General features: G+C 34.2%; 2 protein-coding genes across 4 annotated transcripts in view; both read right to left on the bottom strand.

Moving 5' to 3' along the window:
- Positions 1 to 958: 958 nt before the first annotated feature.
- LOC136030335 (ubiquitin carboxyl-terminal hydrolase 16/45-like) lies at positions 959 to 61,833 on the bottom strand. Of its 3 annotated transcripts, none has more exons than XM_065709253.1 (12): positions 61,679 to 61,833; positions 39,015 to 39,196; positions 36,296 to 36,414; positions 25,640 to 25,839; positions 23,553 to 23,857; positions 17,189 to 17,434; positions 13,807 to 14,116; positions 11,800 to 12,027; positions 8,337 to 8,828; positions 5,587 to 5,771; positions 3,358 to 3,465; positions 959 to 1,809 (listed from the first exon to the last, which is right to left on the bottom strand). In XM_065709253.1, the coding sequence occupies exons 1-12, from the start codon at positions 61,758 to 61,760 to the stop codon at positions 1,504 to 1,506; spliced, it is 2,763 nt and encodes a 920-aa protein (XP_065565325.1). In that variant the 5' UTR covers positions 61,761 to 61,833; the 3' UTR covers positions 959 to 1,503. The 3 variants fall into 3 exon arrangements, with proteins under 3 accessions (XP_065565325.1, XP_065565333.1, XP_065565338.1); XM_065709261.1 differs by lacking the exon at positions 61,679 to 61,833 and adding an exon at positions 42,397 to 42,519; XM_065709266.1 differs by lacking the exon at positions 39,015 to 39,196 and having other exon boundaries at positions 61,679 to 61,775.
- Positions 61,834 to 93,204: 31,371 nt separating this feature from the next.
- The window catches only part of LOC136030304 (uncharacterized), a gene marked incomplete in the record, with an annotated part of 169,050 nt that continues 148,845 nt past the window's right edge, over positions 93,205 to 113,409 (bottom strand). Inside the window, 5 exon segments of the mRNA XM_065709195.1 lie at positions 93,205 to 93,602; positions 96,345 to 96,481; positions 106,214 to 106,453; positions 109,663 to 109,841; positions 113,351 to 113,409. The exon segment at positions 113,351 to 113,409 is cut by the window's right edge and continues 92 nt beyond it. Of these exon segments, the coding sequence (XP_065565267.1) occupies positions 93,452 to 93,602; positions 96,345 to 96,481; positions 106,214 to 106,453; positions 109,663 to 109,841; positions 113,351 to 113,409 (766 nt within the window).

Here is a 113,409-nt window from a genome sequence, read left to right as displayed (position 1 = left end):
TTAATTGTTTCAACGGATTAACGTGGCAACACTGACAAAATATGACACTGTCCTAACAAGATTATACTTTTAAAAAATCAAAATCAAAATCTTAGAAAATCAAGGTTTTCGGATATGAATAGACCAAAGATGAGTCCAGTCAACAACAAATGTTCTCATTTGATGCTCCGGGTGCTTCAATCCTTATTGTTTAAGACAGTCCTTACAAACATGAAACACTAAGAGTCGACCAAGTGCGTTGTCACTTAAATCATAAAGCGACATTTTAAATAAGCTCTTTAATTTTGGACCCTGTCTTTAAATACTGTTGTTCGTAATTCCCCATCGTGAAATAATGGTGTGTATATATAAAGTGGTAAAATGAGCTATATAAAATTTTGGGTTCAGATTTTATTGCTGAGCCGATCCACTTGCTCATAAGGCTTACAACTAAGTTGAAAAGGGAGCTAATTTAAAATTTTTGAAAACTGTAGATTTTCATCTAATATATTCGGCTATCTTCCTTAACACCTAGTATTTTTATTAATTTTATTGGACATTTACTTTGTTGTTTAATCCATCAGCAAATTTCTTTTGTTCATACGGCTAACGACCAGGTTCGTCGACTGAAGTGTCACTTTCATCCTTTTGATAAACCCCCCACCCCCTTCCCCCTAGATTAGCAAATTTTTTTTTTGTGTTTTCATTGAAAAATAGCTTTTTTGGCATTTCCATTGAAAATTGAAAAGAACAACGAAACCCCCCCCCCCAGACATTGAAAATTTTATTTTACCCTCCCACCACATTTGTATGAATTGACGCCTCTAATAATAGCAAAGTTGATTTTAAAAATAAACATCCAGAATTCTATAAGAAAAAAGTCATGTGTTTCTGAAATCTTTTGTTTTTTCTATTAGTTGTACTTAAACAACAGATTATCATGACCGATAATTCTTTGGCTTTAAAGGAATAAGCAATATTACTTTGAAGATTTATTAAAGCAAATATAAACTTAAACAGTGATACTAAAAACAAGAAGAACAATAGGGAAATTCTCAAGATAGCTGGAAACAAGTTAGAATTTTCATCGAGCTATATATAACAATGCAAAACAACCACGTGTCAGAATCCAGTGAAATGAAATAAAAATAATTTTGTGAAATAAATTTTTAAAATAATTTCCAACGAATTTCCTGATACATCACACCTAATATCTATTCTTGATGTAACCTATTCCATATTCCCATGTACTTATATTCTATATTGTTAATGTAGTTGCCGCATCCTTCCTCCCAAATAAATTCCCGAAACTCATTAAATGAATGAGTTGGATCGAAAATTCCATAATTAAAAAGATTTTTACAAAACTTAATGTTTATCTTAAGGACTCAAGCTCCTTGTTGACTTCGAGACTCAAAGAATATTTTTCCTAATATTCGAAACTTGTTAATATTTTGCATAATATTCAATAAATACACACTAATTTCAAAAATTAGGCGTTAACACTAAGCGCACTAGCCTTATCTAATATATTCTCTCATAAAAAAGTAAATATGCTTGTGACTTGAGAACTCTATCGATATCAACTGAATTCACTTGAGTATCACTGACATAGTACCACTTTGAACTTGGAATTTTGATTCCCAGATTGTCTAAATCACTTTCTGAAAACTCACTAGAACTCCGTCCAAAATCACTAGGTAATTCTTTCAATAGGTCAGGAGTTTGAGGTCTTTCGTCTGTCATAGATTCGATTAAAGTATCAATATCTGATGTACTACAAGACATCGTTCTTAGGAATTGTTTTGGGTCGCCATCCATTGGTCGAACCTAGTGTAGAACAAAAATAATTAATTTCAAAATAAATTTTCTAGCTCTTAGACACTCATGCCAATTGAAATTATTTTACGTAGTAAAAACTTTAATTCAAAAAATAATTCTAAACTTCGAAAATAAAGTTTTACAAGTTGCTAGGCACTTACAACGACTTTGTTAAAACATTCAGCAGGAAAATAACTATTCTGATGGTTCAACTAACCTTTTGAATACATTTAATATTACCCTTACAACATTACATTATAACCCTTTTAATGCAATTGAATGTTTAATTTTGTAATATAATTTTATATTATCTAATATTTTCTAATATTATATAATATTATGTAATATTATTATTTAGTTGAATATTTTGGTTTTTGATTCAACATTACATTCCTTCAAAGAAAATTGATATATATCCTTTGGGTCCTTTATTAAAACGTAGGGTAAATAATTGACTCGGTCAATCTTTGTTTGTAAGATTTATGATTTAGTTGCAGTAAATTAATACTAAATTATTCAATACTGATAAATGAGATAACTTCAAAGGATATAGGTGCAGATCCTTCTTTAAAGCTTATACAACAAAAAGTAAATCTAAAGCATAAAGTCTGTACTTGCAACTATGAAGCCAATAAAGGGTAATATTTCTGGGACTGATGAAGAAACTTCCTTCAAAGGTACTTTTTTGCCCAGATATAATCCATTTTATTGCTATCTTTTCAAGTTTATGTTCCGTGTAGAAGTTTTTAATATGGTGTCTTTCTGCAATCCTGCAGATTTTATATTTCAACGCACTACGACAATTTTACTTTTATACGATGGCTGAAATTCAGCCGTCTCCACTTATATTTTCTTTACTGAAAAGTACAGTAAAAACCGATGAAAAATCGTTGAAAAAAAAGAAGAATGTCCTACTTGTTAAGCCAGTTTAAAACAACATAAAAAAATATTTTTATTATTCTGTCGCGGAGACTGGAGAGATCTAATGAACTACATGATAATCGATGCAAGTTACTGCTCGCTTTGAACCCCACGATACAAGTATTTTGTCATTTCGGCCCGAGTTACTGCTGGCATTGTAAAAAAAACCGCATGTTTTACAGGGAACATACATATCAAAATACACATCGTCAAACGTTTGTATGAAACCACACACAAAGAAAAAAAGCGACACAACAACATTTAAGCTGGGTTCAGACGGATCTAATTTGTTTTGACATCCGGATTCCAAGTTGCGTAATGAAAATAGCCTCATATGGATCCAAGATATTTCACAATAAGAATTTAAAAACTTATTTTTCCCGACTGTAAAGTTGTGTTTAAAATAAACTAGACATTCCCATTTGAAAGATGTGGCATAGAATGCTTAATAGCAATAATACGCACGGTTGTTATCCTTCTTAAATGGGTTTTCAAAAGTCATTTTTCAACAAACTTTCTAAACATTTTAAAGAATTTCGCTTTCAACCTCACCGATCTGGCAGGACAAAATTCGGCAACTTCTGTAAGAACTTAGGAAACAAAAGAAACGAATGAAATCAAATAAAGAAAACCTACCTTAACACAGGCTGTATAATGACCACTATCGAGCCTTCCGCTATGTTCTACCACGCCATATAATGAATATAATATATGGTTTTGATTTGAAGACACTGTCGAAATTCCCTTGAAATAAAATATACTTTAGAAAACCGCTTTTTAAGTGCATGTCAAACCCATCAAACATTTTATTTTTCAGGAAAGGTACCCGAATATTGAATTAATGTAACACCTAAATATCCTAGGTGTATATGCACCAATTTAGGTTCATTTTCGATTGGGGGATTATCTGATCGTGTTAAGGATATCTTTCCTACCATAATAATCACTGTTCCTCAATCACTTCTTAGTCCCCTTCAAACACCTAGCAAAAGGTTGAGTAACGTGAAAAAATGAATAACATCGCTTAATCTTGAGATATTTTCCCAAAGTGCAAGGGGGGGGGATGATAAAAACTCAAACAACACATAGTCAAGTTCTATCAGGATCCCAATCTTTCATGGAGATACTATACTTAAAGGTCCCTTCACAAGTGCTTGGTTGCGTGTGTGGACGTGTTATTTTTTGCTATTGACACAAAACGGGCAGTTGTCCTCTCGAAATATTCCCTTTGTGTATTTGTCAGTATCCTCGCTTGGCCTTAAAAAACCCCATTTTTTAATCATTTGCTTTGTTTATATTATGGAAAGCCAATGTCGTTTAAGAAGTTATCTTTTTAATAAAAGAGCAGAAATTGAAACAATTTAAGGATAATTATTGAAAATCACTTCTAAGTAATTGAGAAAGCAAAATGAATTGATTACCTAGTAAATAACGACCAAGGCTTTTGGACCATATGAAAAGCAAGAACTTATGTTGAATGGGGAAACGAGTGAAAATAAAACCTAAGCAAATATTTCAGCTATACAACTATGAATTTTTAGCGCTTAGTTTAGGTTTGGCATTTCAGTTTAGTATTTTAGCCCTTTATTTTAGTGCCCTATATTTCGTAGCTACTGGGTAATTTGTATCAGTAATGCAGTAATTTAAAGAACGTTATGTAACATATTTTAGTAAGGTTGATTTTCATTGCTGAAGATGCATATGATTTTTCTGTACTAGTTTTTCACCTCACAATGAGAGAGTCGGTGGGTTATTTTTTTTTGTCTTTAGTTTTATCTATTCTTTGAATTCTTAGTAGATCTAGTGATAGAAGCGCTTTTTTTTGGTGTCTTTATTTTAGACGTTTTTACAAAAATTTTTTTTTCAAAAATTCTTAACCTACTTTTCTTTATTTTAGGAAAATTTAAGTAAAAATATGTGCTTCTCTCACGTAAAGGCAAAGAGCAACCATTCAAAGTAAAAAAAAAGAGAACTTTTAGATTATTATACTTCAATTTGTATAATACTATGTTATGCCTGTGTTATTACTTACTAGGGTATCTGAATATATATGTTACTATAAATGCCTCAAATCTGGTTAATGTCGACATTCACTAGTGAATATTCAAAATTTCTTTTTCTCTGCTTGGATTCAATTAGCCTTCCGAGTCTGCTTATTTAGTCTTATGCAAGCTATAACGGTAAAAGTTAAAGTTAGGTTAGATTATGTTAATTTGGGTCAAACTTGGCTATAAACATCACAAATAGGTTAAAAGCCTAAGCTAAGCTTACCAAACCTTACGTAACCTATCTTGTCACCATCAAACCTTACACAAAACTAAAAAAGTTGACTGGCAACGCTGACTAATCCAAGGAGAAAAAAAAGAAGATATTTCAGACATTCACCAGTGAATGTCGACATTCACTCATTTGGACATTTACGGCAACATATACATTGAAACAAAGAAACAAAATGTTTTACTGTAAAAGCTTTTACATAGCTTCTTTTATATCAGTTTGGTGCTACAGATTTTGAAGTTCGCACCATGAAAATAAATTTTGTGGTATCACAAAAATTTGAAAAAAAACAACATAAATTTAATGTATCACAATTAAATTCTTCAGTTCAGAAGATAAAGAACCAAATGATAGATGGGTTATAAATAAATTGATTAATTGATTGGTCAATTATCTTATACTTAGTAAGGGTGGAAACCTAAGTTTGCGTCGTTGTTTCGGCTTCCCAAATAGCCAATTAGGTTAATATTAAGAAACAATGCCAAACACTGAGACACAGAAAATGCCCGATTTCAGAGTACTCCACCGGATTTCTATTTAACCTGAGCTTCGTCTTTTCCTTCACTCAATTCTAAAACACTGTCTTACCGATGAAGCAGCACTACAAAACGGAGCTAAATCCAAGATTAGAGGAAACCCAACGTGCCTATTGACTTTCTTCAAAGTTGTGCCGCAATGGGTAAACCTCTTCAAATGAATAGTTAAAATAGCAGGAGGGATAAATATTAACAACTGCTTTCTTGCTGGACTATGAACAGATGATTCGTTTCCATCTGAAATAAGAAAAATACATACAATGGTTTTAGCAATGGAAAACTGAATTAAGACACGAATGATCTTAAGAATAGCAGAAACATCCATCCGAGCTATTGATGTTGCATAGGGTTTTAACAATTGCCAACCTCTCATGTGGCTCCGTTTTCAATTTCCAGGTACTTCTTTTTTTACTTTTAATTCGTGTTATAGATTTTTCTTGTTTACTATATACTGTCTGTATATGCCTAGCGAGTTTAATTACTTAGCCACCACTATCTATCCAATGGGTTTTTCAGTCTTTCTCAAATCTGGAAGCAGAGTTCCTTTCCCTTGGCCCGGATACGGTTTGATTTGACTTCCCTTAATATGTTGACTGCCAAGAAAATGACACCCTACACCCTCCATTCCTTGACATGGATACAGTCTTTTCTTATATTTATACGAATCTAAAGATAAAAAAAAAGAACGCAGCATCTCTAAAGTTCTCTTTCGAATCTGATACAGCGGTAGTACATTAAATAAGATCTTTTGACAAAGAAAATTGACAGGACTATGGCAAAGGAAGATAAATTCATCTTCCAAATTTTGTTAAGAGCTGTGATTTTGCTGTAGTTGATGAGTTTATGTAGTGTTAATAAGGATTTCAACTATATAAAAACTAAATTAAAAATATAAAAAAAAACAAGCTGTGCTCTCTGCTGGCTAGAGTTGTAATTTTGTTGAAGGTATTTGTATTTTTATTGTATCAACAAATATTTGATCTATTTAGTAGAAGAAAACAAATTCCATTCAATGCACATATGATCTTTAACCAATGGACCTTCCATCCTCTTCCTTAATAGTCGGACCTGTATGCATCTATGGTTATGATTTCATAAAAATTAAAGACCTTGTAATTACCCAAAGAAAATTTCCAAGGTAAAAGAGGAATCTATAAGCAGTCAAAATATAGAAAAGATCAGTACCAAACGAAATTTATTTGTTCTTTTATCATCCTTACAAAATCGAGCTATGGAACTAAACAATCTTCAAGTCGATGAAACCTTTAAACATAAAATAGAGAAGTTTTTTCAGCATACTAGGGTTGCTTCTCCAATAAATAATATTACTTATCCTCTGTGTTTCAGGTGCATATATACTGTCGTAGGTTTCATTGCAACCCTGCAAAAAGCGTGACCAGTGAAGATAACCAGCATCATGTTGTTTTAGATTGACTTTCGTATAGTATGCCTTTAAAAATAAGCGCACGTGGTCAATGTTTTTATGCCTAGCCAAATCAAAACCATTTCAGCCAATTCTTGACCGGTCAGCCTTTATTTACTATCCAGATGCGGGAAGGTCAATCGGATAAATGACCCACTCTACTGGAATCCACTCAGAAGCATATAAGCCACTGAGAATCCAATCAGAAGCATATAAGTCACTGAGAATCCAATCAGAAGCTATAAAAACTTAACAAGTAACGCTACGAGTATCCACAATGACATTGCATATGATGCCCTGGAATTAGACATGAAAATAAAATCAACCTCTTAAAACGACGGTAATTCTAATTTGATTCTTCAAATCCCAATCCTACCTCTCCTAAATTACTGTGTCCTCCAGGAAATTACTTGGTGTTACTGTTTGTTCTAAATTAAACTGGGCTATCCATATCTATAATATTATCCTCAGACTTAATGTATCTATGTCCTTCCTTAAACTCCTGGATAAGTTTTACGCCCCCTACCATTCTTCAAGGATTTATACCCCTTAATCTACCCGCATCTTGAATAAGCTTGCCCAGTTTGGCACTCTCGCATTTTGCAGGAAGAATTAGATAAAATTAAGTCTATCCAAACAACAGCCCTGCGAGAAGGTAAAGCTCCTTACTCTTTTCTTCTAAAAGCAAAATTTACGCTAGAAACACTTGGGTACCGGAGAGTTAAAATGTGCATCCATTTTTAAGTAAATGCAATACAAAACCTTCGCACGGAAAATATTTTCCCAAAAAGACACTCCCCATGAAGAGCTCCCCCCCCCGGCCGTTTCTCAGCATGTCCCGATCTTGTCCTCCGTTTGCTGTTTGACTTCAAGATTAATTTTTTCGGCAAGACATGGCCCGCTACATACATGCTTACTGCTTGTTAGTTGTGCTACTTGTTATTTACTGCTTTTTAGTTTTTTTTTCTGTTAGTTTTCTTTCTTCCTTTCTATGGTTTTAATTGTCTTTTTAAAGTTCGTTTTGTTTTCATTTTTCTGACCTGACATGGCCCATATGTACATGCTTATTAATGTTTTATTAATTTGTTATTTTTTGACAATATTGATAAAATGACGGGGCATTCTTCTGTCAGTTTTATGTGTATGATTGTTTTAAACTGTTTTTGATGTTACTCTGTTTTTTTTTCTTCTTTACTCCGAAATACAGTTATTTTTTTTTTGGAATATATCTTACCCTAAGTGTTAGAAAGGGCTTTCTTAGGGCAAATATTTCTCATGGAAGGATTTTTCACTGATTTCGCAAGGATTTACAAAGAAGAAGTCTATGAAATAGGTCAAGCAAAATCAACAAAAATGTCATAAAACAAAAATCTACTCACGTCCTTTTTTCTTCTGCCTTTTTGTGCAACCTTCACAGACAATACTATTTGTTCCAAAAAGGAGCTCAGGTGCGGTGAACTGGTTTAATCCAGAAAGTATACTACACTCCCCGTTTTTCGGCTGATATCGAGGGGCTATTGCCGACAAACTTCGGGCATACCATTCCGCTTTTTTCCTTGAAAAAGACATATCTTCACCAGTTTTATGATCAGAATTCACACCAGGATTGAACGACCTTTCTGAAGTAAATAGCTCCTCATTCGAGACATGAAGTCTTTTCTCTGCCTTTGGCAAAGTGTTTGGCAGACCGCTCATTCGTTTCTTTTCTCGCGTGGGTGCATTGGCGAGATCTAAACCTTCTATATCTTTCTTTAAGTTTTCTATTTCTTCTTCCTGTATTTCGTAAGTATCTCCATCGTTTTGAGTAGAGGCTGTACGAGAAGTGAGGCTCTCGGTTTCAGCATTATCCTCAACGTCAGCATCGCTTTCATCTGCAAGAATAGCCATTAGAGCAAGAGATACGAGACCATTTTTTGGAGCATTTTATTCACACCAAAGGTTGTAATTAATAAGCTAGCAAAATTCAATTAAAAACATTATGAGCCATTTAGCTGTCCTCTCAAGGGACAGCTTTTTTTAAGGACTTTGACACGTTTTTTTTTTTTTTTTTAGCCTTTTAAGGGTGTATACGCACAAACAGTAAGCTTTTTTTCCACTTAGGAAATATTTTAGACGCATGAAATATAGACTTTCAAAGAAGAATTTTAGTTTGCACAAGCCATCAAGGATATGAGTTGAGAGTGGATGTGTCTAAACGTTTATGGTAAGTATTTCCGCAAGATGAGTATTGAAATACTCGGTTTATCCACGCAAACTCTCTGACATAAATAAGTTAACGTATAACGACCAAAAGTGAGCTTCAAAGTAAAAATAATTACTAGATCATAAGATGGCGTGTAATCTCTCGATTTGAATAAATATTTGTTTTTAGGTTAAAAATGCTACGGCTGTCATCCCTTTATGTCCAAAATTGGTTTAGAAGTCAAATAAATATAGCAAAAGAAGGGATATTGAAATTTTATGTAGTAAAAATGACGATTAGTGGCGTCAATTTACGAACATGTAGAGGAAGATAAAAGATTTTTTTTTACATGTAGGGGGGTAGGGTGCATAATATTGTTTTGTTTATTTTAGAATACAAAAAAATAATATTCGCAATGAAATACTCCACCCAAAAAGCCACTTTTTCAGAATTTATGGTGGTTACCACCCCTCCCCAGATTAACGCCAATGTCAAAACTAAAAAAAAGTATTTTCAAGGAAATATACAAAGTTTTTATATTCTATTTTTTAAAATAGGATATTATATAAATTCATAGAATTTAAACTTGTATATTTCTCACGGCGATGTCGAAGTAGTTATAGATGGCATTATACGACAATATCGGCAAGACAATTCTGAAAGCCATCTTTCGGATTGCATTCATTGTTCCCTCTTAATCTTCTCATAAAACTGTAAAAATCAGAGACTTATGAATTCATATTTGAAATGATGTAAAGTAGTTAACCATGGAAACCGATAATGGAGAAATAATGAAGAACAATTTTTTCTTACCTGAAGTCAAGACAAAAAAAGAAACACACACACAAAAAGGGGTGATTTCTAAGAAGTAGAAAGATTAATCTTTATCAAACAAAAGCTTTTATCGATAAATCGATGGGCATCAGTTGTTTTTTTTTTTTTTTTTCAATTCACTTGCTAGTTTCTTGGCAATGGTTTTCCACACTAGACGCCCGTTTTTATTGTCAAAAACTAGTACTTTGACTCAACCCAAATTGCACGTATTACGGTCGCGGGGATGCATCCAAAAAACTCTAGCAATGGAAATTAGTATTTTCAGCCTCATCTGCTTTTTCGCTATCAATTATTACATTCAAATTATCAAGCATAAAATTGGGTGATAAGAATTAACAATGGATGAAACAGGGAAAATCCTAATTATAATAGTAACTTAGTGATGTTGTTGTGTTTTTTTGTCATACAACAAAACAGAACATTCCTTCTTTTGTTTAAACTAGGCTTTGATACTTTACCGTACATTCTTCGTTCATCGCAGACTGAAGATATCTAATCTAACTTTTTTAAAGTTCTGGAAAACACTTAAACTTACTTCCCTGCGAAGGTCTATTACATCAAAGCAAGGATGATAGACTCAGTTCTATCGTCATAAATGGAAGATAGACATATAGATTCTCCAACCATCAATCCTAAGTCTACCCATCCTACCAACCTGCCAACCAACTTCAAAACACCATCTTGTTCTGTAAGTCTAAAAAAAAAAGTATTTATCCTAGTCCTAAAATAGATTTTTCAAGGAACTTAAAAATTCCTTGTATGTATATATGGAGCTGTCCATGTCCTAAGGAGCTGTCCAAGGAGAATTCTTGCGAGTCCAGTGGGAACCTAAATACACTTGATTCTAACATCGATTCTTTCCCCTGGAAAAATATCCCTATTTCCTTCCAAAATTTAAAGTAAAGCTTACAGGTACAGAGTCTTATGAAACATGTGACAGTTGACCTACTTGGTCTTTCTTCTTTATATCTTAGCTTGAACCACAAATTTAAAGCTCAATAGTAAATACGAATTAGAGGTGGGAATTTACATAAAAAAGAAATTACAAAACGCATCAAAAACATGTTTATATGCATTTTTGTTACATTTTTACGAGTCAGACAAAATTTCGGTGGAGGGTGTCAGATTTCGTTAGTCTCCCTATGGATACGGCCTTGCTAAGTAAGGATGAAAAGAGCTAATACACGGGTTAAGACAAGACAAAATCTGCTCTCTACAATTTTCTACAAGCAAACCAATTAGTCAAACTTAACCTGCCCTTGGCTATTCAACGGGCACTGTCTTATTTTCTTTCCGCAGAGTAATTCAACTAAGGTTATTCGATTTGATGGTGTCATAAAGGCAACTGTCTTTAATCAATGATCATTCATGGATAATTTCAACTAAAGATCATAAATGTCTAAAATTTGATGATAAAAATTTATTAAGATAATTTTTTTTTTATCTTTTACCTACCACATATTCCACAATAAGAGTTTGATTTCCACAAAAATTGGTATTTATGTGTTTACTGACATGTTGAGTACGAATCGAAGGCTAGTATTATAACTTAGTGGACCAAAATCAAAATATGTTACTGCTTTACAGATAAAATTATGGTGGAACCGTATTCTGAAAATGTGAAAACTGAAAAAAAAGAAAGAAAAAAAATTAAGCAATGTCCAAGACGTCGGTCTTCGCTGAAGTCCTCGCTGTCACTTTCAATAGAAGAACCTAACTAAAAATCATGAAAAACGAAATTTTTTTATTTTAGATGGCCAGCCTATCTATACAGGACTTGAAAAAAAAAATGCAAGGATAAAGGAAAAACAAATCAGAAAATTTACCAGGAGATTCGCCTGGAGACTTAGTAGTGACAACACTATCATCTTCTTCGTCAGATTCCATTTTTTCTTTAGCTTTTATGTCTTCTTTTTCCTCCTTTCCCTTGTCGTTTTTTTCTTTTTCCTCATCCACTGATTGAGGCTCTTTCCTATTTTTCAACTTCTTTTTTTGGGTCTTGGCTGCTTTCTTTCCTTTTTTAAGCTGATGTTTCGAAGGTCCGTTATTGATTTCTAGAATAATAATAGACTGAAGTAAGTGAAATTGAATTAGATATTTGTTTTAGCAATTAATTCATACATTTTAGTTATGAGTTTTTTTTTGATGATTGATTTATTCAAATATCTGAAGTTAATTCTCATAACACACAAGAAATGTAGAAATGTTTTCAATCTTATCTTTGCTCTGTTCTAATCTTTTTGCGGTCTTATCATTATTTTTTTTAACTTGATAACACAAAGTCATTTGTATAATACTGTATATAACATACAAGAAACGTCAGCAGACGACATGCTTCATAAGATTAGTAATGGTTTTAACCTTGTATGGTAATTCCAAGAATGCAACCTTTAACTCTATTAGGTTAACCGTTTTATATGGTAAAATGATAACTGTCAAGATTAGATAAAGATCCTTCAGATGGCTGGCATGACTCCATTTATAAAAAAAAACATTTTATTATTTTGATTGTGTGCCACCAACAAACTTCGAAAATAGGCACTACGTGCGAATGCTTGGAGCTTAGTTTCCATAACTGATTTCTTGACTAGAAATTTTACCATGAATTGCTGGAACGTAGTTTAAAAATTTTCCAGATATTTAAAGTCAGACATATACATAATTCACAGGAATATTACTGAAGGCAGGACATCATATTTTAGGGTATCAAGTACATCAAAATAAAAGCATTTTACCCCTCGGAACCATCTCAAGTCATGCTTGAAAACTGCGGTTTCCTAAGATTTTTCTCATTGTTGTTTCAAAATAACAAAGTGTTTAGGACAGTACTACATTTTTTTCAGTGTTCCCTGGTAGAGCAATAGAAATAAATTAGCAAATCTAACTAGCTCAATTTGACAACACTTTCCGTCAGCAAAAATTCAGAAATTAACAGCCTGTTGATTTCCAAGGACAACTACACCTTCAAAACAAAGTTAAAACTTCTCAACTCTCGCCATGTGGATCGCACGGTGGACTTTCAATCCTACGTCCTTCAGGATGGGAGTTCAAGTCCTGGTCTCGCTAACCTTTGGCTTGGGACAGGGCTCAGCAGAGCCACACTGCAAGCTACGGTGAATATGGGAATTTTGTGGTTAAGCAAACCCCCACGCAACATCTGCAATTGAGATGGGGCGGTAAACGCCTCGTCCTACTGCAATTAGGACAATTAAAAAAGTAAGTACAACTGCTTAACCTGTTTGGTGTCACGTTTTTAGATCATTTTTGTTGATTGACATCCACTATTGCTAAAAACCGTATGACTGCTTCATTAAAAAACAATTAACAAAGTAAGTACAACTGCTTAACTTCTTTGGTGTCACGTTTTCAGATTATTTTCGTTGATTGGCATCCACTATTGCTAAAAAACTGTATAACTGCTTCATTAAAAATTAAGCTCCTGACTCTTAATTCTTATGACGTATAGGGTCGTGTAAGTTTAATGTCACCACTTCAAAAAATCGAATGCCATTTTTTATTGTCCTTAGTGCTTTAACTATTTAACATGTATATTTAAATGGTCAGTTTTTACTTTTTACTTTAGGCCACACGGTACACAGGAATAGGATCAGAAACCTTTTCAAAGAAAGTTTTGAGAGCTACACATGAGTGATGCAGTTGAATCTGCAGAAAAAGAAAATCAAAATGGCAACAGTGTTTTAATGATATTTTCCAACTAAACCTTCATTCTCTAAGCCTGACTAAACCTAGTCTTTTGACGTTTGTCGCTCTATTTAAACATTTTTGAATTATACATTTTGGATCAGCCTAACTACTAAAACATTTTAACTTACTAAAACATCCTAGGGCAGTACTATCCTCATCATCATCGTCCAATGGCTTTTTTTTCCATGCTGGTCGAGAAGGCTTCTCTTCAGATATAGAAAGACTGAGATCCAAAAAGTTTTCGAGTCTCTGAGACTTATCTTTGCATGTCTCACAAACGAGCGTACTGATGAGCTGGCCAGAAAATATCTGATCAACAAGGGTATGTGAGACTTGACGATCATAAAATTTGAGCTTGCCTAGAAATTCGGGGTTAACCTGATCTTTTTTTGTCCTTTCAGAAAGACCATATTTCCGTAGAATTGACGCCCTGTTTCTCTGCAAAGAAAGAACACACAATTAATAACACTTGTTTCTCTTGAATTTTCTAGTCAAACATTCTAATTGAATAGGAATTATCCAGTTTTTTATACCAAGATTAGCAGGAAATAAGTTACTTGATGGCTTCCCAGTCGCCCTATGAGTTCAATAGCTGCCAGCTGTGAGGTTGCCGCCCGGCTTTCGAGCCAGTCTCAGTAACAGGGACAGTCTTTTAACAGTATTGATATTATATTTAATAATTTTAAAAATCTTAAACTAAACAATCAAAGTCTAGCTCTAGACTGGAAGATAGATGGAGAAGTACTTTTGGATCAAAATTGATACATACTTAAAATACAATCATCCTGCTATTTTCCTAGTGAGCTATATTTGTTTTTAAGATATTTTTCATTGTTGGTTGGAGGTCATAAATCAGATTAGGATAACTTCACAAGACAAGGAGGAATTTCTTATAGATAATAAATGAAATATTTAGTACTTATAAATTTAGTGAAATAAATAGGAATGTTTTATAGAGAAAAATTGAACTATTCAATACTAGTAAACTTAGTTAAAGATATTGTTGCTTACAAGTCACAAATAAGATTAGGATTGATTCCAATAGAGAGGTAGCACTGTTATAAACAAAAAAATTAAACTGATTAATAGTAATAGGCTTAGTGAAATATATGAATATTTAGGAGGGGAGATATTTTAGTCCCTCTCATATTCTCCTATCAAGCACTAGTGAAAAAACTAGCGGAAAAGAAAAGATAAGCCTTTTAAACACATTAAATAAGTGATTAAGAGCACGACAAAGTCAGATTGCCAATTATCTCCATGAAGAATTCAACACAAAAAAAATTAATTAAAATCAGGGACTTTAAACATCTTACTGAATCAACAATCACAAATTCGAACTAAATATAAACAATATTTGGCAATAAAATTTAAAAATGATAAGAAAGGTTATTTCAGCTAAAGAAAGAATAAAACGAATTTACTCACATAAGTTGCGGATAGCATAAGTACTTTAAAAATAAATAAATACTAAAGCTGTAAAACTGTACTACTCAACACGAGAAGGAAACATAAAAAAATGAATGCAACAGAATAAGTCAAAAGAAAACGAGAGAAGGCAGAACTTTCAGAAAAATAATTGCAGAAGCCCGATAAATTTTTTCCTTTAAGCCATGTGTTTATGGCAAGCAGCAGAGCAGTTTAGGATACCCCGGTACATTATAATCACACGTGTCGACAAAATCAAATTATACGCGATTAAGGCCAAGTATGAATTCCGTTCGTTATTTCTCAGGTAGAGCCAAATAATTTACGATTGGAAGTTCAGATTTAAGGCAGCTTTTTTCAAATAAGAAAAGCTGGAAACTTTGATAGCAGTTTTGTCATTTGCGTGTCATCAACAATTTCTAGACAGTTCAATTTTCCGCTTCTGCAGTACACGTGTGATGTCAAAATCAAGGGGAAACACATATTACACAGATCATTCACAAATCTTGGGTTTCCACTGTCAAACGTTAATATGGTGTAGCTTGGGCTACACCACATTATTTTTTTATCTAAAAGATTCAGAAAACTAACTGCTCTTGAGTAGAGGTAATGTCTGGTATACAATTGTTGCAGTCCGCTTCTCTAAAAATTATCGAGATTCTTGATAAGTTTCCAATATTCCGTGATTTGGTCAATAAGTTGTCCAGTGACATAAAACTACTGAATTGTCTCCTGCTTGTCGTTTGTCTATTGTGTATTATTCAAAGTTGTCTACTGACCATAGGCAGCGCAATAGCGCTGCCTAAGTAAAGAGCAACGTGGGCACAATGTATTATTTATTTATTTTTGTTTAGACCAGGGCACTTCGTATGAAAGAAGTTATCGTAGAAACTTCGAAAAGGGCTCATTCGGTTGGAAATTGAAAGAGCTAGTGCCCTTTTTCATAGTCGAAAGTGATTGGAGGGCAACTAAACTCCCTCCCAAGCCCAACATTTCCTCAAACACATCCTATAAAAATTTTGAGATAGCCATTTTGTTCAACGTAGTTGAAAGATACGGAAATTATATCTTTGAGGGTGACACCCCCCTAGAGCCCTCAGGCCAAGGGTTTTAAGTTAAGCCCTGAGGACATACAAGGTTTATATAGGAATGGTGGCCGTATAAAATCAGAAGTTTTAGTGCCCTTTTTGAGATTCAGAATGATTTGAGGGTGGATAACCCCCCCCCCCACATACGCACACACCTTGCATTTCCTTGAAATGTATCTGATAGAAATTTTGAGATGACCATTTGTTGTTGTAGAAATTTGAAAAAGGACTCATTCGATTGGAGGGCAACTAACCCCCACGCAAATTGTGCTCTTGTCTTGAAATGGCATGGGGATTATCACCCTTACTCATGTTAATTTTTGCTTGTTCTGAGTTTGACTAGGCTGTTTATAGTAATTTCTGTTCGTTTTGAGCTTCATTTATTTATTAATAGTGATTTGGGGTAGTTTTACGCTTGGAAGATTATTTTAACTTTATTTTTGCTCATTCTTGGCTTAATGGAGCTCTTTACTTTTCTTTGAAAAACTTGTTTTGCGGAAAAAGTTTTTTTGAATTAACATGATATAAAAGACAGAATAGAGCTAGTAGATGAAGAACATCCATTTTCATTCCAGTTCGAGATGAAAAGATCCGTACCAGAACAGAAGAATGATGGTTTAGACTAGATGAGAACAGCGAGAGCCACTAAGCGACTAAAATTCCGCTACTCCTTTTTTTTCTTCGACCGAGTGACCACCTTAATGCCTTAAATTCCACTAAACACCGCTATACAGCTTAAGACATAGCTACTTTTCAATTTATATAAGAGCCCTACTGGATCTATTTCTATAATTCAGATCTTCAACGTTCCTCATATATCTTTTTTAGTATCCATGCCATGGATTTTAATTATAGAAGTGGAAGGAGATCAACTATAAAATCTATTCTTTCTAGCCCTTGCATGATCGAAAGGGCACATGTTTTAATCTAGTCCTATACATTTTCAGACAGGTCAAAAATCAAACTCAGGGTGATTACTTCTGGGTAAACTTACCTCTAGTTCATCTGTTTTGAGTCCATCTAAGAAATGGCGCAGCAGCTCTTGCGAATCATGTTGGTCAGAATCTCGAAACATTGGAGACTTTTTTCTGATTTGACTTAGAAGAGGTCCTGGATTGACTATATTAGACCCTGTTCCTCTATGAATACCACCTCTCCCTTGCCTGTGCATGTCTTTCAAAAAAGAACAAAACGATAACGTTAAAGGCTTCTTTTCTTGGAGAGTAATCTGGATTTCTTCCTAAAGAGAAATCAAGCTCTTATAAGAGTTTAAGATTATTGTCAATTGATAGCAGTTTAAGCAAGTTTTTTATTAGCTTATCAAGGTAAGTATTTCAAGTATATACATTGGGATGAGCTCGACAATAGTGAATTCTTTCCTACTAGTCAAAAATCAAACTATTTTCTGATTTAATTAGCTTAATGAAGCGTCAACCAAACTATGAAATAGAGAAAACTTCTGTACCACAGTACAAAAAACAGCTTCTGCTGGAAAAGTAGAGGGATCACTAAATACCGAACTGGAACAAGAGACGGAATGGATATTTTGAACAAAATGGTTCACTTCCTGATGGCATACATCAATAGGAGAATGTATCGCTCTTAACAACAAATCGCTTGGTCTATGTCCTCAAATGAATATTATCGAAATGGCCAATGAATCTTGTGAAATGTAATATAAAAGAACAAAAAAACACCAAAGATTAATAAAAAAAATCTTTTAGATCTTGCATGATTGCTTTTGGAGTTTCTTCCACTTCAAGTGTCAATCACGTCCATTACTTTCATTAGAAAAACATTTTGTTTGAAAAATATTTTGTCCGCTTTTTTATTTTCACAATAAATCAGACAAAAGGATCTTTGTCAAACTTGAAAAGAAACGCCAGTGTCAATACACTCCACTACATATAGGTTTTGCATCTTTATTAGCCCGTTTCTGGTGAACACATTGTTCATCAGCAATCTGTTGACCAACAATAGAAGGAACATTTTTGCTCTTTTAATTTCCACGGTTTATACAGCTATAACTGTCTGATCAAATTCTGAAATACAGCTATAATACAGCTATAACTGTCTGATCAAATTCTGAAAGTTCTAGTTTTATATAAGAAAATTTTGTCAGTACACTTTGCAGGGGAAGAGGTGAATAATTCAAAAGAAAGCAGTTTCTGCGTCTTATTTTAAGTAAGAGATCACTCTAATGATAAATGTAACAGACTTTATGGCAGAGCAACAGTTTTTCTCTTCTGAAATTGTAAAAAAAAATTCCCTCCATGATATACTTTCTTGGAATTTCGAACTAATTTGACCAACAAGTTTGACAGCCAGATTTCGATCCTGGGTCATTTTCATGCACAAAGTTGGTCAACGAAACCTTTATTGGTCACTAGAATACGATTGTTGATCAACACGATCACTAGAAAACCCATATTGCTCAAGTTTTCCCCGAAATATGCACAAATTAGCCATATAAATGAGAATCCCAGGGAGTATATTATCATAGTTATGTTTGAGAAGATACAGACAGAAAATTTAAAAATTAATGTAATATCCGGCTTTAATTAAATTTTAATATTTATGCAAAATAGGGTCCACTTACTTGAGAAGATACGGTGGTTTAGAGGATCACCCTATCTCGTCCATTATAAACATCTTTATTTTGTGTCACCAACTAAACAGAACTGACTGACGAGTAATATCATAACTTATAGAGCTTGGAAACGTGATCCAAGTAAATGACAGAAAACTAAAACTCGACACCTACTTTCCCAGATTTTTTTCTTAATCCCTTAAGTCTCGCATTTTGTGCCGGAGATAGTGAAAATTGCATCGTCCGAAAGTGTTTTCTCTTTCGATTAAATGGAGAAGAATTTCCTTTTTTAAATTCAGGATAGGACGGTACGTAAAAATATTTTATTTTGCCTGATTAGAAAACACTAAAAATCAGCATTAATACTTGCATAAAAGGTGCCACTTATATTATGATTATGTTCCAGAATGTTAAGCCAGTTGAATAAAACTTTCTGAACCTACGCATTAACGAAGGAATTTATTTTGAATAAGTGACATTCGTATTACTTTTATCATGAAAATTATTATTATCCTGGTTTACCATGGGTTTTCCAAAAGGAGATGAGACAAGATATTTGATTTCAAAAAATGACTATCACAAGCCCCGAAGGACCGAATTCTCATTTCGGAGTCATAAAACTATAAAAATAGAAAAAAGTCATAAAAATAGCACAACAAAAAAACTGGCTAAACAATGTCAAAAACAACAAAATCAGAGAGGCAAAGCCATTCATTAGTCAAAAATCAAAAACTAATAAAAAAAATAGCGGCCAAATTTCAGAAAGTTAAAACGGTAAAAACTAAAACAAAACTAAAAAAGAGTGAGAGAAAATTAGCGTTGAAAAGGTTTAAAAGACAACATATAAACAAAGAGGACAGAGCAAAAGAATCAAACGAAAATAAAACTTGGGTATCACCAGTACCAAAAAAAAGAAGGAAAACTAGCGGTTTATTTTATCAGTAATGAAGTGGACAAAGGTTTTTTCATACCTGGAGGTTAAGCAACGGATGGGGGACAAGATAGGAACGGGTTTAGAAACAGTACATGGCAGGCGATGTCTGGATGGGAAGTCTCTTTTGGGGAATGATGATTCTGACATTCATGATTATTGACACATCAAGTAGGTCTTTTTCTCTACTAAATATTTCTGAACCTTTTCCATTTTAACCCCCCCCCTTCACAATTTCGTGAGTTACTAGTACACATACATTAATATTGAAATGTATGATATTTACGAAATTCGAAATTAAACACAGTTGATCCAGTTCATCAAAGTCCAGTACCCTTTGAAGTAGGAAAAGGTAATATACTCCTGAAAAATAAGGCGCTGGCTGACGACAATGCCTGAAGTGCGCATAAGAGGAAGAATCAAAATAAAAATCGTAAAACGATTTATTGGTAATGCCAGAATTTCCAGTTATTGGCAATTTGGTCCTGTCTGACCAAAATTGTTATTTGTGGCAAAAAAAGGCATTTTATTGCGGTATGATCTGTTTCTCGACTTACAAAAGGCACTAGAACTTTCAATTTAAGTTCGAATGAGCCCCATACTGATTATCAATGACTGATTATCTGATTCTAGATTATCTGGTTATGGCTGATTACCTATACTGATTATGACCGTACTGATTATTTTGTTCAGTCCGATTGTCCGTGGAAAAAAATTTCCTCGATTTCAACTTAGGTAACTGCAAACATTCAATTAAGAGTTTTAGATATTAATTAATCAAATGGTTTTCTCAGGATTTAGACTTTCGGCGATTCGATCCTATTTCATCCAAAATTGATGTTGTGCAGCACGAAACAGCAGAAAATGACATTTTACTGTGTAATACTTTCATTCGCTGCCCGATCTCTTTCTTTACCTAATGAAGACACTACCCTACATATTTTAATTCCCACCGAAACAAGCCCTCTCCCAACACTATTACATAGTTTCTAAAATATGATATGCATACCATCAGGTGTGCGAATTAGAGTTTGTTGGGGGTATGTGTTGCACCAGAGTTTGATGGATATGCATCTGTACTATACAAGTAGCAGACTATTGGACAGGAAACCACACCTCAGACTAGTTTGACTTTGTGAAACTTTTCCTTGAAGATCTTTATTTGTTTAGTTCATTGTTTATTCGATTCTACACTTTTAAATTCTAAGTTGAACTTTGGTACTCATTTACTTCCAGATTTGAATGCTTAATTTGCCAACGTTAGTATTTTCCAAGATTTTTTTTTCTTTTTTTTTTGCAAGACGAAGTTCTTTTTACTCACAGAAATACATCTGTAAAAATTTCCGCAGCCCGGAAGTGTTGATAAAATTTTTCTTGAAAAACGTGAAAATGTTTTCTGACATTCGAAACTCAACTCCTTTGTGAACGAGAGCAACAAAATAAAAATAAAATATTTTACTTTGCCGTTAATTTTGTATACAAAAAAGTATTATCACACATACTCTGTTTTTCTTTCTGTTTTTTTTTTTTACTTTTTCTTTATACAGATTTTATTTATTAATGTGTTGCGCAAACTATGAAAATATTTACGTTTTACAGCCAATAATTTTCGAATAAATATTTTAGCATAATCTGAGTTTATTATGTATTAAGTTTAGCCATTTTATAGCTAGACATACCTGATTTTTAATCAGATGTAAAACAAAAAATTAATATTGTATCATTTAGAATTAAATTTTAAAAATTATAGCTTGATAATTAGTTTGAAAATTTAAAAAGCACTTTTAACTTTTGAGCCATTTAAATAGTCGAAGTGAGCAGAGTAAGCTTTAGTGAGTTCAAAAGGGACTAAGTAAAATACCGCTTGGATTAAAGTCTAAGAATTCGAGATATTATTACTGAATAAGAGAATCTAGTCTTAGAGATAATAAGAGAGCCTAGATACCAGAGTATCCAGAGACTGGGGGGTTCTAAAATTCTAACGGGCATTTTATGTTTAAGATTAGCATCAAACCGACTTTTCTTCAAAACGTAGAATTTTCAGTCTTCCTACAAGATTTTTTTTTACAAGAATTCTGTGTTGAAGAGGTTCGACAACGTTGCATCTGTATCAATCAAACTCCAACAAAAATATTTCAAAAATATTATGAGTTTTTACGTTACTTTAAAACACATCTTATAATAAGGAATAAGGAATTTTAAACAATTGTAGTGGAACTTATTTTGAGCCAAAAATATGCTTAAGCAAAAACATTAGTAGGTAATGACAAACATAGAATGAAACAAGGCTTGTTTAAATAATAAGATGGATTGTTAATTTTCTCAAAAATTTTTATCCAGCCATCAGCTTCTGTTTTATCCTCAGGAAAGTATTTCCGCTTGGATACAATACACTAGTGTAAGTACTTTCTCCAGATTTGTTAAACATTTCTGGTATGTGCCTTTAGTATTATCTTGAATTTTCAAGCGATGGCCTTGGTTTCTCTGTTTGCTTCCACTAGGATGACTAAGCATTTATTTCAATATCATAGCCATATTACGTTTTCCCTATTACGACTCTTTAGAGCAGATCTGGATCATCAACGTCACTCAACACGTCCTGAATGGTTCTCACGCGACAGTACATTTAGCCAAAATTGGAGCCAAATCTTTATAGTCCAAAATATCAATAATAATTGTATGAGTATAGCATCAGCAACTTCTCAAATGGTGATTCGACAATTCTTCCTAACAATTTGATCCAAAGTCTCAACGTTTTCATTGTTTTTTTCTGATGACCTGGGACATCAAGGGCAGTGATGTAATCTGAAGAGGGGGTCGTTTGCCCCCCACTCCCAGATTTTGAAAATACCTTTCTTTACTTTTCTTTGATTTTCCCCATCCCATCACTCCTAAATTTGTGTGAATTAACACCATAGATTCAGGGCTCATAACTGATATCTTCTCAATCTTCTTTAAGGATCTTTTAGCATTTAGGAACCCTTTTTTAGCTCAAAATATATATGGCTAATGCCAGCGATAATACTTCAAATATACTGAAGCCCTTAATTTTATTTCAAAAACGAGTTAGTATATATCTTTTTATCAATTTTTTTAAAGCAAAAATACACCAAGCATGCAAAAACAGGTCTAACTTTTGTAAATATCAAAAACAGACTAAAATTCCAAAAGGCTGATCACATCAACCCCATGCTGAAAGCCGCTTTACCAACATGAAATAAGAAAGAAATGACAAACAATGTTACGCAGTCCACAAAATTGGAAAATTTATATTTTTTTTTTTTTACTTCAACGTGCCTTGTACATAAGGAAATTAGTTAAGAACTTAAACATTAAAACAGAACGTAATTAATTGACAAACATAAAATACAGAACTAAAAAACATAAAATGAACGAAAACAATTCGAAGCGAAGAAAGTTATCCGATTTCTGAAAGCCTCTAAATATAAAAAAGGTGAAAAATATTCATTCTTACTTACGTATTTGAAACGAAAAATTCTAAAACGTAAGATTATTGACAAAGAGAAAAAAAAAGAAATTATTGCTCTATATTTTCGTGTTAAAAAGTGTGCTTGAATTCCATTGATTTATTTTTGCAAGCCAATGATATTATTCCTCGGATTAATTAATGCTGAGCAACAAATTTCGACAGAGAAGGAAATACAATTCCCGGAGAGACAAATAGCTTAAAACTTTAAAATCTGATTGATTCTTCAGTGAGAAATCTTAAGCCAGTAAAAAAAGAAGTGTTTGTGCCTTGTTTACATTCTTTACAAGTTAAATGTATGTTTCTCTGCGTCAATGATAGAAACCTTAATAAAAGATTAAAGAACTTACGTATAAAACAATATTTTCAGTTTTTCCAGGCTCTGCTCCGGTTGGAAGTGAGCCACCCTTAATGGTCAATACTGTCCCCTCTGGATTGTATATATCAACCAAATTCGACAAAAGATGAGTTTGGCTCATTATTTGTATTACAGAATTGAAGAAGCAAGTGTTGCCTAAGTTACTTAACCCCTTTACTTTAGGCAGCGAAGAAAGAGCATGCTCTGCATTCTTCAAGTTCTTCAAATCTTTGGGGGTTAATTCTGTCTTGGGCTCTTTCTGCAAAATGTTGGTCCCCTCTTTCTCGTGCAAAGACACTAAAAAAAGTATTCAGGAAATTAAATTCATTACGAGTAATAAACAACTTTATTTGTTTTGGAAATAGATGGCTTTGAAATGAATGGGTATAAAAGGCGCAAAACCTTGACTGATAACGTTTTAGGAAGACAGTGTTTTAACTGATAAGAATAGGGAAAAAGAGAGATCGAAAAAGATGGCATAAAAGCTGGTGATTTTTAAAACAACAATCGTTTTCATTTTTTTTTTTCAGAATTCCTGAACTAAAGCAAAAAAACCTGTTCCCACATGTGCCAGACTTAATCTGAAAAATTTGTTTTCCGTTTGACCTTTCTGAGTAAGATGCAAAGAAATCAAATCAAAAGTTCAGACAAAATATACGTTCCAACTGAGATAAAATAAATCGAATAACTTGACATATGTGGAATCTAAGAAACAACTTTGAACGTTTGTCTATTTGAACGTTAGTATGTTTATTGATAGGGAAATTTTAACCTTTTATTTTCGTTCTTCAAGTTTATTCCTCAAAAATATGTGTTGCGTTTCAGCCAAGAACTCTCAGCTCAACATCGTTATTGACCTCAGACAAAACGCTCTATTTGAAAACTGAAAGATACATTTCTGAGAAAAATAAAAAAGACTCCCTAGAAGTTTTCGTTGGGTTCGTGATCAAATTGCTGACATTCTTTTCATTCTTTCCCATAATTCTGAACTCAACATGAAACAAAAACACTATTAATGTAATTTCAGCTATTTAAAAAAAAAAAGCGTCAATATAAAGAGATTGTAGAAAATGGAAATTTCAAAAAGGATATTTCATCAGAATAGATTTCCCGAAGATTTTATTAGATTCAAACAAAAAGGTGACATTGACAAATATGGACATGAAACGTAGGAAATTTAGAGCAAAGCAGAAAAGGGAACCCGAAACAGGGCAGCCGAGGAAAGACAAGAGTGAGAGGGCCAAGCTTCGGCCCTTGCAACTGGCCACTATGCTGTAAGATAACTTGATTTGGCAAATCTTCATCATTGCTTTTTTTGGCAAAATAAATGAAAAAGCTTACACACTCGCCTTTTTTGAAAGTAGTTTAAATACACTAGCATATTTACACATTTTTAGTTTAGACAAATACCACTTTTTTAAGGCGTAAGAATTCCAGATTTATTTTCTTTCCATATTTTTTGTTAAATTTTTACAGGTTCGTTTCTCCTTCTTACCCTTCCTCCTCTTCTTTTCTGTACCACCAAAGAACCTTTTTACTTCTCACTTACCTCCTAAACGTGCTTTTTCCTATACTCTTGTCAAAGTCTTTACTTTGGAATAAAATATGTAACAAAATGTTTCTTTAACCTAATCTACACAAATAAAATATATATAATAAGTACATGTAATTGACCTTTTTTCTTATCTTATACAATTACCAGTTTTGAGAATAGTACTTTTTATAGCCTAATCTACATTATTATATTTTCAGATTCAGCCTAAATCGGAAAAAATTAGACAGACCCTTGAATTTACACGGATAGATATACTAGCTGGCTGATTGCCTAGCCCCCCTTCGCTCACTCGGGCCTTTAGCCCTCACGGTTCAACAATAGACATCACCGAGATTCATTTCTTACCAAATGCCCTCTGTCTTCCTTAATTCCCTTGCCCTCTATGCAAGAATTTATGCAAATATTCATCCGAAAAATTAATGAGTACCTGTTTAGAAGGAGACCGGAGGAGAAAAGATGGAGGAGTTCCCTTCCTCTCTATATGAGAATGGATATGAATATTCATCAACGAAATTAATGACTACCTGTGTCGAGAGAGAGGCTGTGAGTCTTCCTTATGTTGCTTTTTACTGATGATCCCTTCTCTTTTGGCGATTTTTCTGCTAATTTCCTTAAAAAAGTAATAGCTTCTTGCAGTTTTGGCGATTGAAGGACATCGTTATCACAAGCATAACACCAAGCAATCCATGTGGTCGTATCAACAGCAACAGAATGACACCCTGTTCTAAAAAAAATATGACAATTATTACAAAATATAATTATTTTGCAATTTGGATAAATTAAAGCATAATATAATCCAATACAAATGAATTGAAGAAATTACAGAACTAACTAAAAATGTTCAGTGCAGCTGAACAACTCTGAGATTCAAATTACTATCACAACTTACAAAGTCTCCTAGGTTTTGTCCAGAAGGTATCCTTCCTAGGGACGTATCCAGGATTTTTTTTTTTTTGGGGGTGGGGTGGGGGTAAACGAGATTCCATAGACTAGGCTAACGGTCGAAGGTGCAGACCGTCAGTCTGCCTCTTACGAACAAAGACACGGCCACTAGGCATAAAACTATTTCCTGTCAGCACAAATGTCTATAGCCTTTTCAGGGCAGACATGAATGTCTCTAGGGACGACAAGCTGGGCTAAATCACTTAGCCTTTCTTGACCCAATGAATTTTTAGGCAGGTTTTCAGCCTCCTAAATGTAGTGAATCTTCTTTCCGGAGCAACAGCACTGACAGGATCGTTGCAAGGACAGGCAAAAGAAGAAGATATTTTTTTTAAAGGTGGAGTCGCATTCGTGAAGAGAAGATAGACCCCTAGAAGGCCTTTCTGTGTCTAAAATTTTCCCCGTTTGATCACCATATGAATCAAGCAAAGACACCAGTTTCATAATTTTAGGATCAACAGATAGAATCTTCGAAGGCTGGACGAGTATACTGAGATGAGACAACAGATTTTGGAGAAGCCCAATGCGCTGTTTCAGCTCCGAGATAAAGTGATCTCTAAAAGGAATAAACAGAAAGGTTCTACAGTAAGCGAGTAGTTCGGGAACGTCAAGATGAGAGTTCCTTCCCTCTCTTGTTATTGGTCAAGTCTTCTCAAGCCCTAAAGTAGTTGTGAAGGCAGTGGCAGCATTTTGTCGCATTAGATCATTGTTTTGGAAACGACAGTGTTTATGTGTCTAAAAGCGGCAGACAAGTCATATTCAGGTGACTGGAAAGTCTTGAAGAGTTCCTTTACGACACAAAGACACATATCAACCTGTGACTGCGTCACGACATCCGGCATGTGTGACGCTTTTGCAGATGTTTCTGCGTTACTGTTTCTCTCGAGAGGACGCAAAATCAGCCCGTAGGGGTCAAGAAGACGCATTACTGAATCGTGGCGTTCGACCAATCTTGTGCTGAGTCCACTCAGGTTCTGTTTTCGCGAATCCGCGAATATTTCGTTGATTTTTACTTTTAAATTTCGGGTTCTGAATGATAAAGCATTGTAGAAATTGCAAACTTGAGATAGGGTTCCGAACAAAATGTTTAAAAGGTAGAATAGAGCAGACAGACAAAATGACAAGGTCAAGACTGTGGATACCACAGTGTACGTGAAGTGCCTACAGGTACTATTTGGTTATGCCGCCTGAACATCTCTCAGATCGCCGCTCATCCCTACCACGTCATAATAGCCCTGGCCTACCATTTTGTTTAGGTTAAGCCCAAGGCTGTAAAGAAAATGCGGAATTGACGAAGCAAGGCCTTGTCCCAGTCAGATCCATAGCTGGGACATGACCAAGAAAATCCTCGTGAGGATTTCCAGAAGAGATGTAGTGGAACAGATAGCTGTTCTACATTGGAAATGTCTGCCGTTTCGTCAGCAAAGACTGAAAAGCAAGAATGAGCGTTTAATTTTTTTAAGATGGATTGTCGAAGAATTTCTCCACAAGCAGCAATCAGACCACTCGGAATAATTTAAGAAACATATGTGGCATTTGTTGCTGAAAAAAGGTGACTTTTCAAAATTTCATCACCATTCTTTGCCATTAATAATAAAAAAGTCCAGAAATTCCCATCATTCGAGACGGTTCTGGCTCCGTGACTGAAATGAGACCGGGATCGTTTGTACCTCGAAGCCCAGGCTGTTGCCATCCACAAAATATTATTATTTCAAAAATCTACCTCTATTTTGACGGTTTTCCTGAATATGCGCTACCCTTGTTGTGTCTTTCTGGAAGATGCTGTCATCCTCCATTTTCTCCGCAACAGAAACGAAGTTGCGTATCAGAAACGAAGAAAAGTTGCGTTTCAGAAACGCTGGTGGTTGGCGAAAAAAGAAGACAAAATCGACAAAAATCACCGTAATCAGAAGGAGAATAGAACAACCAGCTGACCCAAACTGAACTTCAACTTTCTTTTCCAAAATATAGGAAAATTGTGTCATATGTCTAGAGCCCAAAGGATCTTTAGAAGACGAAGTTTGGACACTGCGTCGAGTGACGACAATTTGTGTAAAAACCGTCCAATGTCGTTTGGAGATGAAGAAGACCTTGGAATAGTGCGCTGTGAAGTGACTGTATCGAGTGAACTGGAACCTGAGTCAAGTTCAGAAGAATCGGAAACCATATCAACGGTATTTAAAATTCCAGGGACGGATGAACCGTACGCAGATGACCCGCAAACTTTACTAGCAAAAATATCTTACCTTATTCGCCTGGGTGCAAAAAACGACAATATGTCACATTTCCTTTTCATTTTTCTAATCAACCGTCACTTAACAAAGTCAGGAACTCAACTGATTGAATAGATAAACAACCTGCACCCATGATGGCCTGTTTTACAATTACAAGCTGCGTAACGCATGACCCATTGCAATATATAAGCGATTATCAAAGTTTCCGTATCAAACAGTTCGTGGTAACGAACTGTAGTAAGGAGCGACCCGGCTCAATAGTAACCAAAACTCTAAAAAATGGAATTTTGATACCAATAGCTACATCAAAAGAATCGCATTTTAATGCTGGTTTTAAATATATAAGTTTCATCAAGTTTAGTCTTACCCATCAAAAGTTACGAGCCTGAGAAAATTTGCGTTATTTTAGAAAATAGGGGGAAACGCCCCCTAAAAGTCATAGAATCTTAACGAAAATCACACCATCTGATTCAGCGTATCAGAGAACCCTACTGTAGAAGTTTCGAGCTCCTATCTACAAAAATGTGGAATTTTGCATTTTTTGCCAGAAGGCAGATCACGGATGCGTGTTTATTTGTTTTTTTGTTTTTTTGTTTTTTTTTTCTTTTCCCCAGGGGTGATCGTATCGACCCAGTTGTCCTAGAATGTTGCAAGAGGGCTCATTCTAACGGAAATGAAAAGTTCTAGTGCCCTTTTTAAGTGACCAAAAAAATTGGAGGGCACCTAGGCCCCCTCCCACGCTAATTATTTTCCCAAAGTCAACGGATCAAAATTCTGAGATAGCCATTTTATTCAGCGGAGTCAAAAAACCTTATAACTATGTCTTTGGGGACGACTTACTCCCCCACAGTCCCCGTGGGAGGGGCAACAAGTTACAAACTTTGACCTGTGCTTACATATAGTAATGGTTATTGGGAAGTATACAGGCGTTTTCAGGAGGATTTTTTTGGTTTGGGGGAGGGGTTGAGAAGAGGGGGATATGCTGGGGGAACTTTCCTTCGAGAATTTGTAATGGGAGAAGAAAATTTCCATGAAGGGAGAGCAGGATTTACTAGCATTATTAAAAAAAAAAACAATTAAAAAATAAAAGTGAAAAAGCTTTTTCAGCTGGAAGTAAGGAACAGCAATAAAACTTAAAACAAACAGAAATTATTACCCATATGAGGGGCTCACCTCCTTCTAATACCTCGCTCTTTACGCTAAAGTATTTTCGGTAATTTCAACTACTTATTCTACGGCTTTTGTGATTCAGGGGGTCATTCTTAATGAATTGGGATAAAATTTAAGCTTTCGTGTAAAGAGCGAGGTACTGACGATGGGGCGAATCCCCTCATATATGTAATAAAAACATGAGAATACAAAAGTTCTTTACGTAAGCTAATTTATAAGTTACGTAAATCTTTTACCAATAAAAAGATTCGTAAAAAATTAAAAGTTCTAGTTGCCTTTTTAATTAACCAAAAAATCGGGGGGCAACTAGGCTTCGTCCCCCGCTCTTTTTTTCTCAAAATCATTCGATCAAAATTATGAGAAAGCCATTGAGCCAAAAAAAAAATATGCAAATTTCGTTTTGATCATTCCTCTGCGGAGAGCCAAAATCAAAACATGCATTGATTCAAAAACGTTCAGAAATTAAATAAAAAAAACAAGTTTTTTCAACTGAAAGTAAGGAGTGACATCAAAACTTAAAACGCACAGAAATTACTTCGTATATGAAAGAGGCTGCTTCCTCATCAACGCTTCGCTCTTTACGCTAAAGTTTTTTACTGTTTTAGAAAGAAGAATTGAGAGAAAGAGTCAAACTTTAGCGTAAAGAGCGGGGCGTTGATGAGGAAGCAGCCTCTTTCATATACGAAGTAATTTCTGTGCGTTTTAAGTTTTGATGTCACTCCTTACTTTCAGTTGAAAAAACTTGTTTTTTTTATTTAATCTATGCAAAAATTTGTTTCCTGTTTAACAATAAAAAATTGCACAATACATGACCTATTTACTGCAATAGATTAATAATTATTCAGGTTTAAGTTGCAAAAATTTGTTTACATGTATTTTTTGCGAGTCAGAAATTTTTTTTCACACCCCTGGATACGGCACTGATCCTTCCCAAAGATAATTTTGAAGAAAATACGTTAAAACTCATGAAATCCTGGGGGGGGGGGGGTACACCGCCTTCCCAGAAGCTCTTCTCATTCTTCCTAAAAGCAAAGATTCAGTTTAGCAGCATATTTATTATATTAGAATGAACTTGTACTATCCCCAAATACACCACCATACTTGAACACCTCAAGATAGGCTCCTCTTCTCGCATCAATGAGAGACGATGGACGACTCCTCTTGGATACACTAAGCGCCAGAGGAAGATATAAGGTCTAATATTCTGAAAATCTGCTTTTGAATCGATTTAAAAGCCAAAAGAAGTCCACGATATGAATACTGATAACCAAGAATTGTACTTTTATTTTCTATTCTATGTTGTATCAGCTATTTCAAAAAGTTAAAACGGCTCTTCTGCAAAGTGGCCAGCAACAGACAATCAAAAATTTGAAAATAGCAATTCTTTTCAGAGGGAGCTAATTATTAGAGATAGAGCGAACAGTATAGAGATAGTGGAAACAACATAAAATCAAAATAAGTGAAAAATTTAGTGAGTTGCATGAAAATCTTTAAAACATTGACATTGGGAAGGGAGCTGCAGGATATTGGAAGGTTCTATAACGCCAAAATTAACAAAAATAATCTCCTTTAATTTATCAACTGAAAACAAAGAGCGGCATTAAAACTTGAAACGAACACAAATCATTTTATAGTTGATGAAGGCTGACATCCCCACCCCACACTCTTTAAGCTAAAGTGTTCCTTATTCTTTGATGAAACCATTTTAGGATGCAGTATATTTAGCCATTTGGTACCTGCAAATGTTTTATTTATTGACAATCCTTCGAAAGTTTCCAAACAGGGAACGTTATCATTTGAAGGAAATTCAAATGAGTGAGGCCCAGCCGTCTCAAAGCAGCTTGACGTATAAAAATTTTTCCTGTTCATTTAAAAGCATTTCAGAACATTCATGTGTTTCATAATCACGTAAATGTTTCCATGTAACAAAGGAAACACAATCAACAACAGTATGGTATCCTACACCGTAGAGGAGAAACATTACTTCTTGCAGTTCCATAACAAAGGCTTATTATTAAATGGGGAAGTTGAATAGGTGGGAAAAAAATATGAAAATATGGACAGCGTTTGGTATTGCCCCAACTCGACTCACCGATTTCCATTTAGCAAATACAAAATAATATTTGACACGGCACTCTTTCACAGTTAATCACCTTATTTCAAAAGAACAGAACGTCGTGCATTTTTATTTCTTAGTAAAGAGGAATCGGTGAAGATTTTTATCCGTGAATGAGGCCCGAAAGCAGAGGCTGATGACCCACAACCAGGGGGGTAGGGGTTTGGACCCCCCCCCCCAAAAAAAAAAATTGTCCAACATGTAAAAACGAGAAAAAAATATAATCAATGTGTTTTAAAAGTTTTTTTAACCCTCCCCCCACTCCAAAACAAAAATCCTGGATACGATCCTGGTTAAATTATATTACATTTTGGGCAATAAACAAAGACATGTGCGTTAGTACTTTACTTTGCGTAAAAGTGATTTGGCCTATAGCTAGTAGGTTCAGATAAGTAACCCTCCCCCCACTCCAAAACAAAAATCCTGGATACGATCCTGGTTAAATTATATTACATTTTGGGCAATAAACAAAGACATGTGCGTTAGTACTTTACTTTGCGTAAAAGTGATTTGGCCTATCAAACAGTTCGTGGTAACGAACTGTAGTAAGGAGCGACCCGGCTCAATAGAAACCAAAACTCTAAAAAATGGAATTTTGATACAAATAGCTACATCAAAAGAATCGCATTTTAATGCTGATTTTAAATATATAAGTTTCATCAAGTTTAGTCTTACGCATCAAAAGTTACGAGCCTGAGAAAATTTGCGTTATTTTAGAAAACAGGGGGAAACACCCCATAAAAGTTATAGAATCTTAACGAAAATTACACCATCAGATTCAGCGTATCAGAGAACCCTACAGTAGAAGTTTCAAGCTCCTATCTACAAAAATGTGGAATTTTGTATTTTTTGCCAGAAGGCAGATCACGGATGCGTGTTTATTTGTTTGTTTGTTTTTTTTTTCCCAGGGGTGATCGTATCGACCCAATTGCCCTAGAATGTTGCGAGAGGGCTCATTCTAACGGAAATGAAAAGTTCTAGTGCCCTTTTTAAGTGGGCAAAAAAATTGGAGGGCACCTAGGCCCCCTCCCACGCTAATTATTTTCCCAAAGTCAAGGGATCAAAATTCTGAGATAGCCATTTTATTCAGCGTAGTCAAAACACCTTATAACTATGTCTTTGGAGACGACTTACTCCTCCACAGTCCCCGTGGGAGGGGCTACAAGTTACAAACTTTGACCAGTGCTTACATATAATAATGGTTATTGGGAAGTGTACAGGCGTTTTCAGGAGAATTTTTTGGTTTGGGGGAGGGGTTGAGAAGAAGAGGATATGCTGGGGGAACTTTCCACCGAGGAATTTGTCATGGGGGAAGAAAATTTCCATGAAGGGAGCACAGGATTTACTAGCATTATTTAAAAAAAAACAATGAAAAAATAAATATGAAAAAGTTTTTTCTGCTGGAAGTAAGGAGCAGCATTAAAACTTAAAACGAACAGAAATTATTACCCATATGATGGGCTCACCTCCTCCTAATGCCTCGCTCTTTACGCTAAAGTATTTTTAATAATGTCAACTATTTATTCTACGGCTTTTGTGATTCAGGGGTCATTCTTAATGAATTGGGACAAAATTTAAGATTTGGTGTAAAGAGAGAGGTACTGACGAGGGGGCGAACCCTCTCATATGTGTAATAAAAACATGAGAATAAAAAACTCTTTACGTAAGCTAATTTATAAGTTACGTATATCTTTTACTAATAAAAAGATTTGTAAAAAATTAGAAGTTCTAGTTGCCTTTTTAATTAACCAAAAAATTGGAGGGCAACTAGGCTTCCTCCCCGCTCTTTTTTTCTCAAAATCATTCGATCAAAATTATGAAAGCTATTTAGCCAAAAAAAAAAAAAATAAAAAAAAATGCAAATTCCTCTGCGGAGAGCCAAAATCAAAACATGTATTGATTCAAAAACGTTCAGAAATTAAATAAAAAAAAACAAGTTTTTTCAACTGAAAGTAAGGAGCGACATTAAAACTTAAAACGAACAGAAATTACTTCGTATATGAAAGGGGCTGCCTCCTCATCAACGCCCTGCTCTTTACGCTAAAGTTTTTTACTGTTTTAAAAAGAAGAGTTGAGAGAAAGAGTCAAACTTTAGCGTAAAGAGCGGGGCGTTGATGAGGAGGCAGCCCCTTTCATATACGAAGTAATTTCTGTTCGTTTTAAGTTTTAATGTCGCTCCTTACTTTCAGTCGAAAAAACTTGTTTTTTTTATTTAATAGCTAGTAGGTTCAGAGTAAGTATTAATGCGTTCGAGCATTCCAAGATTACCGAATGTGGAACCAAATTGCCAATAGAAAAAACTATTAATTTTAGACTTTTACTAAGCAGTATACACAAAAAACTTGTATACATAATAGAAGCATACAAATCATGTTCGAAAATACGGATTTATGGTTTTATATACACAGATAAGCTAATCAAATTACCACCACGTGTCAGGATAAATTACCCTCAGTGTTTAGTTTCATTTAAAAAGTTAAATTACCGGACGTTATTTGTGTGCATGCAATAATGGTTTACTTTTCTGGATACAAAAAGTACACAAAATACCCAAGTTTGTATTCCATAACACCTATTTCGTAGACTGTTACGCCTAAAAACCTAACATTTTCAAAATTCTAAAATAATACGTCAAAAACTGTTTATTCAACTGCATTCAAAAGGAGAATCAGAAGGACAATGTCAGTTTATGTTGATCTTCCTCATCTTGTTATCCTGCTACGAATCCTCCATTTGAGAGCATTCAACATACATTTTTTGGCCAATGGCTCAGATGTGTGATGCTCTTCATTTTCTAGCAGCCCGCATGATATGACTACCTTGTAAGGACAGAAACTACAGTAGCCAGTTAATTATGATTCTATTATATTTTATTACTTGAAGTTATACTTCGGTTTTCCTATACATTAGGCACTTAGATGAAAAATAGTTTATACTAACTCAGGAAAGGTCATCCCCGTGGCTTGGGCGGAGTTCTTAGTGACTTTGATAAGGATCTGGTGGGGATATATATATATATATATATATTACTATCTTTGTAAGTGAGTAATAATTGTGCATGTATGTATGTTCTCGAAAATGGCTCCATATTTTTCCTGGAAAATTGGTATCTTGGAATATTTTCGCATTAAAAAACGATCTGGATAAATCAGAAGTCTTATAAAACTTGTTAAGAGCCTTAATTTGGTTTTTGCAAATGACGTCATGTACTATGTTAGTACATCATTTAAGCATTTCTTATGACAATATAAGCATTTTTTTATATGATGATTCAATTTGGGATTTTGACATGGATAAGGTCATATATGCCTTCCATACCATTGTAAAAAAAAATGTTCGGCGATATGTATTTCATAATGACGAAAGACAAGTCGAGGTAAAACGAGCTAAACAAATTGAAAATGATGGAGGGTGGTTATTTGGTTTTGGGTTTTGACATGGGTAAGGTCATCAATACCTACCATACCTTTCAAAATCAAAAACCTAGACTATATAAATCGTTGGAAGAAAAAGAAGTTTCCGTCCCACCACCTGAACAATTAAAAGAAACAAAGGTTCGGCGACATGTCTTTAATAATGAAAAAGACAAGCTGAGGCAAAAGAAGTTTTTGTCCCACCACCTGAACAATTAAAAGAAACAAAGGTTCCGCGATATGTCTTTCATAATGACAAAAGACAAAACGAGGCAAAAGTTAAAGATCCAATAAAAAAAACGTAATTTTACAAAGGCACTACTTCTAATTTAAGGTTCATTTGGACGTCATAAAATCAAGAAAAGGCTCAAATTGACAGCGTTTAGAAGACAAGCGACCGCGAGAATCCATATACTGAAGCCTGCCACGTGCCGAGGAGCCGGCGGCGAATTATGTACTTGCAGCACCAAGCCACATGAGGCCGACACAGCTGCGCACACTCCTCCTTCATTCCAAATAATTCAAAGGATCCATCTTTACCCTCTCTCAAGAAGCTTTAATTTCCCTTAAATACTTTCTCACAACCTCTTCCAACTCCATTTGTTGACGATCTGCTTTCAGTTTGGTCCTAGATGACTGACTGATCAGGAGGATTTTTGGACATCTGTCATCTTTCATCCGCTAAGCATTTCCTAGCTATCTCAACGCTTCTGTCATTATAGCCATAAAAAGTGGGATAGAAGCACAGCATGTTTTTTAATAAGCCCTGTTATCCCTATCCAACCATCGATATGAATGAATGAATGAACTTTATTACCCGTAAAGTATAAAAAAAACAAAGTACGGAGTATTATAAATAAATATAAATAAATAAACAAAAACAAATACGATAAACAGCGAAGAAAAACAAAATTCAAACTAACAAAAGACAATATGGACTAATCAACCAGTATCTATATGGAAAAAAGGCTGCAGAGGGTCATAAACGTGAATAAAGTTGACAGTCTTTTTACATAAATCATCACTGGAAGACCGAATCCGAGAAGGCACATCTACTAAACCAAATCGAGCAATTATTTTTTTGTTTCGGTGCCATCTAGGAAGCCGGAGGAGGAATTTGCAATATCTGAAATAAGCCGTACGTAGAGAATGTCGATCTTTCTTACGAAACAGATGAGCCATGCCTGATAAAAACAAAAGCACAGGGGCGCAATAAGCGTTGTAAATCATACACAAACCGTTACGGTTGTAACGGCTTTTGTTTGGGGATATTTTTCCGTAAGAGACGACAAAATAAATTCTCACCTTGGCTGTTTATAATGCTGATAGGCATGCTGCTCATGTGATTTTCCGCATCCTTGATATCCACAGTTCATACAAATCCACACTGATTTCTCAGTGATTTTTTTCACAGTAGCAATATCCTGCAAGAAATGTTGGCAATCTTAGCAAATAACTACCACAATAAAATAGTTGAAAATACACACTTAAGAGGTAAAACCGAAATTTTGTTAAATGCAAATAAGGCCTACCCTCCCGTGCTGAAAACCATGTTGTGACCAAGATGACCCCAGGATTGCACAAAGCCTCCATTCATACTGGAGGTCCCAGGGACTGCTTGCAGTTCGGTTCTAAGCCGGCTTAGGCACTTCGGTGTAGACTTGAGAAGATATGTTGATTCCCTTCCTGCACTGGAAAACGGAATCATTCTTTTCCTGAGGCCAAAATAATTTCAATTATTTAAAAAACGTGAAAATTAGAACTTGAAATGTTACAAAGTTAAAAAATGACTATCGTATCGACATTTTGACTGACAAATTCAGACGATTCGACCTGGACTTATTAGGAGTTTCAGAAACTCATATCCCAGGGGGTACGAAGCATGAAATTAGTCGATATATAATTTGTTTACTCAGGCAGGAAGGATAGGGTATATAGACAGGGAGTAGGGCTCATGACGAATGAGGAAGCTGCTAAGTCTTGTTTAAGGCTGGGGAGGTATTAATAGTAGAATACTAATTGCTCATTTTATTAATAAAAAGTTCATGATATCAGTAATAGCAGCATATGAACCGATTTTCTTAATTTGTAAAATTGCGACAATAATGCATTAGAAACCATTTTCTTATATATTCATTGAGCCCAGTCATTGAGCCCAGGGAATGGAAGCTCTCGTCTCATCCATAAAAGGAAACACCGTATTCTTTCACATTATATTTTAAACAGTAATGTCAAACCGAGATATCAAACCACAGTATTCAAAAAATAGCGTTACTAAACTAACAAATAATTAAAGATGATGATGATACTAAAAAATTCGAATGATCCTAAAATAAAATTTTAAGTGAGCAAATATAACATAGAATCTACACTTCATATTTTCCAGAATTGATTTCGAGAGAGGAAAATAAAAAACTAAAATAGAAACAATATATGGAACATTTAAGAGTATACAAGGAAAACCTAAAAATATCAGCATTTCTAGAATACATCAAGAGTAGTTGGAGAAGCTACAATGACGGTTCATCCACAAGTCTGTTTTTAATGAGAAATATTGTCTTTATTACGCAGGTTTATGAAGAAGCTTAATAAGCTCATAATTTTTTATCACCACAACAAAGGTTTGAGGGAAGAGGTTAAACAAAGTATAAACTATGCTTGAAAAAATTCAACAGTCAACAAATCGATTGAGAAACGCGCATTCAAAAAGCCTGAATCAATGCTGTCTGAACTTTGACAGTAAATGTTCTTTATCACTTATAAATCTCCGCTATCTTTGGCAATTTTTGTTTTTGAGGTTTACTCAGATTATTCTTTAGCAACGAGAAAAAATGTGCTTCATTCCACTACAGCAAAGTCTAAAAATTCATTTTGTATTATACATCGGAGCTTTTTTACAGTTTGGAAAAACCAGTTCTTTGAAGTATAATAGATAAGTTTCTATAAAACTATATTAACTAGTTAAACTATGATGTGCACATGCTGCTTCGTAGTATGAAATGCTGCTTCACGATTTTTGCTGCTTCACGATTTTCGCTATCCTAGCTACTATCAAGAGGCAAATAAAGTGACTCCAGATTTCACGCTGTTCAATAATAAAAAAAAGATATCTTCATGTAGAAAATTCATGCGAATCCATCTCTATTATGGATCAACGATAAGCATTCGTTCTTTCAGCCAAGAAATTGTGTTGCAAACAAATAAGTTTTTTGTTAATGCAGTAAAGAATTTTTTTTTGATAGGTAGATTTAGATTTTTTAGAACTTTTAGAGAGAGAGAATTCAGAGAATTTACCCGAAGTACCAGCAAAAACTGCCCTTACAACATAGTTTGACCGTTTTCGCTTGAAAAAAAAAACAACATACTAGTAGGACTTTAAAATTTACAAAACTGTTCTGCATAAAGAGTTGGCATAGTTTGAACGGTTCGCATTTGCATAAACATTCTATATAACTCAGAAATATGTTTTCCTATTTTGAGCATTACATGGCTTAACTAATCTTTATAGAGAGAACATTCCTCTCTAATTCCAGACATACCATGAACGATAAAATGGCATTTGCGAAATAAAAACAAGGGAAGTTGACGAAGAATTTAAATTCCTCAATCTTTCACACTCAAAGCATAAAATTGTTCAGCAAAGCCAATATTAAGCATTTTGAAGGATATTGAATGAACTTAAATCTAGCGAGTATTTCAACGAATTTAGTCTTAAAAATTGATGCAATCCCATATTCTGTTTGTATGCTTAAATAAGTTCGCAAAACACGATCATTTAGGAAGACTAAATACAATTGTGTATTTAGTTCAGTAGTATATATACTTGCGTCATGTAAATACACAAACGTTTGTGTTGGTAAAGTGCGTGAAGTCACTGAGCTGGTGTGTTGATGAAATTGAATAGTGGCTTGGTTTTAAAAACGCTTTGTGCTTCTTGGTATAAGAAATTTTTTTTCAGAAAAGATTGCAAAGGCGAAATACAACCACATGGTTATGTAAAATGCAACCAAAACTAGCAACAGACCTTATCGGCTTCATCGCCATCTTTTTGATCAATATTCTCTTTTTGCACATCAACCTCCTCATTGGGTGGGACTGAATCTACACTTTTGCATCCGGAGCAAACTCCAAAAACAGTTCCTTGCTTTAAATATTTCCGAAGAGTGACGCGATCCACACCGGTTCTTAAATGCTGACATTCTTGAGCTAAAATTGAAGGACAGGGAACAGTTATTGAATTCTAATGAATATTAAATAAAAAAAAAAAGTTTTTTTTTTACTGAAAGTAAGGAGCGACATTAAAACAAACAGAAATTACTCCGTGTATGAATGGGGCTGTTCCCTTCTCAACGCCCCGCTCTTTACGCTAAAGTTTGACTCTTTCTCTCAATTTTTACTTTATTGAACAGTAAAAAACTTTAGCGCAAAGAGCGGGGCGTTGAGAAGGGAACAGCCCCTTTCATACACGGAGTAATTTCTGTTCGTTTTAAGTTTTAATGTCGCTCCTTACTTTCAGTTAAAAAAACTAGTTTTTTTTATTTAATTTCTGAACGTTTCTGAATTAATGCATGTTTGATTTTGGCTCTCCGTACATAAATTATTAAAATGAAATTTGCATATTAATTCTTTTTTTTTACTAAATGGCTTTCTCTTAGTTTTGATCAGACGATTTTGAGAAATAAGGGGTGGGGAAGGAGGCCTAGTTGCCCTCCAATTTTTCGATTACTTAAAAAGGCAACTAGAACTTTTTTTAGAACGTTTTTTTTGTTAGTAAAAAATATACGTAACTTAAGAATTAACTTACGTAACAAACTTTTATATTCTTATATTTTTGTTATGTATATGAGGGGGTTTGTCCTCTCGTTAATACCTCGCTCTTTACACTAAATCTTAAGTTTTGTTCCAATTCTTTAAGATTGACCCCTGAATCAGAAAGGCCGTAGAATAATTAGTTGAAATTACTAAAAATACTTTAGCATAAAGAGCGAGGTATTTAGGAGGAGAAGAACTCCTCATACGCGTAATAATCTCTGTTCGTTTTAAGTTTTAATGCTACTCCTTACATTCAATTGAAAAAACTTTTTCATGCTTATTTTATCATTTTTTTTTATAGTAATGCTAGAAAATCCTGCGCCCTTTTCATTGAATCTCTCTTCCCCCACGATATATTCCTCCAAGGAAAGATCCTCCCACATAGCCCCCTCCCCTCAACCTCACCCCCTAAACCAAAAAAATCCCCCTGAAAACGTCTGTACACTTCCCAATAAACATTACTGTATATAAACACTGGTCAAAGTTTATGACTTGCAGCCCCTCCCCCCAGGGACTGTGGGGGAGTAAGTCATCCCTAAAGACATAGATATTATGGTTTTCGACTATGCGGAACAAAATGGCTATCTAAAAATTTTGATAGCCAAAATGGCTATCTCAAAATTTGACTTTGGGAAAAAATGAGCATAGGAGGGGGCCTAGGTGCCCTCCATTTTTTATCACTTAAAAGGGGCACTAGAACTTTTCATTTCCATTAGAATGAGTCCTCTAGCAACATTCTAGGACCACTTGGTCGATACAGTGACCCCTGGGGAAAAGAAAAAAAACACAAACAAATAAACACGCACCCGTGATCTGTCTTCTGGCGAAAAATACGAAATTCCACATTTTTATAGATAGGAGCTAGAAATTTTTGCATTAGGATTCTCTGATACGCTGAATGCGATGGTGTGATTTTCGTTAACATTCTATGACCTTTAGGGGGGTGTTTCCCCTATTTCCCAAAATAAGGCAAATTTTCTCAGGCTCGTAACTTTTGATGACAAAGACTAAATTTGATGAAACTTATATATTTAAAATCAGCATAAAAATCCGATTCCGGGATGAGCCGCGTCGATCCTCACTACAGTTCATTACCACGAACTGTTCGATAATTGTAACATTGACAGCTTCTTTTCTGATTACACGAGTATCTTTTCTGATTTATCTTTGGAATTAACAGAATAAATGAGCCTTTTTACTCTTTTAGTCTACATTTACAGAAAAACATAAATAGTCTCCCAAAGCTGCAGCGGGTTATTTGTGGATGTAGGAGGTGATAGGGGAGTTTTAACCATAGCAACCATTTGGTCACTTTCCACCGTTTTAAAGTTTCAACTTTAGGATGGAAAGATTGGTTCTTAGAAAGAATCATTTCTTCTTTCTTTGGTTAAGAAAGACTGATTCTTAATAAACCAACCTCTTTACAACTATTGAAGCGCATAAAACTTGAAGCATTAGTTAGAAGCAAGTAACATTATTACTTGAAGCGCATAAAAATGGTTTTGAGGTTCATTTTTGTGCACTCGATGTTTCAAAAGCATTTGATTCAATATGTCATAGCCAACTTTGGTATTGTTTAATCCAACTTGGTGTTATTGTGTCTATTATATCAACTCTTCGTTTTTTGTATGCTAATTCATATGTTTGACTCAAGTCAGGTGACACTTACGTTGGTAATATCCCTGTCCGTTCTGGTCTTAGGCAAGGAGGAGTCCTATCCCCGAATCTTTTTAAATGCTTGTCTTAATTTCTGTTTTGCCACGTATTAATCCATCATGTTTTTTAGGCCTAACTAATCTTTCGTACATTGCATATGCAGATGATTTACTTTTGATCAGCCGTACTAAATCTAGCCTAATTAAGTCGACCCAGCTTGTTTCTAAGTCTTTTGAGGAAATCGGCCCCAAACTTAATACTGAAAAATGTGAATATTTAGTTTTTAATGCTAAGCATCAAAGTAGTGATCTTGATTGTGGTTATTTTTCAGTTAAGCTCGTTTCTTCGATCCGGTGGCTTGGTATTAGTATTTGTTCATCTTTATCGGTTTTTCGATCCTGTGGGCTAAATGATATTAAAAGTAAACTTAAAAAAGGGTGCGCGAAAATTGTCCCGAACCGAGGCAGATTTTCACGAAAGGCTTTATCCAGACTTTATTCTACATATTGCGATCATTCTATATTGTTTCTTTCCGGTTTGCGCCCGTTGTTTAATAATCAAGATTTGCAGGGTATAAGAGTTCTGTATTTTCGTTATTGTAAACATTTATTGTATCTGCCGCGATCTTATAGAAATCAGAAAATTATCAGAAAGTTTTGTGCCACTGATATTATTTTCGTTTATAAAAAACTCTATGCTAGATTAGGTGCTGAGACCTGTCAACGCTTGGGCCCTTACCACCCTTTGATTAGACTGTATTAATTGTATTGTTTGTGTTATTTCGTTTTTCTTTCCTTAATGTTTTTACTCCGCTTAATTTGTCAAAACAAGTGGGTAACAAATAAATTATTATTAATTATTATTATTATTGAGAAAAACAAAACTTTACAGAAAGTATTTTTCACATTTTCACAGTATACACAACATTTAAAACTTACAATAAAAAGTAATTGAAAGACTCCTAAACTTCAGCATTATTCACGAAGTACTTCACCACAGATTCTAATTCTCCTTTTGGATGAACAAATTACACTCAACCAATTAAGAGAAACCTTATTTTCACTTGCTCACGTGGGATAGTCGCCTACAAGAAAATGTGAAAGTTCTACACGTTGATAAATAAAAAGTTTTACACATTTTTCGTATGAAATTTTCTTGCATATATATATATATATATATATATATATATATATATATATATATATATATATATATATATATATATATATATATATATATATATATATACTACGCGCAAACAATGGAATGGATTTTTATAACTTGCCCTTGGGGCTGTGTGTGTCTGAAGGGGGGGGTCATGTTATATCCAAAGGGCAGGTTAGGGGCCTAATTGCCCTCCAATCTTTTTGGTCACTTAGAATGAGCACTAGAACCTTTAATTTCCGTTCGAACGAGCTCTCTTACGATGTTCTATGACCAATGGGGCGATACGATCACCCCGGAGAAAAAAAAACAAAAAAACAAAAAAACAAAAAAAAAACAAATAAACACGCATCCGTGATCTTTCTTCTTGCAAAAAATATAAAATTCCACATTTATGCAGATAGCAGTTTGAAACCTCTACAGTAGAGTTCTCTGATCCGGTATGATTTTTATTTGGATTCTATTACTTTAGGGGATGTTTTCCCCTTCTTTCGAAAACCAGGCAAATTTTCTCAGGCTCGTAGATGGGTAAAACTAAACCTAATGAAATTTTGTATATTTCAAATCAACATAATAATCCAATTCTTTTGATGGATCTATGGGTATCAAAATTCCGTTTCATAACAGTTTCGGTTACTATTGAGCCAGGTCGCTAGTAGTGGTGGAGTTCTGGAGCCGAGAAGCACAAAATTGATGGGTTTTTGGAGCCCAGTAGTGCAAAATTTGCATACTATAGACGGTACACCTCATTATCATATTGCAGACGGTACATACTTAATATTCAGTAATCCTATGACAATTATATGAATTAACTTTTTATTTGGTTCAAACAAAACCGGTTAACATTTTATAGGCTTCCTACACTGAGTGAATATAAAGCGGAATTTTAAACGCATTTTATAATACGAGTCGAATTTTAATGAATCAAAAACCGACAAGTCTGCTACCCCTTTTTTCCTATGACTCGCGCTTGGGCAAAGTAAACCGCCGAACTTATGTCCCCAATGAATCAATTGCTATAGCAGTTTTCTAGGGAACTGATGGGCATCCATGTCCTATCTCCAAGGGCCCCCTATGCCCCACTCCCAACTTTTTGTCCCCCCCCCCCTTTTGAACTTAGAATTATTTTTTTGAACTTTGATAAAACATTTTTTTATTTTAACTTGGAAATTTTTCAACTTTTTTGGGGACTTGAAAAGTTTTGTCAACTTTTTTCACATGTCTTAAAATAACATAAAATATACTTATGATAAAAGAAATTCGCCTGTGATATTTTCAAAATACGAAATGAAGATGATATAAATATATTAGTCGTGATTTTTCCTATTAGAAAAATAATGTTTACAGCGACATTTTTTCTTTTTTTTACTTATTTTATGGAACTTGAAAATTTTTACAAATTTTTTTGGGGACTTAGAAATTTTTTCAACAACTTATATATGACCTAAAAATGGAATGAATGCCATGCCAAGAGAAAACATAATGAAGTATTTTATGGAATGGATTCAAAGCATTCATTTTCATTTTTATGATGACATTCTACATGCCGTTATTCTTAAGTGATCAAATATTATTAATAAAATCATATATATTTTAACTGTGTGTGTTATTTTTTCAAAAAAATAAATCCCAAGTTTCTTAAATGCTCAAATATTCCTAATAAAACATTATGTAATTTAACCGCGTACGTTTCTTTTCATGAAAACTAAGCCCCAAGTTTCTTAAATCGTCAAATATTATTAATGAAAGTCAAGTGTATTATATCTATGTGTATTCTTCTTTCTGAAAACTAAAGCGCAAGTTTCTGAAATATTCAAATATTTTTAATAAAATAAAATGTTTTTAAAGTTTCCATTCCTTTTTATGAAAATCTAAAACATTAGTTTCCTAAATTATCAAATATTTTTAATAGAATCATATGTATTTTAACCGTATTTTCTTATTTCTGAAATCTAAAACCCATGTTTCTTAAATGTTTGAATATTTTTAATAAAACAAAGATGTACTTTAACTTCTGAAAATTAAACCACAAGAATCTTAAATGCTCAAATATTATTTAATAAACTAAGGTGAATTTTAACCGTGTGCGTTCTTTCTTTATGAAAACTAGAACCCTGGCTTCTTGAATGATCAAATATTATTAACAAAATCTTATGTATTTTAAGCATGTGTGTTCTTATTTCTGAAAACTAAAACACGAATTTCCTAAATGATCAAACATTCTTTATAAAATTGCATGTATTAAAACTATATGTGTTCTTAGTTTCTAAAATGATCAAATATTTTTTAATAAAATCAAATGTGACCATTTGCGTCATTATTTGTCATATCTAAAACCCAAGTTTCTTAACTGCTCAAACAATGGCAATAAAATAAAATATATTTTAACTATGTGCGCTCTTTTTGATGAAAACTAAAACCCAACTTTCTTAAATTATCCAACATTAGTAACAAAGTCAGATATGTTTTAAACATGTGTGCTCTTATTCCTTAAAACTAAAACCGTAGTTTCTTAAATGATCAAATACTATTATTTAAATCAAAAAATTTTAACTGAATGTGTTCTTGTTTCTGAAATATAAAACCCGAGTTATCTTAAATGGTCCAATATTTTTAACAGAATAAGATATATTTTAACCGTTCGCGTTCATTTTACGAAAACTAAAACCCGAGTGTAATAGATGTATTCTAACCGAGTGTTTTCTTATTTCTGAAACTAAAACCTTAGTTTCTTAAATGATCAAATATTTTTAATCAAATAAGTCTCCAAATCTTGTGTTGGTGTTATTATCAAATATCTCGCACTACATTATTTAAATCTTGTCTGATATAAGGAGAATCTTCTATTGCAATGTCAAGACCTTATGTGGCATTATCAAAATCATGCAAGTTATTAACCAAATGTTTCTTGATATTTCCAAAATCTCACCTGGCATTATCAAAATATTTTCTGGTAGCATCAAAACGTGTCTGATATTGTCAAAATCTAAAATGGCGTCGTCAAAATCTGATCTACTATTACCCAAATGTAACATAGTACTATGAAATTGTGACTGCTATTATCAAGATTATCAAAATATTGCCAAGTATTTCGAAAATGTTGCGTGGCACTATCAAATTCCTGTCTGATATTATCAAACATCTTGCACTACATTATCAAAATCTCGAATGATATAATGAGCATTCTCTATGGTAACATAAAAACCATACGAGATCATATCAAAATCTTGCAAGTTATTAACAAGATCTTACATGGTATTATCAAAATCTTAAATAAAATTAGCAAAATATTTTCAGCTAAAACCAAAACATGTCAATTATTACCAAAATCCAATAATAATAATAATAACTTATTTGAACCCTCTATACATACAAAAATGCACTTAGAGGAAAGTGAAAAAAGAAATATGCATAATAAAACACTTATCATCACAAACACTAAAAAATACACTAACAATGACTCACAAACGATTAATACACCCCAACGAAAAATCTACGACTGACTCAGACCGCTGTCTGAATCTACCTTAAAAACATCCATCTTATCACATATCCCAAAAACTTCGTAACGTTTAGAGATATAACTGTTACGAGACCAAATAGGAAAACGAAGTGAATACTTACAAAATTTGAAAAAGACACATCGAATTTGTTGACGTTCTGGCGTCATAAAAACTTCCATAATGATACAAGAAAAATACATGGGGAGCAAAAAACGAGTTATAAAGCCGACCTAGCGTTTTTTGTCAAATTGACCATTAGCTCTAGGAAAACGTCCAAAGGACTTTCTCAACTTTTCTCTCAACACATTTATTTTTAGTGACCTTGTTGCATGAATCGAGGTCTCGAATGCTATTCTGAGGTACTTGAGAGACGCAGTGGCAAAAATTGAATCAGGGCCAACCTGAATTTTTTAAATCGGGAGGGTGATGAAAACCAAAAACAAGAAATTCAGTTTTAGCAGAAGTGACTGCCAGCTCGGTGTCAGATAATCCGGCATAAAGGCTGTTCACAGCAGCCTGCAGTGATCGGAAATTATCAGACAGCAGAAGAATGTCATCTGCACACGAAAGGTGACTTGCGTCAATGGATGGCTCGATAAGAAAATGCGGTATTGTGCAGGTTGCACAGCGGATGGTATTGTTAAATATTGCAGAACTTAACACCAAGCCCTGTTTTGCTCCGCGATGCACAGAAATTCGACTACTATAAAGATTTTCAACGTGGACACGCATAGAAGAGTTTTGATACCATTGCCACAGGGAGGCACAAATGAATGGGTTTACACTACACCTCAAAAGTCCTAAAACAGCTTGGGAGTGTAGGATCGGATAAAATTCTTTAGAAATATCTATTGCACCAACATATAAAGGTTTTCTTCATTCTCTCATACCTCTCCAAAATAGACACAAAAACTACAGGTGCATTTCCAACACCAAGACCCGCACGAAAACCAAACTGATGATTTCCATGATTGCACCTATTCAAGATTTTTAAAAGAAGAAACTTTTCAAATAATTTTACAATAACTGAACAAACTGTAATTGGATCATAAGAATCACAAGATTGAGAGTCCTTATTCTTTTTTGGGACACAGGTCACAATGTCCTCGCATAGTACAGCCGGTAAGAATTGTTGCGCAATACAAGCTTGGAAAAGTAACACCATACGCTCAACTAGTTTTGCAGTACCATAAGTCAAATGTTTCAGGAGAAAAATGGTGAAAGAGAATCTGCCGAAAAGTAGTTTCCAGAGGTGGCGGTCTATCAGAGAATAACAAGAAGGAGTGTCTTTCCCGGGAAGTTACATCAATAAGGTTAAAACGCGAACCAGACGACGAAGTGAACTTTGATACTTTGCTCCATAGTAGCTGCGGATAAATTCGGATATCAAACAGAATAGAGACAGAATGGATACTTACCTTCTCTTGAAGATCAGTACAGCTTTCCGGTACTCTTTTTTAGTCGATTTAAGGATCATAAAAATTAAATCCGATCTGAGACGATCATAATCCACCCAGATTTTAAACCAAAACTTGTGACGACTCTTTACAAATTGTAGCTCTGGTCATCGCTCGAACAGGTAGGTGTTTCTTGACCTCTGAGCACGACAGACTGTTGCTTCGATGACTGCCACTACAGTTGGCAAAGGACTGCGCCTGACAGCTTATGTCACGGTTGCTATGATTACCGGCACATTTGCTGCATTTAGTTGGATTATAACAATCTCCTGCAAAATGACCAAAGCCTAGACAATTGTGCATACCATCGGTTTCTGGGTCGGCAACGTAACTCGAAATAAACCACATTCAATCTTGATTCTATGTTAACAGCATGATTTCAATATGAATTTTAACTGGACTATGGACATATTACCGAGTCTGGTTGCACTGTTCACACTGCTAACAAGAATAGATATACATGAACCTTCAGAATCTTGGTCCATTCTGATAATGCCGGCATACTCGTGCCTCACTACCTTCGCTCGAATATTTAGCGTGTTCGGTATTGCAGCAACAGCAGAAGCCGCTGATTTTTCGTCAGGCATATGCATCACTATCTTGTCTTTTTTAGCCACAACATGCTGAACTTTATCAGCAAGACAACATTTTTTAACCATATAGTTTTTCTATGCTACAGTAGTGCTTGGTTCATTAGGGTGGCACGCGACAAGGACCAAATATAACAAAGAGGGGTAGCTCCTCCTTACACGCTAAAAAAAACCACTCAACAGATCATGGAAATCAGGCAGAAATGTTGCACTTGGGTGTAGGATCACACACTTCTCAGTGTGGGGATACACTGCTCAATGTGTGGACACGCACTAAACTGCCGAAATGTCAATAATTACATTTGAGCATGAAAATAGCCAATTTTCGAATTCATGGAAACCACCTAGCAATATTAGTTTTAAATCAACTAAGATTTTGTTTTTATTTTGTGGGCATTTGCACAGCCTAATTTACATAGGCTATGTTTATTGGCCGAAACAGCTTGTATCTTCAAAAATGCGGGTTTGAATCAATGCCACCATTTTAGGATGTAAAGGAGGTGGCCATAGTAATATTTAAGCTTACACTCTGCTCGCTACTTAAAATAATCTATGCAGATTGCAACTTATGTGATTAAAGTTTTATGTCCTGCAGAAAAACTGTCCCAGAGAAGAAGCAACCTCTCGTTTGGAATCTCCCTGAGAAATTACAGCTCACTTGCCACCTCAAGTCACCACGCTTGGACATAGGCTTGGGTAGGAGTATCCCTCAGATACAGCTGAACTCAAAAACTTCTGGGATAATCAATGTCACGATCAAGGGCGTATCTAGGATTTTTGTTCGAGAACGGGGGGGGGGGCAAAAACTTAAAAAAACATGAAAAATTTATTTATATGCATTTTCGCAACATTTTTACGAGTTGGACAAAATATCGGAGGGGAAGGGATGCTCTACTTCTGAGCGGAGTGTGCCCCACTGTCATTCTGACCAATCATGAGAATTCTTAACTGCATGGCCAATGGAAGCTGAGAGAGAATACCAGGCGACCATGTTTCCTGGTGCATGGACATGTTTGTGTGCTACTGTCTAGGTGATTTTTTTTTCTGTCCTAATTAGCTAGTTTATTCATCCAAGACCTAAAAGATTATTGGGGAAAAATGGAAAAACAAAAAACAAGCTTAAAAGGACTTATAAAAGAACAATAGGGCATTTAGCTGATAATTCATCAATTTTAAACGCGCATAGGTAAGTAGGTCGTAATGATTATTGGCTTTATTACCTTTTGTAATTTTAGATAGTTCTTGCTTCTCCTTTAATATATTTGCTACACTTTAATACACATAGATTTTGGATATATGCCCTCATCTATGCCTATCCATTCATGCTTTCAAAATACTATAAACAAAATTAATGAGTCAGATACTGGTTACAACTCAATTTGTTTCTTTCTTTTTTATTTCAAGTGCACTTGGGTAAAGTAAACCAGCAAACTAATGAATCAATTGCTATATTTTTTCTTGGGGGGAGGACTTATGATCATCCATGTCCCACCTCCAAGGGCCCTCCAAAGCCCCTCTCCCAACTATTTGCTCCCCCCCTGCTTTTTGAACTTAGAATTATTTTTTTGAATTAAAAAAAAATAACTCACAAATTTTTTCGACTTTTATTTCACATGTCTTAAAATGACATAGAATATAATTACAGCAAAGGAAATTCACTTGTGATATTTTCAAAATACGTAATGAAAATGATATAAACATGTTAGTCGTGATTTTTTCTATTTGAAAAATAATATTTGTAGTGACATTTTTTCTTTCTTTTTTCTACTTATTTTTTTGTAACTTAAAAAATTTTTCAACTTTTTTGGGACTTTTCAACAACTTATATATGACCACAAAATGGAATAATTGTCAGGTCAAGAGAATACATAATGTAGTATATAGTAATGTAGTAAATACAAGCATTTTATAGAATGGATTCAAAGCCTTCATTTTTATTTTTATGGTGATATTCTACATGCTGTTATTCTTAAGTGATCAAATATTAGTAATAAAATTAGATATATTCTAATCGTGTGTGTTTTTATTTCAGAAAAATAAACACCAAGTTTTTTAAATGCCCAAAAATTTTAACAAAATAAGGTTTATTTTTACCGTGTATGTTTCTTTTCATTAAAACTAAACCCCAATTTTCTTAAATGATCAAATTATTAATGAAAATTAAATTCATTTTATCTGTGGGTATTTTTATAAAGTTCAAACTTGCCTTTATGGTCAAAATTGCATCCTGAATCCAAATTTAACATTCGTTTGCGCTAGAATAGCCTTCCTACTACTCAACATAATGAATTTATTCTCTGATATTTGAGATGACGAAAATGTCCTTTTTTTACATAGGAAGAAAGCGTAAAGAAATATGTTATTGTTTTAACTTGCCTCTTTTTAGACTTGCATACTGTCCATTGTGTTTCAGTTGTATTTTAACATTTGCTGCTCTATAGTGTATTATGGAACTCATGTTTCTGCAACTTATTATTTAAACACTTGGCTTACAAGAGACTAAGATATTACATTTCTTATATATTTTGTAACTCGTTTGATTGCTAGTTTTAATTTTTCTATATGAGTTACAATCTACACGGAATTTTATGTGCTGTTTTGAAGGATGATAAATCCGTTTTGCTTCTGATTCCTTAAAGAAACTTCACTACTCATAGTTATAAGCAATCATGCTCAGTGTTGGAGAATGGTATATCAATACCTGTCCTTCTTTGAAAATCTCAAGATTTTCGTGATTTTTCCTATTGTTTTTCGTTGTCTGTGTTCTTTTTTTGCAATTTGTGCTCCATTTGGAATTTTGAACCGCTCCAAAGTCAATTTCTGCGTACATTTCTTATTACAAGGTAGCAGAAATTTAAATTTGCACTTCTGTGTTGTGTGGATAAATAACCCAGACGGACCCTTTTCTCTGATTCACATCTAAATTACCCTTTTCGCAGAAACCTTGCCTCATTCTTGCCTCATTTATTCATATTTATTAATGTACTCAAAGCAAACCAGTATATTTGCCAAACAAACATTTTTTTTCTGCTGCTAGAGTACAGTTCTTGACTTGACTATAGTGAAATCAGCTATAGTTCACGACTAGTTACTTGGACCTCTTATATTCCTTTCAAAACATTTAGATAAAATGGATACAAAACATTATTTAAACATTTGATGAAGTCAACTATAGTTCAGTTAAAAATCCAAGGAAAAAAATAAACACCAACAAATTTCAAGCAGAGCATTACCTTTTAAGCTAAAAAAAGAATAAAAATTATTATCTAACCCATTATTTAGAGGTTGATTTAATTAGGAAGCCCTTCTAACTTTTTTTGGCCTAGATTTGCACTCTTTTTTTTACCTCGACAGTTGGCAACCCTACCCAGGCCTTTTTCTGAGCTGTATTCCTTGCTCGTGAAACCTTTTCTTTTACCATATCAACTACTGTATCCGAATTCCATCCCTTACCTTCCTTCCAAAAATACGAATATCCTACTTCATCTGAAATTGTCTATATTGCCTATGGCCACACTACCTCTATCTTATTTTCCAACGGGCTAAAATACGCTTCTTTTGCTAGCCTATTTTTACTTCTTAAATTTTCTATCCAAAACTTCACCATTCTTATTAACCTATCTTTTCTTAACCTACTTAGTCCCAAATCCCCCTCCAGTACAACAAAAACTCTCGTAAAATACCTTCTTTGCATTCTCTCGAACTCCTCGCTTTCTCTAAAACCCTACAGATCGCAGTCGTAATGCATAACCGGGAGGAGTTTAGTCCTAAATAAATATTTATGTATTACCAAATCCCTAATCTTTCTAACCTCACTTTTTAAAATTAAATTCATACACATATTTCCCTTTTGTACTCTATGCTCAACCTCCTGTTCATACTTACCATTCCAAAAAGAAAAATTAACCCCTAAATACACGAATTCTTATTTAATCTCTATAAAATCATCTTTAATCTAAATTCATCTTCTTTCTTTAAATTTCCATCTTTCATAAAAGCTGCAATTACCATTTTCTTCTTATTTAATTCTAACCCTTTCATATCCAAATATTCCTCCATTATGTTTAACAATGTTTGCATGTCTTTTGCTGATTGTGTTACGAGAGCAAAATCATCACCAAACAAAAGCATATATATTTTCGAAACACTTGTCAGTACTTTTGGAGCACGTTTCTCATTGAAGAAATCAACTATATCATTAATGTACACATTGAACAAAATCGGTGACAGGGGCATCCCTGTTTTAAACCTATTCGCATCAAAACTCTACCGGACACCTTACCTAGTATTAGAACAACTAGGCCTACTGAACTATATATTCCTACAATTAATCTGGCAAAACTTACATGCAGTCCTATATCCAAAAGTTGCACAACTATTATAGCTTTTATCACATTATCAAAATCCCATCTTACGTCCCGGAACGCTACGTAAATCCTACCCCCCTCTTTTCATGATTCCTTTTCTACCTATACTATGCAAAATAAAATTCTGTTCTATTGTACCCCCTTCTTTCCTAAACCCTCCCTGCTCCTCTATTAATTTCACTAATTCTTCAATCCATTTTTTAGATGATTATCATCTTACAAAAAAAAAATACTAATTAGGGGAGAAATCTGGATCAGTGAGTAATTCGAGAATTCTTTGTTGTTTTCTTTTTTATAAAATGGTAGATGTTGTCCATTCTATTGGCTAGCTGCACAATAAAAATATATGGCTGAAAATAACAGTTAAAAACTGGCATGCATACTTCTTTTGCCTTTTTTTCATACTCATACTGGAATTCCATCTTGATCTGTAGCTTTTTCTTTAGCTGATTTCATAGCCTCCCATGTCTCCTGTTCCCAAATTGGTGCTATCAATTTCGCATCTCCTTCTGTCAGGGGTCCAAAAGGTATAATTTCTGGTAAAATGTTTTGGAGATCTTCTTCCATTCGGTTTCCATTTACTAATTGTGTACTGAGGTGCTGTTCCCACTATTCAGGTTCCAATGAACATGTCTTGTGGGCCTCTCCCTTCAGTGACCTATGCACAGCTTCCCAGAAGTGATGGGTTTCATTTTCCCTTGATTGTTTAATAAGTTCTTTTTCTTTTTTTTTGCTGCTTTGCATCATTTTTTCTCTTTTACCATCTTCTTATACTGCTTTCTATTCTCTCTGTAAATTCTTAAATTATTCTCTATTCCCTGAAGAGAGAATATTTCTTGCAGAGTCGCCTGGTATTCTATCAGCTTCCATTGGCCATGCATTGATTATGAGGAATGACACAATTAAGAATTGCCATGATTGGTCAAAATGTCAAAGGGGCCCAAACTGCTCAGAAGTAAAGCATACCCTCTCCTCTGAAATTTTTGTCTGACTCATAAAAACGTTGCTATACAAATTTTTCATCCAAATTAGGCTATGAACAAAAATCCTAGATACGCCCTTGATTGTGAGATTAGATATCCCAGAGATTTTTGAGTAGCCTATAGATAGGCTGTATGTGAGGGATACTCTTACCCACACCTATGTCCAAGCATGGCGACTTGAAGTGGTGATTGAGCTGTAGTGTCTTGGAGAGATTCCAAATGATGGATTGCTTCTTCTCTGTGACACTTTTTCTCCAAAATATAAAAATATAATCACATAATTTACTATCTGCATAGGTTATTTTATCTATAGATCAGAGTGTAAGCCTAAATATTACAGTGGTCACCTCCTTTACACCCTAAACTGGTGACATCAATTCCATTCACGTTTTTTGAAGATACAAGCTAATTTGGCCAATAAACATAGCCTATATAAATTAGGTTATGCAAATACTCCACAAAATTAAAAACCATTTTATTTGATTTAAAATTAATATTGCTAGATGGTTTCCATGAATCCAAAAATCAGCCATTTTCAAGCTCAAACGTAATTATTGACATTTCGGCAGTTTAGTGTTTGTCCTCACACTGAGCAGAGTGTGACCCTCTGACATTCTCACTAATCATGACAATTCTTAGCTGCATAATTTCTCATAATCAATACATGGCCGATGGAAGATGAGAGACTACAAAGCGAGTAGGCGATCCTGTTTCCTAGTGCATGGATTGGTGCGTTGTTACGGTCTAGATTAGATGAGATCTATCTTAATTAGCTAATTTATTCACTCAAGATGTAAAGGATTATTGCAGAAAAAGAAAAAACAAGCTTAAAAGGATTATAAAAGGAAAGTGGGACATTTAGCTGATAATAGATCAAATATGAACTTGCCTCAGTCAGCAGGTCCAAATGATGGTTGTTTTATTACCTTTGGTAACATCAGCTAGTTCTTGCTTCTTTTTTAATATATATTTTGCAATGTTTGATTGCAGACAGGTTTTTTGGAGATGTATCCTCAACTAGGCTTTTAAAAATCCTATTAATAAAATTAATGAGTCAGATACTAGTTAAAACTAGACTCCAACAGATATATCAGCTGGCCAAGATTATTGCGTTGATAGGGGGATCAGTGTCATTATTGGATATCGGCTAGATTTTTTTTCATGTCCAACTTATCCAAAAGATGGCACCAGATTTCCTCACGTAACTTTTGCTTTCCAGACTTTAAGGGGGCAAAGCCAACAGCTAAGTCTGACCATGGTGGAGAGAGCAGCAGAGGAGAGAAAAATGAAGTCAAGTATATTTGTTGTCAATACTCATCAATACACAACTGATCCAGCAAGGTTCAAATGTATGGTGAGTTTAAGAACGTAGAACCAGAGAAGTTGTTCTAGCTTGTCTCCTGGATACCAGGTACAAGCACTGACCCTGAAATCAAGAGGCACTCAGCAACATTAAAAGGTGACTACGAGAAGAAACACATTCAGACAATGGAAGAAACAAATTAGTCACTGCAACAGAAGAAGAGGAAACCCCAAAAAAAGAGGAGTGGGTGTAGCAAGTTGGATCAACTGTCTGTTCGATAACATGCATGTAGCTTCAACAAGCAAGGAAGAAGAATCAGCAGATGTTTATCAGTAATTGGAAAGTTACACAAGTGAAGCTGTCATTGACAGGATAAAAAGCTGTCTGTTAAAGTAGTGTTGAAATAACAGCAGTCATTTCAAGAGACTTGTACAACTTACTGGGAAGTATCTCTGTTCTCAGCCCTCTTCTGTCCCAAGCAAAAGAGTTTTCAGCATAGTTGGGAACATTTATGATAACAAACAAAGGTCTCTGAAAGGGGAAAATTCTGAAAAGTTGTTCTTTCTGCATTACTACTTGACCCAGTTGGACTGAACTTATTAAGCACTGTCCAGACTAGAACTTTATTTTGTTTAATTGTTTTTCTAAATATTTTCCAGGTAAATCTTTTTTTTTTTTTTTGCATTAATTGGAACCTGCAGTAAATTATTGAGACTGTCTTTGGTGTGTAATAAACCAGGGAGAAACATGTGAGCATAAATATGGAGAATGCAGGGGTTTAAACTTTAAGCAAGGTTTATTTCTGGAGGGGATTTTATTGGCTAATTATATTGGTATGATATCAATATATCAGTATTAGACCCAAAAATCCAAATCGGTTGTGCTTTAGCTAAAACCTCATTTCTTTATTTTTGTTTATCTCAAGTTTCGTTTTCATGTTGTTAGGAGGCATGTAGTCCATTGCCAATGTTTTGAATTATCTTCTTTATCTTCCAATACCTTTTTTTTTACCCTTTAATTATGTTTCCAATCAGCTTGATTTCTATTTTGTATATAATATATTGCATATATTTTGTATATTCCAATTTCTGTATATAACTAAGGGCCAAACCAAGAAATTAGGGATTGGGGGTAGAGGGGGGCTGAGATGTCTTTGAACTGGAAGCCATTAAAATTCAAATAAAACTCAACATTGCTATATGGCAGCAGGCTTATATATATACATATATATATATATATATATATATATATATATATATATATATATATATATATATATATATATATATATATATATATATATAAATATATATACTTATTTTTGTCATGGTGTCACTATAGGCATGATACAACCACACTGAGAAAAATATGAGTTCTTCTGCAAAGTTGTCCTGTCTGTGAAGCTGTATTTAGATTGTTCTTATGGCCAGAAATGTCAAAATACCAGTTTTAAGGAAAAAAAAGATATGTAACCAATTTCTAGAAAAATGTATTTGGTTGATTTTGTTTGGATTGTGTGTGCTGTTTTTGCTTTACAAGACAGCAAATGGTTAAGGTATGGCTTTTTCAGCTGCTGTTTGGAGAGTTAGTGCTGTTTTTTAGGCAGGGCATTATGTTTTGCCAGTAGATTCATGAGGATATTTGCAGTTTATGCAAGTTTTCTTATCCTTTATGCAGTTTAGTAGTTTTTTCGGCTGGGTGTTCTTACATCTACTGTAGGTTTGTAGGATTTCCTCACGTGTGTTGGTTGAGCATCTAAGTTTTATAAATTTCTGGCAATGGACTGATTTGTAGATTTTGTGTGGCTTCACTTGTTCAGAAGAATATCTGTGCAGAAATAACTAATGTTTCTTCAAGTGTTAATACAAATAACTAACTTGACCTTTGAAAATTTTCATCTGGTTGAGGTTGTTGCTTGGTTAGGGAATGGGTTGCCAGATCTGTCAGAGAGGTTGTCATTTAGCTCTTGATTTCAAATTCCTGGAGGAACTATTTAAGTCACAAAGGCTAGGAATAAGTGAAGATGAAATGGTAATGTTGGGTAATTAAAAAATTGATCAGGTTGGCAGCTTCACTTATCTTGGTAGAATTATTAGTAAAGATGGTGGGAGCAGTGAATATGTTAAAAGTAGAGCAGCCAAGACTCAGGGTGTTTTTTCACATTTAAAAAAAGCTTGGAAGAAAAGGAAGATGAGTCTACAGGCCAAGATTAGAATATTTGAAGCTATAGTGATGACAATGGTCAAATATGGCTCTGAAGCATGGGTGCTCCAAAAAGCTGATGAAGATTTTCAAGATTTTTTCCAGAGAAATTGCCAACAGATTTTCTGGGTAGCCAGCTGACTGACCATATTTCAAACAGTAGGCTGAGCAAAAAAATGTGATTCAATCCCACTTTCAGGGGCCATAATGAAAGAAAGGTTGAGATAGCTAGGGCACATTTTGTGGATCAAGGATGACAGATTGCCAAAGATTGTTCTTTTTGGCAAACCATCTAAGGCTAAACAGAAAGCAGGTCATCCTTGTCTTGGGTGGTAGGACATTATAAAGAAAACTTTAAAGGAAATAGGTACTTCCTAGGAGGGTGTAAAAAGGGAGACTTTTAATAGATTGGGATGGAGGAAGAGCGTGTGCAGCTGTGTTGGCCTCAGGCGGCTTGGTGCTAAAGTGTGTTATTAGTAGTAGCAATTTTATATATTTTTTGTTCCTATTTAGGCTGCATAAAAATGAGGAGTTTTTGTACATAAATCCATAAATAGTTAACCCAGGCCTTAGCTAGCTTACAAATCTGATTTGGCTTTTGAACTGGAAATTTGGTTGTGGGTGTGTCAGGGAGGGAGTCATAGTTGTTTTTATGCTGCAATCTATGGAATTAAATGGCCAGTTGAGGAAAGTGCTTTGCACTCTGCTGAGCAATGAGATAGAAAACTCAGCTCAAGGTGGAATAATATTTAGACCTAATGTTTTATTCTCATTTTGTTCCTATTTAGATTACATAAAAATGAGGAGTCTTTGTACATGAAACCCACATTAGCTAGCCTCAGCACATGTAGATATGGACCATGTGCTTATTGTTTTATAGTCCTAAGCATAAACTCTGTCCCCTGCTGACTTGAGTAGCAACAAAAGGCCTTACCTTCTATATTCTAGTCTATAAAAATGGAAGCTTGTTCAAGCTGAGGTAAAACTTAGGCGTAATTTACAATAGCATCATTATAGACTACTTTATCTTGCTTAAACTAGGTTATTTGAAAATAAGGAGGCTTTTTACATAGCCTATTGACTATATGGTACTCTAGGCCTAGAGGTGTACAGAAGAAGCATAAATCTATTAAAAACTAACACAGAAAATATTTGAGAAATTCACTATTTAGTAAATCTAGCATTATTTGCAATTTTCCAAGTTTGTACATCCTTTATGTACCACCATGCTGCAGTTTAAGAGAGACACAAATTGAACTATACTACTCAAGGCCTATAAATTACAACAGCAAGTTTTCAAGTTTAGTTTTTGGAAACACCATGTTTCTAAAGTTTGCTACAAAAATGTAATTAATACACAAAAACACAATTGGGATTTTGAATTTTGAATAAGGACATTCATTTATCAAACAGTTTGTGGTAACAAACTGTGGTAAGGAGCGACCCGGCTCAATGGAAACCAAAACTCTAAAAAATGGAATTTTGATACCAATAGCTACATCAAAAGAATCGCATTTTAATGCTGATTTTAAATATATAAGTTTCATCAAATTTAGTCTTACGCATCAAAAGTCCTGAGAAAATTTGCGTTATTTTAGAAAATAGGGGGAAACACCCCCTAAAAGTCATAAAATCTTAACGAAAATTACACCATCAGATTCAGCGTATCAGAGAACCCTTCTGTAGAAGTTTCAAGCTCCTATCTACAAAAATGTGGAATTTTGTATTTTTTGCCAGAAGGCAGATCACAGATGTGTGTTTATTTGTTTGTTTGTTTTTTTTTTCCAGGGATGATTGTATTGACCCAGTTGTCCTAGAATGTTGCGAGAGGGCTCATTCTAATGGAAATGAAAAGTTCTAGTGCCCTTTTTAAGTGACCAAAAAAATTGGAGAGCGCCTAGGCCCCCTCCCATGCTAAATATTTTCCCAAAGTCAATGGATCAAAATTCTGAGATAACCATTTTATTCAGCATAGTCGAAAAACCTTATTACTATGTCTTTGGTGACGACTTACTCCTCCACAGTCTCCATGGGAGGGGATACAAGTTACAAACTTTGACCAGTGCTTACATATAGTAATGGTTATTGGGAAGTGTACAGGCGTTTTCAGGAGGATTTTTTGGTTGGGGGGAGGGGTTGATAAGAGGGGGATATACTGGGGGAACTTTCCATCAAGGAATTTGTCATGGGGGGAGAAAATTTCCATGAAGGGAGCACAGGATTTACTAGCATTATTTAAAAAAAAAAACAATGAAAAAATAAATATGAAAAGTTTTTTCAGCTGGAAGTAAGGAGCAGCATTAAAACTTAAAACGAACAGAAATTATTACCCATATAAGGGGATCACCTCCTCCTAATACCTCACTCTTTACGCTAAAGTATTTTTAGTAATGTCAACTATTTATTCTATGGCTTTTGTGATTCAGGGGTCATTCTTAATGAATTGGGACAAAATTTAAGATTTAGTGTAAAGAGAGAGGTACTGAAAAGGGGGTGAACCCTCTCATATGTGTAATAAAAACATGAGAATAAAAAAATTCTTTATGTAAGCTAATTTATAAGTTACATATATCTTTTACTAATAAAAAGATTCATAAAAAATTAAAAGTTCTAGTTGCCTTTTTAATTAACCAAAAAATTGGAGGGCAACTAGGCTTCCTCCCCTGCTCTTTTTTTTTCTCAAAATCATTTGATCAAAATTATGAGAAGGCCATTTGGCCAAAAAATAAATAAATATACAAATTTCGTTTTAATTATTCCTCTGCAGAGAGCCAAAATCAAAACATGCATTGATTCAAAAACGTTTGGAAATTAAATAAAAAAAACAAGTTTTTTCAACTGAAAGTAAGGAGCAATATTAAAACTTAAAACGAACAGAAATTACTTTGTATATGAAAGAGGCTGCTTCCTCATCAATGCCCCACTCTTTACGCTAAAGTTTTTTACTGTTTTAAAAAGAAGAGTTGAGAGAAAGAGTCAAACTTTAGCACAAAGAGCAGGGCATTGATGAGGAAGCAGCCCCTTTCATATACAAAGTAATTTCTGTTTGTTTTAAGTTTTAATGTTGCTCCTTACTTTCAGTTGAAAAAACTTGTTTTTTTTTATTTAATACATCAAGAACTTATCCACTAATTATGGTAATCTTAGTTGCTTTATGAAACAACTTAACTAAGCAAGTGTTTGGTGCAGGCCTAGATTAGGGACTATTAAGAAGGAAACATGTTAAGAAAAATAATTCTTTCTTCAAAATATGCACAATAATTGTAGCTAACTATTAACATATGAATGGAAAATATATAATTTGGATAATATATTTGTACATTTGGGGGGAGGGAGGTGTACAAATAGAGCAGCTGTAGTCAAAATGTGTTAACTACAATTACTCTGCATACTATGAAGTAAGAATTGTTTTCTTGACATTTTTTCTTCTCAATGACACCTATACTTGGCTCATAGCAAGTGTTTTTTGGATACAAAAAAAAAATTTTTAGAAAAAGCTGGAAATAGTATTTCAGGATGTGTTTATTTTTAACACATGATCAAAATGAAACTGGCTTTTTTTTTAAATACAATCGGTCTGATATGCCTAGCTGAGGTTTTTAGCAATATTAAGCTTTCCAAAATTGGACACTAAATAAGGTAATTAGAAAGCATGAAAGTACAGGTAAGTCATAGTTTGCTGGAAACTAGTATCTCTATCCTGCTCAATTCTTCTTATTAATTTAATGACAAACAGTAAACAAGAAGTGGGACAATATAACTCATGGATATCAGTACATAATTAGGCCTGTAGAGAAGGAAGCATGTTAATAAAACAACTCTTACTTCAAAATATAATAGTAACTAGTCTATAGTTATCATTCCTAAAAAACTGAAGAGATTGTATTACCAAAATTTACCTTTCAACTGTTAAGGTAAGACAACCAGTACTGGGACACTTTGATCACTCTGCCTATTCTGGGACAGAATCTTTGGTTGGATTGCAACATGTCCAATACTGGAACAAAAGACAACAGGTTTTTTGGAAGTAACCCAGAAAAATGTATAGATTGGGTGTCCAAGATTTAAGTCTTTTGTCCTAGTATTGGACATGTTGTAGTCCAATCAAAGATTCTGTCCCAGAATAGGCAGAGTGATCAAAGTGTCCCAGTACTGGTTGTCTTACTGTACTATGCATTGCAAAAATTAAATTAATTTTATTACCATATTCTAATGATATTGTCCAAGTGTGCTCAATATAACACACAAGTACCTAAATGACCCAGCCCAATTTTTTCTTTTTTGTATACATTTTGCCATAGGTCTAGGCTATATCACTTTTGTCTCAACTCAATAGGCTACTTTTAAATTGAAGTAATACTGACAAAATCAGGTAACTGAAAATACATGGAAACTATAATAATTTGGATTATTAATTTGCACATTTGTCAGGGGTATAATTAAAGTAAAGTGTTTTAAGGAATGATTAGGTAACTAAAATCAATCTCTATATTATGAACCCCTAAGAATTGTTTTCCAACTCTTTCCTTCTCAACAGGTCTAATTGCACCCTACTATCAAGTCATGCTATTATAAATACAATCAGTACATACAACTTGGGGGTGGGGTGTACATAAGTATTAATATTTAGCCTTTGCTCTGATTGACTTACTTTTATAAGAATCCTTAGAATCACTATCCGATGAACTCTGATTTTCCGAGTGTCGTTTCTTTTTCGAATGCTTCTTCGCCATTTTCGACCAGATTTCTTCAGGGGTGCGTTTGTTTACTTGTCCAATGGGATTTTTACTAATCAAGGTTTAACCCCTAAAAGATAGCAACAAATACTTGTCTGGCCACGTGTCACTTAAAACGGCAAGATTAATTGCGAATAATAACAACATTGGTCACGTGTAATTATTGTTTTAATGCTATGTGAAGTTTTGACAAGGAAGAGGCTAGGACTTTGGGCCTGTTTCAAATTTTACAGGCAAATACAGCTTCAGCAATTATTTCAGAGCTGGGTAGCCTAATACAATTTGTGTGGCCAGAAGTTTAATTGTAAGATTTCAAATTGTGGTTGTCATTTGCCTTTTTAAGTCATTCCATTCAAGATGCTTTGGATATTTTTTATTGTGATAAATTGTCTTAATGCTCTGAAAAGGGAAAATTATTTCAATTGCATAGGATAGGAAAATTTTGGTAGGCTAATTAATTCAAAGTCCTAAATTAGCCAGGGACGTGTTTTTTTTTTTTTTTTTTCACTAAAAAATCACCACGTTCTTTGAACTCCAATTATATAGCCCTGTTTTTGGCCCCCTTGATCCAGTTCCTGATTGTCATTTACACTAAATTTCACTTTTTCTGTTACCTATTTATGTTTGAACCAGTTTTACCATTGGGTAAAACTGGTACAAACAGTATTACTGGCTTTCATATAAAGTGAATATACCACTTGATGCCTTTGGAATGCTGTTTACAAATATAATAATTGCTTCTACCGCAAGTTCAGATTTAAGCACTTTTTGACCTCTTAAAAATGACCTATATATGGGGTCATTACAAATCTGTAATAGTTTAGAAACAAATTTGGGCTATATATTTGCACATCAGGGGGTGGGGGTAAAGTGTAGCATATATTAAATATGTAAACTAACCATTGCTTGAATTTTTTTATGTGTGTGCTGTTGCACTGGTGATTTCTCTTTTCATTAAAGTTTGATGTGCACAAACACATTAAAAAAAACAGCAATGGTTAGTCTACGTATATAATATATGCTATGCTTTACCCCCACCCCCCTGATGTGCAAATATATAGCCCAAATTTGTTTCTAAACTATTACAGATTTGTAATGACTCCATTAATAGGTCATTTTTAAGAGGTCAAGAGGTGAAAAAGTGCTTAAATCTGAATTTGCAGTAGAAGAAATTATTATATTTGTAAAGAGCATATAAGAAGGCATCAAGTGGTATATTCACTTTATATGAAAGCCAGTAATACTGTTTGCACCAGTTTTACCCTTGTTTCTTGTTAATATTACTAAGGGGTCATATTTAAGCACTAGAGAAGTCATTGTTAAATAACATGTGCTTATGTATATATAGCTTTTTGCTACTTATTCTTCTTTGGTTATATAATGCTTGATGTGGTATAAGCCAAGAGAAGGACCTGTAGACCTATAGAAGAAAACCTGTTAAAAAAAGATGATTCTTTGTAATTTACATAATAATTATAGCTTTCTACATGCAGCCCTGCTCTACTTTAGCCCCAACCCTGCTAATATGGAAATCTATAGCTGAAATTACATATTTTCTATTGATTCTGCCAATCTATCCCTCAACCCTTGTACCTGTTAATTGAGGCAACTGTGGCAAAACAAGAACTGGAAAAACAAGTAACAGGTGGCAGAAAACATTGGAAATATATAATTTGGGCTATATGTTTGCAAATTAGGCATGATAGAGGTGAATTTCTTGTTGTTCATATTTTGATTTAAAAATAAAATGAATATACCACTTGATGCCTTTTTGTATGTTCTTTACAAATATAATAATTGCTTATTTTGCTAGTTCAAGTTTAAGCACTTTTTGACCTTACTTAACCTAACAAATTTTGGCAGTGAAAAACATACATTATTTTGTCAAAAATGACCAAAAACACATACCTTAATTGAAAATTTGGCATCAAAGAAGAAGAAATACAGCATAATATTGTAAAATTTATTAATCCAACTTAATTGTGGAAAATCAGTGCTCATAGATTATACAACATGTAAAAAATGGATTAATAATGAAACAGTAAGTTTGAGACCAATGTTTTAAGCTTTCTTATACCCAAAAACTATTTGAGTATACTTTGGTCATTTTCAAGAGCTCAAAAACTTGTACTTGAAGCACTTATTATGTTTGTAAAAAATAAAAAAGGGCATCAAGGAGTATGTTCACTTTATTTGTAAATCAAACATATGAACAACAAAAAATTTATCAATTATTTGTATAGCTGCACAATTTTCCCCTGGGTATGTAGGCTTAGTGGAAGGTCACTTATACCTGATCATGTCCCTACTGTTTTTACTTGGTTGAAAAAAAATCCAAAGAAAGTTCCTATTGAAAAGGAAAGAGATCAAAAGTGAGATTGAATTTGTCATAGCTTGGAGGTTTGTCCCTTCAGTCTGTTTAAAGAAAACAGATTCATAATTGAAGCTTTGTTCATTTCAATCTTAGGGATAATCTAAATTTGTTACACTTAATTAAATGGTTGTAAAGGGATACTTTTATTTATTTGTCTTGTTTGTTTTCTACATAATTTTTTAATCTTTAAATTGATATACATTTCTTACAAATTAATTAGTCATATCATAGTTCCACTTGCAAGTTTTGACCTACTTTGTAACCATGGTCTCAAAATTGCATATAAATTTATTGAAGCTAGGAAACATAGAACTCCTCTCTGTTTAAAAGAAAATGGATGGACATAGGTAGGTTTTAATACACTAAAGTCCTAGGGCCATGGAAATTAAAAAAAAAACAATGAAGATTAACTTTAAAATTCTGGACATGACATAAATATAACATTCACAAAGAAAAACCATTCACAAAATTTCACTCTTGTGCTCAGTTGCCAACCTGAGCAATTGCCCTAAATTTTTAAACCTTGCAAAACATTCACCAGCCAATTCTTATGACCTATACTGTTGTCTGTACATCAAAAATTCATTGAAAAGGAAGGACCACCTTACTGGCATTTCTTCCTTTGTACTTATATTTAATGGGTTTAAAAGAAAGCACCTATGGCTAAGTCAGAAGCCTAGTAAAGGACCAGGTAATCCTTTAGACAGGAAGTGCAATAGGAAGCTAGGGGCCAGTCATCCTATGCTTTTGCATGTCCTTCCTGCTTACTGACCCCAGATTTCTCTAGGCAACCTGTTAAGTTTGGGCCAATTCTGGCTGAACTTACAGAGTTAAATCACTGACCTTCATCCCAAACCAAATAAACTGCTGATGCCAGAAATTAAACCTGTGCCCTTTGGATAAAGGATTCTCAACCTAGAGTGCCAGCCACTTAGGAAGGAACACAAATGTCACCAGAGAACAAAAATTATTTGGAAAAAAGAAAATATTGAAAAAAAAAAAAATAATAACTCAAGTCATAGTTGCTCATTGCTGTCCCACAAACAATATGTATTTCATTAAGATAAATAAATTTTTAAACAGGTATCAACAAAACTCCATCAGGGATTGTATTTACTTAAGGTACAATCAGCAATATTAATGCTTAGTTTTGTGATATTCTGATTTTGAAATAATAAAAAAAGAGAAATTATATGTTCTACTTGTTTTCCACAAGCCCATTTGAAAAAAATCATTTGTAACAACAATATACCCATGGTTGGCTCAGAATCTCTCAAAAATTCTTTAAACAGAAGGAATTTAAAAAAAAATTATACTCATCAGCAAGAAAAATATTAACATAACTCTCTAAACTTGGCACTTTTTAAGACAATTTTTAGCAAAGCAAATGCAAAACTTTAATGGTGTCCTATGTCATCTAAAAAAAAAAAAACATTAAAATGTGTCAAATGAATTTTGATGTAAGATGCCTCAAATACTTTCAGTTGAATCTGTGAAATGAAGGGCCAGGTATTCCTTTACATTTTATACAATATATAAAAAGAAAAACAGTTCAAATTTTTTCACAAAAGAAGAAGCTTGATGTAAAAAAAATAAATGTATTTTTAACAGAAAGCAACTGACATCAATGAATCAAATAAAACAAAAATTCATGGAGAATAAATAAAATAAGCCATATATTTAACCTATAATGAGGTGGCATAAAAGATTATTTCTAGAATTAGAAAAAAACAGTGTTATGGCTTAAAGTTCTGCTCAATCAACAGGAGTTGTCTAAGGCCAGAATAATTAAGAACTAAGGCCAGAGAAAAAGAAACTGATAACCAAAAAATAAGGCACCCAAAAATTTCAGGACCCTTTAGAGGGAAAAGAAGTAGAAGTAGGTACTTCAAAATACCTTCCTGGGACATACTTTAGCCTGTAGACACATCCCTGAAAGTTTCATTTTCCTAGCCTAACCTCTTTCAAAGATAGCCAAAAGTAGCAAAAGTAAAATTTTACCCCTACTGTATCTTAAAAATCCAGTTTAAATAACAATCTCAACAAATATAGACTATATAAAAGGTTATAGGTATTGGCCTAATCATTCTAAATTTTTTCCAACTAATAATTATAGGATGGTTTAGAAACTAGGCCTGTTTGATATAATAGCATTTGACTAACTCACCAATATGATAGCTGCCTCCCTAAGAATCAACCTTTTTAATAACAAAAAAAACTTTTCTTCTGACTCCTTATGAAGCTTAGCCTAAGCAAGACAGGCCTAGAACACCAAAAACCCTTTAGATACTAAGGAATATGCATAATATTACTTACAGGTCACTGAAAAGCTAAGATTATTTCTATTATTTACAGTTTCCTTGTCTTTTCTCTAGACTTAACGATTTCACATGTTTATCCATTTAAAAAAATATTTAGCATTGACGTCACAACCCTCAAATAATCTTTTTATTGGGGGTTATAAAGTGCCAGCCCACGGACAAATATTCCGAGCGTTTGTGGTGATAATCCGACTAACCTCTGACGTCATATGTGTCTCAAAAACGCTTGGATTAATCAGATTAGTAATCGGACAAGTAAACAAACGCACCCCAGATTTCAGAAATAAAACCGATTATTTTCTGTTCCTTCTTCAACCAATGACTTGAACAGTCTTTCAGTTCAGCCTTCAATTTTTGAAAACACAGGTACTTGTTTCAGCAGCAGAAACATAATTAATATGAGCTAAAATTGCTAGCGACCAGAAATGTTTCGCCTTCAATTCTCCAACAAATATTTGATTCATATTAATTAATCTCTAACAATGATAGCAAACATCTTTTAGTAGGACGGCGGAAGCAGTATTGTTGGGAAAATTGTTAGCTCACAGCTTTTGTTTGGATGGCGGAAAAAACCCATAAGTGCACTAGCACTATTAGACCGTATAATCATTATGGCTTTTCACGCAAGGTCAACCGTGTTGTTTTTACCTTTTCAGGCAACCCCAGTGTCCATTGGTGCTTTTTAAGGCTCAAAAAGGCAAATATAGCACGTTTAAAGTAGCTTTTCGAGAAAATTTTGTTTTTCGATGAATGAAAAGATGTTTTCACTCGACCGACTTAGCCTAAAAAAGCCATAATGAAGATTGAGCTTCAAAAGGATTCTTTGGTGTCAGTAAAGGTGATAAGGTTTTTCACAAAACTGTGCACCATAAAGTTTTTTTCCTGCTGACACAAAAGTTTCAGCCTTTTGACTTTACAGTAATTTTTTATAGCAAATATTTGAATCAATCAGACATGGAGCTGAGAAGACATGGAGTCTGTTGCCGTAGTTGACACCTTTCAAACCTTATCGGCGCTCTCTGAAGATGAAAAGGCCAGCGCTAGCCGAAATTTTGAATAAAGGCTAGACGGCAAAAGCCTCAGTAGTCTACTTTTAAGTGAAGTCATCAAAGTCGGTTTAGAAATGACAAAGTGTGTCGGCCAGAGCAATGAAAAAGCCACTAGCATGACAAGCTTGGTAAATGGGGCTGCTGGCGAAATAAAGTGTAGTTACCAAATTGTAGATTATTTTCATTGTGTAAGCCATGCCACTAATCTTTCGTGCTCGAAGATACCTTCTGTTCCAATTCTACGGAATGCGCAAGATGTCGTACGAGAAACAATCTCTCATTTCAGCTCAATTGCCAAATGAACAAGGTTTCTGAAGAAATAGACAACTGTAGAGCTGAGACCCTGATTAATGTTTGTACCATAAGATTTGTAGGGAGGCATGAGGCAATTAGTCAGTTCTAAGGTTCCTTGTCGTCTATTATTTCCACTCTGGAGGAGATGGAAGGCTGGCTGGACCGAAAGGCCAGCAGTAAAGCACATAGGTTCTTGCATTGAGAAATCAGACACGTTGATCGGACTGGTCTGCTTGAATTAATTTTCATCTCTAATGAAACTATTGGGAGAGTCACTTGAAGAAAAGGACGGGGATCAAGCCTGTGCAGAAACCAAGTTCCAGTCTCTCTATACGGAAGTCGAAAACATGGGAAAAAATTGATGTTGCCATGAAAGTTGTCCAACAACGCATAGTCTCGCACTTTGTATACAAAATATAAGTACCGAATTTGGATCCAGAAAGCCACTTCAGGATGGCAGCAATCAGCCCAGCCATGGATGCCATTCTTCCTCATTTCTCAAAAAGATAAAGCTCCCATTTCGCTCATGCGGCTAAACTTTCATCACTAATTCTAACAATTGTCCATGGCAAGAATTAGGACGATATGAAGGAAGGGCATGAGAAGTACTTGGACCTTCTAAGTGGCACGTGTGCTGATATTAAAATGGAATTCAAACCATTGGAATTAGCCATTGGTCAAACGTAGCAACGGAAAAGCCGAAGACGGCTATTTCGGCTCTCAAAGGCTGTCAGGAGCAGATTTTCCTGAATATCTTTGCATTGCTTACAATCCTTGCGACGCTTTCAGTTTCAACATGCGAGGCAGAAAAAATTTTCTCCAAGGTCGACATAACGTGTTCTGCACTCAGAAGCACAACGTCAGAAGAGAGGTTAGAGACACTGTTGTTTATGCAAGTATACAGAAACGACCTGCCGAAAACAGAAAATGTAATAAATTTGTTTGTCATCAAAAAAGCTCGGAGACTGAATCTAATTCTCTAGTATGGCCTTTTCTTTCTTTTTTGTTCAATTTTTGTACTTGGAATTCGATAGAAGAAATGAAAATAACCCAGCTATAACTCTTCTCATCCCGGGATATGAACCAGATCCACAGAAACGAGATTTACAGAATAACCGACGCATCTGTTTAGAAGAGAGCCGGGTCCAAAAAAATAAGAAGGTATGGGTGAAATACTCCTTGCTACTACTACTAGTAGTGATATACAGATTAGTAGAGCTTGGATGGTATTAAATAGATTAGTACAGATAGGATGGTCCAGATTAGTAGAGGGAGATCTATTACTTTGATTTGCATGTGTGGGAGAAGGAGGGGTGAATGATACAAAGAATAGAAGTGACATATAGTAAAAAACATTAGTGAAAAAGCACAGCCGCGTACACACACGATCACATGCAGATACGCACGCACAAATACAAACCCACACACAAACACACAAAAAAGAAAAAAAATTATACATACATATATACATAATCCAACTTACACTCTTTTGCCGGTACTGGTTTATTTAATTAATATGTGAACTGTTAAAGGACATTTCCCATCGGACCTGAAACGGTCATAAAATCATACCTTTAAATAAAGGTGGGACCCCTCGGGCCCCTGTAAGTGGCAACCAATTTCCATTTTGCCATTATTTAGTAAAATTTGTTAAAAAGTTATTTATAAGTGATTGTATGATAAGTGAAGAAAATATTGTATGATGAACAGTTTGGTTCAGAAGTAAACATTCCACTAGTCATGCAGTACACTATCTTCTAAGATAATGTGCTTGAAAATAATATGGTTCCTTTAACTTCTTTTGTAGATTTCCGTAAGGCTTGTGATACTGTTTAATTTATTACTCTTCTAAGTAGACTAAGCGGGCTTGGGTTAGGTAGTACTTGTGTAAAGGGGTTTTCATCGTACTGGCATGGCCGCACTATCAAAGTTGCTTTATTAGATATATTAAGCAGAGTTCGGTGTTAAATATTGAGTGCCTCAAGGTTCCGTGCTGGGACCTCTACTTTATCTTATTTATGTTAATATGTTGGCTTCACATGTTGCAGAGGAGGCGCTGACCTCTTTCGCGGACGACACTGCAATAACAGTAATTGGTAGTTGTTTGGTGGAGGTTGTACATAAGGCTAATTTAGCACTTGAACGTTTGCACTGTTTTACAGCTGGTAGTTCCCTAGCAGTTAACGAATCTAAAACAAATTATATTATCTTTTGTAGAACAGGTAGGTTACTTAATGATAACAAAAACATATTCTTTGGACATTTACCCATTAAACAAGTTTTTGAAATTAGGTATTTGGTGTTTTATTTAGTTAATAATATTAGTTAGAAAAAGCATTGTAGTGTTATTGGTGCAAAAATGGCTAGGGATCTGGTAATTCTGAGACGTGTAAAAAAAAACATTTCCATTCAAAATTTTAAAAATCATTTATTTTTCCCTTGTTCATCCTTATATAGATTATTTTTGCGTTCATTGGTCCAACAATTTCTTTTCTAATTATAAAATGATCCAGATTTCACGAAATAAAAGAATTCGATTGATTGCGGACATAAAAGAGCAGGTTGAATCCAAAACTATTGCTAGCTTTTCCCGGTGTAATGTTTTAAATATTGGTCAGATTCGTGACTACCAGGCATCAATTTTTGTGTTCCAGAGCATGAAACATTTACGCCCTGAGTATTTTCATGATTTTTAGCCATGAAAAAAGAAAAACAGTCAGATCATCATATATGGTTCATAATCTGGGGCCTTCTGTTTGGAATAATCTGCCGGCTAGCATCAGGGAATCTGCTACTTTGTACAGGTTTAAAAATAAATTGAAAATTTTTTATTTAACTAATAGATTTTAAAGGGTGGGAGGTTTTGATGGTTTTTTTTGCAGTTTTTTGGGGTGGGGTGGGGGGCTGAAACTGGTAAACAATATTTAATAAAATAATAATATTTAATAATAATATTTAATATTTAATGCTTTATTGTATTGTGTTCATGTGTATGTGTTGTTGTTTTTTATATATAAGATAGGCTAGTTGGATAATCATGAGTTGTTATGTTTAGATATTTTTGTGTTGCGAGAGCAACACTTTGGTTCTGTCGTGTTTTTTTTTGTTCCTGGCACCCCAATTTCAGCTTAGTCCTAGAAAGTGGTAAGAGTCTAACCTCTGCGGTTTCGGATTGATGAATATGACTTTGCATTTTGGAAAGCTTCGTAGAACTCTTGCCTGGGGCCAAAAAGGATGGTTTTTGCTTGTGTTTCTACCCATTTCTGTTAGTGATTTCAGCTGAGTTTATCATTCGGTTTTTCGCACTTGGGATTGTGGTAGAGAAATGGTATCAGATGTGCATCTTAAAATTTAAAAGTTCTGTAATTGCTTAAGAAATTAGAGTTTATCCTTTGCTCCTTTCTAACGTTAGAAACTTGGCCTACGGCAGAAAAGTCAACTTTTGAACTGAGACAGATAGATTTTTTTACAGCAGTCGATAACTCTTGATGAGCTGATCAAAGTATATACCATCCATTTTTTGGTAGAAAAATTCATTCATGAGAAATACCAACTTGAAAGTTTAAAGGGGTTGAGAACTTCAGTAGTAAGGTACACACTGAAACAAAAAATAGGGTGATACAGAAATGATATCAGATATGCCTCTTAAACTTTTAAAGTTTTCTCATTGCTAAAAAAAAATTAGAGTTTGTCCTTTGCTACTTTCTAAATGATGAAGTTAGAAACTTGCCCTACGGCAAAAAAGTCAACTTTTGAACTAAGACAGATAGATTTTTTTTTCGACGGCAGTCGATAGCTCTTGATGAGACGATGAAAATGTAGGTCATCCATTTTTTGGTAGAAAAATTCCTTCATGAGATACATCAGTTTGAAAGTTTAAAGGGGGATGACAACTACGGTGGTAAGCTATACACTGAACCAAAAATAGGCTGATACCAATTGTGTGACATACAGGGGAGTTTCAAGCAATAACTGGCTGTTTAGTACATAATCATCTTCGGTAATAAATGGTTCGCAACTTTTGCTAGTTGCTGTACCTATTATTTGTTTCCGGTGTATTTGATGGTAATACCAATTTGGGTCCAGTGGTATGACATGTAGGTGACTAGAAAGTAATAATCGGCTGTTAGGCTACAATCATCTTCAGCGATGAGGGGTTGGCAAATTTTGCTAGTTGCAATGAGGGGTTTGCAACTATTGCGAGTTGGTGTACCTAGTATTGATTTTAAGATCCTTACAGATTAACAAATTCAGCGTTTAATCAAAGCGAGGAAACCAAATCAAATTGTTGCTCTCGCAACACTTTACTCGGCGAAGCCAAACAATGGTTGCCGCAACACCTTATGTTGTTGATCTAGTTATTTATAAGAAATAAATCATAACATTGATTTGCAATACAAGTCCTTAGGACTTTCTTTTTGATGTAATTTGTAAGTGGTGTCATTTTTATTTATCTTTGAATTTTGGATAAAAATAAAACCTATCTACCTACCTACTTACCTTTTCTACTCTACTACTACTACTACTAAAAAAAAAAAAAAAAAAAAAAATGTTTTCCTACTTCAGTAATTAAGACAGATAAGCCCTTGAATGAGATCTTAACCTTACTCACTTATCCAATTACCTAGGACAAACAGTTTTTTGAAATTCATACCTTGGACTATCACATAGCTTCATATTACCATAGAAAACAAGAGCTAAGAGCTCACATGGCACTTGTGACGAGACCGGAAGAGCCAGGAAACAAGAACTCATATGGCATGAGCTCTAGCAAAATTCTAAGAATCAATAGATTGATTTAAAAACAAAATTAGAGGCTTAATGCCGGCAAGGATTTAAAATAAGAGCTCTAAGACACGAGGTCCTTCTAAATATCAAAATTCATTAAGATCTGATCACCTTGTCGTAAGTTCAAAATGCCCCATTTTTCCTTATTTTTCCTCCCCTTTAGCCCCCCAGATGGTCAAATCGGGGAAAACGACTTTATCAAGTCAATTTGTGCAGGTCCCTGACACACCTACCAATTTCCATTGTCCGAGCACGTCCAGAAGCACCAAACTCACAAAAGCACTGGACCCCCCTAACTTCCCAAAGAGAGCGAATCCAGTTTGGTTACATCAATCACGTATCTACGACATTTGCTTGTTCTACCACCTATTTTTCCCGCCAAGTTTCATCCCGATCTCTACACTCCAAGCGTTTTCCAAGATTTCCGGTTTCCTCCTCTAACACCAACCAATGTCACTAGATCTGGTCTGGATTTAAAATAGTAGCTCTGAGACTTGAGTTCCTTCTAAATATCAAATTTTTCCGAATTAACACCCCCCAACTCCCCCAAAGAGAGCGGATCCGTTCCAATTACGTCAATTACGTATCTAGAATTTGTGCTTATTCTTTCCATTAAGTTTTATCCCGGTCTCTCCACTCTAAGCATTTTTCCAATATTTCCGGTTTCCTAGATTTCTCTTTCCCCCTTCCAACCCCCTATGTCCCCAAATCCGATTCAAATTGAAAATGGAGCATCTGAGACATAAAGTCTTTCTATATATCAAGTTTCATCAAGATTCGATCACTCATTCGTAAGATAAAGATACCTTAATTTTCACGTTTTCCAAGATTTCCGGTTTTCCCCTCCAACTCCCTCTAGTGTGACTGGATCTGTTCGGGATTTAGAATAAGAGCTCTGAAGCACAAGATCCTTCTAAATATCAAATTTCATTAAGATCTGATCACCCATTTTGTAAGTTACAAATTCCTCATTTTTCTAATTTTTCTGAATTACCAAAATCCCCCAAAGAGAGCAGATCACGGTCCAGTTATGTCAGCCACGTATCTTGGACTTGTGCTTATTCTTCCCACCAAGTTTCATCCTAATCTCTCCACTCTAAGCCTTTTCCAAGATTTCTGCCCCCCCCCCCAGTGACACTGGATCCGGTCGGGATTTAAAATGAGAGATCTGGGTTACTAGACCCTTCTAAATCTCAAATTTCATTAAGATCCGATCACTCCTTCTTAAGTTAAAAATACCTCATTTTTGTAATTTTTCAGAATTAACCCTCCCCCCAACTCCCCCAAAGAGAGCGGATCCGTTCCGGTTATTTCAATCACGTATCTTGGACTTTTGCTTATTTTTCCCACCAATTTCATCCCGATCCCTCCACTTTAAGTGTTTTCCAAGAATTTAGGTTTCCCCCTCCAACTCCCCCCAATGTCACCAGATCTGGTCGGGATTTGAAAAAAGCTCTGAGACACAATATCCTTCTAAATATCAAATTTCATTTTTTCTGAATTAACCGTTCCCCTACTCCCCCCCCCCAGATGGTCAAGACGGGGAAACGACTATTTCTAATTTAATATGGTCTGGTCCCTGATTAGTCTGCCAAATTTCATCGTCCTAGCTTATCTGGAAGTGCCTAAACTAGCAAAACCAGGACAGACAGACCGACATCGCTATATTTCAGTTGGTTAATACCAAGTGCCATAAAATTAGCTATGTGTTGGGGGGTTGGTTTTATTATTTGGAATTAGGGGGTGGCGGGGGTAGTGCTGGAGAAACTTTACGTTGGTACTACTTATCTAACACCAGCATTTCATTAGAATTGATTTCTTAAATGCTATGTATTTTTCTAAGGAAATTTAAAGGAATGAGACATTAAGTCTTTAGGTATGTAAAGTTATTAAGGAATAGTAAGCGCTGTTACCCCATACCCTCAAGCCCCCAACCCCATGAGACACTGATTTTCTTTTGTAGTTTATAATTCAAACAAGGAGTAGAAAATGATTTTCGGTATGGGTAAATTGATCTTTCTTCTAGTTTACATGTCAGATTGAAGAAGGGGGAATGTACAAGCTCAAGATATTACATTAACGTCATTTCATCAGAATTCTCCTGCTAAAAACAAAACTTCAAATGGCTAATACATTGCCAGCTGTCAGATAGATGGAACATGACATCAAATGAATTAACGAACATTTTACTTGCGTATCATTGTAAGAGAAAAGTATATCTAGAATGGCAATGGTAGAAAATGGAACTATTTTACATTGCAATATTAATACTTTGTGATAATGTACATGACATTATTTCAATATAAAATATCTATTTATACTAATATATTATATTTTCCTCTATCATTATTATACTTGTATGGTTTTCGAAGAAATTAGGAACTTTAAGTATATTTGGTTATTAAACCCTGCCACGGTAGGGGTAGAGTTTATAATAAACATCATAATATAAATACTTTCCTTTTTGAAATAAAAATTATAATCAGCTTTGACAATGGAGGACACGACCCACTCCATGTTTTGGTTTCGGAGCCATTGACACAAGTAAAAACTCAATATTCCTTTGCTTGTCGTGGAGCGTCTTCAAAACATTTTTTTATCTGCCAAAGCAACAAGGCGGGCCCCCGACGTTTCAAGTGCTCATCTGATATTCCACAGCAAACAGGCGTAGGGTTGGTTTCAGTCTCTTTATAGAAAATGTTGGAATCTTGTAGCGGATGAAGGAAAGTGTATTTCTACTCTTAGAAATTAGAGGTTTCCCCATTAATTAATTTTGTTATCCAGCTCCAAAGAAAAAATAAAAATAAAAATGGTCTGGTCACTCATTCAAAAAGTTTTAGTGAAGCCATAGTAATTTATTCATCGAAGGATGTGCTCGCGTCTGTTGTTAATACGCATTTTACTATTATAGGAAACTAGTATTGGCTTTCAAAGAGCACCAACCAGATTCACACAAACGAACTGGTCTGACGAAAGTGATATCTACACCCCCACCTAAAATTACGATCGAATCACATTGGTACCCTTGGTCCAGTGGCCCCCAAAGATTTTCTTCTAGATCTGCCACTGTGTCTTCTTAAAAGGAAACATGTACCTTTCTCAACTCAACCAGACCAATTCTTGTGTTAGAGCTGTTCTGAAAATAAATAGAAAGTAAATGTTCATATTAATTTCCCCAATAATAACTTATTCCTGCTGTTAATGTGATATTTGAAGGCGCAAGCTCCTTCATGATGTGTCCGCCATATGCACTATTCACCTTTAACAAATCTGTTATTAGAGAACATTCGTTTGGCAGTTTTACGATTGAGCTTTGCTTTATGTATGCGATCTTATTCCCTCTCTCTCTGTCTTGCATTCAAAAAGGATTCTTATCGTTTCATTGAATGTTAAAATATGTTTTGTTTTTCAACTCTTTGAATTAAGATTTCATTTGCCTTTACTATTTTGATTGAGCGAACTTCTTTGGCTAATACACTATTTTGCATGTAATTTGCAAAGCTGCAGGATTTGTATGTTTTTTGTAAGAAATTGGGCTCTGCACAATATCGGTACACTGTCTAATTTACATTCTTTATCTAGAGTGTAATCTGCTAGGAAATACCTAGCTTTTAATACCTAAATTGACATATATTTTGTAGCCTATCGGTAGTGTACCTTCAGTCACAAAATTTCTTAAGCATGTCCGCAGAATTTGTAATAAGAAATGGGAAACTCCAATTTTCTGCCTGAATAATGGAAAGTATTATCTCGTTAATTTGTTTACTAATTTCTTAACCTAAATTAAACTCCTCGCAGTTTCTTTGTTGATCTGTAGTCTTAGAAAATTTATCACTTTTCTGTTTAGACACATATTCAATAATTCTACTTGAAGTTTTTTCCAACATTTCAAGTTTTTTTTTTTATTTCCATTTCAGTTCTCTGTCTAGGTCATACACAAATGTGATGGACTGGTCAAACAGGTGAATTAACTTTTCATTCTTTTTTGATAAATAATCTATTTCTTAAAGAATCACTTATACCTCTCCTTCAGTCAGTTGCTAACCCTGTTACCCTCCCTGTGGTTCGTTCTAGAAGGGGTAATAGGCTTCTTTTATTCTTTATTGTATTATTAGTCATTAATGATTCCAATATTTTTTAGAATTCCTTCACTCTCATTCAACTCTTCATGTAACATTTTGCACTTATTTACTAATATTCTTTTAAATCATTTATTACCTCAAGATCCGCGAAGTTCCTTTTTCCCTTTCTTAATCTTTTCCCATTATCTGTTCCACAAAATTTATATTTTCGACGCTCAAAATGATTGAATTTAGCTCATCTAAGTCAGATCGGAGGGTTTTCAAGTTAACATACCGTATTACCTGGTGGACTCCTTTTATAGGGTATATTTGGTCAATATTCTTGAAAGCTATTTCGTTATGTATTTCGGCCCCATTAAGGGGGCCTCTTGCAAGCAAGGTCAACAATGTAAGTAGGTTCAGTATTATTTCTGGAACAGGTTGAATTTCTTTCAGTTAAGATCACAGACTTGTTATGGCCAGTTACAAATGCCTATTGTTTCTATCACGAGATGGGGATGTAATCCTTCATACTTATGACACTATTAGTCGTAAAAAGATTAGTAAACTTACTATATGGAGGGCTGTTCACCCATGTGAACTCTGCCCCCGTGACCATAGATATCTTGACATGGCAATAACTCTGTTTCATGGGTGTCTTCCCGTGGGCAGATTTTCTCCCTTTTCTCATGGACGATTACGCTTTCATACCACCTATAATGAGACAAAGACTAAACATTGCACATATCAGTCACTGGATTTGGACTTTGACGGTATTTTTCAACATCGATGGGGTTTTCCCCCCTTATTCTTTTGTAATTAATTTAAACTTTATTTGTTAGTGTTAAATAGTTTGGTTTACAAGGAGCGCAAGTGATCTCATCAAGTAGACAAGGCCCAGGGCTATGCCTCTTGTGGATCACCCTTTACTTGTTATCCAACTGGGTAATGGCAACTGAGCTTTTAATCCAAAACAAGGTATTCACTATTTCTCTTAACAAGCATAAGTATCCCTTGAATCTTAGGTAATCTTTAAATCTAAAAGGTATAGACCCTTGATTAGATTTCCGTAAACTAGAAAAAACTTTAAATTCTAAGCTTGACTAATAATACACCTTTCTTTTACCCTCTCAGTATGGACTCTTCTGCTTCTTCGGCCGACACAGGATTTGGGAGGTAAAAGAACAAGCTAGGGGGGAATAAACTTCTGCTCTGTATTTAGATCTATCACATAGACATTAGAGGATGAATGTTAGGAGGTACACAGGACTGCAGTCTAGTGAAGTCCAATTTCTATGCGTGGAAATACCATGCCCAAGTTCCAAGAAATACCAGTCTGGTAAAATGGGTACTACCCCCTTGAAGGTTTTACTCCCTTGTTGTGAGTTATTCTACCTTAAACCCCTGGATATTCTAAGCTCATACCAATAATTTTATGCTTTTGGGAAGGAACTCACTAATCAAGTACTTATGAAAGGGACAAATCTCAAGATCAATTAATCTTAGACTGAATGATCTTTAAATTTTGTTGGTTTTAAACAAACACAGCCTAAACTAAGAAGAAGCATAAGACAGGAATCATAATACACGTAACCGCATATAAGAAATATCTAAAAGGGATATTAGGCTATAAAGGGGTAACTATATCACTCCAAAGATGTATGTCCACCTAGGACAAAATACTGCTCTAACTGAGGCTATTTAGAGTCTTTTCTGTTTAATCAAAGTGACGAAAGGGTTTTAGAATATTTTCTGAATTTTACATTCAAAGAAGTAGAGATAGTTGGGACTAAATTTAGTTAAATTGATGCTTACTTACTAAAGTTCCTTCCTCTCTAAGCAGAACTAAAGACAAGAAAACCCCTCCTTAGCGCCGTTTAAATCTTCATTGTCATTGTATTGCTCAGCACTTGAAACAAAGGCAGTAACTCCAAATTTAGTATTAATTATACTTTAGTATAATTAATACTAAATATAATTTATATTTTTAGTATAATTAGGAGTTACTCCTAAGTATTTCATGGTTGCCAATCTAATGAGAAAGATAAGCGATGTAAAACCAGTGGTTTTTATCGGTAATTTATTGGACTGGGGATGGTTTGAAATTGGTTTGCTGAAGTTACACCAAAAATACGTTTTCTTACATTTACTGATTTTCCTCTCCACATATTTACTCTGACAAACCTGTTGTGTGCCATACGAGTTCCCTATTTTATACTCCTGCGCCGTGTACCAGCAAATTGCAAAAAGGACCTGGACTGCTATTATAATCAAATAATAGGATGTCTAGAAGATACTGAGGCAGCTGATGTACCATTGCAACGTGTTAGACGTTGTATGTAAATACCTATTTGGTCTTTAGATCCTAATATTAAAGCTTTGAAAAATAGAGGAAAGCTATGGTTAAAAATATGGAACGAATGGGATAGACCACATTGCGTAGTGGTCAGACCACCGTCTGATCTTAAGGATAAGACGAACAGTGAGTATAAAAATATCTCAAGTCAATACTTTATCTTTATTTGGATTTTCCTGTATTTAAGAGAGAACGGTGAGATGTTACGAATTCTGAATTGATTAAAAGTGATACGCCATGTAGTGATTGTCTTCAACCTTCTGCTTGGTATTTTCATTACTCGTCTTTTTTTTCTAATGTCAATTACAATTTTCATTCCTTGTGTGCTCGTTCCCTTTCTACTATTTTTTGTACACCCCCCTATTTCAACACCTTTGTATTCCCATATATTTTTCTTCCGGTTCCCCCAGCGTGAATTAGCACGTGAGAACCTCAACAGGTTGACTCTAGTTCGGCATTGTGGAGTGACATGAATTTCACTTATAAGAGAAAATTTTCACTTATAATTGAAATTTGTTTATTATAATTGAAAAAAAGGCAGGGTAGAACCTCAACAGGTTGACTCTAGTTCGGCATTGTGGAGTGACATGCATGAGAGGTGTAACATAAGTGGGAGACAGTAACAACGGCAATCAAAGGGGTAAAATTAACCTTGACTTGATGCCCCCTTAATTGGACAATCTGTCTTGGATTTTTCTACAATTGGTCACGACTTGACTTTTCCCACAACTATACCCTTTTCACTTCAAAAAGCCAATTGTTTCAATTATTAGCCATATACACCTTCTTTTCCAGACGTGTCTTTGTATTATTAGTGTACCGGAGAAGATTTTGTGTGGTGTTATTTCTTCTATTTTAAAAAGGAGAAAATCCCCTTTAAATTGCTCTTCTTATCGATTTATTACTGTCTCTGGAACATTTAATTGTTCTTGAGCACGTACAACTACCTTTAGTCACTAGCAATATGCTTGGGAAGGATAACCAGCTTGAATTTCGGTCCGGAGTAGGTTGCCAGTTTGCACATCGTGTGTTATCTTCTTTGTTTTTTGAAAACTCTTCTAAGGGAAAAAGTATCTTCCTTTGTGTTTAAGATCTATCAAAAGCTTTCGATAGTCTATTCCATAGTCGGCTTTTTTCTGCTCTTCATGGTTGTTGCGTTAACCTTTGGGTTATAATGCTTCTTCGTTACTGGTATTCTAACTATTTTCTTCGGCCAAAATGTGGGCCAGGTACTATTATTAAATTGAAAAAAAGGTTTAAGGCAAGTTGGAGTTTTATCAACGATCTTTTCAGAATACGTATTTCAGGAGTTCTGGCAAAGATATGGGCTACCTATCTCTCTGGTTTATAAGAAGAAGGTCATCAGTACTTATATGTGCTGATGACCTTCTTCTTATAAGCCGTACTAAAACTGGTCTATCTAATATGGTTTCTCGTTTTGCTACTTCTTATTTGGATACAGGCCGTTTTCTTAACGTAGAAAAATGCGAATTTCTTCTTTTAACAAAAATTCTAGTACTCTCCTTCGTTGTGTAGTGACTTTACTATCCATCTCGTAGATTGTCTTCGATGGCTTTGTTCTTTCTATTACTAATAGTCTTTCAGGCTTGTGCCAGCGCACAGTCTCAGATATTAATTAAATAAAAAAAACGAGTTTTTTTAACTGAAAGTAAGGAGCGACATTAAAACTTAAAACGCACAGAAATTACTTCGTATATGAAAGAGGCTGCTTCCTCATCAACGCCCCGCTCTTTACGCTAAAGTTTGACTCTTTCTCTCAATTCTTCTTTTTAAAACAGTAAAAACTTTAGCGTAAAGAGCGGGGCGTTGATGAGGAAGCAGCCTATTTCATATACGAAGTAATTTCTGTGCGTTTTAAGTTTTAATGTCGCTCCTTACTTTCAGTTAAAAAAACTCGTTTTTTTTATTTGATTTCTGAACGTTTTTGAATCAATGCATGTTTTGATTTTGGCTCTCCGCAGAGGAATAATCAAAACGAAATTTGCATATTTTTTTTGGGGGGGAGGGGGCTAAATGGCTTTCTCATAATTTTGATCGAATGATTTTGAGAAAAAAAGAGCGGGGGCGAAGCCTAGTTGCCCTCCGATTTTTTGGTTAATTAAAAAGGCAACTAGAACTTTTAATTTTTTACGAATCTTTTTATTGGTAAAAGATTTACGTAACTTATAAGTTAGCTTACGTAAAGAACTTTTGTATTCTCATGTTTTTATTACATATATGAGGGGATTCGCCCCATCGTCAGTACCTCGCTCTTTATACTAAAGCTTAAATTTTATCCCAATTCATTAAGAATGACCCCTGAATCACAAAAGCCGTAGAATAAATAGTTGAAATTACTAAAAATACTTTAGCGTAAAGAGCTAGGTATCATAAGGAGGTGAGCCCCTTATATGGGTAATAATTTCTGTTTGTTTTAAGTTTTATTGCTGTTCCTTACTTCCAGCTGAAAAAGCTTTTTCACATTTATTTTTTAATTTTTTTTTTAAATAATGCTAGTAAATCCTGCTCTCCCTTCATGGAAGTTTTCTTTTCCCTTGACAAATTCTCGATGGAAAGTTCCCCCAGCATATCCCCCTCTTCTCAACCCCTCCCCCCAACCAAAAAAAAATCCTCCTGAAAACGCCTGTATACTTCCCAATAACCATTACTATATGTAAGCACAGGTCAAAGTTTGTAACTTGTTGCCCCTCCCACGGGGAATGTGGGGGTGTAAGTCGTCCCCAAAGACATAGTTATAAGGTTTTTCGACTACGCTGAATAAAATGGCTATCTCAGAATTTTGATCCGTTGACTTTGGGAAAATAATTAGCGTGGGGGGGGGCCTAGGTGCCCTCCAATTTTTTTGGTCACTTAAAAAGGGCACTAGAACTTTTCATTTCCGTTAGAATGAGCCTTCTTGCAACATTCTAGGACAACTGGGTCGATACGATCACCCCTGGGGAAAAAAACAAAAAAAAACAAAAAAACAAAAAAACAAATAAACACGCATCCGTGATCTGCCTTCTGGCAAAAAATGCAAAATTCCACATTTTTGTAGATAGGAGCTCGAAACTTCTACAATAGGGTTCTCTGATACGCTGAATCTGATGATGTGATTTTCGTTAAGATTCTATGACTTTTAGGGGGTGTTTCCCCCTATTTTCTAAAATAACGCACATTTTCTCAGGCTCGTAACTTTTGATGGGTAAGACTAAACTTGATGAAACTTACATATTTAAAACCAGCATTAAAATGCGATTCGTTTGATATAGCTATTGGTATCAAAATTCCATTTTTTAGAGTTTTGGTTACTATTGAGCCGGGTCGCTCCTTACTACAGTTCGTTACCACGAACTGTTTGATAAGAAAATCTAATTTGGATATGCTAAATTTGTTCCAAATTTTGATATCAATAGCTAGATCAAAAGAATCGCATTTTAATTCTGTTTTTTAATATATAAGTTTCATCAAGTTTAGTCTTACCCATCAAAAGTTACGAGCCTGAGAAAATTTGCCTTATTTAGGAAAATAGGGGGAAACACCCCCTAAAAGTCGTAGGATCTTAACGAAAATGACATCATCTGATTCAGTGTATCAGAGAACCCTACTGTAGAAGTTTCAAGCTCCTATCTACAAAAATGTGGAATTTTGTATTTTTTGCCAGAAGACAAATCACGGGTGCGTGTTTATTTGTTTGTTTTTTTTCCAGGGGTCATCGTATCGACCAAGTGGTCCTAGAATGTCACAAGAGGGCTCATTCTAACGGAAATGAAAAGTTATAGTGCCCTTTTAAAGTGACCAAAAAAATTGGAGGGCATCTGGGCCCCCTCCCACGCTCATTTTTTTCCCAAAGTCAACGGATCAAAATTTTGAGATAGCCATTTTGTTCAGCATAGTCGAAAACCATAATAACTATGTCTTTGGGGATGACTTACTCCCCCACAATCCCTGGGGGAGGGGCTGCAAGTTGCAAACTTTGACCAGTGTTTACATATAGTAATGGTTATTGGGAAGTGTACAGACGTTTTCAGGGGGATTTTATTTTGTTTGGGGGTGGGGCTGAGGAGAGGGGGCTATGTTGGAGGATCTTTCCTTGGAGGAATCTGTCATGGGGGAAGAAAAATTCAATGACAAGGGCGCAGGATTCTCTAGCATTACTATAAGAAAACAATGAAAAATAAACATGAAAATGTTTTTTCAAATGAAAGGAAGAAGTAGCATTGAAAATTAAAACGAACAGAGATTATTACGCATATGAGGGGTTCTAAAAATACTTTAGCATAAAGAGCGAGGTATTTAGGAGGAGATAAATACCTTGCTCTTTATGCTAAAGTACTTTTAGTAATTTCAACTATTTATTCTACGGCCTTTCTGATTCAGGGGTCATTCTTAAAGAATTGGGACAAAACTTACGATTTAATGTAAAGAGCGAGGTATTAACGAGGGTACAAACCCCCTCGTATACATAATAAAAATATAAGGTTATGAAAGTTTGTTACGTAAGTTAATTCTTAAGTTACGTATATTTTTTACTAATAAAAACGTTCGTTGAAAATTAAAAGTTCTAGTTGCCTTTTTAAGTAACCGAAAAATTGGAGGGCAACTAGGTCTCCTTCTCCACCCCTTATTTCTCAAAATCGTCTGATCAAAACTAAGAGAAAGCCATTTAGCCAAAAAATAAATTAATATACAAGTTTCATTTTAATAATTTATTTGCGGAGAGCCAAAACCAAACATGCATTAATTCAAAAACGTTCAGAAATTAAATAAAAAAAATTAATTTTTTTAGCTGAAAGTAAGGAGCGACATTAGAACTTAAAACGAATAGAAATTACTCCGTATACGAAATGAGTTGTCCCCTCCGCAATCCCTCGCTCTTTACGCTAAAGTTTGACTCTTTGCCACAATTCTACTTTTTAAAACAATTAAAAGCTTTAGCGTAAAGAGCGAGGGATTGCGGAAGGGACGACTCATTTCATATACGGAGTAATTTCTGTTCGTTTTAAGTTTTAATGTCGCTCCTTACTTTCAGCTAAAAAAATTAATTTTTTTTATTTAATATTGACCAAGATCTACTCAATTTTCTGTGATAATTCTATTCTCTTTACTTCCGGAATTTTTCCCCTTCTTAAAAAAAAGAATTAAAAAAAAAAAATCAATTTCATTACTTTTGATTTGCAAATTTTTTGTTGTTTCTTCCTCCTTGGACAAAAACCCCACTTCTTATTAAAAAATGTTTTGTTCCTGATATTCCAGTAGAATTGGAAGCACTACACAGAAAGCTTCCAAATGTCGCTTGTATCTGTATTTCTCCACACCACCGCCTTATCAGGTTTTTTCAGTCGTAGTTTGTTTTTCTTTGTTCTTTGTTCTTTGTTTCAGTTTTTAAGTCTTGGGCATTCAACTGTCTTAGCCACCTGTTTTTTAACTTGTTTAAATTGGTTCGTCTCTTGAATGCTTATTATTTTTTCTTTATTTACTTTTTAAGTTCACATGTGTGCAGTTTATTTTCCTCTTTTTTCATACTCCACAAGTATCACCTTTGTATGTAATGTGGGTGAAAAAAAATTATTATTATTATTTAGGTGAAAATTATACTTATGTATTGCCTTTTATTCGCTAGAATTATATTCTCTAGAGCAAAAATCCTTTACGCTCAATTTTCCTGTATTATTCCTTTTTTTTATTCCTATGCCTTTAAGAATTTCGCTATTGATAACGGGTTTTTAAACGGATTCTTCAAGGCTCTTTATGTATTGTACTATTGACAATGAGATTTTCTACAGATCTTTCACCAGTCTTTTGGAATTTTGAAAAAATGAACTGAGAGTGCTGACGCTGTATAAAAACCACTGACGCTAATATTTTTCAGTTTTAGATATGCCAGTGTACATTCAGCACATACATTTTACAAATAGACAAATTCTCTCATGATTCCAACAAAGTTACATGGACTGGATCCTTCTTATTTCCCAATTTTGAAAATGAATTTGACTATGGTATTTTCACTTCAGTTGAAGACGCATAGGCCAGAAAAATAATTATTTTGGAACTTCAGGATTTTTCAGGAAAATATTATAGTATCTATCAAACTGGTGCAGGAGAATATTCTACACCCTACATCGCCGGTGCACGAGTTAGACTGTATCAATGCAAAGTGTGTGCGAAACAATTTTCTATTAATTCTCATTTGTAAGAACATATGAGGTTTCTTAACGAAGAAAAACCATTCAAATGAGAGATACTAATTAAATTGTTTCCTCTAAGCTCTTATTTACCCATGCATATGAGAGTTCATGTTTGAGAGAAACCATAAAAATCTTAAATATGTTAAAAATCATCTTTTGGGTTTCTAGCTTACACGCCCATTTAAGACTTCGTACTGAATAAAAGTTGTTTATCATTGAGCAACATACTGCTAGATAGCGTCAAACTGTAAGTGATTCATTATCAGAGAATTTATTTTAACTAAAATACACCTTGTAGTGCATTGTACAAATTGTGAAAACGCCATCCTGTCTTGAGCTTAAAGGCATTATAGGTCTAGTTACACTAAGATGCTATTTGATGCTGGACTTGTGTATATTACCAGTGTCGTCTAAAGATCTAAAGGTCGTAAACAATATTTTTACACGAATGAACTAACTGCAAAAACCATTTGCTAAGCTGTCTTCAAAGGCAGATCAGAAAGCCATTCATGCCAAAAAAAGATCAAAGCGTTGTGAAAACACATTGACCAGGGCCCCTTTTTTGGGAAATATTTGAGCAACGTGAAAATGTCAGGTATGACCTTTAAGCGTAACAGTGAAGATATGTCTCTTAAAGTTTCAACAAAATTCAAGTTAACAAAGTAATTAAGTTTTAGAGTGAGCTTTTACTCCCCAGAAGCTTTGATTAGGCTTTCACTCTCCAAACACTTACTCTACTAATTATCAAGCAAGTAGATGTACACATGTAGCATATAGTGCATGATACCATAGTAAAAATTAATGTGCCCCAGGGGACCCACCAAAAATTCTTTTAGAAGAGACATAATGAGTAAAAGATCCAACTAAATGTCAGAAAGCAACTTCCGTTAAAATTCGTCATGGTTTGTGCTTTGTCAATGTATGTTAATTTGGTTTTAGATCTTTCCGTGAGTGAGTTGCTATGATAGGCTTGATTTTGGTGCTTAAGAAATTACAATTGAAGAGCTCTCGTCTAGATGCTAGATTTTGGCCTTCAAATTCCAGCCCTTGTTCATTTTTTGAAGCGCCATCTAGTTCATGCAAATTTGGTGGGGAATTAAATAAACCAGCGAATTTTTAAAAGGAATTGCTCGAGAAACTTCCTTCGGAAAAATTAAGGTTTGACCAAGAGCAGGAGACTGCATCTAAGATCAACTAACTTTGAAGCACAGCAAGTACGAACGTCATTAATAAAATAATCATAATAAATAAGACCGAATTCACGCAAATTCCTCAGGAAGGATAGATCAATACCACACAATCACAGGAAAAAAGGCATCCCAGGGAGTCAATGGTGAAAATACAAACACTTATTTCACAGTCAGTTTTTTTTTATTTTATTTTAAACGATGAAGCTAGATCGAAGAGAGGGAAGTAAATTAAAATAAGCATAAATTTATTTCTTTGAATATACGCACAAGGTCATAAAAATACTAACTGTACAACCAATTAACAAGGATATCTTTCTTCAAGGAATAAGAATGCTTTCACAGCCATTAGATCAAATTATTATCCTTCTAATCAATGAAAGAGAAAAAAGAATCTCAAAGAAGTAAAATACTAGCAGTAATGGCATAATTCGACAGTAAGCTTAAGTCTAGCGAAGTAATTGGTGGATATCCAATTTGGTTTGCCCACCAAATGGTGAATAATCTTTTATTAGAATATTCAAACTTCTCAATTTGCTTTTTGGCAGTTCTGTACATTGACGAATTTAATAATCCCGAATATGCACTTTAAGAAGAAACTGCAGTTTTTCGAAGCAAATGCTACAATTGTTTGCCTAAAGGTAACACCTTTACACCTGTAAATGGGACTTATTTATGCCTCCGTATGTCCCTATTATGTGCCCTCACTCGAACAAAGCTGAATGTATAGACTAGTTGTGCTATATTAGCCCCTTCTGTTCTTGTATAGCCTTTTTTATATTGTTTAGTCAGTTTTTGCAGTTTGTAGAGGAAAAAAAAAAGCTTAATAATGTTCATTTTATTTTAATATTTAAATTTTATTTCATTTTAAATTTTAATATTAATAATGTATTTTATTCAACATAACGGCTAAGTTGGAAATATTCGGCCCTTTTGTTTCTTTTATTTGCAAACTTTATTCTTTTATTCTTTTGTTTCTTTTGGCTGCAAACTAACTGATTCAGCTGCATTATATTTTTTAATCTTTTTTTTTCGGCTTTGTGAAGAAAAAAAATTATAGGTATTAATTTGCGATGATATTTTTAAAAATATTTCCTGTTTTTTTTTCTATTTTCTAAATATTGAGGGGTTTGAAAAAGGGGCATTATTACAAACCGTTTCTTTAACTTATTTTAGATGGAAATTAGTTATACTGGGATGGCCATTAATAACATGGAAGAAGCAAATCACGGCGAATCTTCATAGACATAACCGCGGGAGTCAAAAGCTGTTTCAGAAGGTAAAACCCAAATTGACAGCTTACTACTGGGAATTATGCGATTTCCAGTGATTTCATACGCACTACAATGTCTTATTCAGTTCCGTTTCCTGTTTTTATATAGGTATTAGTTAAACAGGGCAGGTAATATAGTCCACTAATTTGCTTTCAGTTTTGAAATATGGAGTCAAATTACAAGTTTTGCAAATAACTCCGGCTAAAATTTGTATTTCTAGGGTTTTTCGTATTTTATTTTTAACTGTTATTAAAGGCCGTTTGATCATATAATTTGAGGACCTAGACTTTTTGAGTGTCCATTTTTTTTCACCATCAGAGATGTGTCAAAAAGGATTTTGAAATTGAAAGATCCCTGACCCAAATACTTATGTTAGTGCGAGTCCTCGCATTCAGTTTTCAGACAATTAAATTTATGTTTACACCCCATCTAGAGGGATTTTTTTTGCCATGATACTTCTTTGACACTAGAACTCCCGATTTCCAATCGAATGAGCCCTGTTCGAAGTTTATACGACCACCCCTTTCATATGAAGTGCCCCTGGGAAAAAGAAATAAAGCATTAGAGCATCATGGCCTTTACTATAGGCACCGCTGTAGCGTTGCCAATTATTGCATTGTAGGCAAACAATTGTAGCATTTTATGTAATAGGAGTGATTCTTTTATTTGATATGTGTGCTATTTTACACAATGAAACAAAACTTAAATGATTTTGAATTAATGGATAATGACCGTAACGAGCCCTGAATAGCATTTGGAAGTAATTTTTCAATATAAAATTGTTTCTATCTATATAAAAGAAAATATATAAATCTCCCCTTTAGTATTCAGAAAATTTTCGAAAAGCAGAAGAACAAAGAGTAGCTTGTTAAGCAAATTATTCATAGTGAAAACCCCGCCATTCATAGTGAAAACACCTAAACTCGTTTAACCAGTGTTATAATTTGTTCGTGTCATATCGGATGCAGGAAATTGATTTGGATTAGCCTGCTGCAAACCTAATTGGATAATATCTGGCACTATTTGAAGCTGGGGGGTCGTAAAAAAGCCCCCCTTGCGTGTAAGTCTTTGTCTCATGTTAATTAGAGTTACTAATTAGTAGTTTACGATGTCGTCCCGTCCTAAGCGCAAGGGCACTGTTTCTAACAGCACTGAACAACCAGGACATCTTTCGAAAAATCATCCGTCAAATTCAAGCCCGGATATAGGCAACCAATCTTCTGACCTGAACATGAGACTAACTCAGACTCAACAAGAATTGGAAGCTGTAAAAGCGAATCTCAGGGATGAAATCTCACGTAAAGTTTCCGATCGCATAAAAAATCAACTCCCGCACTCGGCTGAATCAATGATATCTGACGTATATGATTCTTTGATGGTGGAATACTCGCCAAAATTTGATTTTATCGAAAAGCAACTAAAATCACTAAAAAACAGCTTCATGATACTCGAAGAGAGAGTTGAAAAGATCGAAAGTAGACTTCACGATATTGAGCAGGAAAATAGGCTGGATTCACTTATTTTCAGTGGTGTCAAACAAGCTCCGGGTGCTGATGTAAAATCGTGTATTAATAATATTATCTCGGACAAGATGGGCGTACAAGTTTATGTTTCGGAACTAACTAAAGTGTATAGATTTACCCTTCCAGAGAATCCTACGCGGCCTGATATGATTGAACCGGTACTCGCCCAGTTTTCGTCTAAGGATGTGGCTAGAAAGGTATTTGCTGCTAAGAGCAAACTGGCCAAATCTGGTATATTTGTGTCTGAAAGTTTAACTAAGAAGCGACGAGAAATTCTGCAACTGGCTCGTGATAGGTTAGGTAACCACAACGTATGGTCCGATCACGGCCGTATTTTCGCTCGATCTGGAAATGACGCTCGGACACGCCGACTGTGGAGTTGAGACGACATATAATCTGAGTTTTTTTTGTTGTTTTTTTCCGTTTTATTAGTTATAAATGTGTACTTTAGTATTTACATTCTTTCGTAGTAATAGTTCTTTAATAGGAAGTAGGATAAATTATTTATGAATGTTTTCACGATTACTTCAGTTAGAAAAAAATCGCTTTTCGTTGGATAATATTTTGTCGAGTGATGTTGGTAGCCGGTCGGAATTTTCGGATAAACAGCCTGCAAGGCTTAGTAAATATGTTGCAGTAGATGATGTGAGTGCACCCGTTATGCTGTCCGGATTCCAGATTCTCCACTGGAATTGTCATTTAACTACTTCACATGAAGATGTAGTTGATATAATTAATAAACTTAACAGTGAGGTGCAAGTGATAGGTATTTGTGAATCATTTATTAGTGAACAATGTCCTGCTTCGTTGTTTAATTTTCCAGGTTACACACTTATTTCCAAGAACCGGTCATTGATGGGAAGGGGAGGTTTAGCATTCATAATCAAGGATGATATAAAATTTAAAGTAAGGGAAGATTTATCTTTATGGATTGAAGGTAAGATTGAAACTTTTGCTATTGAAATAGTGACAAGTAATAATAATCCACTTCTTATTTCATCGGTGTATAGACCCCCTGGTGCTAGTCCGGATTTTTTCCTAGAGGAAATTGAAATTTTAATATCTGAAATAAATCGAAATTTTGATAAAATTGTAATCATAGGTGATTTTAATTTTGATTTATTAGATCTTCAAGCCAAAAATTTGGATTTCCTTAATGTCATGCTTTCATTTGGTCTTTTCCCATTAAATTCTATCCCATCCCGATTAACAGACCATTCTGCAACTTTGATTGATAATGTTTTCGTCACTGAAGTTATAGTGGAAGATAGCATGTGTGATGTATTAATCCATTCTGGTTCGGACCACTTACCGCTTCTTTGTTTGTTGCAGAAGTTATCACATTGTAAAATTAAAAGAAAAAACAAGATTCTTCGGCGTGACATGAAAGAAGTTAATCTGGCTAAATTTAAAAATGAAGTTAGTTCGTTGGATTGGGAGGTGGTTTACAATGAAAAGGATGATGCTTCAAAAGCTTTTAACATTTTTTCAGATATTCTTTACCCTGTGTTTGAGAAAAATTGCCCATTGAATAAAATTAATTGCAAGAAAGCTAAACCGAGAAAGCCGTGGATAAATGATGAAATTTGGAGTTTAATAAGACAAAGAAATAAGTTGTATTGTCAATATCTTGATAATCCATCTGAAATGATTTTAAATGAGTTTAAAGAGTTGAGAAATTATGTAAATAATTCAAAAAGAAATGCAAAGAATGAGTATTATTTAAACCGTTTGAAGATTAAGGAAGATAATATAAAAGATACTTGGGGAATTGTCCGTGAAGTGATAGGATGTGAAAAAAAAGATATGTGTATAACTAATTTAAAAACTAGTAATAGAATTATTCATGATAAATTGGAAATAGCAAATTACATGGGTGATTATTTTTCGAAAATTGGTAGTGTTATACAGAATGAAGTGTCTAGAGGTAGTTGTGCCGTCAAAATTAAGGTAAATCCTTCAAGCATGCAGAATGGGTTTGAATTTGTACCATGTAATGTAGAAGAAGTTGAAAAAATTGTTTGTAGCCTTAAATCAAATTCTTCTGGTGTAGATGGATTGAACCTAAAGGCTTTTAATTATGTGTCGGTGTATCTTTTACCGGTACTGGTTCATTTAATTAATCTCTCAATGGTTAAAGGGCATTTCCCGTCGGAACTGAAACAATCTAAAATCATACCTTTACATAAAGGTGGGGACCCCTCAGAACCCTGTAATTGGCGACCAATTTCCATTTTACCTTTATTTAGTAAAATTTATGAAAAAGTTATTTATAAACGATTGTATGATTTTTTGGATTCGAAGAAAATTTTGTATAATGGACAGTTTGGTTTCAGAAGTAAACATTCCACTAGTCATGCAGTACACCATCTTTTAAGTTTTGTTGATAATGCATTTGAAAATAATATGATTCCTTTAACTGTTTTTGTAGATTTCCGTAAGGCTTTTGACACTGTTGATTTTAATACTCTTCTTAGTAGACTAAGTGGGCTTGGGTTAGGTAGTACTTGTGTAAAGTGGTTTTCATCGTATTTGCATGGCCGGACTATCAAAGTTGCTTTATCAGATATATCAAGCAGAGAGTTCGGTGTTAAGTGTGGAGTGCCTCAAGGTTCCGTGCTGGGACCTCTACTTTATCTTATTTATGTTAATTCGTTGGCTTCACATGTTGGAGTTGAAGCGCTGACCTCTTTCGCGGACGACACTGCGATAACAGTAATTGGTAGTTGTTTGGTGCAGGTTGCACATAAGGCTAATTTGGCACTTGAACGTTTGCGCAGTTTTACAATAGGTAGTTCCCTAGCAGTTAATGCATCTAAAACAAATTACATTATATTTAGTAGAACAGGTAGGTTACTTAATGATAATAATAACATTTTTTTGGACATTTACCCATTAAACAAGTTTTTGAAATTAGGTATTTGGGGTTTTATTTAGATAATAATATTAGTTGGAAAAAGCATTGCAGTGTTATTGGTGCTAAAATGGCTAGGGGTCTAGGAATTTTGAGGCGTGTAAAAAAAACTTTTCCGTTCAAGATTTTAAAAATCATTTATTTTTCCCTTGTTCATCCTTATATAGACTATGGTTGTGTTCATTGGGCTAGTAATTTCTTCTCTAATTATAAAAGGATCCAGATTTTGCAAAATAAAAGCATTCGATTGATTGCGGACATAAAAGAGCAGGTTGAATCCAAAACTACTGCTAGCTTTTCCCGGTGTAATGTTTTAAATGTTGGTCAGATTCGTGACTACCAGGCATCAATTTTTGTGTTCCAGAGCATGAAACATATATGCCCTGAGTATTTTCATGATTATTTTTCCATGAATCAGGAGTACCATAATTATGATACAAGAAATTCACAACTTTTAAGCCATGAACAAAGAAAAACAGTTCGATCATCATATGTGGTTCGGAATCTGGGGCCTTCTGTTTGGAATAGTTTGCCGGCTGGCATCAGGGAGTCTGTCACTTTATATGGGTTTAAAAATAAATTGAAAATGTTTTATTTCAGTAATAGGTTTTGAAGGGCAGAAGGTTTTTGATGTCTTTTTTTTTTTTTTTTTTGCAGTTTATTGATGTGGGGTGGGGACTGAATACCGGTAAATGATATTTAATATGATTATTTTGTTGTATTTTGTTCATGTGTATGTGTTGTTATTTTTTATATATAAGATAGGCTAGGTGGTTAATCATGAGATGTTATGTTTAGATATTTATTTATAAGATGTAAATCATAATATGAAATTGCAGCACAAGTCCTTAGGACTTTCTTTTTGCTGCAACAATTTATTAGTGTTGTCATTTTTTTATTTATGTTTGTATTGTGGATAAAATAAAACTTACCTACCTACCTACCAGTACAATTAATTTTAGGGAAATCTTAAGCAGAAATTCTAAAGAAAACCTTATTCACACATGAGTTTAACTAAAATTCAATGTTAAAAGTAAATATCTCTTTTAAATTCATCATAAACAAATAAAACTCAATAGCAGATGCAATCTGTGTGCATTTCAAACAATGAATCCAAACATATTTCATGTATATTTCATAAACTTACTGAACAAATACTAGAACATTTTAAATTTGGCAACAATAAAACACACCTTCTGACTATTCCCAGATTTTTAAAACAAAATAGTTAAAAATAATATTTGAAATAAACAAAATGACCTTGACAATAAATTATAAAAATAAAACAATGGCTAAATATGTTCTAAATGGCAAAGGGGAAAACACACACTATTAGATATTATTTGAACAAACAAAATTTTAGCTAAGTTGTTCTGTTTTTGTAGTTTTCCAGTTTTTGCTAGTTGGTTCCGTGCCAAAACCTTCCTCGTAATTCCCTTTGACTTTGAAGTTTTGCGTGTAGTGCACAATGCAATACAGCTTTCCAGCATTGAATGAAAAAGAGTCCAGTCTATAAAGAAAAAATTAAATCTTTATAAAGCCAATTGATGAAGCTAGATTATAAAGATAATGTCAGAGATAAATGACAGATTAGAAATTTAATACTTATTAGAGTCGAATGCTTTAAACTGTGTACGGTTCTATTCAAACAAAGGAAACACACAGACGTCTAAAGTCTGAACATCACCATCTTAACGACTATAAAGAAATCTAAGTATGGATGCACCATCAGGCAACAACCTTCTTGTGGGGGCAATAAATTCTTTTACCTTCTTAGAAAAATAGTATGTTCTAGAATTCCCCCTTTACAATGATTCCGCATTGGCTAAGTGGGTCTACCACACTGGCTTTCGTAAGAATTTGTATTTCATTCTGACTAGTGAAAGAATTTCAGCCGACTAATCACGGACCTTTTTATATTCTTATATTAGGCAGTTTGTATTATTGAGTAATTATTTGAAACGGCTATTATCCAATGATTTTTTTCTTGTGATAACAATAAATAAAGTAGTTTTTCCCTCTTTAGACTTTTCTTTCTACTATTAGATTATCTAAGTCCTTTTAGGATAATTTCAAATGTTATTTGCTATAATCCAAAAGAGAGATGCCCAGTTTCTTGATCAAACTGCAAGACCTGACAGATCACAAAACGGTGATAAACCCGATAACTCTAGATGCAAAAGTAACTTTTCATTTTCACCATTACTTTACATTTTTGGAAAACTTACAAGACAAGCAGATTCTCTTTAATGTAGGTTAGGTTACGTCTAATTGGACTTTAGATCTGTTCCACAAAGTCCCATTGATTTAGCTTAGAAATTTTAAAGATTTTACCATTCAAAGGGTCTCGATGAAAAAAAAAGTATTTGATCAACCACCTGATTTTGATCTCTTGCTGCGACATATAAACTACTTGCTAGAACCATGTTAACAGATAGTGTGCCACATCAGCCTATTGTTCACACGACTTGATCAAGACTGATTTTTGCAAAGTATGCACAAAACCACTGTAAAATTATAAAATAATTACTAATTATTTTTAATCAAAAAAATTCTTTAAAAAAAGTATTCTCTATAAGTCAGAGGTCAAAATTCTTTAAAAGAATTCAGCGATGTTTTTGCGGCCCTGCTTTTATCAAAAGGCCGTTCCAAACGAGCGCTGGCCATCATATGACACTTACTTTTGACATCACTGATAGCCCTATCGTACTTGAAGGAACTTGAGTTCATGACTGGGTTAGAGTCTGATACTATGAAACTCGACTTGAGACTTATAATAACATATACTCAATAAAATACTCCTTGTATCTAGAGGTTGAATTGTTTCTTAACTTGAGGACCTCTTCCCAATGTTACTTATATAGCTTAGTTTTTTTCTTTTGTAATTTACTTCTTTCATACAAATATTCTCTATGTTTCTGTCTATGGATGTTCGAGTCTCGCATTAAACCGTTCTAGTGGATATTACGGATCTAATGCAATTCCTATGAGTTAGTTATAAAGTTATTTAACCTCGACGAAGAATAGAGATGAAAACATCTCTTAATGCATGCAGAAAACTATCTTCAAATCATGGAATATTGACTATTTTTGAAACCTGAATATTTTCAACATAAAACAAATATTTTTCCCACATCATTTAGTAGTCTAATTCTTTTTGAGTGAATTCAACCACTGTTTCCTGGGTATTATCTTTATCAAGAGGTTGTTCAAAATTTGTATTGATTGCAAGAAAATGATTCCTTGAACCACACTGCCTTTCCATTTACAATAGAAACGAGAATAAATTAAAAACGAGTGAAATTTACAACATATTGATAAAAAATGCACCCGCTTTTCATAGATTTTTTTTCAACTGACATTAACTACCGTGTAACACATACTGTCACACTTGTATATGACATGACTGACTGTCATAATATACTTAAAAAAACTTTAATTCGGGGCTGGGGTAGTTGCCGATTCCAAGATGTTGGATCTGCTACAAAAACCGGATACCACGTCTGTATCGTGTCTAGAAATGACAGTATTTCATGAGATTAATTCCAGTTAATGAAATTACAATCATTGTCAAGAGAAGTCAGAGCAAAATGAGCATGAGAAAAAGCGGTCCCACGCCTAAACATTCAAGATTTCATTTCAACAAAACGTAAATCAAAAATAATGTCGCGGTGTGAAGACATGTTGCTGTTCACAAGTGCATTAGATCTTTTAATCATGCAAGTTGTGATGGTTGCATGGAAGCCAGTCCAACTTGATCACTAGAGACTGGTTCGAAGAACCCCTTCTCATGAAAACCATCCCTACCCATTGGAACAGCTTCTATATCTCCCGCACTTTATGAATTTTTTGGACCTTTCAAAGTTTTAATGTCATACAGCTACACACATACAGGTTGTCTTACGAACTGATCCGTATTTCGGTTAATTTAGTCATTAGCCTTCAAAACATTTTCTGCTGAACTAGTATTTCGTTTGCAATCTCTAGTGTTATAATACTAAAAGAGACCTGATTGCAATTTCTGACCGCAAATTAGAAAAAAAATTCATCTTTCTGGTCACAAAAAAACCCTTATATCAAATTCTGTGGGAGCTACGTGTAAGTGTCTAAGTTGGGCCTTTTGGTTTCCACTTAGAGTTCATTATCTGCAGGGAGATCTTCTATAATGTTGTTTTTTTTGTTCTTTTTTTTTTACCAAGCTGTGGTAACAATTTATAATGCAAATTCACAAACGTCAAAATTTAAAGTTTACCTTAATATGCATGAGCATTGTGAGCATTTGAAACAATTTTTGTGGTAAAGACGTCCTGAGCCTTCATGGCGTTCCATAGCATAGACTTTCCGATTACATGCACAACAGACATCAATTGTGATACTTGGTTGAATTTCCTAAAAATAAATCATGCACACATATATATTACATGCTTTAGGACAACACAACTCATGCTTATCATTTTTTGGGTAGTGTTAGACTCTTCAAATGTCTTTGAAAATTAAAGTAGCGCAAGCCGTGGATTTCAGGTTGCTTCACTTCACTATGGTATTTCGACAGGACACGAGCCCATCCTTCTCAAACAGAAATTTCGAATTAAAAAAAATTAAGCGTAAATAGAAGTTTCATGTGAAATTCCAATGACAAATGTACTTCAATTTTCATTTGACAATGACTCTGGTAAGTCTTATGTAATATCTATACTACACTAAGGTGGAGATAACACATTGACAAAAATATTGACATTCAGTGGTGCAGGACAGATGTGTCTAATAAGCTGGGTGGTACAGAGCCCCGAGGACAAATGCCGCTGTTTTTTCCATAAAATTAGATATATATGCAATAACTCTAACCAGATTTTCTGGACATTGGGAGCAAATAATTCCACGCAACAATCCGCTAATCCTATCCTACGAAGTTAGTATGTGGTTGCATACTATAGTGCAGGGTTCCTTGAAATTTCACCTTTAAAAGGTTATATTTAAATAGGATAAATTGGTAGGGGAAAAATTTAAGATATTATTTTCAGTTGATAGTTTTTACCTATTATCAAATGCAAATTCTCATATGTAATTATGATTAAGTTATTGCGCAATAGATCAAAGGCATAGCTTTCAGGCATCAGAAGAGCCATTTTGCATCTACAATTGAAGCAAATGCATGAGTTTTTCGTCAAAGGTTGTATTTTATAGCATTTTTTGGTGTCTTCAGGTAGACCTATAATTCCGAATGGTATAGTTTCGACTTTTTTTTCTCAATTGCTTCTATCTAGCTAGAGTCCTGAAATAATAAATTTGCGGTTGAAGAACATCATTAGCAACAACTCCATTGAGATTCAAGTAATAATTGCAACTTAATAACGATAAGTTTCTGCCGAAATATTGCAAGGATGAAAACGTGGGAAAACAGCTGTATGTGCTTGATTTAAATATTGCTCAAATTTATATTTAAATAAAAATTACGAAACAAAAAAGTCTAGAATAAGAAGCCTCGATTGTTGATTAATGAAAGAAAACCCTTACAACTTGTACTTCTACCTTAATTTCTTTTTCTTTTTCATTGAGCACCTTTGAAGCCCGGTTTTCGAAGGAGAGGAACTCCTCTCCTTCGAGTGGGGTCCACTTATGACAATGATTAGACATATTATTAATGACAGCCCTTCTTTATATGAGCTGTCCCAAATTTCGGATCGAAATAATTGAAATCGTTTGATTAATCATTCCACAAAGACGTTCAACAACAGCAATTCATGCATCTTCAGATCAGACTCACGTGACAATACACTAATTTACGAAAAAAAAAGACTTTACATTAGTAAAAACTGTATTAGATTTACAAAAAGAAATTTAAGATTCTGACAAAAATAATTTTTTAAAAATCGAACTTGAATAGTGTTGAAATAAGCTTTGAAGTACACTGAAGTAGCGACGAGCAATTCAAAAATGGAGTGAACAAACACATTAAGAGGCATGCACGTTCCCACAACAACTGTTCATTCAAGGCCTTACCAGTAATTTTCAAGTGAGTTTTGATTGCTTGCCATTTTTCCTTTCCTTTTTGCTATGAATTAAGCTATTGCAGCTGAAGGAACTATTCACCAATAATATGTCACGAATATTCAACACAACTAGGATAGGTCTTTATAGTCGAGTCCTCCGTGAGTTTGTCATACTGAAGACAAGGCATGAAGTTTTCAGGAAATCACATAGTAAAATCAGGCAAATAACATTTATTCTTAATTCTCTTTTCTATCGCTTTTTTTTAGGAGGACCGTTAATTTTCAGATTCAAGTTATTTTATACCACAATCAAAATAGCTCCATAAGCCTTTCAATTAGAAAAGAACAAGGAGGACCAGTGTTTAAGCGTGATATCAAAAAATTACTGGTATGATTTTTGGTACCATCCGACCTAAACTGAATGACAAAAGTAATTCCAAAAATGGAGTTATTATGTCGAGTGAATCCGTTTTCCAACAAAAGCTAATACACAGAACTAAGCCTTTGAACTCTGAGATTATCAGGGGAGGGGGTGAGCCTTATTGTCCAATAAAAATATTGATAATGGTATTTATAATTTTTGGACTCTCGCTACAAATGGCTTTTCTTCTTTGTCCATTTTTACTAAAAATACGGGTTTCAAACAGAATTTACACCAGTTACAAAAGATAAATTCGATACAAAAATCTCATAGCAGTGTAAGGTCACTTGAGGCAAAGGCATTGTCAGAACTTCCTATTTCTTTTAACTCTTCAAGGTGGAAATTTCAAAAATCCCAATATTTTATGCGTTATTTTTTATAATTTTAGCATAAATCTATTTTGGGGCCTTATAGTTTTCTTCGTCTCCCTTGTGGGGTATTTAGAAAGGCTATCGATCTTTGATTACTCACGACAGATGTCCAACCCGATCATTCTTTGTAATGGATTGCTTAGGCCATAACCGTGTTATCACACCTAAAAGTCGCATTTGACATTTTCACACTTTTAAGATAATTGTCAACCATTAGCAAAGCTATTCTACTAAAAATGACTAAATTTCTTTCAATGGCATTGAAGTAATGAGAATAGAATATCAGCTAAAATTTTTCAAGCATTTCCTAAATTAAATTCCCGGCGATTTATTCTTGTTCTTCGAAATGACGACCAAATCGAGAATTAGTGGAAATGTCTATTTAGTGACAGATTTACATGTATGGGGTTTCCCATTAGAAAACCAAAAGGAGAAGCCCAAGACTTGTTCACTCGGAAAATGCTTATATTCATCTCTGTTAAGTATCATCTCTGTAAATTTCCCTTAGTTCAATAACTGTTTATTTCTCTATATATTTCCCTTAGTTCGAAACAGTGTAATTTGTGGATTCTTCCTCAAAAGCTATCATGTTACTCCTTTGCAGGCTAGAAGAAAACCAAAAACCTATGGTTTTTCTACAACAAAAAGTCATGCCATAACTCTCGTTGTACCTAACGGAAAACCAAGCGGAAAACCAACGGTTTTTGTGAAAAACTGTCGGTTGTTCCCATTCGTTTGAATTAGCCATAAGAGACTTGCTACCTTCTGGGGGTAAAATCAGGAATGATTCATATATACATCAACTTAAAATCAAATTCTTATACTTAGAATTTTATTAATCTACAAGCACAGGCTGTACTAAGATACATGCTTAGTATACCCTGAAAAATAAGTTAGTCACTAATTGACACCGAAAATACACAACTGTAAAAAAGAACTTAGAGTAACGGCTTCTAAACTCCTTATAGTACTTCAATTCGTTCTGAAAGATTTCGATTGCATAATTTGGTCCAAAAAGCATCACTGGAAAAATTGAATGCACGATAAGTATAATACCTGATCTCATACGGGGTAACAGGGTGGGATATGAAAAAAGGTAACCAAATCAGAAATAGGCATAGGTTTTGTTTACTTTTCTGCCCAACCTTGTACATAAAACACACGGTTGAAAAAAATTATAATAAAAGTCCAATAATAAAATAAAAGCTTAAATTTATTGGCGTCAACAGTCGCACGAGGGTGCGCATTTTCTATTCTGGGTACCTTACTTTCCCTTTCATTGAAAAAAAGAAGTTTTTTATACATTAAAAAATAAGAACCGTAAATGACGTAAATGTCTTCTATACAAAAAAAAAAAAAAAAAAAAAACAACTTAATTTAGCTTTCGTATAGAATAACATAAGCATCTGTTTATTTATTTTTATATGAATAAAGAAGACCGTTTCTGATAGATCTTGGGAGTCACAAGATTGACACGGAGGACTCCTCCTTCCAGAGAAATTCAAAGATTGTGGCATAAAAAGCCAATAGAAAATTTTTTTTTTGAAAATATTTTCATTATAAAAATAATTTCTCCCTTCTTACACATGAAATAAGAGTTGGAAATGAAAAACAACAAGTAAAAAAAATAAGATCCTATCTAAGAATCGAGTATTTACAGAACGATAGATAATAATTATTAAAAAAAAAAGAAGCAGCTCAGATTAGAAAAAAACCCTAAATCAATAGTTTTCTATTTAAATAAACACACAAGCGAATATTGATGTGGAGAATCTACCTCCATCCATTTATTCTAGTTTTTACTAGAGAATAAAATTCAGGTCGGAGGCATGTCATTTTGGACCTTAGTAATAATGAATTACTTATTTATAAGAAATAGACCGAAAATATAAAACAGCAAAAGAACAAAATAGCCAAAGTACGTGAAGAGCCTTCGAAAGGCCTCAAATCTCAAGTGTCTCAAGATAAAAGTTGTTCTTAGGGAATCAGAGTGTGCTTGAAAATAGTGCTGAAAACCCTACCAAAAACGTAGAACAAAGGAAATATTTCTAGCCTAAACCACAACATTTGATTAGGGGATGGCACTTAGAATTTCGTTCTAAACACTTTCACTGACCCATCCTCGAAGAGTAATGAGCCAAAGTCATGGAATTATGATCAAACAGAAACCGAGAAGCCGACTGGTTTTGGTTATCTACTGGTATCTATATCTTGCACGCATTTTTTTCCAGTAAAAAATTATATTAATTTTGATCCTGCGTCAATTTTCATATAATTAGTCTTTATTACGCGGACACAGTCAGGGAACTTTTTGAGAACACCAAAAGGGGAAACAAGGAGGGGGGGAGATTATAGAAAAATTTGTACATGCTCAGTTTTCAAACAAAAAAACAAACTCAAAATTAAATCAAAACAAATTTTCAGTAAAAATGCATATAAAAATTAACAAAATGTAATTGAAGTACATTGCCTCTCACTCAGACTATCTGTCTTCGCTTATTTCCCAATTAGCCATGGCTCTTAAATTTATCATCACTTGATTTTAATTCAAAACAAACGGACTAAAACTCGGACTTTGGCCTCGACCTTGTTATGAAGTACTTGACTTTATAAAAATCGGAGGAGACTCATTCTCTTGACACCCGTCCTCTATCCATAACGATTCTGAAACCTATTGCGTCATTCAAACATTGCGTTTATTGAAGACTATAAGTATTTTGAACAGTGTACCTTAATTTTTCAGAATATTGACGACAAATAAAAATCAAATCAATATAACAATCAAGATGAATGGTGAGAGCTAGTAAAAATAAACTGAATGTTTAACATACAATGATATTAATTCCTGAAAATCTTAGCAATTCAATATCTTGTTTTAATAGAATTTTTCTTTCAAAGATATACATATAAAAAATTAATAATAATTTTTTTTAGTATGAATATTGATAACTCCTATAAACTACATATTATAAATTTATATAAATAATGAATTATAAATCCTATAAAAATTCAAGCTTAAAACGACCAGAAATTACTCTCAAAGAGCAAACTATACTAAAAACGAACACAAATTAAAATAAATAATCCTATCAAACATAAAAATGTCTAACATTGACTTAGATGAATAGATAAATCCAAAAATGAAGGAAAATGAAACTGAAAACTCTAGTCAGACTTAAACGAACGAAAATTACTACAAGCAGAATTTTGTCTACTCTCTCATCCCTTCCCTAAGCCAAAAAAGTTCTAAAGCCTATTGCGTAATTTTGGCTTTACTAAAAAAATTATTATAACAATTTTTCTAATATTAATAAAGCAAAAAAATGAAAAGAATACACTGAAATAGAATCTTGAATTGGTGAGATTTCTTAGAATGTATATCATTATATATTAAATATTAAGTTTATTTTCATTAGTTCTTTCCAGTCATCTTGATTGTTATAGGGTTTTATTTCTTATTTTTCGGCAGTGTTTATAACTTTTGCGGCTACGTTAGGGAGGGGAGGGGGGACAGTAGCCAAAATCCGGTTTGTAGTAACTTTAGTTTGTTTTAAGTTTTGACTTGAGTACTCAATTCAATTTTTCTCTTTTTGGGATTTATTTATTCATCTAAGTCCGTATCTCTTATCTTGATGTTTGATCTGATTATTTATTTTAAGTTCTTTTCGTTTTAAGTTTTATTTATTTTGTGATGGTAATTTCTGGTTGTATTAAGTTTGAATTATTGCATGACTTTATTTTGTTGGTCCTAAGTTTAATATGGCTCTTTACTTTTATTTCGGAAAGCTTTTTTTAATTAATACTAAACAAAAATTTTAAATCTACTCGTGACAGGGATGTATTACTCGCTGTCGTTTTATCTAAGTCTAAATTATAAAGTTAGACATTCACCTTTGATTCTTTAGACTTCCAAAATTCAAGGGAGGAAGTACTTGTCATTTCTATCACAACTATTGCGTGAATACTACATGAATGCAAGAAAAAAGTCAGGAAATTGAGGGAACCACAAAATAATTCAAGATAACAGCCACAGGTTAGGAAATATTTCAAGTAAAACATTTAAATCAGAAGTGATGGAATTTGTGCAAATAAAAGCTTCATATCTAATCTGAGAAAAATAACTTCCTTCTTTAAAAGGCGAAGGCAATATAAGACATTTTAAATTTAGGTTATATGTGTCTTAAATCTCCTAATGGGGTTCAAACCGATACATTACTATACAAAGCATATTTATCGGATTAAACATGTAGGAGATATATATATATATATATATATATATATATATATATATATATATATATATATATATATATATATATATAATATATGGGAGCCGACGTATTTCTACCTGGAAAATCCCCCCCCCATCCCTTAAAATTCCACTGCAATAAAAAAATCCTAAGCCAAGGCAAAAGTTAAAGGTCCCATAAAAAAAAAATACATAATTTTACAAAGACGCTAATTCTAATTTAAGGTCATTTAAAATGTTTTAGAGGTTGATTGATGAAATGAAGAACGAATAAATGTGGTTAGAAAACTAGTGGAAGCGAGAATGGGAACAGCTAAAAAAAAAAAAAAACATGGAACAAACAACAGTAAAAATCTTGAATTGTAAACGAAATTTTAAACAGTGATCTGTGTTTGGAAACTGGATAAGACGTATTTGTTGTCTATAACGCCTTAAGAAATTAAATGACATGATGCATGAATCTAAACTACTAATGCAAAAGGCAAGGAAAAAACTCTCTGAGGTAAACATGAACAAAAATGAACAATGAAATACACGGTTGAAAAACAAGGAACAGCGATGACTAGCCACAAAAACGATCTAAATAGGTCAGGACTTTAAGAAAAAATTCGTATTTTTCACAGGATGGCTGTTTCGAACCTGTGGTGACGTCATGACATCAAGAAAAGGCTCAAATTGTTGGCAGTTACTAGACAAGCGATAATAAGAATGCATATATAGAAGCCTCTCACATTCTGAGTGCCCGGGCACGGCGACGGAGCCGCCGGGCTCCCGTTACTAAGTTTATATGCTAGATTAAAACAAAGTTTCACCATAAAGGATAAGGCTAAATAATAATATAAACAGCAATGTAACCAGAAGTTTCACAACGAAAATGTTTATCTTTACCGTTTATTTGTCGTTTGAATTTCGTCCTCTCAAATTTAAAAGTTATTTTCGTTAAATTGACGTTAAGGAGTTTAGGCCATGTTTGATTTTTCCAAAAAAGGTATTGGATACATAAAACTTAAAACAAAAATACAAATTTATTTGGACTCAAAGCAGTTCCAAGAACCTTAGATTTAGTCAGAAGATTTAGATTTAGATTTAGAAGGTCGCACTAACAGTATTTTTATGCAACGCTGTTTCAGAAACCTGTTCATTGAGTCTAAAGTAAACGATGGAGAAACATAATATTTTGCTGATTTTGATTTGATTGATTTGGCTGGGTAAAGCAAATATACATTTTTGCGATTAGCGCGTTTGTATATAAACAATATACAATCCATATTTAGAAAGTCTTCATAAAAGACAATTCAATATGAAAAATATATATTTTTTTTTGTTTACTGATCCTTGTTTTTAGGGAATCTGTTGACATATTTGGCCAAGTTTGTTCGTCAAAATGAACTGGGGTGCTGAATTAGAGTTACATTTACGAGGACCAAAAGCTTAAATGTGCAGATGGATGCAGCAAAAAGCCGCACGAAATGGATTTTTTTGCGTTTTTTTCATCTCCATTTTGACTTTCATCCTAATGCACCTTTCTGTTGCAACGAGTTGTATGTAGCATGTACTGTATATAGCATATAGTATATACTGTAGTATATATAGCATACAGATATAGTATATACAGTATATAGTATATACTGTATAGTATAGTATGTAGTATATAGTTGTACACTGAAGTTTCGGTTCTTTTTATTAATTCATATTTTATCATTTAGGGCCTTTTTCTGAATATTCCCTGAATAACTATGGTTCGATAAATTTTTTTTCCTACAAACCCCAAATAATCAAAGGGTTAATTGAGTATTTTGACGCTAAAACTCCAAATTAAAATTGACTTAATTGACATTAAATCGAAGATTTTCATTTATTGTTTGAATTGTCAATTCAAAGTTTGTCGCCAGACAGTAATAAAAAAAAAATCTTATTCAATAAAAGGTATCATTGTATAAAATATTGTATAAAAACAATCATTATACAATTTTATTTGAGATTATGCACAGAGGTTCAGAGAGAATACTTGTGAAAATACTGTGACTCAAAAACTTTTTAATCATATGGCAGTTTTACAGTATCATGTAGATGATCCAATCCTGTTATAGAAAGCGACGCTAATCTTCACATATTCAAATAGATATATTACATTTCACTTTTTAATGCACACGAACAATATAAGTGGATACAGGTAAACGCCACGAATGTAGAGCCAACGAAAATAGAGCACATTTTCGGCTATACTATTACGTTTATAAGCGATTCCTCTAGTCCCCAGTAGATTACAGCTCAACGTCAACATATATAAATGAACACACTATGAGAATTTATGTTTTACATTAACGATCTGATTACAAAAATCTATCTGTGAAACAGAGACAGACATAAAAATTACAGAAAGAATAAAGCAAAACTAAAACTAATTTGGATATTTATGGATTTTTGTATGGCGTTGTCGGATATTTTGGATGGCAACACATATTTTCAGCCGAGTATGCAGAGGAAGACCTCATTGACAACCCTTCAAATTATTAGGTTTTCGTTTACTGTTTTTGTTTTGTCCATAGCAGTTTTGAAAAACACATTCCCACCTATACGACCTTAACGGTCTGACAACCTATAGAATAGTTCTTGCGGTCAAGAGCAGAAGAAAACACTCAGGAATAAAATCGATGCTTTATAAGCCCGCAAAGCTTGCCGAGCAGCCAAAATTTCCCTTGAACGAGAATCATGAAACAATATTGACTAGGGGAATCAATGCCTTATAAAAGGGCAAAGGTTGGTCAATTGACAGATTCCCCCTGAAAGAAAAAACACGAGATAATGCTCGGCTTTGTAGGCCAGCATTAGTGAAAAAGTACCAACTAAGGGAATCGGTGCTTTATGAGAGGGAAAAAGCTTGGCAACTGCCAGAATTCGTCTTGAAAGGAGAAATACAGGATAGTGTTGACTTTTAAGAGCCACCAGATGCCACCAAAAATTTCTATAACACGGCAAAGCTTACTGATCTGGCCTAAAGCAAAAATCTGGATTTTTACCTAGAAGGACATATAGAAAGAAACATTAGAAAATCCTGACTAGAAGGTGGCAACATCTAAAACTACTTACCACAAATCTATGTACTTTAGTCCTTGATTTCTGCTCAATCACCGGCGTGGTAGGCTGATTGTTCAAGGCCTCGAACCGGGCTTTAATATCTCTGGTACTTTCCAACGAGTGCTCAATACCTTCTTCTTCGTAAAGGGACAAATGGGATTGGCTATGATTAAGTCGGTTCTCTTTTTCAACTTCTGCTTCCCATCTTTCAAATTTGTTTCTCAGATTTTTGGCAATGGCTCGTTCGTTCGTCTGAAAGAAGAAAGTGTATATACAAATTGAAAGATAATCAAGGAGCCCCTTAAAAAGCGAGAAAAGACGAAAAAGATTGTTTAGTAAAAACACAAGATCCTGCGTTTAGTATTTTTTACCATCTTCCAGCCCTTACTGACAACTTACAGCCCTTAACCTGGGGACTTTGGGGAGATTGACATCCCCAGGGACATAATTACTGGACCTTTCAACAATACTGAGCAAAATAGTTCTCTTAAAATTTTGATCAGATCTGTCTTTGGAAAATTATAGGCTAATAGGGGAGGGACCGATTGCCCTCCATTCACTTTTGATTTTTAAAAAGGGCACTAGATCTTCCGACTTCCAATCAAATGAGCCCCATTCGGGCCGAAATTTATACGACCATCCGTTTCATAAGAACCTTATATGCCCGGGGCATAAGTTACAACCCTTGCCCCAGGGCTCTGGAGGGTTATGTCCACCCTGTAGGCAGTTATATGCTCTTTGGCGTATTTTGAACAAAATGGCTATAATCACAATTTTGATCGGACGCATTTTTGGAAAAGAGAGTGACGGAAAGGTTGGCTAGCTGCCCTCCACCACTTTTAATTCTTAAAAGAGAAATAGAGCTTTACATTTTCAATCAAGTAAGGAAAATAGACCCTAAGGGAGGGAGGGGCTAGTTGATCTCCAATACTTTGACTCTTATTAAGGGCACTAGAACTTCTGAGTTCAAATCCAATGAGCCCCTCCCCACCAAATTTTATACAACCATCCTTTGCATAAAAACATTATATGGCCCCGGGGGTTGTCATCTTCAGACACAATTACTGGGCCTTGCAACTACGCTGAACCAAAATGGCTATATGAAAATTTGGATTGGATATATCTGGGGAAATGATGGACGTAGGGGTTGGGGGGGGGGGGGCTTATTGCCCTCCAAACATTTTCTAATGTTGAAAAGGGCAATCGAATTTGCAATTTCCAGTCGAATGAGCCACTTTCGAAGTTTCTGCGACAACTTCTATATGAAGTGCCCTGGTCTAAAACAAAAAAAAAAAAAAAAACGGGGAGGGGAGGTAGTTGCACTCCACTCACTTTGAATCTCAAAAAAAGCCTTAAAATTTCTGATTATCACCCCAATGAACCCCTCGAAAGTTTTTACGACCGCCCTTTCTATAAAGAATCTTATATGCCCCCAGGGCATAACTTACAACCCTTACCCTGAGAGGTGATGGGAGGGGGGGGGGGCTGTAAATTCTCCAAGACATCATTTCCGTAACTTTTAACTACGATGAAAAAAATGGCTATCTTAAAATGTTGATTAGATGTATTTGGGGAAAATGATGGGCGTGGGGGAGAACTGGTTGCCCTTCAATCACTTTCGACTTGTAAAAAGGACACTAGCCCTTTTAGTTTCCAATCGAATAATCCATTTTCGAAATTTTTACGACAAGCTCTTCCACACGAAATGCCCTGGTCTAAAAAAACAAACAAACACCATCCCCCCCTAAAAAAAGTAAATTGAATAAACAATACACTGTGCCCATATCTCTCTTTACTTAGACAACGCTATTGCGCTACCTATGATATAATCAACAACCCTCAAAGGTATTGTTAAGGAAGTTTATTATACTTAAGTCCAAAAGTTAGCCAATCCTCAAAGAACGAATATTTCTGTGTATTACCTTGTTCAATTATCTTTGCATAAAACTTTTTAATTTAAACAATTAGATTTAACGAAATTTGATTATTATTGCATCAACATTGAATATGATGAAAGGTGCCACCTCCAATCTTTAAAAGGAAAAATTTTTGTTTCAAAATGAAATTCCTTCAACCACCTCAGGAAAATAAGCGGTATTTAAGCAGTTAGCAGTTAGCAGTTAGTGATTTCAATATATTAAATAACTTAAATAGATACAATTTAATTTTATTAAATTAATAAATAATAAAAATTGAATCGGATGAAATAATATCAAGTTTAACAAAGAATATTGATTCATAGATTTTAATAAAGGATTTCCAAAAAAAAAAAAAAAAAAAAAAAAAAAAAAAAAAAAAAAAAAAAAAAAAAAAAAAAAAAATCTAAAACGGTTAAGAGCCCTGCGATAAAATGACGATAAACTAAAAGGTAACAAATCAAAAACCTGACAGAGCTTTTTAAAGCATTATTAGAATAAGGAGAGGGAAAGAAATAGAGAATTCATACAACTTAATTTTTACAGCAATTACATTGACTAAAATGATAAGAGGGCAACCCAGATCTTTAAAGAGCTAAATATTTATTTCGAAGCCTACTTTAATTTGGTGCAAATGAAATAGGCTAGGCATATCTTAAATTGTATTTACAGCACCTACCGGTGTGTCTAAAAACACGTTCTAAATGATTAAAAGATAAAATGTTATTTCAAATCATATAGACTAATTACGAATTTTTCAGTACAGTAAATAACTTCTGAAAAATAGTGCGAGATAAACCATCTGGTTTTGCGCAAGAAGATATCAGGTTTAAACTGTTTGAGGTTAAAGTGGATCATCACTGCACATATTTTCAAAGTTGAGAATACTTATTCTTTTAGCTTTAACAGATTATATATGATAAGCATGTGTAATATGCAAAAGCTATGTTAACAAATATATTATAATCGAAAATATATCAAAAAAAGGTTGCAACACTCTTTTGTGATTTACTGAAGAAACATATTTGCAGTTCTAGACTAGATGATATTTGTAATTCTACTTGACATCGTTTTAGTTTCAGCAGGTTGCTGATGTCTTGCGTGAATAACATCACTAATATGACACCATTGCTATGTTATTTAACGATTTCCTTAACAATAAAAAATGTAGAAGAATATTGTAATAATTTGGCTAATTTGCTGGAGAAGCAAATATGCATTTCTAGAATTGTAAAAGAAATATTGATCGTTAACCTTTATTACTGAGAAAAAATTTTAATGTTGAGGCGAATTGTCAGGTATTTTAAAATATGAGCAACAGCATCCTTCAAGATGGGAAGGAGGGGAGGGGGAGCTTGTCATTTCACTTAAAATAACTTGTAAAAAAAGTGAAAATTCGGGCATTTTCATTTTGGGTCACGAACAACTTTAAATTCCTCAGGGTTACTCACGGTTTGTATATTTGACATTCTTCGTTTGAGTATCAAAGCATGCTTTAGCAAACTTTAAAAATACACAACAAACGTAGTTATAATTGCGTTTTACCACTCTTAAGAATTCATCCTCCATTTTGTCAGATGATTTAATGACTCCCTCATCCACTTCGTCTGAATCGCTTTCTTCTTCTTCCTCTTCTGACTCATATTCACTTTCTTCTTCACTACTTTCCGAATCTCCACCAGCATATTCAGGAGGGGGAGTGAATCGTTTCAAAGGCTTTGGACCTAAAAAAAAAAAAAACTTAAAAAGAAAGAAAGATGTTTTATTTAGTAAGAAGGTCGACTTCTTACTAAATAAAACAGCAGCAGAGAAAAAAGTCAGCTTTTAAGTTAACTTTTGCGAGTCGAATCAAACGCAACTCTGGTGTTCTTTTACTCTGAGTAATCCAAGCGTTATATGAGACGTACATGACGTCAGAGGTTACTCGGATTACCCCTCGAACGCTCATGATTACTTGTCCGTGGGCTTGCACTTTCTAACCCCGAAAATAAAAAGATTATTAAGGACAAGATATATCCTACTTAGGATCAAGTTATACATCCTCTAAATTAATATGTTCTGATTCCATTGAAGTGGACTTCTGATTCCATTGAACTGTGGAGGACAACGATCTGCCTAAAAAAAAAACTTAAAAAGAAAGAAAGATGAAGGACAAAGATCCTCCACAGCCGCATGCTGGCACATAGAGGGTCGAATCTGCCTTTCAGTTGCTGTGTCCCTTTTTTTTTACAGAGTAAAGTAGCAAGCTTTTAAAAGCTTTTAAAATGCTTTAAAACTATCATTAAATTCAGTTTCCTTTTTAAGTTATCACTGGGACTATTCGTGGTCTTGAATTTTTATGCATAGATTCATAGCGAATGGGAATCAAGAATGTCCGTCCTTAACCATCAAATAAAGATTTCTGTCTTTTAGTTTAAAATGCTTAACACTTCATTAGTGGCAACGTAACGCTGAAATTGATAGCTATTGGTTGTTCTCAGCACGGTAGTGTAGAGAATTCAACCAGTTAAAAAGAGGAAGAGAGCAAGTCAACAGGCTATTTGCTCTTTTGTGCAAATATGCTTTTTCTCCTCACGACCATGGATTTTATAGCAATTAAAAGTAATGAAATGAAAGTAAGTAGCAACATTAAAACTTAAAACGAATAGAAATTACTCTGTATATGAAAGGAGCTTTTACTCCTCAACGATTTTCTGTTCGTTTTAAGTTTTAATGCTGCTCCTTACTTTCATGTAAAAAAAACTTGTTTTTTATTTAATTTCTGGACGTTTTTGAATTAATGCATGTTTTGATCTAGGCTCTTCGCACATAAATAATTAAAACTAAATTTGCACATTAATTAATTACAATTAATCGGAAGATTTTGAGAAAAATGGAACGAGGGAGGAGGCCTAGTTGCCCTTCAATTTTTGGTTACTTAAAAAGGCAACTAGAACTTTTAATTTTTCACGAACGTTTTCATTAGTAAAAAATATACGTAACTTACGAATTAACTTACGTAACGAACTTCTATATTCGTGCGTTTTATTGCGTATATGAGGGGATTACCCCTCGTCAATACCTCGCTCTTTACACTTAAGCTTAAATTTTGTCCCAATTATTTTTTTTTTGTCCCTTAAGAATGACCTCTGAATCAAAAAGGCTGTAGAATAAACAGTTGAAATTACTAAAAATACTTTAGCATAAAGAGTGAGGTATTACGAGGAGGTAAACCCCTCATCTGCGTAATAATTTTCGTTCGTTTTAAGTTTTAATGCTGCTCCTTACTTTCAGTAGAAAAAAACTTTTCATATTTATTTTTTCATTGTTTTTTTTTTCAAATAATGCTAGAAAATCCTGCGCCCCCTTCATTGAAATTCTCTTCTCCCATGAGAAGTTCCTCCATGGAAATATCCTCCCACGTAACCCCTCCCCCTCAACTCTCCCCCTAAACCAAAAAATCCCCCTGGAAACGTCTGTACACTGCCCAGTAACCATTACTCTATGTAAAAACAGGTCAAAGCTTGTAACTTGCAGCCCCTCCCATGGGGACTACGGGGGAGTAAGTCGTCCCCAAAGACATAGTTATTAGGTTTTTCGACTATGGTGAATAAAATGGCTATCTCAGAATTTTGATCCGGTGACTTTTGGGAAAAATGAGCGTGGGAGGGGACCTAGGTGCCCTCCAATTTTTTTGGTCACTTAAAAGGGCACTAGAACTTCTAATTTCCGTTAGAATGAGCCCTCTCACGACATTCTTGGACCACTCAGTCGATACAATTACCCCTGAAAAAAACAACAACAAAAAAAAAACAAATAAACACGCATCCGTAATCTGTCTTCTGGCAAAAAAAAGCGAAATTCCACATTTTTGTAGATAGGAGCTTGAAACTTCTACAATAAGGTTCTCTAATAGGCTGAATCTGACGGTGTGATTTTCGTTACGATTGTATGATTTTTAGGGGGTGTTTTCCCTATTCCCCCCTATTTCGTATAATAAACCACTAATAGATTCTTTGAATCATACGTATGAATGCAGTGCGATCTTGTGCTTTTGTTCCAGCCTCTAATAGCCGGTTAGCTGATTAGCCCTACGTAATCTAATCTACCAGCAGATTAGCCTGAAGCTAAGTCTTCAATTACGTTCCACCTGAACGGTCAGTTGTCACTTAAAAAGTACGAAACTAACTAAAAAGTACTGGAGTCACTTAAAAGAACCCAGGACAGTGAAAATGCAATCTGACTGCTTGAATTGATTAAGTGGCAACCTACATAATTGTAAATATCTTTTGCAATTAGGAAAAATAGACATTGGATTTGTTTTATGAAAAAAAAAAATCCATGTGAAGAAAAAAAATACATTGTGTTGAAACAACCAAAATAAAAGTTAAGCAAATTGCGGTTTCTAGGTATTAATACGCAAACAGGGCAAGACTGGGTCCCGATTAGGCCTCGTTGGTTTTCTTTCTTTTTCTCATTCTTTCTTTGTTTTGTCTTTTAGTGAGTTATTTACGCTTTTGGTATTATATTATTAGTTTCTATCTCTTTTTTTATTGTATTATTTTTTTTATAGGTTATGTGCCTACACACAGGTTAGTAGTACTTTATATCTTTTTTTATAAGGATTTTCTTTTTGCTTGTCTTGTTCTGTCTTTTCACTGCTGTGTTTGATGGGTTCTAAATGCACTCAATTTAATACATATACTCTCTGACTTTATTTATCTGTCCTACAGCTGTGAGAAAAAAAGAGGAAACGAGAAAAATCAAGAAACAAACGAATCTAAGAGGTCTTCAAAACTCGTGTATGGACCCACTCAATTTAAAATAACAAGTTCAAAGCTTAAGAATACTTGAACATTGGGCGAGAATTTAATATCCTTTCATTCTAGAAATCTAATAACAACCAGAATATCTAAAAAAAAAAAAAAAAAAAAAAAAAAAAAAAAAAAAAGTTGCAAAGTACTAAGAAGCTGAGCCTCCAGACGGTCGGCCTTTATATTTAATTGCTTCTTTGAATAACAATTCATGTGTTGGACGTGTCTAAAATAAGGAGATATTGACCAAAGAAGGTAAGTTAAATTTAGCATAGATATAAAAAAAAAGTTAACTACATCAGTATTTCTGGCAGAAGCTTCTTTACCAATAGACTTTGCGACTCCAAATAGCTTATCTTATTTATCCAAATAGCTTAGCTTATTTCTTGTTATAAATTAACTAATTTTGATGTTAAAAATTGTGTAAAATAGAAACATACCGCTAGCCAATTCTTGCTGAGCTGCCTCTATTTCCATCTGTTTAAATATACTCAAGGCT

The sequence above is a fragment of the Artemia franciscana genome, chromosome 1 (assembly GCF_032884065.1).
Source record: "Artemia franciscana chromosome 1, ASM3288406v1, whole genome shotgun sequence".
NCBI classification, from domain to species: domain Eukaryota; kingdom Metazoa; phylum Arthropoda; class Branchiopoda; order Anostraca; family Artemiidae; genus Artemia; species Artemia franciscana.
Note: the sequence above shows the minus strand (reverse complement) of the source record. Positions and strands in the feature narration are given on the sequence as shown.

Coding starts and splice junctions, on each gene's coding strand:
- LOC136030335 (XM_065709253.1), bottom strand. CDS start 61,760: ATGGCGAAGAAGCATTCGAAAAAGAAACGACACTCGGAAAATCAGAGT. Junction 25,840..36,295: donor CAGCATTATAAACAGCCAAG/GTGAGAATTTAT, acceptor TATTTTTTTTAG/AACAGGGTGTCATTCTGTTG. Junction 3,466..5,586: donor TTTGTAGTGCTGCTTCATCG/GTAAGACAGTGT, acceptor TTTTATTTCAAG/GGAATTTCGACAGTGTCTTC.